This window comes from Brienomyrus brachyistius, unplaced genomic scaffold, assembly GCF_023856365.1.
Source record: "Brienomyrus brachyistius isolate T26 unplaced genomic scaffold, BBRACH_0.4 scaffold32, whole genome shotgun sequence".
Lineage (NCBI taxonomy): Eukaryota > Metazoa > Chordata > Actinopteri > Osteoglossiformes > Mormyridae > Brienomyrus > Brienomyrus brachyistius.
In genome coordinates, this window is record NW_026042307.1 from 2,014,856 (window position 1) to 2,159,034 (window position 144,179).

At 42.8% G+C, this 144,179-nt stretch overlaps 3 protein-coding genes, 3 long non-coding RNA genes and 1 pseudogene across 10 annotated transcripts; 2 read left to right on the top strand and 5 right to left on the bottom strand.

Annotated features, from left to right (window-relative positions):
- Positions 1–9,730: 9,730 nt before the first annotated feature.
- Positions 9,731–97,370, bottom strand: LOC125721193 (C-type lectin domain family 4 member E-like). The gene is made up of 4 exons (XM_048997256.1): positions 97,335–97,370; positions 14,275–14,417; positions 13,774–13,871; positions 9,731–10,353 (listed from the first exon to the last, which is right to left on the bottom strand). The coding sequence occupies exons 2-4, from the start codon at positions 14,341–14,343 to the stop codon at positions 10,206–10,208; spliced, it is 315 nt and encodes a 104-aa protein (XP_048853213.1). The 5' UTR covers positions 14,344–14,417; positions 97,335–97,370; the 3' UTR covers positions 9,731–10,205.
- Positions 15,174–16,999, bottom strand: LOC125721214 (uncharacterized). The gene is made up of 3 exons (XR_007385728.1): positions 16,920–16,999; positions 15,545–15,646; positions 15,174–15,213 (listed from the first exon to the last, which is right to left on the bottom strand). It is a non-coding gene; the product is annotated as an uncharacterized LOC125721214 (long non-coding RNA).
- LOC125721200 (uncharacterized) lies at positions 50,388–51,592 on the top strand. Its single transcript, XR_007385709.1, has 5 exons — positions 50,388–50,468; positions 50,636–50,724; positions 50,841–50,943; positions 51,155–51,254; positions 51,343–51,592. It is a non-coding gene; the product is annotated as an uncharacterized LOC125721200 (long non-coding RNA).
- LOC125721208 (uncharacterized) lies at positions 51,645–54,505 on the top strand. Its single transcript, XR_007385722.1, has 5 exons — positions 51,645–51,736; positions 52,573–52,627; positions 53,838–54,028; positions 54,167–54,296; positions 54,384–54,505. It is a non-coding gene; the product is annotated as an uncharacterized LOC125721208 (long non-coding RNA).
- Positions 54,887–58,919, bottom strand: LOC125721145 (uncharacterized). The gene is made up of 6 exons (XM_048997168.1): positions 58,677–58,919; positions 57,671–58,587; positions 57,347–57,443; positions 56,779–56,880; positions 56,421–56,596; positions 54,887–56,161 (listed from the first exon to the last, which is right to left on the bottom strand). Exons 1-6 carry the CDS (start codon positions 58,728–58,730, stop codon positions 56,056–56,058), a joined length of 1,452 nt encoding a protein of 483 aa, XP_048853125.1. The 5' UTR covers positions 58,731–58,919; the 3' UTR covers positions 54,887–56,055.
- LOC125721166 (CD209 antigen-like protein C) lies at positions 73,163–91,010 on the bottom strand. 5 transcript variants are annotated; one of them, XR_007385701.1, is made up of 7 exons: positions 90,470–91,004; positions 89,673–89,774; positions 83,545–83,793; positions 82,995–83,137; positions 82,738–82,835; positions 74,965–77,954; positions 73,163–74,883 (listed from the first exon to the last, which is right to left on the bottom strand). XR_007385701.1 is itself a non-coding variant. In XM_048997202.1 (6 exons), exons 1-6 carry the CDS (start codon positions 90,711–90,713, stop codon positions 77,810–77,812), a joined length of 981 nt encoding a protein of 326 aa, XP_048853159.1. In that variant the 5' UTR covers positions 90,714–91,004; the 3' UTR covers positions 73,163–77,809. The 5 variants fall into 5 exon arrangements, 4 of the variants coding, with proteins under 4 accessions (XP_048853159.1, XP_048853161.1, XP_048853162.1 ...); XM_048997202.1 differs by having other exon boundaries at positions 73,163–77,954; XM_048997205.1 differs by lacking the exons at positions 73,163–74,883; positions 74,965–77,954 and adding an exon at positions 80,386–82,355 and having other exon boundaries at positions 90,470–91,007.
- A 33,396-nt stretch (positions 97,371–130,766) lies between the features above and the next one.
- LOC125721089 (putative nuclease HARBI1) lies at positions 130,767–141,103 on the bottom strand (annotated as a pseudogene).
- Between the last annotated feature and the right edge of the window lie 3,076 nt (positions 141,104–144,179).

The following is a 144,179-nucleotide window of genomic DNA, read 5'->3' on the forward strand; positions in this document are numbered from 1 at the left end:
TGGCATGCGGACAGCAGGAATGTCAACCAGATCTGTTGCTCGTGCATTGAATGTTCATTTCTCAACCATAAGCCGTCTCCAAAGGCGTTTCAGAGAATATGGCAGTACATCCAACCGGCCTCACAACCGCAGACCACGTGTAACCACACCAGCCCAGGACCTCCACATCCAGCAGGTTCACCTCCAAGATCGTCTGAGACCAGCCACTCAGACAGATAATGCACGGCCCCATGTTGCAAGGATCTGTACACAGTTCTTGGAAGCTGAAAATGTCCCAGTTCTTGCATGGCCAGCATACTCACCGGACATGTCACCCGTTGAGCATGTTTGGGATGTGCTTGACCGACGTATACGACAGCGTGTACCAGTTCCCACTAATATCCAACAACTTCGCACAGCCATTGAAGAGGAGTGGACCAACATTCCACAGGCCACAATTGACAATCTGATAAACTCTATGCGAAGAAGATGTGTTGCATTGCATGAGGCAAATGGTGGTCACACCAGATACTGACCGGTTCTGAGTCCCCAGACCCCCAATAAAGCAAAAAACTGCACATTCCAGGGTGGCCTTTTATTGTGGGCAGTATAAGGTACACCTGTGCACTACCCATGATGTCAGATCAGCATCTTGATGTGGCACACCTGTGAGGTGGGATGGATTATCTCAGCAAAGCAGAAGTGCTCACTATCACACATTTAGACTGATTTGTGAGAAATGTTTGAGAGAAATGGCAATATTGTGTATCTGGAATGAATTGTAGGTCTTTAAGTCTATCTCATGAAAAATGGGAGCAGAAACAAGAGTGTTGCGTTTATATTTTTGTTCAGTATATGTAGTATACACACATGTGATCATACTAATATACATATATATTTCAATTCCTATATCTATCAGTTACTCTAAAAAGTAATAATGATAATGAACGCTCAACCTCGTATGCGCCCATTCTTGTATGTGGAAGTGTAGGTGTGAGCTGATTTTTATTGGATGTGCTGGGAGTTGATGGAGTTGGGGGGTGTGACAGTGCCCCCCCCCCCCCGCCCACGGCGAAGGTAGGGGGAACCAGGCAACTGAGGCCACCCCACCGCCCTCACAGCATAAGGACTCACAGCCACGAGTCTCTGAGATAACCACCCGCCCACTCCGAGAGGGAGCCCGTGAGGGACTAAGGGGACGCCAACCCCCATACAAGGAGGCCTGCAGAGGGGGCACGGGTAATGACCCCCTTACCGAGCCAAAGGCAACTAAAGTCAAAGTAAACTTTATTGTCATCTCTGCTATATACTGTACAGGTACATAGAGAGACGAGATGATGTGGCTCCAGTTTTTTTCAGTGCAGACGAGAGAAAGACATGTAACAAATAGGTACGTGGTAAACAAAGTAAATAAATATAAGGTATACGCTATACTTAGAGATAGAGGTAGATTTACAACAGAGGTTACAATAGTTATATATGGAAAATGTGCAAATAAGTGGCAGAAGTGCAAAAATGCTTGTAGCAGAGTATGTGTGTAAAGTGCAGATGTGCAGGAGTCAATTTATTAGCAGTCCGGGTGTGTGGGGGGGTAATTGTGTTCAGGAGTCTAATGGCTTGTGGGAAAAAACTATCCCGCAGCCTGGAAGATCGAGTCCTGATGCTTCGATTGCGTCTGCCAGATGGGAGGAGTGTGAAGAGTCCGTGTAGAGGATGAGAGGAGTCAAGCACGATGCAGGAGGCATCCCCCCAGGCCCACTCCCCAGCAGGACGGATCGCCAGCCACCGCAGTGACCCAGCAAGCCCCCCCGACACTGCAAGATGATCAAAGGAACGCCCATACGAAGTGCCTCCCCCCACCCGGGAGCGGACCTCCGGTGACTGGAGAGCAACAGACCCCCTGCCCGGCCCAAACCCAACCCCCCAATTCGCCTAGAAGAACCCAGAGAGTCTCAAGATTCCCCAGACTGCCTGCCAGGGCCCCACCATGGTGGAGCAGAACCAAGGACCACCCGGCCTACAGCCCACAAGAGGAGGCCACCCACACCGGTCAGGGCCCGAGACAGAGAGTTAGGGGAGGCCCCTCAGCCCCCATCGCTTCCCTGTCCCACGTTAGTGTAAAGTGTGTATATATATGTGTGAGAGAGTTGTGTGTTTATATCTACAATGCATTAAAATTAGTGGCTGCAGTTACAGTATGACGGCCCACCTCTGGCAGACAGCGGAGTCCCTCATCCCCTTCCCCGCACCCCAAGGCCCTAATGTAATATGGACTGTCTATATGACTAAAGTGCAAAAAGCGGGTGAGCAGTCGAGGCAGGAGCACCCCACCGCTGGCAGACGGCAGAGCACCACCTGCCTCAACCCACCTCCTCAGCCTTAGTGTCATGTGGTGTCTAATAGGTAAGTAAATATCGAGAGGCCGTGTTTTGGCGCACCTGCCCACTGCCCCTGAAAGCCCTAATGTCGTTTGAAATTTGGTGTCGGGGGAGTGCCAGGATCCTCGAGTGGCCCCGATTAGACCCTGCACAACCGGCAGGGGCGGTCAACTGGGGTGCTCAGGAGCTCCACAGGCAGCCCGACAGCAGGGGACCCCCCCCAGGCGCAGAACGGAAGAGTCCCGCCCCACCACACCCGATGGGACCCCAGCTAGCAGCCAAGAATGGGACAACACCAGATCCACCGGCAAACGGAAAGCGGGTCCGGCCAGGCAGGGTGACCACCACACTCCAGCCACCCCAGGCCTCCCCCAAGCATTGTGGAAGCCCCTCCAACAATACCCCCCCCAACCACCTCACAGTGCCCATGGGCCCGACGCTGAGAACGCCAACGGCGGACACCGACCCGCCCCCACCAGGCGACGGGCCCGGGTAGGCCACGCCCCACCACATGTGGACGACCATCCGCCTGGGAGCCGGGGCCATGACCCCAGCCGACAGAGCCCACACCCCAAACCCACCCACCCCAGTACAGCGGTGCAGGTAAAACTCAGATGTGTGTCGGTAAGTCTTCACAGATCCTTTGCCAGAATTCATTGCAGGAAATTGCATGCAGGAAATTATCTGTTGCGTCTTACAAGTTACGCATATGTCAGTATTTCTTATACCCATCTGGAACATCCTTTGCCCTGTGTAGTGCGTTCGGTGTAACATTTCGTACTGTATTAGCTGCAGGTTGGAGTTCTGAGTCATTCGAAAGGTATTCAAGCAAATTTGCCTCCAGAAGTTAGTGTCTGGGTTGATGAGTAAATCCCTTTCCCATTTGTCGGTAGGGAGAGAGATCATTGTATCCGATTCTGCTAGATGCACACAAATCCTAGATAGTTGTTTTCTAGTTGGAGTTATTAGGAAGTTTGTTACTTTAGCTGAAAGCTCCAGATCTAATTACTTACGGCACCATCTATGATGTATTATTGATTTAAGATGAAGATATTCTAAGTATTTGTTTTTCTCAATGCCATAAGTTTCTACTATTTTGTCAAATGAGATCATGCGATTGTCTTGGATTACTGTATATGTTCGAGGCGCATGATTCCTTTATTATGCCATGCTGGGAAGTTTTTTTTTATTTAGCAGGATGTCAGGGTTGTTCCAGATGGGTGTCAGTTTGCATGGGACCAGTGAAGTTTGGTTCATTTTATGAAATTCCCACCAGGCTGTCAGCCATGTGCTGATGTTAATGCTCTTAAAACAGCAATGTTGTTTAAGTATGTGACAGATAAATGGCAGGTTCTGGATTCGAATATCGTTACAGAAAGTTTGCTCGATATCCAGCCAGTTAAGGTCTAAATTGTTTGCGTAGTCCTTTTTAGGACATATATCAACCTATTGGCAAGAAAGTTGTTGTACATATTAGGAAGCTCCATACCTCCACAGTTTTTGGGTTTCTGTACAGTTTTTAAACTTATTCGTGGTGGCTTGGATTTACATAAATATTTTGAGATTAAGAAGTCCAGCGATTTTAACCAAGCCAGCGGAGGTTGACTCGGAACCACTGAGAACATGTAGTTTATTTTTGGCAAGATCATCATTTTAATTGTTGCTACTCTTCCCATAAGTGACATGGGCAGATTATTCCACCGTGCCAGGTCATCTTCTACCTTTTTAAGCAGAGGACTGTGGTTTAATCGCGTCAGATCTGACAGCTTGGTAGAAATGTGAATACTAAGGTATCTAATGTCCCCAGATTGAAGTGGGATAGTTGGATTGGACAGGAAGTCACAAGATATTGGAAGAATAATTGACTTGTTCGAATTAATAGAGTAATCTGAGATTTGAGAAGGAGAACTTATCTATAAGTCTTATAGTCTCAGAGAGAGAGCCCTGTGTATTTTGAAGAAAAAGTAATACATACAGTCCACATAAAGACTAATTTTATGGGTTATATTTGCTGTCTGTATACCTTTGATATTATTATTTTTCCAAATTGCTGCTGCCAATGGTTCAATAAATAGAGCAAATAATGATGGAGAAAGTGGACAACCTTGCCTAGTGCCCATTCTGAGAATGAAGCTTGGGGAGATTTGCTCATTCGTTTTTATGCAGATTTTAGGTGAACTGTAAAAAAATTTAATCCAGGTTCTCGCTAAATTCAAATTTTTATAAGGCTGCCACTAGAAATTTCCAGTTTACTCTGTCAAAAGCCTTTTCTGCGTCCAATGCGACGATTATGGCTTCCTTATTTTGAATGTTGCAGTAGTTCATTATGTTAATTAATCTCCTCATGTTGTTAGTGGACTGTCTGTCTTTAATGAACCCTGTTTGATCCGGATGTATTATATAAGGTATTACTTTTTCAATTGTACTAGCCAGTGCCTTGTGATGATTTTAAGATCTGCAGTTATGACTGACATTGGTGAATAGCTAGATGGGAGAGCAGGGTCTTCGTCAGCAGGTTAATATCTGCACAATTCATATTTGGAGGAATACTGCAAGTTTCTTTAATTTCTATAACCATTCTTTGGAATTGTGGTGCTAGCAGAGGCCAAAATGTTTTGTAGGATTCTGCTGGAAATCCATCTGGACCTGGGGCTTTCCCGTTAGGCATACATTGAAGTGCATTTGTAAAGTTCCACTATTGTGAGAGGTAACTCTAATGCCGTTATTTGTTCATTATTTTATTTTGGTAGGTCGATGTTGTTTAAGAACTCTTCTATTTCAGAATTGGTTGGATTAATATTAGATGAATATTAGATGAATATTAGAATTTAAGTCTACAGACTGAGTTAAAAAATGATATTAGACGAGCTAAAAGAAATGTCGAAAGGATGGTTGCATTGGAAGCTAAGGATGACGTTAAAAGTCTCTTCCAGTATTTTAACTCTAAAAGAGCTCTAAAACCTGAAATTACTAATCTGCAGGATAGTAAGGGTCTTATAATAGTAAACGACATTGATATAGTAAATGAGTTCAATGATAGTTTTGCACGGGTATTCACTGTTGAGGACCTTAGTAATTTACCAGTTATTACCTATCCAGCATCGTCTATAGCTAATATATATATAACTGAAGCAGATGTTTTGCAAAGCCTAGCTAAGCTCAAAATAAATAAATCACAGGGCCCTGATGGCATCTTACCTATAGTGTTAAAAGAGATGAGGGATATTAATTGCCGACCCTTGACTTTACTATTTCAAAAATCCTTATCTGAAGGTGTGGTACCTTCTCACCTTCTCTCTCACCTTCATAACGCCTATTTTCAAAAAAGGGGATAGAAGTAATTTGTCTAACTATAGACCAATCAGTCTAACTTGTATAACTGGTAAAGTTATGGAGGCTATAATCAAAGAGAAAATGGTAGATTACCTGGACTCCAATAACATTTTGCGGGATAGCCAGCATGGATTTAGGAGAGGTAGATCCTGTTTAACAAATCTGTTGGAGTTTTTTGAGGAAGCTACTCAGGAAGTTGATTATAAGAAGGCCTATGATGTCATCTACTTAGATTTCCAAAAGGCTTTTGATGTTGTCCCCCACAAGAGGCTCCTACTTAAACTCAAAGCGACAGGTATTTTAGGTACCGTAGCGACCTGGATTGATAACTGGTTAACAGATAGGAAACAGCGAGTAGTTATAAGAGGCACAATGTCACAATGGGCTTGCGTTCATAGTGGGGTACCGCAGGGTTCGATTTTAGGACCACTATTGTTCCTAATTTACATAAATGATATGGATACCAATATATACAGTAAACTGGTGAAATTTGCAGATGACACCAAGGTGGGTGGTGTAGCAGATACTGAATTAGCGGCTCAGCAGCTACAGCAGGATCTTGATTTAATTAGTGACTGGGCCGATACCTGGCAGATGAAATTTTACGTCGATAAATGTAAGGTACTCCATCTAGGGAGCAGAAATATAAAGTACAGGTATTTCATGGGTGTCACTGAAATAAAGGTAGCTGATCATGAGAAAGACCTTGGTGTGTATGTTGATGCTTCCATGTCCCATTCTCGCCAGTGTGGGGAAGCAATAAAAAAGGCCAATAGGATGTTGGGGTATATCTCCAGGTGTGTGGAGTTTAAGTCAAGGGAGGTAATGCTAAGATTATACAATTCCTTGGTGAGACCTCACCTAGAATATTGTGTGCAGGTTTGGTCACCATATCTTAAAAAGGACATTGTGGCCTTAGAAAAGGTGCAGCGTAGGGCCACAAAAAATGATTACTGGTCTTAGAGGAATGTCGTACGAGGAACGGTTACTTGAGCTAAATCTGTTCAGTCTCAAGCAAAGAAGACTGAGGGGGAACATGATCCAGGTATATAAGATTCTAACAGGTTTGGATGCTGTTCAGCCAAATGGCTACTTCAATATTTGTTTAAATACTAGAACTTGTGGCCATAAGTGGAAATTAGCGGGAGAACATTTTAAACTGAATTTGAGGAAGCATATCTTTACACAGTGTGTAGTTGGAGTATGGAATAGTCTTCCAGCTAGTGTAGCGCAAGTTAAAACCCTGGGGTCCTTTAAATCAGAGCTAGATAAGATTTTAACAACTCTGAGTTATTAGTTAAGTTCTCCACAAATGAGCTTGCGGGCCGAATGGCCTCCTCTCGTTTGTAAATTTCGAATGTTCTTTTGTTCTTATTTGGGAAGGAAAAAAAACCTTTTCTTGTACTTATCCTGTCGTTCTCTTCATTTTATGTATGTATGTGTCAATGTTATTTCAAACCACCATTGTGATGAATAATTGAGGAAATGAGGACTCACATGTGAAAGTGAGTGACTAGAAAGTATAATTGCAACAGGCAAAAATCATGGTTGGACGGGCCAGTTCAAAAACAAGCACAAACAAACAGAATCCAAAAACGCAAAGGAAAAATAGAGATTGATGAGAGGACAGGGCATGGCAAACCCAGGATATAGGAAAGAACTAAAACAGGATCAAAAACCAAAAGACAGATATCAGAAATGCTCAAATTCTCAGGAACCAAATAGATTTTCTCAATTGCATCCATGCAAAGTGTGAGAGAAACAAAAATACATGGCAAAATGAAAGGTGATCACACAACAGCCAGGGAGGGGCATAAGTGTATTGGAGGGTTGCTGCAAATATTGGGATGATAATTTATGTATAAAATATCTACAATAAGCTGACACACTATTGTGAAATTAATGATTTAAATCCATCACAGGGCACATACTGTACTTGCACACACTCTCACACACTCTGGGAAACTCAGAGACACCAGCTAGCTTAAGAGGTTAACCTGAGAATACCAACAGAATATGAACAGAACATACAAACTGTGCTCACAGACACCAGAGAAATGCTACAGCTACTGTAGCATGTTGTAGGACGGTAGCTTTGCATCTCTCCCTAATCTTTACCTCATCAGGGATATGCCTTCCTGGCAAAGGTGTGAGGTAACAGTGCCACTGATTGAGCTCCTCTGCAGCCATCATGGAGGATGATGCATTAGACTTCAGCTTAGGACTTAGGAATTCCATTCCATGTTTCAAATCTAAATTAAACTACTGAGCCATGCTGACCAGCCAGGAATCCTCTGTGAGCGATCGGCATCAATCTGCACCATGCAGGCGGACGGCAACAACGGCTTCTTCATGACCGTCCCAGAAACCACCTGTGAGGAACGGTAACATGGCACAGCTGGTGCGGCTAATTGAGCCAATCAGAGGGTGTCACTATAGCCCCAGCACTAAAGGACTCTCACCCGACCAATTAGGGAAAGAACCGCATTGCCCCTGAATTAGTCACTATAGCAACTGTTGTTTCTCTGCTGAGCCCTTAAATGTGCTCCCGTCTCTCCCATGACTCCTTGCCCACTGCACATCTTAAAAACTATAAACCTTACAGTATTTAAGCCTTTACATACATTAGTTAAACACTAGATGGCGCTCTCTGCCTTTGTGTGTACCTGCAGGCTGCAGCTTCAAGCTGAGGCTTGTGGGTCAGGCTGAATCAGGGTAGACAGAGACTTTACCTCACAGCATAAGCAGAATTAACACAGACGTCCACCAAGAGACGATCATGTATTTAAATATAATATTAATGTAATTAGTCATGGGGAATATGGTTTTGTTTTGTATGTTGTGCATGTTTCATTTCGATGACATAATGCTGTACTGATCAAAAATGGATTTTTGTTTAATTGCTCTGTGGTTTTCATTGTGGTCCATATTCCCCCGTCTCTCTCCTCATTGGATGAACTGTGAAGTCTAACCCGTGATAAGAGAAAGAGCGAACCAGCACTATGCCTGCTAAATAAATCCAAAGTGTGGGAACAGCTGTGTGCAGTGAGGAGGAATCACTAGTGCATTGTGGCACCTTAATGCTCCCAAACCCTGCTTAGAGGGACTGGCTTGTGAACAAAGTGTTTGGGGTGTCCTAGACTGTTTTATTGGACTATCTGTCATTAGATGCTGGATGGACAGAGTAAGGAAAAATGTTTTTCCTTCTCATATATTTCTGTCCTCTGTATTAAATCCTTAACTCTGTTCTTCCAGTGGTTTGTTCTTTCTGGTGCTCTGACTATTTTTCTACTTTTCTTCAATTAAACTAGCAATAGTGGGTTGGCCTCACCTGAAGAGAACTTGCAGCATGCACTTCAGAGAAGTGTGATTTAGATTGTTAAAATGGAGACCACTGTATTTTATTTTCTTCTTCGGAATTTACAATATTTATAATATTTACTTATCTAGATTTTGAAAAAGAAAACAAATGTTGCTTTCTGTACTTATTGGGTGTGGCTTGTGTTTTTTTGGTGTTTACTAGTGGCAGTGTAAAACTTCCATAGAGGCTGAACATTTTATTTGAAAACTATGACGTTTTAAATTGAAATATTTCCATATTTATTAAGGTAAACAGGTAGTTATTAGAATAATGACTATGTATTAACTGTGGTTTAATGACTTTCCAGAATCAACTGTGGACATAAAGTATCATATCATAAAGTAATATGATCTTATATTCTAAATTGAGTGTTTTATTGACTTCTTTGACTTCCACAACTGTTTAAAAGACATGATATCCCGGAGTACACTGGAATAATCACAATTTCAGGTTTTCTGCCCTGTGGTCCCATTAAACAGTACACCACTAGAAAGAGGTTACTGTCAAAAGCTTCTACAGCTGACTGGATGGGTACATTTAGCAAGAGGCCTACAGAAGACAGACTCATAACCGATTACTGTTGCTCTGGTACGCTGAGTCAATATGTACTTAATTCTTAGAATGATCCATTCAGTTTTGATTGTGATAAGAGTTGATAAGAGGTTTTGTATTTTGTGTTTGTCTTTTAATGTTTTCAGTTTTTAGAATGTGAAACTGAACTGGGATGCCAGTCCATCACAGGAGACACACATTCAAATCCGCTTCTGTTGACAGTCACACACAATGGGTGATTCAGAAATACAGATTAGCCTAACTGTATGTCTTGGATTATGGGAGTTGAGAGGAGATCTGAACATGGGGAGAAGACACAAACTCAACACCTTTTCAAGCAAGTCTCAGAAAAATCTTTGTAAGCATTTCTAATACATTACTTATTATTAATCCGTACAGTAATTATAAACGTAAAAGCCACGCTGACTAATAAGGAAAAGCAAAAAACAGAATTACAAAAATTAATGCAAATTAATAATGACAATAAGACAGTAATCCAAAAAAACAAACAAACATTTCATGCCATGGATAATGGGTATTAATTAATGATTGATTTTCCTTAAAAGTTATTTGTATAACTATCATACATTTTGTGGTTAGTTTTAATCAAGGCCTTCACGCTCACAAATCCATTTTTCTTCATAATAGCAAGGCCGATCATTCCAGTTCGCAATTGTGCCTGAAAAATTGATGATCTCAACACAGTCCTCATTTCCACCTTCGTCATTGGGTTCCCCGTTCATCCAGTAGCTGTAAAACAAAATATATTTCAGCAGAATGTGTTATTTTTAACTTCCTTAGCTATTATCTGTAAGGACTTGTTCCCGTCATGTGCCGGTGTGACCGGTAGGTGTCTCTCGTCATCACATCCCTCACTAATGTATTGATTACTAGCACCTGTCATTCATTTAGAACTCATTAGTTGTGTATGTACTGTAAGTGTCCACCTTCACCTCACTCCCCAGCTTGGCCATTAAAGCCAGTGTTAGTTTTACATGTGCCTTGTGTTCATGGTTTCTCTGCCCTCTGTGACGATGCCTTGTGGTCCTTTTGTTTCTGATTCTGTGTGTTTCAGTGCCAATTGAAACCCCTTTTGTTCCGCCTACAGCTGTGCCTCAGCTGTGTTTTCCCCTTCAATGTAACGTTACTCCAATGAAATTAAATCATTAGGGAAAATACTAAAAGATGACACTTGCATGAAGAAGAACTACTTCTCTATTTCTGCAGAAGGACCCATAATTGCAATGTTACAGAGATTCAATCCATGACCTGGAGATATAGAATTTTAAAATATACAAGGGATGTGTAGAAAAAGAAATGAATAAATTAGCATATACACATATATCTGTACTGTTTAAATCCAGTTTGTTATGTTGTCTATTTAGTATAAAACCGAATTTGTGTTATGTAATGCTTAAACTTAAAACTTTTGCAACACCATTTTTTATAACATTGTTTATCAGTTCTGTTTTTGAGACTTTTCATCACTCATGCTTTCTTACTAGTGGTGAGCAAGAAGACTCCATCCAATCTGTCCAATCAATAAAATGATCTGTGTCTGTAATGGGGAGGGTTTCATATGGGATGTGTGTGTGGTTACCTCAGAAGCATGGGCTCTCATGGGCTGAAGCCCAGGGGCTGCTGCTAAAAAGAGACCTGAACTTGATTAATTAAATCTTAAACCTGCATCATCTTACATAATAGGACTACATAATACAGTACATAAGAGCTATATAATATTTTTTCGGAATGTATTGCATGTATGGAGTAGGGTGGAACGATATTGGAATAAGGGTCACATATATACAATAATAATATAAAAATTATGATAATAAGTGTCATTATTGTCATCTGTGGTAGTGTGGTAATAATTCTAGTTGAATTTTAATAATAATAATAATAATTTGGAAATCTGCAAATATACTCTGGAAACCATCTTGGAACTTGCACTTTGACCTCCTGATTAAGAATGCTTAATTTAATGGTTAGTATATAGTAGATAACTACATTAATTAATAGAACAAATAAATGAGTAGTAATAATTTCCACCGTCACTTTTTTTCTTAAGCAAACTTACTTTTTGGTTCATTAGAACTACAATTACCAGTCTTTATTAGATAGATAATGATTATGTCCCTTATTAAATAATAGTTAACTAAGTTTTATGTTGACACTAACTGGCTGCTAAGTACAAAATCACTAATTTGCTTGTAGCTAAAACTTAGTTTAATACATTACGTAGGAGTTGATTTATGATTAATATTAAATTATTAAAAAATAATTGTGAATTATTAGTGTTCGTTCAGCTAATCTGTTACCGGAATAAGTTTACATTTTTAGTTTAGTTTTATGTTTACAATCCAGTGATAATTCTAGAACAAAAAAGGAGTTCAATATTTGCCATAAAACAAAATACACCATAACCAAACTTATTGTGATGGCATGCGGTTGGTCACCAAAAACAGACTGTGAACATTACTGGCATGTTTATGCTGCTCATATTTGTAATTGTATTTAATGTGTGTATCCATGTATTTTATATTGCAAATAAGTGTTGTACACATGTAGTATTTTATTGTAGAGTATGTCTCTTCATTAACGTCTACCCTGAGTATGAGTGTCATGTAAATCGTTGGCTTCTTAGTGCTACGGCGGGGCATGGCAGATGATAGACAATCCACATAGCAGCTCCAACATAACAGCATCTGATTTAATGAAACAGAACTCAAAGCGAGAACCAGAAAATAAAGGCACCACAAGGGGTCAAAACAAACCCGATAAAACAGAACCTAAGGCTACATCTGCACTAATGCATTTAAATTTTTTCCAAAACAAAAGATCTGCATCCACACTACCATTATCACTAGCGTTGAAAAAAGGGAAATGACGTAGCTTCGACTACAGAAATAATTAGCTTTAGCATTTGTGTGGTTGTATATATTGTATATGAGTTCTTATTCAAAAGTGCCGCACTTTATATTTTATTTCTTTGTTGCAGATTTTAGGTCCAGGGAGTACAAATCCAGAACAAGATTTCAACCAACCAGTTGAGTACTCTGTGAGTGTAACTCTTTAGACTCAACTGGTTGGTTGAAACAAAATCTTAGTCTGTATTTTTATTCTCTGGACCTGAATTCTTTGTTGTAGATTGAACATAACATGTAATTTGCACGTTTTTGGTCCAAACAAAAATTTTTATAATTCTAGAACTGGCGAAGTATATATTTTGAACCTCACACCCTGATGAACGTTTTCTACCCTCAGGCCATAAGGCTTCTGAACCTGCACATTCCACTGCACCTCACACCCTGATGTACACTGTGCTCAAGACAATCTATCTCAATCTATCAAGATGTCCAGCATACCCTACTACATGTGACGTCGCCACCACCAGTGACGTCCCTGCATCCAGCTCGCCGTTCTGCCTGTGTCATCTTCCATGTCTGACCCGCTGCCTTACCTCTAGTTGCCTGGCGATTGGAAGAAGACTCGGCATTGGCTTGTCATCTTCCCTGCTTTCCAGTTATTTCCCAAATCTTATGATTGGGACAGTGTGACTTGACTCTTATTTGACTATCCCTGCCTGCCCCTGGAGGATGGGCTCCCCCTTTGAGTCTGGTCCCTCCCTAGGTTTCTTCCTTCTTGGGAGTTTTTCCTTGCCACTGTCGCCTTTAGCTTGCTCACTGGGGGCTTTGGGTGTGGATGCTGTAAAGCGCTTTGAGACAATGTAATGTTGTGATAATGCGCTATACAAAAATAAATTTGTTTGTTTGTTTGTTTGTTTGCTCATGTACCCCTCACCATATACACACTGTTACACTGGTCAGTTTTTTATATCTGTGTTACCGTTCATTTTGAACATACTTCTCTGCTTGCATTTTTAGCTTTTTGCACTTTAACTAGCAGTATTGGATTTTCAACTTGCAGTCTAGAAAAAAGCGGTTCAGGATGCATTTCACTACGTGTTGTTCTTTGTATAACTATGTATGTGACAATTAAAGAATCCTGAATCTTGAATCTTGACATCGTCTCTATACTGGATACTTGTTTCAGCTGGATTTTCGGCTCACCCCTATGTTTTTCCATAGACCATGTAGCCCTTTGATTATTTGAGCTGTCATACGCTTGTCTTGTCATACAGCACTACTGATTAATACCAATGTCTCTCACCTTGTGGTCAGTGGTGTCCCATTCACCCATTTAAATACGCCTTCCTGTTTTTTGTCTGTCAGACCAATCCAGGTTCTCTGGTACTGACTGAAAAAAGTCTAAAGTTTGGAAAACGATGTATTAAAATCTGTGCATGATTATGACAACACATCTGATTTACTAAAATGTAATTTGGCTATACCAAATTAATTTTGTAATGCTAATTGTGACCCTCCAGCACAAAACTGTACACTTGGGTCAAAAATTAGAAATTAGGATTATGGTATGAAATGAAAGAGCACAAAAAATCCTCAAAAAAATATCTAAAAATACGGCCATGCGACTTACGTACGGTTTTGTGCTGGAGAGTCACAATTATGAAACGGGTTGAATCTACAGGTCCTCTGTGTGCTTCCTGTGACATTAAGGACTCCATCTGAGTCCTTTGAAATCATTTATAATCTTATATAAAAGAAACTCCTTATATAATATAATCAACCATTACATTTTTTTCTCTCTTACCTGTTCCTCTTTGCTGTCTATAACCACCAGATCTGCTCCTTTCTGTCTACAGTCCACCTGACTTTCCATCCAGTTCTTCTTTGATTCAGAGATGTAATAACATTTTAAATCGAAACTTTTCCAACCCACAGGACATCTGTGCTCTGCAGTGAAAAAACAGAGTAATCTTAAGGATAGTGTGATTCAGGAAAAGACGTCATTCTACAACGCAGATACGGTATCAGGTACAGCTGTGTTGAGTTCAAAAGCAGTGCACGTGACTGAAGACCCAGAGAGAGTGAGAAGAGAATTCAAAATGGCTAATATGCTTGTGTCTCAACTGCCTGCAAACAGTGGAGCCAAAGAATTGCTGCACTGGAGAGAGCTGGTCATGGCTGCGAACCATTACGTTATGCCTTATTTTTCTCATCAGTGATCAGCTTTTCATTTCCTCATTCAAAAATCAGGTAGATTTCCCCATTCTGAGATTCCTGTCATGTTCTGTACCATGTCTACCTCATCACCTTCTTGAGTCATTAATTGCTTAAGAACATAAGAACATAAGAACATAAGAACTATACAAACGAGAGGAGGCCATTCGGCCCATCAAGCTCGCTTAGATAATGGCTAAGGTGATGCACAGACAATGTAAAGCATATCTGGTTAATAATCCTTTTTTTTCTCAGATGCAGATGAGGAAAATGTTTTAATTTGATTACTGTTCATTTTGTGACGGTCAGTCAAAATAAATTATTTAAGCACTGGACTCACCTTACTTTTTCAGTGCAATGCAGCTACTATATTTCTCCTGTAATTGAGAAACATCTGCTAACTTTGTGCTGTAATTGGTCTGTAGCTGGTCTCTCTCATTTCTCACTGTGATGTAATTGGTCTGTAATAAGTGTCTCTGTTTTATCAGTATATTGTGCTTCTTTTCAATGTCACTAAGAGCTCCTTCATCTATAGAAAATAAGCATAAGTCACTGAATAGTATGGCACTGATGTTATGACAAAGATGTAAAGACAAAGTTGTAAGTAATTGACCTATGGGACGCACATAGTGCAGTTAGCAGACAGATTAGTTTAAATATCACAACTGTAAACACAGTTTTATGAGGTCATCCAGAAGAGAAAACACAGTAAAAATAAGAATCACTAACAAATAGACTCATGACCTCAAACCAGTGATCCAAAATGCTAGAATGTAAGTAACAGGTTCTCAAAGACACTCTACTGTGATTACATACACTAACCCCTTCACTTAACTCTGAAGTGAAACAAACAAACTCACAGTAAACATAAAGCACTGCTGTGATCAACAGCAGGAGCAAACACAGTATCCCAAGACACACTGTGGCCAGTCTGTAGTATTGTCTCCCTGTAGGTTCAGATCCTGGGTGGGATACAAACAGCTGTGTCACTGGGGATCGTGGGAGAATAGGGAGTGTAACAATGCATTATGCAATAACATCACATTATGTAATAACTCGACAAATTGTGAATGAAGACGTCCATATTTGTTGGATATTAAGTAATGCACTTTATTATTACATCTTCATCATAAAAAAGTGTGACTCTCGCATTTTATAATAACCACCACAATATGTAATAATTTATTACAAAATACAGGGACATTTATCATATATTACATTTAACTAAGCTGTTTATTACAAAATGCGGCAGATTATCACAAAATAGGGGTGAAATTACATAAATGAAGTGAATATTTGTTACATTTGGTTCGAGTTATTACATATTATGGTGTGTAACAACACATTATGTAATAACACTGCATTATGTAATAAGTTGACTAAGTGTGAATGAAGACATAAATATTGGCTGGATATTGCATAATGCTTAATATTGCATAATAACATTTTCATCATAAAAAGTGTGACTCTTATTTTATAATAACCATTGCAATATGTAATAATTTATTTCAAAATGCGCAGAAATTTATGACCTATTGTGTTCAAGGTGTCTGTTACAAAATATGACAGATTATCAAAAAATGCAGGTGCAGTAGCATAACTGAATTGAAAATTTACTACATTTTGTTGAGTTATTACATAATGCGTTACAGTAGACATGGATATTTAATGCACACACTCCTTTATTGTGTAATCTTTGTCAATGTTTTTTTTACCCCAAAAATAAAGTGCAATGAACAGTGTGGACTCAAAAGCAGACGAAACTATAGTCACTCCTACTGGTGCCATCTCTATAAATGAACAAATATTAAATGTATAACAGGTGTATGTCTGGATCAATAAATCTATGTAGCATGGTATGTTTTTTGAAAAATAACCAGCATGGTTTGAAATAATTATAAATGGCTAATCTGTATAATACCAATCTACATTATAATATTACCAATCATATAATAGTAAATTAATAAAGAAATAATTTAATATTAATAAATTACAATTAACAATTTAAAGTATATTCAGCAATAAAAAAAACATCCACCATCCATCCATCCATTTTCCATACTTACTTCTTGTTTCTAAAAAAATTCGGAAATGATGTTTTAGAAATGCAAGTTGTAGAAATGTAAGCTTTAGAAATGTAATTTAATATTTACACTCAATATTAACATTCAATTCATTTACTCCTGGTAATCCAGCTGAGGGTGATGAAGTTTATTTTCATTTGTCAGTACTTACCAAAATGGTGAGACCTTGGAGGCATCTTTATTATTGAAATTCTGCGTCGATCACTAGTATCCAGCTGCAGTATGTCTACTGTTATACACTCTGTGAACTGTACAGTACCATGGCTTTGTGGTTTATATGATGCCTCAAAACATGTTTGAAAAGCAGGAGAGAAGACAGGTGGGGTGGAGTTAAGTTTTTAACATAACAGAAGAACCAGCAGATATGAATAACTGATCTATTTTGCTTTAAAGGAGCTGGATTTAGCATAAACTCCTGCTTGATTATAATGTGCTTCCTCTCCAGTACCCTATATCTTTTTTGTCTACCAGTTTTATATTTAACTTTATGTCAGAATAATACTTGTTTACCCTTCTATCTCTGTTGTTACAATAAAATAACGACCACTCTTACCATTTTAACACTAAATATCTAAGGGCCATTCCACCAAATCGGTGCCATTTCTGTCCGCAGGACATTATGTGTATAAATATGCATGAAAAGTAGCTTTATAATACATGTTATTATCGAGGAAAGTGTCGTCCACAATGTCCCCATTGCAAATTTAACATGCATAATGTAAAACATGATAACACCCTACAGTATAACACTATGACCTGCCCCTGCGTACTACCACTGCACATCACCATGAAATATGCTGATTAAAAACCTTTAGGACTCTTGTATTTTTGTATTGTTGTGTGACAGCATTTAAATACATTTTCCTTATAGTAAATCAATAATATGCCAGTTAAAATACACAGTTTAATCATGTCCCTGGGTTTTCACTCAGTCCCGTGACCCTCATACATTTATGCCCCTAAAAATTTGGCATATTCCACAAGTGGCATGTTAAACTGGAACTTCCATCATATCAGTCACCTGAAGACCGCAGGAAAACCAAAACTCAGTTCTCTCACGTTCTTTCCAGTAGTTTTGACGATGTTGTATGTCTGTCTGATGTCTGAACTCAACCTCCAGTCCTGTTACCCAAATTATTTCTTAGATTTAATTTATTAATGTATTAAAAATACATTTTTGGCAAGTTACTTGGATATCCTCAATATTATCATACTATTAGGTTTGATGAATGTGTTAATTTTTCTATAAAACTGTTACTTTCTGTTCTGTTTCTCGTATTAAAAGTACATCTTATCATGCACATATGGTGTTTTTTTGCCACAGATATGTATTTTTTGAATATATAACCAGTCATTTCTTTAAAATACTTTATTGAGGGGAACAAAAAAGAAATATTTGATATGATTTTCAAATAATATTTAAAAAGTTGCTTGAGATTTTGCTAACAGGATTAAGAAAAATGCAACCATGCTCCTTTTAAAAACCTGGAAAAAATGAAATAAAGTTACCTGAGATTGACCAGTGACCATTTTCAATAGTTAAATATACAGCTCTTGAAAAAATTAAGAGACCACAGCACAATTTTTGTTTTACTAATTTCTCAGCTTATGGGTGTGCATCTGTGAATATTTTTTATTTTTTTTGCAAACTGCTGCCTGGTTCTTCCCCGCTTCTCATTAATGAAGGGCTTCTTCCTTGCTTTATGGGACTTCAGTCCTGCTTCCAGGAGCCTGATACAAACTTTCCTAGCAGTGCACTTCACACCTGCACTTAATGTGTCCCATTCCTTTTGAAGGTCACTTGATGTCTACGATTCAGGAAAAACTGTCAGATAAGTTAGCAGCCATCCCTGGCATTGGAAAGTTGCTTCTGCACTCAGCCTGGCTGGTTTTTGGTTATTGCCAGTGTCTCCAGCTTCACATTGTTCTTGTGTACTGCTGTCTTAGAACCTGAGCCTGGAAGCAGTCTGCCACAGTGCAACCTTCTGCCAGCAGAACTTAGGACTTGAAGAATAGGACTTAAAATGCTGATTTAAAAAAATACTATGGAATGCCCTCTTGATTTTTTCCAGAGCTGTATGCATTACTAGATTCAGTGTTGAAAAAGATTAAAAAAATAAATAAATTTGATGCAGATACCACCGATGTGGTGGAATCACCCGAATTTGAAAATATGACATGCCGCTTCTTGTGTCACAAATGCTGCAGTGTAATAATACACTCAGATACACGTGCACCAATCGCCGTGTGTTCGCTAGCTCACGCTGAGCATCTTGAATTAACTTTCAAAACATAAACAACAATGCTAAAGTATACAGGTTAAGAAAGTTTGTCCCAAAACAATCAATTTATGGACAGTTTGCCAAAAAATGCATATACCTACTCTTCTTACAGACTAGTATTTTCATATTACAAAATGAACACTCATCTGACATATTTACAAAATACATTTAACTGAAGATATGTTAAATGCCAAAATAAATATATATAAACCTATTTATTTACCATGGTGTAAGTTCATGAAATTGAAAGAAATGTGTGATCATGTCCCAGTTAATGTCCCCTACCGCTAGTCCCCAGAGGGTTGGAATAGTATTTTGTGTGAAGTAATTCTGAAGTGAGCCAGCCTAACATTTTATTAATCAGAGAAGAAATGTGTGGTCAGTATCTTTATCATTTATTCCCTGAAGATGGTCATAGTCAAAAACTATTTCTTGAAATGAGGAAATATGTTAATATGCTCATTGCACTTTGACCTTACTCACTTGTAAATGTATGAAAAGGCATCATTAACCACATGATTAGTGTGAAAAACATCCACACACATACAGGGCGTTTTCCTCCCCCTAAGTCAATTAAGAGTGATTATTTATAAAGAGAAATGCTTCTGGGTGCTGTACATCAGTTACTAGAACAGCTGAAACGGACAAAAAAACTGTAATTTTTACATTGAGCACATCTACAGAATATTTGGTGTGGTATGGCAATGGGGTTGGGATGGCATATGTGTGGTTGGCATGCATGCTCTTTTCAAAGCACTATGCAGAGGTAGACCCCGAAACCTTTTTAGCTGTATCTGTTAATTCTTTTAATTAAAAAAAAAAAAGAAATTGTACCTTGTATTGCTGTTACGTAAAGAATGTTGTATGGTATCATGTTTTCCTAACAAACTGCAGTTAGATTAAAAACAAGAGGCAGAAATGCTGAAAAACAGAACCTTTCGATTTAAGATTTTTTTCAGTATATGATTGTTTGATGTCCTCGGGTGGGGGGAGGGGAGGTACAAGAATTGCATTGACAATGAAAATTAGGTTAGAAAATATCATTTTCTAACACCCACTTCAGCTCTACTCTCTGAATACTGACACACAGGCAGGTAATTTTCTTAGTTGAAAAGATACAAAGGAACACTGAGATCGCTGTGCACCTCTAGGTTCTACATGGTTCTTCTCCCCAAATTCTCCCTCTGCACTTTCAGCACCAGTTTTTTCCACAGTAGGGTTCAGCCTTACACACTCCGTCCAATCTGTTCATTAATTCAGTGCATTTAGGATTAATACTTATGGATATAATTTGATAAATCACAGCCTGGTTTAGGAATTGCACAATGTGGGACAGGCAAGCTCTGCAGAGTTGGTCCAGTGTTTCCCCTACCATTATATTAGTGGGTTGCCACGCGCCCCCAAAGGCACCTCCCACCCCTCCCTGAAGGTCAAGTTAATTTTATTTAATTTTGTTTTCTACTCTGAGACTCTCCCGGATATCCTAACTTTTCACCTTATCCTAAAAACAGTGAAGAGGCCCAGCCACCCAAATGGGCGGTCAGGGAAGTGCTTCTGCTCCCTGAAGGCCAATACAGAGAGAATCAGGAGGAGCCTCTTCCCACACGCCATTCACTCCCTCAACTGAGGCAACACCTACAGTAGGACTGACTTGGTTGGTCATCACCCCACGCCCCACCCCCCATTACAAATCTATGTACTACTTTCAGAGCTACCTCAGCCCACTGTTGCACTGCTTTATTATTGCTTTATTATTTGCACATGTTATTACAGTATTTGCACATACTACTGCATGACACCTGTACCCTGCCCCCCCCTCCCCAACTGTTAGATTCCTTTGTGTAATTACTTACCTAACTCTGTCTAACCGTGCTACATCTGTATCCCACTGTTTCTTAATGTCACGGAGTGTCATCACACAACATTTCACTGCGAGTCATACTGTGTGTATGATTGGCATGTGACGAACAAAATTTGAATTTCAAAAATGAATGGAAGTATGAATCCAGTACAAGGCAATTTTTTTAATTAATTTTTATTTTTCATGTAAGAACATAAGAAATTTAGAAACGAGAGGAGGCCATTTGGCCAATCAAGCTCGTTTGGGGAGAACGTAACTGATAGCTCGGAGTTGTTAAAATCTTATCTAGCTCTGATTTAAAGAAACCCAGGCTTTTAGCCAGCACTACTTTAACAGGAAGACTGTTCCATACTCTAACTACACGCTGTATAAAGAAGAGTTTTCTCAAATTCAGTTTAAAATGTTCTCCTGCTAATTTCCACCTATGGCCACGAGTTCTAGTATTTAAACTAATATTGAAGTAGCCATTTGGCTGAACAGCATCCACAACTGTTAGAATCTTATATACCTGGATCATGTCCCCCCTTAATCTCCTTTGCGAGAGGCTGAACAGATTCAGCTCAGCTAACCTCTCCTCATAAGACATTCCTCTGAGACCAGGAGTCATTCTCGTAGCCCTACGTTGCACCATTTCCAAGGCAGCAATGTCCTTCTTAAGGTATGGTGACTGTCATGCCCGGCTCGTCCGATCCTAATGTGTGCCACGCCCCCTGATTATCCACATGTGCTTCCCCGATCATGCCCAGCTGCATCCTGTTGTTTCACCCTGTCTTGTCTATGTCAGTCCACGTCTTGCCCTGACTGATGTCCGTCATTAACGTTGTGATGTCCTGTTCTTCCCATAGCCGTCTCCCCTTTAATAAATCCCCAGTTTTCCCCGTCTTTTGCCTGCCTGCCTCGTCCTTCCCTGCATCCTGCCCGCCTGTCTGCCCATCCTTACCCGTGGTTCACAACAGAATGACGGACCCAACAAAGAAAGTATCCCCCGTGACTGAGGAATGTTACCTCGGTCTCGTAGATGAGGTGCTGCACTGGATCGCCCAGCCCGACATCCAGGAAGATCCCCGGGGGTGGGACCTCGCGAGTCAGAGCCAGGAAATCCTGGAGGGGGACAGGAGGTGCTGGTGACCTGGGGGAATCCCCGAATACCTCTGACGTCGCCACCGCCATGGAGCTACCACCGCCTCTCGAGCGTTACCAGTTCCGAGTGGCGTGGCTGGCAAACAAGGGGCCAGGGCCATATTGGACTCCATTCCGCGTAACCCCAGGACTTTTAAAGGGGCAGCGCCCGTCTTTACGGCACCTGTTCTGCCTGTCCCGCCGGTACCTGTTCTGCCTGTTGTGCCGGCACCTGTTCTGCCTGAACAGGCCTGTGCATGACCTGCCTATTCCGCCGCCTGCAGCAGCAGCTACGCCCGAGGCGCTGATTCCGCCTCCTGCAGCAGTTGCTACGCCCGAGGCCTCTCTGCCTCCTCTCACCGCTGCTATGCCCGAGGTCCCTCAGCCACACCTGTGACTGCAACCCCCGTGGCTCCTGTCCCTGACCCCACTCCAGTCCCCCCAGCTTCAGTCCCCGAGGAGGTCCCGGACAATCTGACTATTACTCCTTCCTTCTTGGAGGAGGAGGAGCTCGAATAGGACCCCTTCGGGACCTCCCTGGTAACTCCTCTTCCCTCGCCCCGGCGAGGTCGACCCCAGCCTGACCTCACATGTCTGTGTCCCGCGTTGGGGGACTTCGTCTTGGCCAGCTGTGGCCTTGCCGTCACCTGCTGTGGCTCCCCCTCCCTCCTTGCCTTCACCAGTGTACCCTTCAGCTCCCTCATCGCCTCCCCTGGTGCTCCTTCTGACTTCCTCCTCGTCCCCTTCGCCTGTTCCTCGCCCTACCTCCTCAGCCCCTCCAAGGTCCCCTCCTGCTCCGGCCTCCCGGTCACCTGCATCCCCTCCAGCTGCCTCCCGTCGCCCGCCGTGGCTCCCTCGGGCCCGCCTTTCTCCACCGGCCTTTCCTCGTTGGTCTTCTGTCTCTGTCCCTCCTGTGTTTATTCCTCATCCCTTTGTTCCTCCTCCTCTGCTCCTCGTCCCTCTGTGCCTCCCATGTTCATTCTCAGCCCTTTCGTTCCGCCTGTTCCCTCTGTGTCTCCTTTCCTTATCTGTCTGTCTGTGTTCCCTGTTCTGTGTCAGGTCCTGTTCTTGCTTCTGCCCATGTGCTTGTTTTGTCTTTCCGTTCTGTTCCCGGTTCCCCATTAATGGCCTTGTTCTTGTCTTCCAGGTCCCATATCCCCGGTGTCATCTCGTCTGTCGCCTCCCCTGAGGCGCGCCCGGAGAGCGCGCCTTTGGGGAGGGTTCTGTCATGCCCGGCTCGTCTGATCCTCGTGTGTGCCACGACCCCTGATTATCTACGTGTGCTTCCCCGATCATGCCCAGCTGTATCCTGTTATTTCGCCCTGTCTTGTCTATACCAGTCCACGTCTTGCCCTGACTGATGTCCGTCATTAACGTTGCGATGTCCTGTTCTTCCTGTAGCCGTCTCCCCTTTAATAAATCCCCAGTTTTCCCTGTCTTTTGCCTGCCTGCCTCGTCCTTCCCTGCATCCTGCCCGCCTGTCTGCCTATCCTTACACAACAGTGACCAAACCTGCACACAATATTCTAGGTGGGGTTTTACCAAGGAATTTTACAATCATAGCATCACCTCCCTTGACTCCATACACTTAGAGATGTAACCTAACATCCTATTGGCCTTTTTCATTGCTTCCCCACACTGGTGAGAGTTGGACATGGAAGCATCAACATACACACTGGTATCTTTCTCGCAAGCAGCTACCTTTATTTCAGTGGAACCCACAAAATATCTGTACTCAGAATGTTATTTGAATCCAGATAATCTACCATTTTCCCTTGGATTATAGCTTCTATTACTTTTCCAGCTATGCAAGTTAAACTGATTGGCCTTTAGTTTGCTGGATTACTTCTATCCCCTTTTTGGAATATGGGCATTATATTAGCATGCTTCCAACCAGAAGGTACCACACCAGTGAATAATGATTTCTGAAATAGTAAAGTTAAAGGTTGGCTAATAATATCCCTCATCTCTTTTAAAGCTATAGGTAAGATGCCATCAGGGCTCTGCGATTTATTTATTTTGAGCTTAGCTAGGCTTTGTACCACATCAGCCTCAGTTATACATATATTGGTCACCAATAACGCTGTATTTGCACTAAATGGTGGAAAGTCACTTGTATCCTCTACTGTGAACACCTGTGTAAAATAATCATTAAACTCTTTTACCATATCAATTTCATTTTCAATTATAAGACCCTACTATCCTGCAGATTAGTGATTTCAGCTTTTAGAGCTCTTTTGGAGTCAAAATATTGTCCAATCTTCCTTTCTACATTCCTCTTAGCAAATCTAATGTTATTTTTTAACTCAACCTGTAGACTTAGATACTCCTGCTTTATTTTGAAATCAGTAGTTATTTCCAGAGAGCCCTTTTCCTCCTGACTTTATTCTTAATTTCCTTAGTAAACCACCTTGGTCGTAGTTTCCTAGATTTAGTTTTGCTGGAAACACTTGCAACAATGTGCTTTTAAAAAAATCCCATGCCTCTTCAACAGTTTTGCATCCAGTTTACAGTTTCTAGTTTCAGTTTGTTTTTTTGGACTTTGCTCTTCGGACACTAAAATTTACCTCAAATTTAATCATGTTGTGATCACTACCATCCAGTGGTTCTAAAACCTCTAATTTTCCAGTACTATCCTGGTTATTAGAGAAAAAAAGATCAAGAAGGGCTTCTCCCCTGGTAGAGGTATTAACAAACTGAGTAAAAAATTCCTGTACTAATTCCACCATCTCAAATTCATTTACAGAAGAGCCAGAGACTGAGTGTCCCACTGAATCCCAGGTAAATTAAAATCACCCATAACCACCACATCATTTTTATTACTCATAATCCTGATATCGTCATATAACATTCTGCTTTCCTCTGCAGCTACATTAGGTGCTCTATAACAAACACCGACAATTAGGCCATTTGAGTTTTTAGCATCTAGTTTTATCTATACAGTTTCTGTACTTTTATTTTTATCAGTGAGCTCCCTTCCCTGCAAGTTTTCTTTTACATATACTGCAACACCACCTCCCTTCTGGCCTATCTGGTCTCTACGGAACAACGTATAACCATCCATATTATTCTTCACCATCATTGTCATTCATCCATGTTTCAGTTATTCCTATAATGTCGTAAGTGTCTGATGATATTAAAGCCTCTAAATCATGAATTTTGTTTCTAATACTCCTAGCATTTAGATACAGACCGCAAAGGATAGGCCTTTTACAGTGCCCACTTTTAATATTAATTGGGGCTTTCTGTCTCCCCCTACCTATATTCATAACTAACCTCCCTGCCCCCACAGTCCCTAGTTTAAACATTCCTCAACTACTCTACACATTGTATTTTTTCAACGTTGTTTCCTTTTCAGGGTGTATTAATACCAAGGTTAAACCTTTTGTTTTAATTTTTGTTTGGTTTTAAAAAGAACGAAGGCCTCAAATGAAAAGCTTCAGCAGTGCTTTGAAGATTACACATCTGCTTTTCTCGAGCGTACAGGAATCTGTACAGGCATCTGACAGTGCCGCGCTGAATCTCATTTCCTTTACTGGAACAGCACCCATTACAGATATTTTTCTTTCCCTTATAAGGTCACTTCATCATGCCAGAGACACTCCATCAGTTTTTTTCCACCAGAAATGCACCGATAGGGCACATCACGTTTACCCAATTGTAAGGGCACCTTATATCACACTACATCATACTTTCTCACTGGAGGGACATTCATTCCCTCCAAGGACACCCTATTCCCCACAATTTATCCACTGGAAGGGCACCTATTTGAACTCATCGTCATGTTTTCCCGCTGCTTAGGAAACCCTTTACAGCACTGCATCCCATTTCCTCTACTGGAAAGGGCTCCCTTTGGTACCCTTAATTATGCAGGGCTGCTACTTCATTACGGCACATTTTTCCCATTGGGCACCCACAGGGGTTGCTTAGAACATTGTAAGGGCACTTGATATTATTCTAATGAAAGATATGTATGATCTCTGCACATTCAGTTGGTTTAGACCTGAGAAAATTCATGTTCTTTTCTAAGAAAACAATCAATTGAACAAAAATGTTTCCTTTGCAAATACTCATTCTAGTTGTGTAGAACCATGATTCAGTTGAGTTCAATCAAAGAATTATGTATAAAAATACTAAAAAAAAAATAATTCAGTATCCATTGTACGTCAGTATAAAACTTACATGTTTGACAAAACATTAATTTTGTGTATTACATGAATAAATAGCAAAGTAAGAACATTATAAATTTCATATAAATGGTACATGAATGCAGGACTTACATGTTTGATGCTACATAATTTCATATGTATTTTACATGAAAAAAACATATATGTCTAATGACACATTAAATTAATACGGATTGTATATTTATTTTGAGTGCCATATAAATGATTTGGGTAAAACACACAAGAGTCATATTAAATTCTTAAAAAACTTTCCCATATGGGGCGGCTTGATCTATAACTTAATGAGGTTGATCCCAATTATGAATCCCTTCCTCATAGGAGACATTCTGCCAGTCTTTTGAATTTGTACAGTAATTGAAATGGGATTTGCTGGTGTTCATTTACAGTGCTCACTTAAAATCACTGCCAAAATGTGATTTTGTTAAAGTTTGGGTTTGCCCATGATTCCCCATAAAGGGGCATCAAACTAGGGAAGGTTCTAGCCACGTGGGAGGCTCCTGTGCTGCAACAGAATGAGAAGTTTACTGATGAGTTTCTGGGGCTGTTTCCTACCTTTGATGTTATCGCAGTCAGTCGCATAAGCTGCCGGATGTGGTGGGATAGTCTGACACTTTCACAGCCAACAAAGAGGGTCTCACACTAATGGTGGTTCAATTTTTCTATTTCTCTCTAACTTGTGAGCCACTAATCCGCACACTGAAGGCAGACAGTTTAATGAAATGTTCTAGTTTGCAACCATCTTAAATTAAAAGCTCAGGCATATATTTTTCCGGAGAAGGTAGTCCTAATAAGACTATGGCCCCATCCCGTCGCAAAAAGCCCTAAAGAGGAACATTGTTTATCAGGTTGTGGTGCCCACTAAATATCGAAGCCACATTCTTTGCCCGGTGATTGGTGTGTGTGAATCAGGACATTTAGGGGTAACTAAAACGTACCACATTTTGTTGCAAAATATACCACTTCTTTTGGACAGGAATTAAGAGAGATGTTGCTGTTTATTATCGATTTTGTTTGTCATATTGGATGGCAGGAATCCCAGTCAAGTAATTTCCTCTGCTCCTTTACATCTTCTTCCCACAACTGGAGACCCTTTTGAAAATGTCATTATTGTGTTGGTCTGCTAGCCAAAACTAAAGACTGTGCTGTAACCAGAAGCCCTTCCATGTATAAAATTACTTCTCTAGTGATGGTGAAATGTTTTTGCAACATTTGGATTATGACTGGATTCAGTCATATCAAGGCGCTGATTTCACTTCTCTTTTTATAAAAGTTTAACGACAATTAAGTGGTGAGCATGTTTCTCTAACTGAGTTTTTGAATAAATGTTAAATGCTTTTTTTTGACACAGGAAAGGACTTGAATGACCATGTACCGTTGGTCTTTGATGCTCATTTGGAATCTGGACATGCTGTCCAGGGCCCACATAAGTTATAGAACAATAGAACAATTTCCATCTGGTGGGTCCAGGTCAGAAAAAAAAATGTCTTGCACTATATGAGTAACTTTAAAGAGAGTTTATATAAAGATGTTAAACTCTCAGAACAATTTTAAAATGTGGTTTGACAGATGAGTGGTGCCATGAGTTTTCTATCCTGGTGACAAAGTTCAGGTGCTCTGACATGTATTCAGGTCTGCATTTCTAGCCCAATTTGCTGGTTGCTACAACACAAACTGTTAAATAGATGGCACCTGGATTACCTGTTAGGCCATTAGATATGAAAAACCAAGCTACAGCTTATTTAGTTTTTGCATCTTTGATCACTGTGCTTTCCTATGATGAAAATGCAACTCTACAGTAGAGTTTGTAATAACCAATCAAAATGGTAAAAATGTCTTTGTTGTTATTACATAATGAAGTGTTTTTCTCATAATTGGTTTTTACAAGCCTAAGTTTTGTTGTATGCTTTTTAATGAACATGTAATTTCATGCATTAATAAATGTTTGTATTCATAAACTCATATTTAGGTTTTTATTGCGGATATCCTGTGAAGACTTTGAATTTCAGCTGTGCAGCTACAAATACCACAGGCTTGATGACTTACTGTAAACAGATGGTTATGATAAAAATGTCGGTGGACTGTGCCCCCCCCCCCCCCAAATTCATGGTTAGGGCCTGCCTATGCCAGTTGCAGCAGTTGCAGATGATGAAATTTTAGTAGCCCACAAATATCATACCCATCATGCACTGCCGATGTTAGCAAATTCCACAAACATGCTTTTTTTTTTTCTTAAATACATGCCTCGACAACACAATTTGACTATAAAACATTCCAAACCATTAGATTTCAAAATTCTTTTAAATATTGTACCAAATATTTTTTGTGTCATAATAAGATTGTATGCAAAAAATGAGAGATAAAAAAGTAGAATGTCATGATTCCAAATAATATGTATGACATCAGTTCCTTAATCCTCACAAATGTTTCACATATATGTGAGATTTGCAGTCGGACGGGGGGCCTTGATGTTGCAAGGGGGGCCTGGGACAGGTGCCCCGGCTGCCCCGCCTACCAGTCCGCCCCTGGTACTGGGTCAGTACAGTCCAGGAATTTGGATCCTGCAAAGGCAGTCAGTAAAGTAAAACATAACTTCATTGGTTGTTGTCCAAACACCATTTGGTTAGGTTTACCGCTTCTTCTCTATAGGCTGAAATTACTCAGAGATCAATCCCAGGAGGGTGGTGTCATCTGCAAATTCGATAATACTGTTTGTGCTGGGGAGATATGCAATCATAGGTGAGTATTGGGCTCAGCACAGAGCCTTGTGGGACACCCGCATTCAGGGTCATAGCTCCTGCTCCATAATGGTTAGGGCTGTATCGATAGCTATAGATGTTGTCTGATTATGTATTTTCTTTGTAGGCATCAGATCAAGTCCTGGAAGGAGACTAGCTTTAGTGTGAGCCCGTACCAGTTTTTCAAAGCATTTTGAAATTATTTAGGTAAGTGCAAAGGGATGGCATCCATTCAGAGAACTGACTGCAGTTTTTTGGGTATCAGTACTGTAGAATGGTTGTTGATTTATGAGATGTCAAGACACTCACAGAGATAGGGAGAGGTTGAATATGTGAATAAATACACCTGCCAGCTCATCCACGCCACCCTTGAATATTCTATTCGACCCAATTGCTTTGTTGACATTCAGCCTGTGCAGGGTGTGAGATATGTGATTCATATCTAGGACAAGTGACAGTTTACGGTGTGGTTCTGGTGGCAGGTTCACTGTCACTGTTTTCTATCAAAGCATGCAAAGAAATTGTTGCGCTTGTCAGGCAGTGTGCTGTACCTTGCAGATAGGGTGTATGGAATATTATTTAGCAAAATATATACTATTATTGCCAAATATCCACGATGTAATCAGTACAATGTAAACATTATAATGTAAACAACACAATGTAATCAGCTGAGTATGTATTTGCACCTTTTGTTAGTCTGAGTTTCTGTTAGCTACTTTATGTTAGTCCTGAATCTATGAATATCCACTTTTATTAGCGTATATTTTATCACTATGTTAAAGGACAAATATATCATCAACCTTCTAGTTAGACAATGTGCAACAGGCTGAAACTGCCAAGGTTATTACTGAAGGAAGGGATTCGCTTGAGTTCACCAGAAGTTCACGGCTGAGCATTTTTAAAAAACCAAGTGGAGATGGTCGCGCCACCATTATGTTCGGCCGATGGCCCAAACGGTAAAAGAAATGATGGACAAACTTATCACCTAGGCGTGTGGATTAAGGGAAAAAACAATGATTGTGAATGGTTGAAGGAATGACGCTTAAGTGACGAGATATTGTTAAATGATAAGAACTTGTATAAAAATTGGTGTAAAACAGTATAGAACACACTTTATGCGCCCAGCCTAGGTTGCAATAAAGACTGAATCTGTTTGCTACTCAAGCGGCCTTCTGACTTCTGATTTGGCAGGGAAGGAGAAAAAACCACAACAGGTGTAGAGCTGTTACACCTATAGTCTGTGATAAATAAACACCTTGCCACATGCAGCAGAGGTTAAATTCAATGTTCGTAGCTGTTTTTTGTGTTCTTGATTTGTCTTTTTCTTTAATTTTCCCAGGCTTCCCTATAGTCTTGTGTATTTCCAGATATAAAGGCTTCATCCCATTTTTCATTACACTGGTAGAATCTTATATTTCACACTTTGCTACCTAACTACCCAAAACCTATTTTATTAATTTATTTGTTTAATTGACACAGTGAGTTTAAAGCACAATTACTTCCGTCAGTAGTGTTTAAATATGACTATGGCACATAATTCTACAGAACAAATTATTTAATAAAAATTGTTTCTGCCAAAAGTCTCTCTTCACAAAGGCAATTGAGATTTCTCTTTGAACCAGTTCCGTGTTAGTATACAGTACGCATTTGTATGCACTGAGAATTTGCAATTGCAAACAAGCCGTCATAAAAGTCACAATCCTATTTCTTGAAAATAAATATCTTACTAATACAAGACATAATATCACACCAGAGTATGTGTTGACCACACACAATATCTGTATGTTGTGTGGGAATGGTAATCCCATCCATCCATTTTCCAAACCGCTTATCCTACTGGGTTGCGGGGGGTCCGGAGCCTATCCCGGAAGCAATGGGCACGAGGCATTAACTGTTTAAAATAAAAATTATACATTTTTAAATAAAGTAATTTGACATACCATTTTGAAAAAGCCATGGAGCATTTTATTAGGGCTGCTCTCACACATCTGGCGTGGTATCTGTAGAAGGAAAACGAGAATGGGGACAGACAGTGGGACTGGAAGGACCTGAGCAACAGCCACGGATTTGGCCCCGTTTCCCTCTATGGGAGATTGAGACACGCCAGACCCCCCTCATGGATCTTTGAGGGGGATGGAGGCCCTGTCTGTACTGGGAACCAGGGGCATCAATGGCTGGGACAGGAACCAGGGCCAAACTGAGGGGGTCCTACTTGAGGTCGACAGGGGGGTCATCCCCTGAGTACCCCTCTGTGGAACTGGCTGAAGCCAGATGGGTTGGTTGGGACCTGGACCCCAGAGGAGGGCTTGGAAAGGGGCTGGAAGTGGAGGCCTCGAGAGGGCCTGAACAGGGACTGGGCTGTGGAGGGCGCAATCGGGCGAGCTGCAGCAGGGGCTGGCGAGGTGTGGGCCGCAGGTGGGCATGCTGGAGCAGGGGCCGCAGGCGGCAAGCAGGGCAGAACTGGAGCCTTCAGGAGCCTGCAATGTAGGGCACTAGCAGGAGGGGAGAGACCTCACCCAGGCTGGCTGAGCTAGGCAGGCATGCCACAGTGGGCAAGCAGCATTCAGGCCCCAGGGGCTGCAGGCTAAATCAAACAGGCACATTGAGACAACTGGAGGCACACTGGGATGAGTTGGGCCACCTCGAAGCAAAGGCCTCACGGGAGCCGAAGCAGGAACCACCTTGGGAGCTAGAGCAAGAACCACCAGCACTGGAACCACCGGGGGCAGACTTGGAACCGCTGGCACCGGATGAGCCTCGAGTGTCTGCTGGGGAGTGGGAGGGAATCCTGGGGGGGTGAACACCGCCAGATTGAAAATCGGGAGGGGCTCCTCCCGACCCGTTGCAGGGGAGGCAGCGGAGATCGATAAGCTGGAGAGGGGGAACCCACAGGTGACCGACGAGTCGAAGCAGGGGAACCCTCAGGCGACTGATGAGTCGTCGGAGCTTGAGCTGAACGTGACCCACGAGGCATCGGCTGGGGTCCTGCAGGTGACCGCCGAGCAGGACCCCGGGGAACCGCAGGCAACCGCTGAGGATTCGAGGGATAGCCAGGTGTGTGCCAAGGATGGCACTCGCGTTGGGCACACATTTGCGGGGTGCTGCAGCGCAGGCTTTGTGCACGCTCGCGGAGTATGCAGCTGTTCAGGTTTTGGGCATGCTCGCAGGGTGCAGCCGTGCAGGCTTTGGGTGCACACTCACTGAGGAAGCGGCTGCACTGTGGGCTTTGGGCGCTTTCATGGGGGAAGTGGATTCTGGTGCCGACAAAATAAATGTCGCCAGCTTGAGTGACTGGAGGGGCTCCTCCCGATTCATCCGCGAGATGCGGATCTTGGGAAGGGGAAATCCCCTCCCGCTAATATGTCCCTCTAATATGTCCTGTCATTCTGTCATGACACGTCGATGGGAAGGGAAGCATGGCGGTCTGGGAATAAGGGTAACAATGGATTTATTGGGAGAAACAACGCTGAATACGGGGAGAAGACTGGCAACAACGTTAAACTGACGTTAATGACCGGACTAGGGAAACATACTCTAACGCAGACTGTAATACACAGGAATCAGGAAAACAATTCAAAACAGCTGATCACTTGGGTATTTCACACAATGTTAATGAGGGGGGCATGGCACTGGAGGATCGAACAAGCGGGTCATGACAAATATGACAAAAAAAGATGAAAAACTGAAGATTTCAATGAAACGGTAAATGATGGGCAAATTTGAATGTGATTTTCATGATCCATCCATCCATCCATCCATTTTCCAAACCGCTAATCCTACTGGGTCGCGGGGGGTCCGGAGCCTATCCCAGAAGGAATGGGCATGAGGCAGGGAACAACCCAGGATGGGGGGCCACTGCATCGCAGGGCACACTCACACACCATTCACTCACACATGCACTCCTACAGGCAATTTAGCAACTCTAATTAGCCTCAGCATGTTTTTGGACTGTGGGGGGGAAACCTGAGTAAACGGAGGAAACCCCACGACGACATGGGAAGAACATGCAAACTCCACAAACATGTAACCCAGACAGAGACTCAAACCCAGGTCCCAGAGGTGTGAGGCAACATTGCTAACCACTGCACCACCATGCCGCCCCGATTTCCATGATAAGCAACCAAAAATCTATAAGTAATACTTAACAGTGTTCAAGAAGCAAAAACTTCATTAAGCAGTGCAATTAAAACAATAAAAATGTTCAAATAAAAATTTCCACCTCCTTAATGTTTTTGGTCCATACGTTATCAACTGTCCATACAGTTTTTGTTAATTCTTGAGGATTTAAGTATACTCCTTATGGATATGATGAGCCAACAGAATTGGGCAAGCACAGATTAGTGGCTGTACCAAGCTGTGGCCATAAGGCTGTTAGTGCCAGTGATGATGGCAATAGACAGCACTGGTAATGGGGGCTGCTGGGAAGAGGGAGGTCTTCCGAGTGTGAGTGGCTTGTAGGACTCCTGAAGGAACTGACAGGTACTGGTAGGTCAAGCAGAAAACGGCTTTAGTCATTGCTGGAATAAAACATTGGGTGTGGGAGAAGTTAAGTGAGGTCATGGAAAATACCTTTCAGTTGACCTAGAAAAGATTCTGGTAAACCATCAGGCGACCAAGGCGGGGAAAGCAGGACTTGACCCATATTGTTTATAGTAGGTATGGAATGAACTCTAATGGAGATATTGTCAGGCAGAGAAAGTAAAATTTTGAGGACCTCTGGAATCCCACCGATACATCTTCCTTGGAGGAAGCAGAGATGGAAGACTCAGAGAAGGACTCATCCATTACTAGGGCTCAGGTCAATGAAGTAGTTAAAAACTCTACAGTCATATGGCTCCAGGGGTGGATAAGATTCACCCTGAATTTCTGAAAGCTCTTGATGTTATTATGCTGTCTTGGTTGACATGCCTCTTCATTATTGTGTGGACATTGGTGCCTTTGGATTGGCAGACTGGGGCGGTGGTACCAATCTTTAAGAAAGGGGACCAATGGAAGTGTTCCAACTTCAGGGGGATCACACTCTTCAGCCTCCCTGGGACAGTCTATGTAAGGGTACTGGAGAGGAGGGTCTATCTGTTGGTCAAACTTCAGATCCAGAAGGACCCATGAGAATTTTTTCCTGGTTGTGGAATGCTGGACCAGGTCTTCACCCTCAAAAGGATACTGGAAGGTTTATGGGAGTTTGCCCAACCAGTCTACATGTGTTTTGTGGACTTAGAAAAGGCATTTGACCGTGTCCTTTGGGGGGGGTGGGTCCTGTGGGGGATGCTTCAGGAGTATAGGGTATAGAATTCCTTGTTACAGGCCATCAGGTCCCAGTATAACTGGAGCAAGAGTGCTTCACATTGCTGGCAGTAAGTCAGACTGATTCCTGGTGGGTGTTGGGCTTTTGTTCATGAGTGAAGTAAGAAGGGAATGGGAGATTGACAGGTTGACTGGTGCAGCATAAGCAGTAATTCGGACACTGTACCATTCTGTCGTGGAGGGTTGAACCAGAAGCAAAAACTATTGCTTTAGCGGTCTATCTACGTACCTACCCTCACCTATGGTCATGAGCTTTGGGCAGTGAGCAAAAGAATAAGATCGTGGATCCTAGGGGCAGATCTGAGTTTCCTTTGCAGCGTGTCTGGGCTCAGTCTTTGTGATAGAGTGAGGAGCTCGGACGTTCGAGAGGAGCTCAAAGTAGATACATAACTACACAAGTTGGAAAAAAATTGGAACTCCATTATTTTATTTTATAAGCAAACCTTAAGGTAATTAGTAAATATTATTGATTCATCAATGTCCTTTTATTGATTATTTATTAGATTCATATATTTTCTATTATTATTGCATCGAATCATCATTACCTGTTCAAATATTATATCACTAAGATTACAAATGTTAGGCCTAAATATATTGATGGCAGCACTATCAATGTGTTCTACAGATACCGAAGAGGCAGGAATGGTTAGGTGTCGGGAGCCAAACTTGGCCATGTTCTAGTTGTGTTTCCAGTACTGGAGCAGATCAGACTTCACACGATGGGAGGTTAAAAAAACTTTGCATATCCTCTAATGTTGGTAATTGTGTGGCTGTGTGTGCAACTTGGATGATAAATCATCTTGCATAACTTGTATGGAATAAGTAATGATTACATGTGTTTTGAATGTTTCTATTTTTACAAAATCCTTAATCTTATTATGTATAATATTTAGGCTATCAAAGAGAACCTTTAACAAGTTGAGTTTACTGGAATTTAACGATATTCGATTCTGTAATTCCAAATCAATTCCAACTTTGGGAGGTTAAGTGGAAATGACAGGTTCTTAATGAAATTCTTGAATGGCCCCGTGTATATGGCATTGGGTGCATGATGGTAATCCTGATTATGATACTTCAACACAAGATGGTGATGTTTCACTAAAAACAGCATTGAAGCCGTGAAGGCACTAGATGTGTACAATGTGTAGGAGATATAAAGAAGCCAAATGAATATGAGACAGTGTGGTGGTGTATCTACTTTAAAAGACTAATATGCCTTCGCATACAAAGAATCAAGAGCTGATTTTCAGTAAATACAGAAAAGGCTAGTCTGGGATTAAAAATCTTACTCAGCTCTTTTCCTTGTGTGTGTGTGTATATAAAAAAAATTCACTTTCTCAACAGAGTATTCAGAAAGATGGTATTCATAGCCTTATTCAGCTAGTATCAGAAAAATTCATCGCAGAGTCTCAAAGCACTTATGTAAGTCGCCCTGGTTAAGGGCGTCTGCCAAATACTGTAAATGTAAATGTAAATGTAAACAAAGCCAAGATCAAGAAAGGTCAAGTAATCAAAATCAAGAAAGGAACAAAGGAAAACCTCCAGCAACACAATTTAAAGAAACCGCAACAGCTTCTACTTCAAATAGAGTGGTCTGGGATGAAGTTACTATGCAAACAGCGGCAATAACTCCTGACTGGCTTTCATCTGCTACTCAACCAGCACAAGAGGTGCTTATACAGTATATGCTCTGTTGGATTCTCAAAGTGATACAACCTTTGAACCACTGAAATAAAGGTAGCTGATCATGAGAAAGACCTTGGTGTGTATGTTGATGCTTCCATGTCCCATTCTCGCCAGTGTGGGGAAGCAATAAAAAAGGCCAATAGGATGTTGGGGTATATCTCCAGGTGTGTGGAGTTTAAGTCCAGGGAGGTAATGCTAAGATTATACAATTCCTTGGTGAGACCTCACCTAGAATATTGTGTGCAGGTTTGGTCACCATATCTTAAAAAGGACATTTTGGCCTTAGAAAAGGTGCAGCGTAGGGCCACAAAAATGATTCCTGGTCTTAGAGGAATGTCATACGAGGAACGTTTACTTGAGCTAAATCTGTTCAGTCTCAAGCAAAGGAGACTGAGGGGGGACATGATCCAGGTATATAAGATTCTAACAGGTGTGGATGCTGTTCAACCAAATAGTTACTTCAGCATTAGTTTAAATACACAAACTCGTGGCTATAGGTGGAAATTAGCGGGAGAACATTTCAAGCTGGATTTAAGGAAGCACTTCTTTACACAGCGTGTAGTCAGAGTATGGAATAGCCTTCCTGATAATGTAGTGCAAGCTGAATCCTTGGGTTCCTTTAAATCAGAGCTAGATAAGATTTTAACGACTCTGAGCTATTAGTTTAGTTCTCCCCAAGCGAGCTTGATGGGCCGAATGGCCTCCTGTCGTTTGTATAGTTCTTATGTTCTTATGTTCTAAGTAATTAAAGTAACCAGTAAAAATAAAACGTATAGCAGCAATTATAATTAACATTGGCATATATTAAACATAATTTGCATAGTACCTGGGTTATTAAACCAAATGTATACACCGTATACATAGTTATTTAAGGTGATTGTGTTTTGTGGTTTGAGTAATCAGATGAGTTAAGCGGATTTATTGCTACCGGCAGGAATAATTTCCTGTGTCTCAGTTGTGCAGTGTGGAAGTTTTAAACTGTTGCTGCTCAGAATATATTGGAACGGATGTGAAGGAAAGTCCAGTATTGTCCTTGTTTTGGACAATGTTCTCCTCTCCAACACCTTATTGAAAGAGTCCAGTTCTACTCCCACAACTTGGCTGACCTTCTTAATGATCTTGAGTGTGTTAATGTCCATGACCCTCAGGCTGCTGCCCCAGCAGACAACAGCGTACATGATGGCACTGACCACCACAGACTCATAGAACATCCACAGCATCATCCAGCAGATGTTGAAGGACCTAAGCAGTATCAGAAAATAGATACGGCTCTGGCCCTTTCAGTCTAGTTTTTTGTCCAAGTACACTCCCCGGTATTTGTACATACTTTCGTGAATGTCTAAGACCCACCTTAACTGAGTTGGCTGAAACATCATTTTTCATAACTTCAGACTCATCTTTCCCTTCATTTGACTCCATGCTTTTAATTTCCTGTCATTTTCCTGCCATTTGACTATTATCAGTTAATTTATAACCCAGCTACTGCACAATGCAGGTTTTTTTGAAGTTTTAATAAATTGCCCAGCATGTGGAGTCAGTTCTCCATTCATGATGATGATGATGAAAACCCTTTATTGCTGTTGTAATACACCATGTCACTAGTTACAAGTACCAGCGAAAAAACTGGCCATCAACCCGACCATGCATATACACAAACATCACAGTATAGGGGGTAGACAGGCCGGGAGACAGGGGCAAACAGAGAGAAGCAAAAAAAAAAAAGAATAACATGAGGAGAGAGGAAGAGAATAAAAAAACAGCCCCCAGACTGTACTCAAGTAGGGAGTACATTGTAGGAACTGAAAAAAACACCTCAGCAACATAGGCACATGGTCACCACACCTTACAACATAAAAAGGCACGACTTGCAATAGGTGCAACAGGTGAGGGAAATGGGGAGGTGGAGGTAGTCCAGCATAGACAAACAACCATCCAGTCCTGCAGCCCCGAGGGCGCTGGTCAGAGACCCGCCTGTTCACGCTGGGGATATGAAGCAGCGAAGACGTGAATCGAATCGTCGCATGAATGTCATTCTATACTTTCAGGCCTTATGTCTAAATGAACAGCCTAGAAAAGGACAAAGCATAATAGTACTACTGCTACAGTACTGGGCAAAAGTCTTAGGCAAACAAAAAAAATGTTTAAATAACTGTCATGTTGGTCTAAACCTACACTGTTAAGCCTGGCAAAGTATGTCAGCTTAGCCATTGCAAAATCTCTGCTAAAATAACCCTATTATTTCCAGCAACCATACAATACACCCGTGTATTTTTTGACCTGACCACTAGCCCACCTCATATATCTATTCAATATCTCATTGACTTTTAAAACTAATTCAGTTAATTAAATAAGCGAGCTGGTGGTGAAATTTAATAAATACTTGGAATGGTTCGGGTGCCACTGAGGAGAGGTTTGGGAACTGAAGTGGTGTTCATCTAGCTATCCAAGTAGATATCAGTACCTTTTTGGAGAGCAGAAGACATTTTTACTGCTGTATTTTTTATTGTGTTACTTGTAATTTTCATATGTTCTTATGTTAAATTGTGTTTTTTTGTTCCAAGAAAATGTGCACTTACTACCTACATAAATGTGTACTACCTACATAGCTTTAAACATTTCTTTTGAGTGTCTAAGACTTTTGCACAGTACTGTATATGTGGTGTCCCCTGTGAGGGGAAGGGGGATTTATAATTTATGGGTTGTTTATGGTTTGGTTTTTTTCCTATTCTCTTTTGTTTTCCTTCTCCTTTCAGCAGTGCCACGAAAGCTTGGGGAGGTTGCGCCGTCCTTCATTGGTAATTGAGGGGCGGGACTTGTTAGATTGGTTGGCGGAGGCGGGGACTTGATCTGGTTTAAAGATGGCTACATCAGAGTGGACGGGAGCGCGGTCCGGGGACGGAAGGTAATCGCGGTGGTTGTTTTAAGGAGGCGTCGGTGGGGCGATGCGGGCTTTCCCAAGCGGACCGCGGACGTGAGTGAGCTGAGGTACCAGGCTACAAGTCACGGGTCCGCGGTATCGATAGAGGGATAGCGAGCGCGCAGCCATAGCGTCTGGGGAGGTAAGAGCAGTGGGAAGGCGACGCAGATGACGGTGGGGGGGAGTGGCCTGGGATACTGTGCTTAGAACCCGGAAGTAAGGGAAGGTTCCTAACCGGTGGGGTGTAGGACGTATCCGTTCGGGTTATAGCCGGGACGGTGTGGTTTCGGGGTTGTTTTGGGCTTTGTTTCCCCCACAGGTCTAAGCTCGCCGCCGTGGGTCGGCTGGCTTGGGAGGCACCGGGTTGGTGCATATCGCAGCCAACGGATTGAGGCGGTGAGCGGCGTGCGAGCTACCAGGCTAAGAGAAGGACAGTGGGAAGAGTTTTGGTTATCTCCCACGGGACCGAGAGAGCTCCGGGAGGAGGTGGACGCGGCCGGAGGGTAGCGGCATTGCTGAAAAGGGATAGTTAAGTTTTGTTTTTTTATTTATTTTTTTTTTTTTTGTTGTTTTTGTGGGCCGGACGAGGGAAGTGCGCCGGCCCAGGACTGAGTCTTTAGTTTCTTTTTTTTTTCATTTTCGTTTCTTATTATTATCATTATTATTAATAATATTGTTGTTATTATTATTACATTTTTGTCTGGGGGTTAGGTTTATGTAGGGGGGACCTTTGCAGGTCACCCTTCGGTTTTGTCCTCTCCTATGTTAACTGACCTCCTCTCCCCGCTGCATAAGTGTGCTGTATATAAGGGTGCCGTGTGCTGTGCCACTGTGTGATTAGTTGTAGTGGATATTGGGGGAGGTGTGAGTGCTGTGGGGTTGTTTTGGAGTAGTATTGGGGAAGGAGAAATAACACTTGTAGTGGTAGTGTGATTTACCTGTTGGTGGGAGGGAGGTGGTTGTTGCCTGGGAGGTTGGAGTATCTGTAATCGAGCCCCAAATAAATCTGTGCTAGCTCACCCAGTTGTTTGCCCCATTGTGTCATTGCCCCAGGAGATCCTAAAGGGTGTGTGGGTAGCATTGTGCTGTGTGAAAGGGTTAAGGGGAAGAATTAAAGACTCAGTACAAAAATAGTCATTAGGCAGTGGGGGTCCTACACCCTGGGCCACCACATATATGCAGCAGTTCTACAACTCGGTACTGTTAATATGTAACAGCCTATATTCACACACACCCAGTACAAACTAACTTCTAAGATCTAAACTTACCACGTCAGGTAGGAAGGTGCCTGTTTCTACCAACTATTCAGACCATCCTACCCAAACCAGACATTCAGCTGGGCTCAGGCACTCCATCAAAGGGATCTACATTCTGTTCTACATCTACTGTCCCATTAGACCTACACTCAATCTCTATCCTGTTATGGGACTATGTAGTTCTGTCTGACTTTCTACTACCCTGGCTGCCGGTGATAGTCCTCCAGTTCTCCGATGCTAACTCCTCTACCGATTGTCCTACCAGTACGATCATCCTAAGCTTTGGATCCTATCCATCACTGCCTGCAGTTATATTTGTAATTAATTTTATTGTTGTTTTATTCTTTGTGAAGTGTAAGGACATAAAACTTATAGGTCCTGCAGGCCCCAACTCTGATCAGCCTGCATCAGTCTATTTTAGAACTCCAAGAAAAGGATCCACTGGCCCAGGCAAGATTGGACTCCACGCATCAAACCATCCCTTTTAAGGAAGGCAAAGGCCTGCCGGCTCCTGAGAGACTGGATAGAAATAACTGGAGCAATACAGGAAAAGCAAGACCTTTCACCCCCAGAGTGACCGGAGTTCCATAGTCAATTCACAGCAACAACAACTGTCAGTCTCCATATACTGACACCTTTTCCACTATAAACAGGATAACTCACCACACATAGATGTTAGGGACAAATACGCACATGTTTGGTCTTGTTTGAATAGGCATGAGACGAGGAGTATTACACTCTCAGATTTAAGGCAGTATAACTTTCCCTAAGAGAAATATAGAAACTTCGGCTAAACCCACCAAACTGAGAGAGCCTCTCACATGGCTGAACAAGGGGATTACGACCACCCCCTAAAGTGACCTGATTGGCTGGAGACCTGAGAACCAAGGCCAACAATGCCCCTAAAATTAACCATTGACCGAAATTGGTCAGTCTTCAGAGACATGCCATCACCTGGTTTGGATACTTAAGGAAGGGCCTCAGAAGAGTTCGGGGAGTCACTCTGTAATCAGAGCTCCCACAGAGAACTGCGTGAAAGTCCATCTGTAGTCAGATACTTTTCGCAGAACTTTGTGCACTCTCAGCTGAGGAATGTGATTGTTTAATATTGTATTTGTCCAAATGTATTTACAAGTATGTGGCGACATGTCAATGATTGTATATTGTAATATGTTTAATAAATGTTGTCTTGATTACTTCATGACTGTCTGATTTGCTAACTTCTTCATAATCTTTCCAGATTGGGCTTCTATCCTGATTAGGACTAAAGTGGTAAATACTATCTTGCAGCCTCTGGGTTAAATCCTCTTTATCCGGGTCCCAAACTCGACTGCCCAAGTTAAGTTAGGTGGGTACCAAAACTACACCTCTGGAGTTCGCACACGCTCAGTTACGGGCCGACTTAACCTCTGAGGTCAACACATGCTGATGAAAGGTACCGGTCTACCCTCTGAGGGGCGTACACACTATGTTCCTAGGCACCGGGCATAGTCCCTGAGACGCTCACATGGTAAGACAATGGGCGGCATCGGCGGAGTCCCTGAGACGAGCCCAAAGTAAACCTCGTACAAACTAGCGCAACAAAAGGTGCGCCGTCACAGCCGCTGAGGTTGACACATGTTATGATATGGGCTGCCCCCGGCTGAGCCTCTGAGGTGGACGTACGTGTGGTTTGGGTAAACATCAGCTTAATCTCCGAGGCACCCACATGCTCAGTAATTGGCAGACACTGAGCCTTTGGGGAATTATATAGGTCGAGGGACCCGAATAATCAGAGGCTGACATTGTCTTAAATGGTGGCGCTTTCCGTACCTTTAAGACAAACCCTGTGGAACAAGCCCACGGATCGCCCTGTCGGCCGAGGCGAATCTGGTGGACTCCTTCGGCAGGGGTAAACTAGAGTTGGTAATCTAAAGGAGAGTCTCGAAGTAATCTGAACAACATAAACGTCATGACTACAATATACTGAAATGAGGTCATTAATAAAATGGAGTCAGATATGTGTCTAAAAGAATATTTTGTATATTAAAAAGGGTAAGTAATTAAGTAATTCCCAGGAGCGCTTGGAAGGACCAACATGCATTCACAGCCTTCGGCTGCGCCATTGGATTCCGCCATTGGGCCAGTGGGCGGCTCCCTACAGAAGCAACCTTTAGTGTTAAAAATAAAATATGTAAAACTTGCATACTTTATTTAAACATGTAAACCCCTTATTATAATAAGAGAGGCAATTTAGTCCTTCATATATTTAAAAGTTTGTGTTCTACTTCACTAGCCCATTAGAGGCACAATCCGAAGGTCACAGCCTTTGCAATTGAAGATGCTATTGCTGACTTATTACGGCCCACCCCACACAGATAAGGTGGAGATAAACACAAGGTAAACATTTAAATGACATTTCATATTCATATTCAGTGCCCTTATCATTGCATGTCAACTTATTACTGCTACTTTTTCAGTGAATTTTCTATTTCTATTTCCATCAGGCTGGGAATATTTATATCCCACAACAGCAGCTCAGAGAAAATGTTGTAAAAAGCATGCGTAAGGTTGCTCTTGACTTCATGTGACAGGGGACCATCTGGTTTCTTCAAGGTCTGTGGTGAACAGACCTGACAGAAGGTGTCACACCTGTATTACCTGAACCACAATAACTCCAATTTACCCTGAACATAATTAAATGACTCCTTTAAATTAAACCCAGTACTTTGATCCTTATATTTGACATCCTGTAAAGGAAATGACTCATGATCCTCCTCTGTCTCTTACCCACTGTTTGAGTAGTATCTTCCTCGCCATCTGCCTCAATTCCCAAGTCTGAAAACGATAATGTAGGGTGAGCACAAGCCTTTTTACACATTTCCTTACCTTCCTTACTTATCTACAGTTGATGCAGTAGGCCTACCCTTCTCAACCTCTGTAGCTGGGCTGCAGGAATCATAAACTGGAGGGTTGTCTGCTTTGATGCACTGGTGCAGCCTCTCCTCCAAGGAGAGAAAACACTTTCACAATACTTCTTATAAAAGACTGCGGTGCAGACTTAGACTGAGCTCTTAACAATGATGAAGTCTGGTGTATCGTATTTGATGAAACACCATTTTCTGCCTCTATAGATAGTAAACTCCAGGCACTGGGTAACCCTTCTTGCTCACAGAACACCTCCACCCAGTAGACTACATTCATTATCTTCTACATTTTGATGACAAACTAAAAACTGGTTAAAGAAATTAACTTAATTTAAGTTCAAACAAGGGTGCAGTCAATTCCTTTTGCAGTAAATGTTGCTCTAAGATGATTATCCGACAACGATAAGGATAAAACTCCTGATTTTAGAAATGATAAAAGTAAGGTACTGGAAACGGACTTCAGCAAGACGCATGATGAGAGGCCACCTTAGCCAATAAGGATTTGGACAATGTCTCCCATTCATCAACTGATATTTTTTTCAATAAGACAATACTGGGATCGGTAGTGCCTACACCGATTCAGATATTCGGTGCCAGCCAGCAAATTGATCAGTACATTTCCCTTGTCTCTTAGGTCTGGGATCCCTGAGTCTTCCCTTTTTTGGTAATTGTTAATGTCATGCTTCCTATAACAATAGAAACATTTAAATTACCAGGGTAAAGATATTGTATTTATATTTCCTACCTCGCACTCTTCACCCGTCAGAAAAAGATGATACGCAGGTCTTTTATTTTTAAATTTTAAATAACAAAAATGGTTTTATTAATATAAAGAGAAGCCAGGTATTCAGAAGTGAGCGAAGACAAAATGATAAAGGGTACTAACAACAGGAAAAGTATAATACAGAATGACATCAAATAAAGCAAAGTCACCTTTTGGACCAGATCTTACTCCAACACAGATGCTGTTGAATGAAATCAAGGGAGCAGTTTTGTCATCTTGAGATTATGGCTGAGCTGATGCAGTGCTATAAGAAAGAATGGTCAAAAAGTGCTCCAAAACATTGTGCAGGGCCTTGTTTCCCCAAAGCATCTTAATCTAAGGCAGTGGTTCTCGCGGCGTACCCCCCATAGAGTTCGCCCCCGCCCCTGTCCGTACTTTTCCACTTTCTGGCAATATCGGCTTATCTGGTGCAACATGTAGTTCTGTGTGTTCCAAGTTATTGCGTCAACCCTATATCATTTGCCTAGCGACCATCACCGCAGCCTGCGTCAATTGATTAACTTTGGTGCGCACAGAGCCTCCCTATATGTCCTTGTTCCCCTGCAGATATCGCTCTCCACAATTCCCCCTTTTGATCTCTGAAAATCTATCACCTGTGCGTTTGGGGAAATTGTGACTCCCCCTTTTGATCTCCGCCAGGAGATCACTATTTATGGTGGAAGTCTTCTTCGCCAAGTGGAATCATAAACAAAGAATCATCACATGTATTATAACTCCCTCCAAAGTCCCCCTTTTTATCTTAGTCGTCTCCATCCTGGTCTCGGTGGTCTGATGTCGGATGAGGGCTTCTGCTTCTTCTGCCGGACAGGGGTAGACTACCCTGCCAATCCTTTCAGGTCAGGGGATTATTCTGCCCCTTTGTAGAGACCTGAGTTCGTTCTGGTTCCTCCAAACCAAAACTCTGTGCTCTCCTGGCGAGCTCCTCCAGGATCTCAGCTACGGATCTGCCTGGCTCCTGTGTCGTGGCTCCTTTCCCTTTCAGCCCCACTGGGTGGGAAGTCCTCTCGGTGACTTGGATGGGGCCGGTCTACCGGGGCTCTGACCACTTCCTCTTGATGACTCTCAGGAGGACCCACTCCGCCGTGTGAGGCTTGTCGGTGCCTGCTGGTGACTGCCCCTCTTGGACCTGGGCGAGAAATCTGAAACGAGAACTTGCAATCCATCATAATATGCTTTGGCATTTCCATCCCCCTTTTGTTCTGGCCCCCACTTCAGTTCCCTGTGGGGGGCAGGGAATTGCCTTCCTGTCTGGAGCTCAAAGGGGGTGAACTCCGTTCCCCGATTTATGGAGCATCTGATGGACATAAGGGCGAGGGGTAACGCGTCAACCCAATTCATTTTGGTCTGTGCACAGATTTTTGCCAATTTTTGTTTGACTGTCTGGTTCATTCGCTCCACCCTACCCTGGGATTGGGGATGGTACCCCATGCCGAAGGAATGTCTGAGTCCAATTGCGATCTCTACTGCGCGCAAATCCTCACCATTTGATAGCCTGCAACCCTTTTGGCCTCCTTGTCTGCAGCCTGGTTTCCTCTTGCCACCACGGTCCCTGATCCCTCATGGCCTTTGCATTTGACCACCGCCACTGTCCTGGCCAGCTGTAGTGCCTCCACTAGTTCCCTCATCTCGGTCTCGTGCTTAATGGGCTTGTTTCCTGCCCTTAGGAATCCTGCTCTCAACCACTGGCTCAATTCCACATGAACTGCCCCTATATCCTTGCCTTTCCCTAATTTTAGGGCCTCAATCACAGCTACCACCTCAACCCATTGGGCAGATTGCGGTTCTTCTAGTTCAGGGTCACAAAGTCATCGCCCTTCTTTGCCACTACTGCATATCCTGCCTGCAGATCCCTTGCCTCATGCCTGAAGCAGCATCCATCAGTGAACCAGTCCTCCGTTCCCTCTATTTTCTCTGCCTCCAGATCTGGTCTTACTTTCTCTTCTCTGAGTACTCTATATTCACATTCGTGAGGCTCCCCCGTTCCCCATCGATCCGCCATGTTTATCCCCTCGTGTACGAATGTCAAATGAGGTGCTTCCAATATTTTACTGAGTCTCTGTTGCCGGAGGGATGTCATGGGATGTATGTGCGGCTGTACCCTGTGAGCCCCAGGAACGACGGCATGTCCTTGACTATCGCTGGTTTGGGGTGATGCAGGATGGCAGATTGATGGGCAGGGGAAAGCCCTGTCCCTGTCCCAGAGAGCACCCTCCCAAGAAATGAAATGACCATGCAGGTAACCTGTAGTTTCTCCCTGCTGACCTTGAACCCCTTCCATGCCAGATGGCATAGTACCGCCCGCGTGGCCTCCAGAGCCGACTCAGGGGAGGGTGCGGCAATGAGGAGGTCGTCTACGTACTGGACCAATGTGACCCCATCTGGTAAGGGGCAGCCTTCCAGGGCCTGTTTATGAACCTGGTTGAAAATCCCCGAAGACAGTGCAAAGCCCTGAGGGAGATGAGTGTACCTCCACTGGCACCCCCTGTTGGTGAATGAGAAGATGTTCTGGCAGTGATCAGCCAGAGGCAGGGAAAAGAAAGCATTGGCTAAGTCAATACAAGGATGGCAAGGATTTCCCCTGCCCATCGATCTGCCATCCAGTGAACCACTTTTGTTCTGTAGCCAGATTGGTGAGGGCCACATAGGGGCTCGGGACTGGGAAGGTGGGGGTCAGCAGGAGGTTGTTAATGGAGCGCAGATCATGGGCAATTCGATATTTACCTGTACCTGCCTTTTCTACTGGGAGAATGGGCGTATTCCAGGCAGAGCAGGAGGGTTCCAACACCCCAACCGAGATTAACCCTTCAATGGTCTCTGCTATTCCTTCCTCTGCGGCCGGTTTGTGGGGTTATTGTCCGATCCATAGGGGCCCTTCCCCAGGGCGGAGTTCGAACGCAAGGGGGAGCAGTGAACGTGGCCTACATCTGTGTAGATGGTATGTTGAAAACATTTAACGTTCTTGAAGTTGCCCAACATATGAGCAGCGTTATCAGTAACTATTAACATGTCATTGGTTGTGAGCTGTCATTCCTGTGTGACAGTCTAAGACGTCTCATTTAGATGCGCTCCTGTGTGGCTTTCATTCATTACTCTAGTTTGTAAAACATATGACTCAAGCTGCCTCTTGTCAGTAATATAGTGAGCAGTAAACATAAGACTCGATGGCTCTTGTCACATGTTAAAGACACTTTGCTGTGTTCAAGTCTTCCGTGACTTTAAAATTTGTTTTATTGTACAGCATAGCTGAGGTACCGCTATCTCTGCAAAAAAACGGGGGGATGGTATATTATACCTAGGCTCAACTGTGCTCATCATGAATCGAAAGCCATCATTATCAATGAGGCTGTAAGGGCGCAGATCTTTGGAAATAAAATTCCAAAAATACTTATTTTATTCACCTGTTCAGAGTTACCTGAAAGTCTAGAACATTGATGCACAGTGTGTTAGTTGGCTTGAATGTTTTTTTACTTTAGGTGGAGTTTCATCTGCGTAATCTCTGGGTGATGGCGTTTCATGTGAGTCTGCATGTCTGTAGTGTTTTCAAAATACTTTACCTTCGCTTTGCAGGGCCTGCATATCACATACATCTTATTGCACTCCATTTTCCCATCTAAATTGTAAAAGCCGAAATGTGCCCAAACACTTGCTTTAAATGAAAATGCGTCAGGCTGAATCACTTTTTCCATCGCTTGCACACAGTTCATACATTACGCATACTGACTACATGTCCTTCATGCTCACGTGAAGGAGGTCTATCTGGGCAGATTTCAACATTACGCCATCTATAGGACGGGGGGCTGAACTCATGTCAGGGAAAAAGTAAACTAGTGCCATTACGTTAGTTGAAAAATATGAATACATTTTTTTGGAATGTATGAATCGATTTCAAATCGGCATAGAAAGAATCGTGATTCGATTCGATTAGATACTTTGTGCACCCGTATTAAGTAGTCACTTATACATGACTCTAAAGACTGGCCATTATAGCCTGTCTTAATTAAATTCCTCACCATGAGAAGAATGGTCTGAGATGGAACCCATAATGGAAATGTAAGCAGCATAGTCTTCATTGCTAGTTCATGGAATCAGGTTCATGATGGCAACATAATCTAAGTCAAGACATTGGATGCTTGTGTTACACATGTAAAGACAGAAGCATTGGCTGGCTTGTAACAGGTTGACTTTATTCTGTCACAGAAAATAAGAGCTTTCATGAGTAATGGCTACACTGTGCCGACTGTGGTACACAGCTAACGCTCAAACTGAGCTGCTTCTAAGGCTTGAGAAGTCAGTCTCTGTCTCTCATGCGCCACTACTGCCATCTTCTAGTATAGCACTGTTACTGTTACTGTTAAATCCATCCATTTACCAAACCACTTATCCATCTGGGTCACAGGGGTCAGAGCCTATCCCAGAAGCTATGGGCACAAGGCAGGGAACAACCCAGGATGGGGGGCCAGCCCATCGCAGGGCACAATCACACACCATTCACTCACACATGCATTCCTACGGGCAATTTAGTAACTCCAATTAGCCTCAGTATGTTTTTGGACTGTGGGGGGAAACCGGAGTACCCGGAGGAAACCCTACGATGACATGGGGAGAACATGCAAACTCCACACACATATGATCCAGGCAGAGACTCGAACCCGGGTCCTGGGCAACAGTGCTAACCACTGCACCACCATGACGCCTGTTACTGTTAAATAATACAAGTAAATGTGAGGGAGTGCCACACAGCAAATCAACCAAAACACAAGTAATGAAATGAAAAGTTTTTTTTTTGGGGGGGGGGGTGCCTTTTAATAATCAAATAGTCCTGGGTGCCACACCCTCCCCTGCTTAAGGTTCTGAAGGTCCCAGGGAAGGAAGACTGTGTTGCAAGCAATATTTAGTATTAGTAATGTAGGGTAATGCTGCTGCCCTTGGGGCAGGAAAGCTGTGCTGTCAGCATTATTATTGCTAGTGGTTAGGATTAGTAACGCAGTAATGCTGCTGCCCTTGGGGCAGGAAAGCTCTGCTGTCAGCATTATTATTGCTAGTGCTTGGCATTAGAAATGCAGTAATGCTGCTGCCCTTGGGGCAGGAAAGCTCTAATGTCAGCACTATTATTCCTAGTGGTTAGGATTAGTAATGCAGTAATGCTGCTGCCCTTGGGGCAGGAAAGCTCTACTGTCAGCATTTTTATTGCTAGTCCTTGGCATTTTGTCATTTAATTAAAATAAGTTTGTAATTACTTTTAAGGGATGTCATTCTTTTATGTTATTTGCATAACATGTATATTTTAGTTACACAAACACAGTGATTTAACATGGAATGTTTGTACTTTGCCAATTTCTCCCTCTTTCTCTTCAAGCAATATTTCTACAGAGAAACATGAGTGGTAAGCATAAAACATTTTTGTGCCTATGCTTTTAATTGATATTACCTGAGACCTTCAGTTAAAATAATTGTTTAAAAAAACACATAAAAAGAGGCAGCTAAATGATGCATGTTACTAATGCAGTCTTACAGGCTATGCGGTCCAGAGGATTGCAAAGAAGACATGTCAAAATTGGATGCGTAGGACCCTACCCACTTCACATGGAAAGTTTTCAATCCCTTGTAGAGAGCAACAAAGTGTCTGGTGAGGTAACACTTTCTATGTGTTTTAAAGTAAACATTTCTTTGTATATTTGCAGGTAAAGAATATAACAGTATAACAATACAAGCTACATTGGATAAAATTTTCAAGAAATTCAAATTTTACACATCCAGAATTCTGCTCAAGTTTTTCATGTACTCCCTCATTTCACAGTTAATTATTTCTCATCAGAAACACTACTTTGAAAGCCCTACCCAAACTCACAACATTCTTATGTCAATACAGGTTTATTGGCACGATAGATGTACTTTTACAGGATTAGGCCTGGGAACAGCTAAAGTTGCTTAGTGACCTTGTCAGTTGTTAAAACAGCTATATGAACACATTTGAATTTAGCTATTAGTATAGGTATTGCAGTGCTTTTTCTCTGACTCTTAATTTTCCTTTGTTCTTTGGCTGATGCCTCCACAGACCATGGATGCCTTGTTACATCTGTTCAGCATGGTAATAGATTAACTAAACTACTTTGAACATTTTGACTTCCTTGACTAGGGTCATTCTACATGTGTGTGTTAACACAAATTGATCATGTGTCTTATTTTAAAATGACCTTAGGTATTTGGATATTGAATATACTCTGCCTAAATGTGAGATTCAGAGAGTATTGTAAAGTGAGCTTCAATTTACTTGACTCTGTTTAATAAGTGAAGTTCGGAGCATTTAAGGGTTGTCTACCTAATTTCTGGTGTTTTTTGTAGAGGCGACCAGATGTTGTGGCAATTAACACCCATACCCTGACCTATATTCTGGAAGGGAACGCAAGAGCAAAGAGCCGTTATTTTATCAAGGCAAATTACCATGACAAAACTTTAATTGTTAGTACTTGCTAGTTACAGGTAGAACCAATACAACCAATATCAATATAGTTGTTAGTTTGCTAGGAAAAAACATACAAATTATTTGAATTATTTTATTTTCAATTTTTTAAATTTCAATTCTTTTTGTAGAAGAACATCTTTGAACATAAAAGGGAGGTTGTTGGTCCCTATTTGGAGCATGGGAATCATTGGACATTTTTTGTAAGTCACTCACACTAAACATTTTTGTAGTTTTTTACTTACTAGGTAAAACCGAGTGCTTCTTTCAGTACTGATGTGCCATAATCTAAAATTATTTAAAAAAATATTGCCTCCCAGAGCTGTTGACATAGAATCAAATATTTATTTTAATTTTTTGTTTTTTCTAGCATAGTAATATTGTGGACCGGAGTATAACGTACCTAAACTCACTAGGGGAACAGGATGAGCAGTACTCTAAAATAGAAAAGAATTGGAGGTAAAATAAAAACCGATATACTTTATTTTGTGTATACTGTATATATAAGATTACTGATTTACATTTGCAGTTACATTCACATCATTTGACAGAGCAAATCTTCACCTGCATTTCAGTGCCTTTGCTGCATCAAAAGGCTACCTGGGGCCATGGAAAAGGATAAAGCGGGAACATACCCTTCAGACTGATAGTATTTCATGTGGCATTTTCACAGCTGTGGTAATTTTTATTTTTTTGTTGTTATTGTTATTAATTAGAAATAGATCTTTGGCGAACTTTATTAATTTTAGATATAATAGTCTTTTACGGTTTTACTATGAATGCATATTTGGTTAAGGAACACATTCTAAGAACAGTTTAAGTGAGGCTAAACTAGAGTAATTTTGCTACTGTGATATTAAATGTATCATTCTGTTTGGGTTCCCATTAGTTTGCTGAGATCTTTCTAGAAGGCAAGGAGGAGTATCTTGCTTGCCCATCTGTAGAGCAAGAGAGGGAACGACTAGGGTTACTTCTTTTCAATTCACTTGGTAAGTATATTTATATTTAGAGTTTTTTATTGATTGTCTCTTGTATAAAGAGTAATAATGGAGCAAATATGTTTCCTGTATTTTTTAGATAAGTCGGGTATTTGTGGTATCTGTCACCAGAGTGTGTCTGTGAAGAACAAGGCAAGTGACACAGATATTTTAATTTTTAATTAAATTTAATGTTACATGGTTTTAAATCTAAAAATAAAGAACCTAAACAGATGATAATTTAAATAAAATCCTTTAAATTCCAGTTTACTTCGTGCCTTTTGGGCTAATTTGCCATGTACAACTTGCTAATTGGGTAGTAAAATTGCATTTTAAAATACAATAAAAAAAGCTCCTCTAGAATTGGATAACCTTGACTTTCCATGTCTTGTGCATATGATCGATCTAGGGAAGACGCTCTTCTTGTTTTGCAAATATTCATACAAAATGTATACCTGGGAGTCAAGAGGACAGCAGGAGTCTTTTTTGCAAAGGTAGTGAATTTTGGGACTGAAAGTATATTTATTAAATGTGCTTTGAAAACTGAGCTTGTATGACAAAATCTGATTTCGCACACATCCATTACATCAATAAGCAATAATGGTTTCAAAATATAACTAAACCTCAAGTAAATGCCAATGCTAGCCTATGTCATTAACTTTACACATTTTTCCCCACAGGTGCCTTCACGATCACAATAGCATTCAGGCCTAAAACCTTTGATTTGTGCATTATGACAGTAGTGGTTGACACATGTAGAGTTAAAGTAACACCTTCGGATGTTGCATTTTATAGCAGTAAGACTATTGTAAAATGCCACTAATAGACATTCTGTTAACGTTGATATTATTTCTAAAATTATTAATTCTGAGAGAAGACAGGTCAGGAGAAAGTCACCAAAACAACAGAGGAGTTGAGGCAGAAGACAGGTCAGGAGAAAGTCACCAAAACAGAGGAGTTGAGACAGAAGACAAGTCAGGAGAAAGTCACCAAAACAGAGGAGTTGAGACAGAAGACAGGTCAGGGAAAGTCACCAAAACAGAGGAGTTGAGACAGAAGACAGGTCAGGAGAAAGCAACCAATACAGAGAAGTCGAGGCAGAAGACAAGTCAGGAGAAAGTCACCAAAACAGAGGAGTTGAGACAGAAGACAGGTCAGGAGAAAGTCACCAAAATAAAGATAATGCAGGACAAAGCCAAGAAGATCAAAGAGGTAAAAGAAGTGTGTGTGTGTGTGTGTGTGTATGTGTGTATATATATATTATGTATGTATGTATAGGTGCTTCAACTTTATTGGTACTTTAACCTTTTTTGGTCCTCCACCCTTACAGGGGGATTTCTGGTGGAAAGTGCTCTAAAAGTTTCAGACTTTCACCAAGCAAAGAGGTAAAGACTATGATCTCATAAAATGTTGTTGTTTTGTATAATAGCAAATTATGATATAGATCAGTTTCATTATATAAAAAAAAAATCATTGTACAAGAAAGATGGAGGGTGAGGCGCCTTTAAGACTTTCCGTCCACTAAAGCAGGTCACGCGATCTCTCGGCAAATCGGAGTGCGGAGCTTCAGACCTGCGAACTACACTAAACAACCCAGACGTGCTGAAGATTTATTTTATTTAGTTTATTTATTTGTGAAGTCTTCCTTAATTCCCCATGTGTCTAACTTGATATAAAATAAGTTTCCGATATCTAACTTGTTTCCGTTAGTTAGTTATAGAAAGAAAGCACATTTCGTTTCTCACTTGTCAGAGTCGTGAAGTAATTGTGTTGACGCCCGTATTGCCGTGTTACAGTATATTAGGTTACAATCTCTGTAATTGTGTTAGGAGTAAGCTGCAGTAAAGTTTATTATTTGTTGGTAATTTGTGATTCTTAGTGCACAGGCTGTACTTTACAGGGGAAAGTCCCTTTAAGTATTTATATTGTTTGTTTCAGACCACACATATCCAACAGTATACAGGCCGGTGCCGAGTCATACCTTAAGTTTTACGGAAGTTAATAAATCCTCACCAAAGAGCAAGCATCTGTCGTGCCCTGTCCTAAGTGTTCTTATCGACACCCCATGGCGACAACAAACTCCACCTGAACTAGTGCAGAGCCTCACCTACAATCATACTATCATAACCATTCTTACATAACATCTACAGTGGGGGAAATAATTATTTGTTCGTTTTTTTGTAAGTCAGGAAACTTACAAATTCAGCAGCGGATCAGTCTCTAGTTTATGAGGTAGTTTCATTTTTATGGAGAGAGACAGAATATCAACCAAAAATCAAGAAAAAACATGTTACATAAAAGTTATAAATTGATTTTCATGCCATTGACTGAAAAGTTTTTGATCCTCTACAACCCAGCCAGACTTCTGGCTCCCACAGACTGCCTGTGTGGCCATCTTGCACACAGATTACAATCTATCAGTTACAGATACTCCTGATTTTCAGTTTATATTCTGTCTCTCTCCATTATATTATATCCAAATAATTAATTAAATAAATAGTGTTTAACAAATAATTATTTCCCCTACTGTATGTATTCAAAGAAGGGCTTTTTAAGTTATTTTTATTAATGATTCATTGTACATTGATATTTCAGATATCAGGTCACTTCAGAAGAACTACGGAGGAGATGCTCCCCACCAGAGAGCTACTCTGTGAACACTGTGGTGGCTTATCTGCGGAAGGCCAAAGGACAAAAAAAAAAAATCGAAGAGAAGTTGACAGAGATGGAGGTGAAGCCATCAAAGCGCACAAAGTTGACTTCACAGTGCTCCAAACTTTGTGAAGGTAATAATGGAATGGGAGAATAAAGGGTACCAAATCTTTGTCCTGTATCACAAAACTTTTACGAAACCCATAATATTGTTACAATTATTTTTTACATTTTATATGAAGTTTCACATTATTACAAATTACTGTGTGTAGATGAATGCAGTGATCTGGCTGGGGATATAATGTACCTGGCAGCAAAATTCATCCCAAAGGAAAAAGTGGGTCAAGCCTTGTTGGAGGATGGGAATGTCCATGCGGCCATGGCCAAAACAGAAGACTGCAGGTCATTAATTAATTAATACACTTAAAGGTAACAGAATAATACAATTTAACTGGAAAGCTAAATAACTGATGGTCTTTTCAATTGTAGGAAGACACTGGAAGCTGTGAAGAATACTTTAGAAAGTAACTGGGAAACATTTGACCTGGCTACACATGGTCTTGGGCCTGCAGTTATGAAAGGCACTTTTGCTTTAATTGATTCTTGTCTTAAAGAGAAAATGAGAGCACTGAAATCAAGACTCCAAAAATGAGTAATTTTTTTTTCTTGCCATTTTATGTTCATTGTGTTCAGCTGAATTAAAAAAGTAATATGTGCAATACAAATAAAAACAAAGTATTTCAAGGTTTATTTTGGCCTGCTTACATTTATTCATTGTTTAAAACATCACTATGCATACTTAGTGTTACCTGTTATACAATTGTTTTTCCTAGGTCTGCAAAACATATTCATAATTAGTTGAACTCATTTACAAATCATTTACACAGCTTATATCTAAACTAAAAAGAAATACAAATTTAAGTTTACAATGAAAACTGTTCAATTTCACATTTCATATTTCAACTACACATTCATATTCTAGTGCATGCAGATTATATACAAATAAGAAGCAAGTGGTTTATAAATTTATAGATTTAAGAAGATTTGTATCAGAAGTTTTACATTTTACATGCCATGTATGATGCCAAGGAAGAATTCTAAAACATTACAATGATGTTATCTTACTACTGTATTAATATAATTTATGCTTTGTGTAGATCTCAAAAGTACTGGAGAATGTAGTTTTCATGTATGTGCACCACTCACTGTAAAGTACTCACAAAGCACATTAATATTCAAAGCACCTAAAATTATTTTTAAAAAGAATTCTAATAATGAATGATTTGTCAGTTTTTATTTTTGCAGCATTTTCCTTCTTTTTCGCCTAGTAGGGTAATTCATGGTGAGTACATGTTTCGCCTTTTTTAATCGTTGGCGATAGGCGTGCAGTACAGTTATTTTTCTTTTTCTTGACCGAATATTAAAACGTGAAAAAACTAGTTTGTATGCCCTCTCTACCATCTTGTAAAGCTCCTTATTTTCAGTGTACTTCTCTGATTGGCTCCATTCCATGAGGTCTGTTAACATGGAGTTCAGGTCAACTTTTGGCTTTATGTTTGTTTTCTGGCAATCTGATTGATTAGAGATTACCTCACAAGGTGTCAGTGGAGGATAAAGGATGCTGTGAACCAAAATACAGACACAAGTTTCATTATGACTATTTGCTATACAGGTACAGAATTTTGGACTTTGTGATTTATAATTCCTACACTCCCATCACTGTAAAAGACTGTGAGGTTTTCATCATCTGAGTTATAGGAGTGACAATCAATGATTTTTTTAGCAAGAGCACTCCTGGTGTCTTGAATAACTAGTCCTTGTTGCTGTGCAACTGTTCTTGAGAAAACAATATGTTTACAAAGAGAACCACTTTTGGATGTTCTGCAGTCACATTTGACCATCACCAAATCAACTGAGTGAGGCTGAGAGCTTGTATGAGATGGAACGAAACATATTCCCTCTTCATTAAAATTTAACATCTGAATCCAACCCCATCTCAATCAGACTTGACAGCATCTACTCCCTTGATTCGTCCGCTTTCTGCCAGGTCATCCATGTAACTTACAATTACAAGCAATCAGTCAGTAGAAATAGTCATAGTATCAAGAAATAATTTATGACATTAAAAATTTGCATGAATTATAAATTTCGATTTGTAAATTTACCAGTAATATTTGTGAACAACACCACAGAGCAGTTTAAGGAGTTGGTCAATCCATCTGTTGGTGTTCCCTTTCAGGAATTGATATTTCATCGTGAGGAAGAATCTATGTGAGAAAGATTTCTTGTCAGTCAATATTTTAAAAATTATTGTTTTAAGGGATTTTTGATATGTTAGGTTTTTGCAGAAAGTTTGCAGTTTTGACTTTTTTGTTACAGAAGACATGCAGTACGTATTTACAAAAAATGTATATATTTGCAGTGCTAAGTATAGGTATACATTAGCATAAGTATACATTTACAAAAAAACATGCCTAACAAAATTCACACTAACAGTTTTTGATAATCATATAAAAGGTCCTATACCTCTCTGCTTTGTTGTTGGTTTCACTGTTTTCATGATTGAATGATCTGCCAAAATTAGACCACAGCTCTCCACAGGAAATCCACTGATTCTTCAGGTAAGTAGATATGTGTTTACTTCCAAGGTAGGAATCCAGCTCTTTACATTTTGTGGCAGACGTGTTGTCAAACTCATCTTCCTGAGGAGGAACATAAACACTTTATTTTTTTATTTATTTTTTTACTTTACAACAGTTTGAAAAGCAGAAGCTGAAGCACTTGGGAGTAAAAGAATCTATGCTGAAGACTAACATTTGACAAAGCTTCAACTAAATAGAAAAACAATGGTTTGACAGTATCGTGAAACGTGAAAAAGACTTACTGTTAAACACATCTTCATTGACACCATTGCTTGAATCACCATGTTTCTCTTGGCCACTGGCAGGTTTCCTCCATCTCGTTTCACCAACCACCTATGCACAGCCTACATTTAAAAGGAAATAAAAATTGAGTGTTTCGTGAATTATTGTCACATGGTGCGAGCAGGCAAGGGAGTCGAGCAGCCAGATTGACGGAGGAATGGGGTTTATTAGGGTCGAACAGACAGGACTGATACTCACACAGGGGATTGACGATACAGATCTAGGGGAAACTAACAGATGCGGACTACTGTAAATACACAAGACAAGCTGAGTTTAACGAGCAACAGGTGAGAACAATCAGGCAGGAACACGAGGTAACGAGGTGGGCGTGGCACACGAGGATCGGACAGAGCTGGGCGTGACATATTTTAACTCTTAGATTTTAGAATAGACAGATACTGTTGTTTACAAGGGATCTGTGACTTATTAGCAAGAATTACATACATTGTAATACATTACTATTTTTGCAGTGGCTTCAAAAGTCATTTAAAAAGGATTTACATTTGCCTGAACGATTCTGAGCTTTACCTGCAGCACGTGAAACCAGCAAACAAGGACCTTTGCTGATGGAAATATCTCTCTTACTGCATTTAGCTCTTTTAGGTCTCTGTCAATCATCACTGACCTATGCAGAAATAAGAGAATATGCATGAAAATAATGACTGTGTTTTGCTAAACAATATAGAGGACAAAAGGGCTCCTGTCTTATTTTCAAAAGTTTTACAGCACCTGCCCACTATTAGAATTTGAACAAGCTATTTTAAAAATTTCAGGAAAATACTATTTTCTGTGACATGGCCTATTTAAAGTCAAATGTTCATCTCAAAAGTAGCTTAAGTACACTTTACAGACCGAGGAAGAAAGCCAGGATTAGAAATTGAAAGTTTTTGCAGGCAGAGAGAGAGTGTAGATGTTGATTCCTGACTGATAATGAAGTATGCAAATGGGTATCCTCTTCCAATCCTGCTTCTCAGAAGCAATGCATAAAATGCATAGCCATATGAGGTCATGCCTTTGTAGGTGGCATCCATAAACATCATGGGATGTGGATGTTCTTTAAGTAGTTGTTTTTGCCAGGGTGTCTGTACTACAATAATCAGTGGTTGGTCATCACTTAATGGCTGATAAAAACAAATGTTCTCCTTTAGCTCTGATGTGCATAGTTTGTCCACACTGATACTGTCTTTCACATCAGGAAAAATTAGAGCATTTATGCTCTTCTTGATCATCCTAATATCCTCTGGTGTAACATAGTATCGACGATTGCATCTATCTGTATGTCCATGGCGCTGTGCCCAATCAACACTCTTCAAAAGTGTTTCTGAGACCGATAGTCCTTGCTCAAGCCACATATCTATAAAAGCCAGTAGTTCTGGGTCAACACGGTTTTTTACACCCTCTTCTTGAATGTTAATATCATGCCCACTGTGTTTCAGCATTTTGTGCACAATAGCACCTGTAAATCCAGCATCCTTGATTATACTGAAAGACACATAGGCCCTGCAAGAATTAGCCCTGGTTTTGTTTGGTTCTCCTTTGCTATATCCTGTTGCTTTGTTTGATCTCTCACATGCGTAATAGTAATAGTTCTTGCGAGGACAGACATGAGATGTAAAATAGCTGTGAGTTTCCTCTTCTAGCTTATTGATATAGGAATGTATGAAATCCTCCTCCTCCTCTTCAAAAACAACAACTTCTTGGATGACCTCAGGATCTTTAACCTTCTTCATTCTTCGTTTGACACCTTCAATCCAAATGTTCTCCATTTTCTGAAAAAGTAAACAAAAATGATGATTGTATTCTACCATATTCTCAAAACAATTTTTTATGTTAAAAATACACAAAAAAGGGACAGTACCTTCAGTATCTTTGATACTAAGTCCAGGGTATTACTAAGCAAGGGAAACAGCATTACTAATGCAAAGGACTAGCAATAAAAATGCTGACAGTAGAGCTTTCCTGCCCCAAGGGCAGCAGCATTACTGCATTACTAATCCTAACCACTAGGAATAATAGTGCTGACATTAGAGCTTTCCTGCCCCAAGGGCAGCAGCATTACTGCATTTCTAATGCCAAGCACTAGCAATAATAATGCTGACAGCAGAGCTTTCCTGCCCCAAGGGCAGCAGCATTACTGCATTACTAATCCTAACCACTAGCAATAAAAATGCTGACAGCACAGTTTTCCTGCCCCAAGGGCAGCAGCATTACTGCGTTACTAATCCTAACCACTAGCAATAATAATGCTGACATTAGAGCTTTCCTGCCCCAAGGGCAGCAGCATTACTACATTACTAATCCTAACCACTAGCAATAACAATGCTGACAGCAGAGCTTTCCTGCCCCAAGGGCAGCAGCATTACTGCATTACTAATCCTAACCACTAGCAATAATAATGCTGACAGCACAGCTTTCCTGCCCCAAGGGCAGCAGCATTACCCTACATTACTAATACTAAATATTGCTTGCAACACAGTCTTCCTTCCCTAGGACCTTCAGAACCCTACACCACTAACAAGAAATCATATTAATGTAGAAAAATAGCCAGTTAAAATATCAAACCTGACCTCAAGTCATGGCTGCTGGCAAAATGGAAAAAAAATATCCTTTTAGACAGCTTACTCTGAGTTTCAAAAGTAAAGTGCGCCAGCATAAGTGGTTATAAAATACGCAAATATAAGTAATCCATCACATGCAATCATCATTTTATCAGCATTTACATCGTTAACTTTTTAAGCTAATGCTAACCAGCTCTTAGCAAAAGAATAACAACATGCTCATTGCCTCAAACTAGTTTATCAAAATAAATTCTGTTAATCAAATAAATGTTAAACAATCTTATCTTTGGAATAAATGCAGCGAAAAATCTTCCGAAAGTCTTCTTTTTTGCGCCGGATTGCTTCACCGATACTGCTACACCGCCCACCCCGTCGCTAAATGTAGCTAAACAATCCGGGGGTGTTGTGTTAGAGATCGACTTTTATTTTAATTAGAAATAGATTATTTAATACTATTTACAAATAAACATATAAAATATAGAATTAGTGTGCATTCTGCCCTGATGGGACTGCTGGCTGTCTGCTTCTCACAGTCCTGGGCCAACGGTTAGCATTACGACAACAATTTCCGCTGGTAGCCATTTGACAGCTGCTTGCCGCAACGGGCTGGCTCTTTGAAGGAAATGCTGTGTGGATCTACGCGCATGCGCTACATGAGAGTGAGCCAGAGAGAGAGCGCATGCGCTCATTTAAACAAGCATCAATGGACATGTCGAGCTTTCCTAGCTAGAGAGGAAAGAGGGTCTGGCAGTTTTAAAAAGTAAAAGCAGTAGTTGTATATCGTTACCGGGGTATTTTTTAAACAAAATGCACTATTTTATATCAGTAAAACACACCCATCCTGTTTTAGGAAGGATTTATGCGTATTACATGTCTAGACATGTTGGTCAGCTAATGTCTGCGCCCTTGGGGAACGGGGTGTCGGCACAGGAGCTTTTGGAGCCGTGAGCGATAAGCCCATGACAAGGAAGCGTCAGTGAAACAAAATGACCGCCGGTTGACAAATTGCTGCAGGGTGCCTGCAGAGTGACTGTAACATTTTGTTTTACCGCTGGTCCTGAGTGTGAGAAGCACACAGCCAGCAGCCCCATCCTGGCAGAAAGCACATTACCTCTATTTATTCATCTGTGTTATTTGTAAAAAGTATAAAATAATATATTTCTAATATAAATAAAAGTTTAAATAAAGGTTGTTGGTTCAAGCCTAGCCTCAGCATACCTCTGGGTCCCTGACCCCCAGTTCCATGGGCACTGCAACAGGTGGCTGTCCCTGAGAGCCAAGTTCATCCTCATGGAGAGTGCGATGGAGGAAGTGAAAGGAGAATTACCCCACGGGGTTCCATAGAATCTGTCAAGTTTATTTATTACTATCACATTTATGATAGTTATTCTAATTGAATTTATCTTAATTATTAATAATTTGTTGACACAACTATGTGATTTTCTTCAAAACGTAAAAGTTTGAGTTGGCCTCAAAACTCAAAAATCTAGTGCAATCTAGTTGCCTTGAAGTGTTAACATTTTTTTCTTTTTTACAGTGTACTCTCATCTAAATAACAAGGAATTACTGTGCTTTGAACTGACAAATAAATTCATATTGGCCCAATTAAAATCAAATAATTGTAACCCAGTTGTTAAAAATGTTTGGTTTTTTTTTTTGTATTTCTTCATTATGTTCATGTATTAAATGTTGAACTTTTGAGGTAAAGAAAAAAAAAGGAAATTCTTATGTTTGTATATGTGCTGTGTTGATATCTTGTATTATTGTAAAGCGGGCATGTTATAATATATTCATATATTTATTTGGGTGAGGTGTGGTCCAATGAGCGCTGAGGGTCAAGGTTGAGAGAGGCGCGGGAAGAGAGCGGCGGAGAAGAAGGTGGTGTAATGGCGGAGAGCTGTGGCTGAAATGTGTAGCTTACGCATTTCATGAAAATAGCAATATCGTCGACCAGATGACGTATTAAGCTTATAGTAAGGAGTCTTGTGAAAGCGAATTTCCACACGAAGTTCGGGAAAGCTGAGAGCTAGCCTCCGAGAGTGACTTTGCCTGCCCGTGGGTAGAAGCCCACCAATCCACCGAAAGCTCCTAGATCGTACACTCAGGGGAGAGACACCCAGGGATATCGTGAGTGTGGTTTGCTTTATTTTACATTGCGCTTGTAGCTCACAAGCGTGAAATGCCCGAGCTTCACAACAGGCCTGCACCGTAAGGGAGCGGTGTTTTTTCTTTACTTGAATCTGCCGGCCATCGTTTATTTTATGTTGGAACCTTTAGGGTTTTGGGACTTTTCCGTTTCGGGTTAAAGGGATGAAAATGTATTATTCGCTCCCGAGTGAAATGTCTTTTATAAACTGTCATAAATGAGTAAATATTATTATTTAATATTTAATTAATAATAATATTATTGTATTACGGTGTTGATTATGTTCTTTTGTGTAAAGTGATGTATGTATTTCTGTTTGGGCTTTAAAAAGAATGGATAGGGGACCCTAAATATCATAAGTACAGAGGGAAAAGAATTCAAGGTAGCTCCCGTGTTACTTTTAATGCACAAAGGGGCGCTACATAAATTGGAGGCACCGCTGGGATCTGATTAGGGTCCTTAGCTAAATAGATATTGAGTTACTTCACAACCGGGAAAATAAAGTTTACTGGTGAACATGACGCATGCAGCTGAGTTAGTAGCAAAGCTGAAAGGTTGGTGTCATGGTGAGGGTCTGTCTGAGGCTCATACGCTTATGGTGATCATCCCTGATGACGCGGACATCAGCGAGATTGAGGATACTCTCCAGACTGTGAAATGTTTGGGTCGTGTTCGTGTCCGAGATAGGACTTTTGATGTGAAGCACAGTCAGCTGATGGCTTTGTGTGAATGCAAGGAGAACCTCAAGGAGGCGAATGTTCCAAAGGAAGTGCTGCCTATTGGTGGAGGAGAGCCCTGGCTTGTAGTAGTAGGTGAGACCGGTCGTTGGAAAAGGTTGCTAAGAAGGGTGGTGTTCCAGTTGGCTCAGCTGATAGAGTGAGGGTAGAGCAACTGTTAAGGGGCGCTGTTGCTTCGGACCTAATGCTGATGCATCTCCGTTTAAGACAAAGAAAAGCAGATCCACCCATTTTTCATCAGCTATTGAAGGAGATTCGGGAGGAAGAGGAATATGAGGCTTCAAGGAAGAACCTTAGCTCATCGATGTAAAGTGTACTAACCAAATCTAAGGTAGACTCAAAGTATGCTGAGATTCAGACCTTGAAATCGGAAATAAAGGAGCTTAAAACCTTGATTGTGGGCACAATGACCCGACCAGTTCCCGGTAAGCCGGAGAGTACTGAGCAAGTACTGGTGAACGCAGCAGGTCATTATGAGGTCCAACATAATTCGGAATTAGCTGCTGTAAAAAAACAATTGAAGCGGTTTCGACAGAAGGTTAACAGAAAGAATACTGCGGCCGAAGCTTTAACCATAGTCACAAATGTGGAAGCGGCAAATTCGGCCTCTAACTCTTCTTGGAGGCAATTAAAAGGCTCCAAAGAGCAGTTCTGCTATCGTTGTGGAGAGGATGGGCATTTTGCTGTGAAGTGCCAGAACCCTGAAAACCAGGGTAAGGTGATTAAGAAGCTAATTCAGGCATTACAGGTCTCAAAGAACCCACGGCTCGCCAACAGCAGGGCTGGTGAGCATAATTGTGAGGTCAAAAACAGTGCTGCTACCAAGCAGGGGACGGCATATGTCCCGGAAGGCTTGGTGGGGCCGCGTAGCCTTGTACCGCTGAAAGTCAATGGACACTCATGCACTGCGTTGCTTGATAGTGGTTCGCAGGTTACCATTATTTTTGAGTTCTGGTACCAGAAGTATTTATCTGATGTTCCCATCCAGCCAGTATCTGGGTTCGCTATCTGGGGTTTGAGCGAATCTACTGTCAGTTACCCCTTCTTAGGTTATATTGTGGTTGATCTAGAATACCAAGCTGAGATTGTGGGTACAAGTCAGGCCGTAACTATACTTGCCCTTATTTGTCCTAATCCTAAGACGTCCGACCAGATACCAGTAATTGTGGGGACTAATGCTACCTATGTTAGACAGTTAGTGAGGCAGTGTAAAGAAAGTGGAGTGGATATTGCTCGGACACGAGGCATAAAGTTTTGTGATGCTGATGACCGGGATGTGCGCAGTACCACCGACTCCATAGCTGATGACAGAGATGAGGTTGGCTGTGTGAGGTGGCAGGGTCCAGGCCCTTGAACTTGTCTCTGGGTGGAGAGATGCAAGCTGTTTGCTGGGTTGAGTTAAAGCATGCAGTTGACCAGGGGATTCTGATGGTGGATGCCTCCCCAGTGACTCCACTTCCTGCTGGTGTGTTACTCCAACCTATGGTGATGCCAAGACGGGCATTAGAAATGAATAGTCTCAGAGTCTTAGTGGAAAACAAGTTATGGAAGGAAACAGCCATACCTAAGGGGACAGTTATTGGACATGTTCATCTTGTAGATTCTATCACTACTTTTCCTTCCAAGGATTCAGTGTCATCCAGGTTTGATGCTAATCTGATTAACTTTGGGGACTCTCCTGTCTCCGAAGAATGGAAAGATCGAATGCGTCAGAAACTGGCTCAAAGAGCTCATGTTTTTTCCATGCATGAATGGGATGTTGGGTTGACGAAACGGGTGGAGCACAGAATCAGACTGTTTGATTCAAGACCCTTCCGCCAGCGCTCGCGCCAGCTGTCACCTGCAGATATTGAAGATGTGAGGAAACATCTGCAGGAACTCCAGCAGGCTGGTATAATAAAAGAATCTCGTAGCCCCTATGCCTCCCCAATAGTTGTTGTGAGGAAGAAAAATGGGACCATAAGAATTTGTATAGATTACAGACTCCTGAACAGCTGGACCATCCCAGACCAATACACAACACCTTGCATAGATGATGCATTGAATGCCTTGTCAGGTAGCCGTTGGTTCTCTGTTCTTGACCTGAGAAGTGGCTATTACCAGATAGCAATGGATGAGGAAGACAAAGAAAAAACTGCTTTTATTTGTCCAATAGGCTTCTTTCAATTCGAACGGATGCCACAGGGGATATCAGGAGCTCCAGCCACCTTCCAAAGATTAATGGAAAAGGCTGTGGGTGATATGAACTTACTGGAGGTTCTGGTATATTTAGATGACTTGGTTGTCCTTGATAGGACTCTGGAGGAGCATGAAGAGAGGGTTGCTCAAAGTTCTTGACTGCCTTGGAGAAGTAGGGCTGAAAATCTCTGTAGATAAGTGCCAAATTTGCTTGACACAGGTGAAGTATTTGCCAATGGTGTCTCTACTGATCCAGGTAAGATTGAGGCAGTGACCAACTGGCTTCAGCCGACAAACTTGAAAACTTTGCAGTCATTCTTAGGATTCTGTGGTTTATTATAGGCGGTTTATAGCAAATTATTCTGCCATCGTTCGTCCACTGACAGAGCTCACCAAAGGGTATGCTCCCGGTTCAGAAGGGCAAGAAACATGCCATAGATCCGTCTAAACAGTACATGAGAGAATCTGAACCCTTTGGTGAGAGATGGGATGACTCTTGTGTAGATGCTTTCCATCAGATTATTAATTGCCTCACACATGCTCCAGTATTGGCGTTTGCTGATCCCCAAAAGCCATACATTTTGCATGTTGATGCTAGTTTAAAAGGGCTGGGTGCATTACTATATCAAGAGCATCCAGAGGGCTTGCGCCCAGTTGCTTTTGCAAGCAGAAAATTGAAACCATCTGAGAAGAATTATCCGATCCACCAATTGGAGTTCTTGTCTTTGAAGTGGGCTGTCGTTGATAAGTTCCACGAGTACTTGTATGGAGCTAAATTCACAGTACGTACAGATAACAATCCCCTCACCTACGTGCTCACGTCGGCAAAGCTTAATGCTGTCGGGCACAGGTGGTTAGCTGCATTGTCTGTGTATGAGTTTGATGTGCAGTACCGGCCAGGCCGTCACAATATCGATGCTGACTTACTATCTAGAAACATTCCTGAAGAATACGCTACAGAGTGGGTGACCATACCTGAGTCTGGTGTGAAGTCTAAGCCAACGTGTTTGTGCTCTTGAATCCTCTATTAGCCCACTGAGGTATGTAGACCAGTTAGGAGCTTCACCTGACAGTGTTCTGGACATTTACGCGTTTCCGACTCACTTGGAGTTGAAATCCTTAAAGCAGATGTCCATGCAGGATCTTAGAAGATCTCAGAAAGAGGATGCAACGATAAGGCCTGTTATACAGGTGGTTAAATATGGAAAATGGCCTAAGGATGACAATCTAGATCTAGAGCAGTCACTGATGAAAAGGGAAATGGGAAAATTAACTCTGAAAGGTGGTTTATTATACCGTTTGAGCAGGCGGTCGTCGGGTGAAGTAGTCCATCAGCTTGTCCTGCCTAGAGAGTTCAGGGATGTAGTGCTGCGGGCTATGCATGATGATTTGGGACACCTGGGGGTGGAAAGAGCTAGTGACCTCATGAGAAGCCGATTCTTTTGGCCAAAGATGGCGGTAGATGTAGAAGAATACATTAGAAACTGTGGACAATGAGTCATTCGAAATTCCCCTTGTCAGAGAGCTGCCCCGTTGCATCATATTGTGAGCCATGGACCGATGGATCTCGTTTGCATGGATTTTCTTTGCATGGAACCGGATTTGAAGGGCATAGGTAATGTGCTTGTAGTGACGGACCATTTTACGCGGTACACCCAGGCCTTCCCTACAAAAAACCAGAAAGCTCATGTTGTCGCTAAGACCTATCAAGAAATATTTTGTACATTATGGACTGCCTACAAGGATCCATTCCGATCAGGGCAGAGACTTCGAAAGCCATCTGATCAAAGAGCTCCTGAATCTGATGGGTATTAGAAAATCGCGGACAACCCCCTATCATCCACAAGGAGATCCTTAGCTGGAGAGGTTCAACCGAACCTTACTTTCAATGCTTGGCACTCTGGGTCAGGAGAAGAAACACCACTGGAGTCAGCATGTGGGATACCTGGTTCATGCTTATAACAGCACAAAGTGTGACGCTACCGGATACTCAACATATTTTTTAATGTTTGGGCGAGAGGCAAGACTTCCAGTAGACCTGTGCTTTGGAACCTCTCCAGATAACATAGAACATGAGTGTCATTCTCGCTATGTAAGTAAGCTGAAGGAGGATTTGTCAGAAGCCTATAAGCTTGCTTCCGAAGCTGCAGACAAGAGACACCAGCGAAATAAGAAACTCTATGACCAGAAAGTTGGATTTCGGAGGTTGGAGATTGGAGACCGGGTGTTGCTCCGGAATTTGGGGCTAAAAGGGAAGCACAAGCTAGGAAAGTCGATGGAATCCTACTCCCTATGTTGTAGTAGGAAGGATGCCTAACCTTCCAGTATTTAAGATCAGACGTGAGGATGGGAGGGGTAGTGACAAGATAATGTATGTGAGGGTTCCAACTGCAGATGGGAAGGAAGAATTACCTGTTCGGCTACGAACCAAAGTCAGTACTCGCCCGAAGCAGACTAAGGATTTATCTGAGATGCCAGTCACTCATGTTGAATCACAGGAGTTTTCTGATGCATCCTCTGACCTTGAATATTCCACACCCTTTACAACTTGTAAAGGGTGTGGGCCGTGCTAGGCATATAGGTAGTTTCCCAAAGAGAGATGATGTTCTTCAGCCGAGTGATGGGAGTGAGGGAGGTAATGCTACCCCGGTCGAAGATTCTGAAGCTGAGTCCCAGGGTTTGCATGAAAATGATTCAGAGCAGTATATAGATCCTGTTACCACTAGTGATGATGGGGAGGGACCAGCGAAAGAGTCTGAGACTGTTATGCTGCCCAAACAAAAAGTGAGGGTTAGGTCAGATACTCGTCCCAAAAAATTTATAAAACCAACCATTAAACTTACGTATGATGAACCAGGGAGGTCGAGAGATCAACCCTTAACTATAGTACATAGAGGTGTTATCATCAAGATAGGGAAACATTAGATTAAGAGAGTTCTAACATCTGTGATGCCCTTAGGTTTGATATGGGATAGTATGTCTGATGGGGACATGCAGACGTTCAGAAGGGGGAGGGTGTAACCCAGTTGTTAAAAATGTTTTTTTTGTATTTCTTCATTATGTTCATGTATTAAATGTTGAACTTTTGAGGTAAAGAAAAAAAAAGGAAATTCTTATGTTTGTATATGTGCTGTGTTGATATCTTGTATTATTGTAAAGCGGGCATGTTATAATTTATTCATATATTCATTTGGGTGAGGTGTCGTCCAATGAGCGCTGAGGGTCAAGGTTGAGAGAGGCGGCGGGAAGAGAGCGGCGGAGAAGAAGGTGGTGTAATGGCAGAGAGCTGTTGTCTGTCATTGATGTTACCTAGTGTACGTATTCGTGAGATGTTTCCCAGTCCTCGTCTGACTAATAAATCCCCGTTCACCCTGCTCTTGCCTGCTCGACTGCCTCTCTGCCCGTCGCCCCGTCTGTGCGCCTCACCCAGTGCTCGTAACGAGCGTGACAGTCTACAGGCTGAGTTAAAAAATATTAGACGAGCTAAAAGAAATGTCAAAAGGATGATTGCATTGGAAGCTTCTTCCAGTATTTTAACTCTAAAAGAGCTCTAAAACCTGAAATTGCTAATCTGCAGGATAGTAAGGGTCTTATAATAGTAAACGACATTGATATAGTAAATGAGTTCAATGATAGTTTTGCACGGGTATTCACTGTTGAAGACGTTAGTAACTTACCAGTTCTTATTACTGATCCAGCATCGTCTGTAACTAATATATATATAACTGAAGCTGATGTTTTGCAAAGCCTAGCTAAGCTCAAAATAAATAAATCACAGGGCCCTGATGGCATCTTACCTATAGTGTTAAGAGATGAGGGATATTATTTGCCGACCATTAACTTTACTGTTTCAAAAATCCTTATCTGAAGGTGTGGTACCTTCTGATTGGAAGCATGCCAACATAACGCCCATTTTCAAAAAAGGGGATAGAAGTAATTTGTCAAACTATAGGCCAATCAGTCTAACTTGTATAACTGGTAAAGTTATGGAGGCTATAATCAAAGAGAAAATGGTAAGATTACCTGGACTCCAATAACATTTTGCGGGATAGCCAGCATGGATTTAGGAGAGGTAGATCCTGTTTAACGAATCTGTTGGAGTTTTTTGAGGAAGCTACTCAGGAAGTTGATGATAAGAAGACCTATGATGTCATCTACTTAGATTTCCAAAAGGCTTTTGATGTTGTCCCCCACAAGAGGCTCCTACTTAAACTCAAAGCGACAGGGTACCGTAGCGACCTGGATTGATAACTGGTTAACAGATAGGAAACAGCGAGTAGTTATAAGAGGCACAATGTCACAGTGGGCCTGCGTCCATAGTGGGGTACCGCAGGGTTCGATTTTAGGACCACTATTGTTTCTAATTTACATAAATAATATAGATACCAATATATACAGTAAACTGGTGAAATTTGCAGATGACACCAAGGTGGGTGGTGTAGCAGATACTGAATTAGCGGCTCAGCAGCTACAGCAGGATCTTGATTTAATTAGTGACTGGGACGATACCTGGCAGATGAAATTTAACACAGACAAACGTAAGGTACTCCATGTAGGGAGCAGAAATATAAAGTAAAGGTATTTTATGGGTCCCACTGAAATAAAGGTAGCTGATCATGAAAAAGACCTTGGTGTGTATGTTGATGCTTCCATGTCCCATTCTCGCCAGTGTGGGGAAGCAATAAAAAAAGCCAATAGGATGTTGGGGTATATCTCCAGGTGTGTGGAGTATAAGTCAAGGGAGGTAATGCTAAGATTATACAATTCCTTGGTGAGACCTCACCTAGAATATTGTGTGCAGGTTTGGTCACCATATCTTAAAAAGGACATTGTGGCCTTAGAAAAGGTGCAACGTAGGGCCACAAAAATGATTCCTGGTCTTAGAGGAATGTCATACGAGGAAAGGTTACTTGAGCTAAATCTGTTCAGTCTCAAGCAAAGGAGACTGAGGGGGGACATGATCCAGGTATATAAGATTCTAACACGTTTGGATGCTGTTCAACCAAATAGTTACTTCAGCATTAGTTCAAATACACAAACTCGTGGCCATAGGTGGAAATTAGCGGGAGAACATTTCAAACTGGATTTAAGGAAGCACTTCTTTACACAGCGCGTAGTCAGAGTATGGAATAGTCTTCCTGATAACGTAGTGCAAGCTGAATCCTTGGGTTCCTTTAAATCAGAGCTAGATAAGATTTTAACAACTCTGACTATTAGTTAAGTTCTCCCCAAGCGAGCTTGATGGGCCGAATGGCATCCTCTCGTTTGTATAGTTCTTATGTTCTTATGTTAAATGTATTATTCGCTCCCGAGTGAAATGTCTTTTATAAACTGTCATAAATGAGTAAATGTTACCATTTACGGTTGAGTGTATTACTGTGTTGATTATGTTCTTTTGTGTAAAGTGATGTATGTATTTGTGTTTGAGCTTTAAAGAGAATGGATAGGGGACCCTAAATATCATAAGTACAGAGGGAAAAGAATTCAAGGTAGCTCCCATATTACTTTTAATGCACAAAGGGGCGCTACATAATACAGCCAACAGTTAATGGATGTAATATTAATTACAAAATTAAGTCAACACCATCTAACTGTCATACATAAAACAACTGTGCTGGACAGACAACTAAGTTTTCATTGGAAAGGATGAAATATTTTTTTTACAGTGTACTGGATTACTGTCAGCCTGCAGCTTATTCTGAGAAGCACCAGGCTTGCGGCACAGCATACCCTGTGAAAAACACTAGTGTGAGGTCACAGTGTGACCTATTGAGCCAGTATGGGATCTGGACTGGGATCACAATTCTATGTGAAACAAAGTTTTAATTTTTTTATATGTTTGGAAAGAATTCTGCTTGACCAGCATTTACATTTTCATATTGTAATTATTACCTCTGACAATGTTTTTCTCATGAAAAATAGAGAAGTAAATGTTCATGTGAAATTATTTTTGTTATTAACTTGTTTCACATCCTCTTTCAGTTTCACTTGTGTGCTGATTCTGCTCATCATTCAGTCCATCCTAATCTCATCTAAATTGGTGCAGAATCCTGACCAGACTAGACTTATCATTCTGGCTCAAAAGATCATCAGCAATCCCTCTCATCCTGGTCATTATCCTTTCCACAGCCTTCCAGGTAGGAAGCACTTTCAAGCAATTAACCCAGAAGCACTAGGCACAACAAAAGCTTCCTTACAGAAGCTGTAGTAGCGATCAAACAGTGATCTCTTCAGCTTAGCTCATAACTGCACTCTCTCTTCCTTTTGCACATCAGTTTAGCTTATTGGCACCTTGACACTACATTGTTCATCATTCTTACACCGTTCTGTCTTACAGTTTCTACTCATTACACAGTCCATATACGTGTTTACCTGTATATTTATTGCATTTACTGAATTTTAGGATGCATTTTAGGATTATCTATACAGTCATGTCTGTCTGTCCTCACAATTGTACCTTTTGTATCAAGTAAAATTGTATATGCATTAATGTACTTGGTGAATGAACCTTTCATACAGTCGGGTTTGATTCAAATTAAGCTTCAAAAGACCCACTACTGGCCACGTTGCTGTTCTGAATTGCATTACAGTCCTTCACCCCAATATTTATAAATGAAACAAGTGGTTGATCACTTTAATGTCATGCCCTGAAGGCCACAATTTCCCTCTTCATACTGAGTGATTTTTGGCATAATTAATTTTATGGCAAACTTTATGATGAGATGATGTCCCTTCCGTACCTCTGCTTCCTTTGCAACAATGAACATGGATGCTCAGATTATACAAGCCGCATACTCTTACGTGCGGATCGTGTGTGTGTCTGTGTACACTGTGTGTGCATGCCTCAATTTGTTAACAGGGGACGGTCCTCAAATATCTGGCAGCAAATCATATCCAGCTCACTTCCGTGGAGGACGGCTTTTTCCAGCTGTCTACCATCTGTAATGTGCCTGTTTGTCCAGGCTTGTTCTGTTCTGGTAGTTTGGGTCGGAGGCTGGACAGTGTAGCAGGGGCATGCCTATACTCCCATCACGTAGGTTCAACACACCCTAGGTAAAGGGGCGAGCGCAACCACTTGCATTTTATGTTTTAAAACTAATGCTTAGACTAGTTGCTTATTTTATTGAGTTAGATAAACTGTGTAACACTGTTTGGTTTTGTTGTGTTTTCCTTTTGCACCATTCGCAGTCCAGTCCCTCTGCTTTTTGAGTATGTTTTGTGTTTAGTTAATTTTCTGCTGGGTATTTACGGTGAAATAAATGTCCTGTCTTTACTCCCTGGCTGCAGAACTGAGTATGTGTGTGTGCGTGTGTCTGTGTGGATCTGTTGGGGGGCTCTTCCTACTGTCCTCCACTTAAATGTTATTGATGCCCCTCCATCCCTAGACGTTATCCCGATAGCGCATAAGAGTTCATGTCCCCCTTTGGTGATTCACTAACATCTTCTTCAATCTATAATTGTACAATCTATAATTTCATGTACAATGGGGGTAGGGTGTGGATCAGCAGGTTAAGCCTTGGTAATCAGAAGGTTGCTGGCTCAAGCCTTGCACTCAGCAGAATAGTCACATGTCAGTAGACCCTTGAGAAAGGCCCTTAACCCCCAGCTCCACGGGCACTGCACACTGGCTGACCTCAAGTTTGCTCTCACCTGTATGTGTGCCTCATAGAAGAGCAACATGGGGCAAAGTGAAAAGAGAAAATCCACACAAGGATCAACAATTCTCTAACCCATGTATGCCTGCCAACTCTAACTTCTGCATGTGAATAATTTTGAACATCACAGCTGTTGACACTTGAAGAACCCAAGTAAAACTTATATCAGTTTAGCTTTGTAATTACTTCGAGCATACTCTAAGATTACATGACATAACATCCATTCATCCATTTTCTGAAACCACTTGTCCCATTCAGGGTCACAGGGATCTGCAATCTATCCCGGAGGCTACGGGTGCAAGGTAGGGAACTACCCAGGATGGGGCATGACATAATACAAAAATAGATTACAGTGGAACCCACTTATAGTGATGACGGTTATAACGTCATCAAATGCTTGTATGGATCAAAAACCTTGGGATCATCATTCCTATATAGATACTGTTTCAATAATTAATTTATAGTAATGCATTAGTCCGCTTACAGTGTTCATTTTGGGTCTTTTTATAAATGACAACATGCGGAAAAAATTAAAACTGCTCTAATTCTTTTTTTCTTTTTTACTTGACTTTGATAAGCTGACTTCGCCTTACAGTAAAAAGTCTGCTTCTGGCTAGCTACCCGAGGCTAATGCTGCCTGCACAGAAAACATGACAGGAAAAATAAAGTAATTTTCTCTCAATGTCAAACTCATTAAAGATTATGATAAACCTCCACAAACAAGCCACTGAGATGTAACAGTGAAACTAAAATAAGCTATATTTTAAGTACAGTAGGCTCCTATAGTGTACTGCCGGCCCCTGGAGGATGGGCTCCCCCTTTGAGTCTGCTCCCTCCCAAGGTTTCTTCCTTATAGGGAAGAAACCTATAAGGCCTCTGGCTTGCTCCCTGTGGGCTTTGAGACAATGCAATGTTGTGGAAATGCGCTATACAAATAAAACTGAATTAAGTTGAATTGTGTTATAGTATATTTGATTTAACAGTTCAGTAATTTCATTTTAACAGCAGTGTAATTTGAAAAGTGTTTGAAACAGCTGTATTATATTTTGAAAATCAAAAAAAAATCTGTAAACAGCAAAGCTGTAACATTTTATTACCTTATATTCAAGTAATAAATATACAAATGTGAATTAGATGGTAATCTGCCTGAGACCTAAAGAAAAACGAAAAAAAAGGTTATAATGATCATCTGCATATAGTGATCAATTTCACCCAGACAGACATGATCACTTTACGCGGATTCCACTGTATTTTAAATTACATATAATAATGAGCCTGAAGCTTAATTTAATTTGAATCATGAAGTCTATCACATAAATTAATAGAACTTCTATCTTGAGATTTGCCTCACACTATGCAGAAGGAACTATAAACATTTCATATGTATCACCAGATACTTTTGAAGGTAAAATAAACCATGTTCGAGTTACATTAACAACAAAAAAACCAATTTGATAAATGCATACAATTTGTACATCATGCATTTTAAAAACAGTTTATACAACATGGTCGAAAAATAAAACACATGTACATGTTACGTCTGAAAACATTTCAACACCGAGTTTAGGATAGGCATAATAGTAGCTGTAGATGTCAGTACCCAAAAGGCAGAGTTTCCCCACTAGTCAACAATTTGCCTTTGTTTTAAATGAACCTTACCTTTTTATCGAGAGGTCTATTAAACAGGTGACACGTTTTCACATTGTCAGGTTCGCGAAGGAGCGACAGGCAGGCGGGAAGGAAGGATGCAGGGAAGGACAAGGCAGGGAGGCAAAACGTGAGGAAAACTGGGGATTTATTAAAGGAAGGAAGACTACGGGTAGAACAGGACATCACTGACAATACCTAACATCAATGACGGACGAAAGGCAAGGCAAGATGTGGACTCAAATAGACAAGACTTGGCGAAAATAATAGGACACAGCTGGGCAAGATCGGGGAAGCACACGTGGATAATCAGGGGGCGTGGCACACACAAGGATCGGACGAGCCGGGTCATTATAGGTGATTATCTCGATGACTTTCATTTAACATGCTTAACCTTCGGCCTGTGTTAGCTTTCTGTTCCTATCTCTTATGTTAGATGGGTCGGCGCCGACCCATGTCTTAAATCAGCCATAAAATATCCTCAAAACAATTATTTGTCATCAAATTTATTTCTTACCTCTTGGTTATCATGTTATGCTTCCTTATCCATGAAAAGATTGGTTTTAATATTTTTGTTGTGGCTTTCTGGACCTTTCTTTCGACAGCATACCTCTTGTTTTCAATTAAAAAAATTATGGTAAAATAAACCTCAAGAAAATTATATGAATAAACTGAATTGGTCTTATCTTGCCTTAAATGTATGGGCATGCCTTGCCTTGATTTAGTTTTAATTTATTTTGTTTAAATAGAGATTCCTGACAAAGTCAAAAAGCCTTGATGCAATACACAAATCTATGTGGTGCTTTTATGCATTTTAAACTTAAAAACTGGTTAGTGCTGACCCCAACACCACAGGAAGGTTAATATTGTCTCTAAGGACAGTAGGAAACAGGGCTCTTCGACCCTCGCTTCACCAGACGCTGTGGGTGGCAAGTTGTGTTAAACGATGTAAAACGTATCATTTTCATTATTAGGTCCGACCGCGTTGTCGATGTTGTCGATTTCATCTAATAATGTTTCGGGTATAGGAGAGGGTGTTGCTCCGTCCATACCTGCTGATTCAGGTCTTTCGTAGATTGTCTCTTGACAGCCCCCCCTCAATCCGCGCTGTCTCTCGTAGAAAGAACACAGAATACCGTAATCTCTAAAAAAATTTTAAATGTTAAAGTTATTTTAATGTATAGCGTTTATCATAAAACATGTATATAAGACATAATATACTCACTCTATGGAAGTCCCATGTAGGTTTCTTTTTCCAGTGGGGTAAGGCTGTAGATGATACTTGAAGGTACTTCTGTTTCTTTACAGAAGGATGAAAACCAGTACGGTGTCCGTTCACTGTAATAAATATCTGCGGCTGTTGTGTTCCTTTTAGGGGAAGTTAATGTATGAGTTTGATGTAACTATACGTGTTTAACTTTTCTTAGGATTCTTAAATGAGAATACAGGTTGTCAAGTTTTAGGTTACCTCCGTTTATCTTGTTTCTTAATTATGTCAATTGACTATTTGATGAACATCACAGTGTTTTCTTTTATCTTCTGTTTGTAGTTATGCGCAGACACAGACGGAGTATGTTACACTCAACCCGGGATGATCTACAGGGGGTGTAAATAATAGCTGTATGGGGAAAACTACTTTCCCCAACTTTACCCCCCGAACTTCAAAAAAGCTTTTTATGCACAGAAACACAAAATGTCAATTTGATGTGTGGCCGATGTTTATTTTCTAGATGTAATTGTGCACAGACAGAGACCGGGGTACGTTACAGTCTGACCGGGATGACCTACGGGGAGTGTGAATAAGAGCTGTATGTGAAAACTACTCGCTCCAACTTCAAAAACAACTTTTTTCTTCAAATAGCCAGTTTCACAGAAACACAGACACTACCCTGCTCCCCCTCCCTCCCCTCCCAGCCAGATTCACACACACACAGACTGCTGCAGGGGATTGCAAAGCATTTAATGGAGGATTGCGACTGACATACCTCCTCTCATTCTACGCTCCAACTCTCTCATTTTCACAGAGTTTCTTTCAGACTTATACAACACCAGGATAAACTCCAACACCGCTCTCAGAATGACCAAGTCCTTTGCAGACACAGCCTTCCTCAGAGGGTAGTAGAATTCCTTATCCACAACGTTCCCAGGCTCCAGACATCGCTCACCTTCCAACAGTACCGGATGAGCAGCAGACCCCCACTCGATCAAGTAATCAGCCCGCTCAGCAGGGCCAGCCAAGTACCGGGTCACGCTGCATGGTGAGGCATCCCCCTCCTCTAGATGGGCAGGCACGTCTAAGCAGACTTTCCGGAAAGCATAATATGCAATCTCCAGCAACCACACCGACCTAGACGGATGCCTCCCCGTCACATACTCCGTGATCAGAGGCTTGTCCTGGATCCTGTCAATAATCACCGGAGGACAATCATATTCTGCTGCAGATACGCCTAGGAACTTCACCCTCATAGCATGGGCTCCAACACCATCACACATCCCACTCGTATTCATAATCACCCATACACCAAGCCATTCTCTGCTATATATCACTTTGAAAAATGTCAAAATAAATAATAAACAACACTACCAACTAGTTGTGACGTCACGACCCCCTGTCCCAGTGACCTCTGTGACCACACCTGTCATCTTTGACACGTGACCTCTGTTATCTTTGCGACCTTTGACCTCAGCTTTCATTTAGACAAATGTGACCCCGTTGATCTTTAGGTCATAAATCTTTTTGAAAGAAGCGGCATGCATTATCTCTCTCTCACATTTAATCAGATTGATATTGTATCTATTCAAGGATGGATCCGATGTTCTAGAAGATTTTTCCCACGATGTCTTGCCTGTGACAACATAGCCTGTGATGTTGGATATTTATTTCTATTGCTCTTATGCCTCACATTGAGTCGATTGCATTTCAATTTCAAAAGATCTGAGATGTTCTGCTACTTGGGTGTAGTGTTGTTCTAATTGTGGTTTGGAAATATGGGCCCGATTTTTTTAAATTGTGCTTTAGCAATTGAAATAAACTGTAATGCATCATACCAGATTAGCTTTCTCTCTTCTACTTATAAGGAATAAAGGGGAAAAAAACAAACAAACTCCATCATAGAATAGGTGCAGCAGGTCTTGTGGGGTGTGGTCTGCCTGGACTGGAGGTGTCATGGGTGGGGTGCTGGACTGGGGGCTGCCATGCCCCTCCTTCTGCCTGATCATGGTGCATGGTGGGCCAAACTACAACCTTCCCCCAATCTATCATCCTTATTGCTTCTATGGTCAGACCATTTTGTACTTCAGAGACTTCAGCAGTTAATGATGATGTCATTGTGTAATATTACTTTCATTTGATGGCACATCAAATAATATAGGAAGTAACTGTGAATTAACATTCCTTAACTGATGTATATATATCTGTATATAGTAATTCATATTTGTACCATTATTATAAAGTGTTCCTAACAGATTTTTCTAAAAGCACTTGAAAATGCATTCCAGTATAAAAACAAAGCATGACTTCTACCAAAGAAATGTTCAAGAAAACAGAATATTGTCTCTTAATTTTCAAAACAGCTTCAATAACAAAAGGCATTTGCTTAGCAGGGAATGTCATGTTATTCAATGTAAAAATAATAATTATCATTAGTAATTAATTATCATTAGTCATTTTTAAATATGGGGGCGGCATGGTGGTGCAGTGGTTAGCACTGTTGCCTCACACCTCTGGGACCCAGGTTCGAGTCTCCGCCTGGGTCACATGTGTGTGGAGTTTGCATGTTCTCCCCATGTCGTCGTGGGGTTTCCTCCGGGTACTCCGGTTTCCCCCCACAGTCCAAAAACATGCTGAGGCTAATTGGAGTCGCTAAATTGTCCATAGGTGTGCATGTGTGAGTGAATGGTGTGTGAGTGTGCCCTGCGATGGGCTGGCCCCCCATCCTGGGTTGTTCCCTGCCTCGTGCCCATTGCTTCCGGGATAGGCTCCGGACCCCCCGCGACCCAATAGGATAAGCGGTTTGGAAAATGGATGGATGGATGGATGGATGGATTTTTATATATGTCTGAGGTTCATCCTAATTGACTTCTCCACTCTCACAAATCCAGTTATTTAAATGATTGCAAGGCAGGTCATTCCAGTTCTTCAGTATGTCTTTTCCTGTGATTATTTCAACACAGTCCTCATTTCCGTTATCATTGGGCTCCCCAGTCATCCAGTAACTGTAATACAAGAGACAGAAAGACAGACATTAAACATCTATTTAACTAATTAAACATCTAATTAATTAATACATATTTAATTGTAGCTGCTTATCACTTCTCCCCAAAACATTTCGAAGAGCTACATCTGCATTTGATAGTGTCCCTTCAAAGATTTGTAAATGTTTGGTTTTGTATTTAAAAATGTGTAAGTGGGCATTCAGATAAAAAAATGTGATGTTTTTATGTTATGTTTTAATATTATGTTGCTATGCTGATATGCAAACTCTGTTAATTGATTTAATTACATATAGGAAGATTAATAGTGTCACGATCTGTCGAAGACGGGGAAGGCGAACAAGCAGGGAAGCAGGCTGGAGGCAGGCAAAGTCGGGCAAACGGGGATTTATTGGGTAGACGGGGAGCAGGAAACATCATACGCAGACTAACATCAATGACAGACACTGAACTGAGGCAAGACGGGGACCGAAACTACAGGGTACAGCTGGGTACAATCAGGGAAGCACACGTGGATAATCAGGGGGGCGTGGCACACACAAGGATTGTACGAGTTGGGCGTGACAAATAGAGTGGAGGATAACAGTTTTGTCACACCCGATCGTTCGATCCCTCCGTGTGCCACACCCCCATCGTTAACCCCGTGTGGAATCCCTACGTTTACCAACTGCTCTACGTTTCCTGCTATTAGTCTTGTGTATTTCAGTCCGCGTTCAAGTCTGTTTCCCCAGTCGTGTCATTGACGTTCCATGTTAAATGCCCTGTATTGGGAAAAGATTCCTAATAAACCCGCATTCCTTGATCTCTCGTCTCGTTGTTCTTGCTTCCACAATTCCCATCTGTGACAGAATGACACAATTCATAAAAAATCTATCCCCCCCTGACCGAGGATCGCTACCATGGTCTAATTGATGAAGTTACCTACTGGCTGCCTCCCACTTCGTATTCCAAGCTCCCAGAAGCGCCCCAGACGCCACCGAAAGCTGCCAGCCGGAGAAAAAAGAAGTGGAAACAACATCGACCGGACGATGGCCCGGATGCACGGGCTTCGATCTCCGCTTCAACACCCGTCATAAATCAAGAGGAGTCTCTCCAGCGGTGTTCACGCCAGACGACTGCACCGCCGCTGTTTCCCAGCTGCCGCCTGCCGCTTCGCTGCCTGGAACTTTAAGGGCGCCTGGCCCTTAAAGGGGCCAGGTCCATTTGGGATCCCCAGGGCTCTTAAAGGGGCAGCGCCAGCTACTCGGATGCCAACCCCGGCGCCTGTGGTTCCTGTGCCGGCGGTTCCTGCAGTGCCCCCTCTGGTTCTTGTACCGACGGTTCCTGCAGCGTCTCCTCTGCCCAAGGTTCCAGTGTCTCAGCCGCCTGAGGATCCTGTGCCTCCGGCTCTCCCCACACCCAAGGTACTGGCTCCGCCTGCACCCAAGGTCCTGGCAACCTCCGCCTGAGGCTCTGCCCCCTGTTGTTCCTGTGTCGGCAGACGATGCTCCGTCCCCCCATGTTCCTGTGACTCTTGTTCCTGCTTGTCCCCTGAGATCCCTGCTCCACCAGTACCTGCTTCACCCTCCAAGGACCCTGACCCCCAGCTTCTGATCTTGCTTCCACACCACCTGCACCCCTGGCCCCAGTTCTTGTCCCCGAGGAGGTCCCCGATTGCCAGACCATCACTCCTCCTCCCTTGATGGAGGGAGAGGAGGAGCTTGAATGGGACCCCTCAGGCATTTCCCTGATGACCCCATTGAACCCCTACGGAGGAGTGACTACGCCATCATCACCCCATCATGGTAGATCCCAGCGGGGCCCCCACCGTTCGGTCTCCCGGAAAAGAAGGGGACACCTGCGTGGGGGTCGTGTCCCCGCCCGTCCTGCCCCCTGACTTGCCCTCGCTGTCCTTCACCGTGGCTCCAGGGGCACCTTCAGCCCCACCTCCACCTCATCGGTCCCCTCCAGGCCTCCCCTCTCCAACTCGTCGGGCGGCTGTGCCTTCAGCGGTTGTGGCTGTGCCATTGCCTGCCGCGGCTTCCCCTCCCTCCTCACCTTCGCTGAGGTCCCCTTCGACTTCCCCCTTGCCTCCTCCGCCTGTCCCTCCGCCTGCCTCCTCACCCCTGCGAGGTCCCCTGCTGCTCCTGCCTCGCTGTCGCCGAGCGTCCCTCTGTCTCTGACCTCACGGTCGCCTGCTGCCCCTGCCGCCTCTCGCCCGCTGGGGTCCCCTTGGGCTCCCCACTGTTCCCCGTCCTTTCCCATCCGCCCTCCTGTGTTTGCTCCTCGTCCCTCGTGTCTCCTGTGTTCACTCCCAGTTACTTTGTTCCTCCGGCCTATGTTCCCCTGGTGTCTCTGTTCTTGGTCTGCCTGTTCTGCATGTGTCCTGTTCCCGGTGCCCCATTGATATTTTGCGCCCAGAGTGCACGCCTTTGGGGGGGGTGGGGGGGTTCTGTCTTGTTCCTGCTTCCACGACTCTCTGCTGTGACAGTTTATTTAAAGCAGTCATATAAATGTATCATGCATACCCTCACAATGCATTATGAGGCATTCATAAGGTATTATAAACACGGCTATAAATATTTATAGAGGCATAACACATTATAGCCATGTTCATTATGAATCATGAATGGTCACATCTATAATGCAATATAAATACCTTCATAATACATTATACTAACCATTGTATTGCATTGTGAAGGTATTTATAGCACATTATCATTGAACAATGTTGCACGGTATATACCAATACTGAAAAAGTACCACGATACCCCATTGTCAAAAACCATGCTATTTTTGGTTTTATTAGTATGGGTAGGCTACTTTAAGAGTATTGCCTATCATAGATTTTCCTCAATAATAGCATATATAATGTAATGCATGGTTTACAAAAACACATATGATTAATGTATTTCATCACATAATATATATAGGCCTTGATTTTCTTTTTGAAATATCATTAGGACTAAATATATGAATATACTGATGACAACACACAAGGCCAATTCAATTCTCAGACAGCGCTTGGGCAGACAGCGAGGGAACATCAGACATTGACTAACATCAATGACGGACAAAAACCAGGGCAAGACATGGACTGAAATAGACAAGACAATGCGAAATAACAAGGAAGAGCTGGGTACGATTGGGGAAGCACACGTGGATAATCAAGGGGGCGTGGCACACACGAGGATCGTACGAGCCGGGCATGACAGCTATAATGTGTTATGCCTTTTTAGAAATATTTATAGCCGTGTTTATAATACTTCATGAATACATTACAATGCATTATGAACGTATCTATAATGCATTTATATGTCTGATTTAAGTAAAGTGTTACTAAGTAGAGAAACCAGTTTATCGTAAACTTGGTTCCATTCGTAAAGGATTGTCCCAGAAAACATGAGAATGTACAGCAGCATAATTATACATCAACCTGACTAACAATTAAAGTTTTTTTCAGTTGCTAACATTGTAGAATCAAATGTAAAGCCCAACTTTACTAAAAGCTGACACTCAAAGACTGACACTTCAAAATGTACGCTCATGTTAGCAAAATTCTAAACACATAATCTACCTGTCACGTTTCGGTGGTGATCGGGTGCTCGCACAGGCAGGCAAGCAGGCAGAAAACAGGCAAGCAGGCGGAATTCGGGGGAAACTGGGGATTTATTAGGGGATCAGGTACGGGAAACATCCAATCATGGGTTGACAATGATGGAGGCTGGACAGAGGGTACAGAGTTGTCTTACTGTTGCCTCTGTTGTTCAGACATATCTCTTTGACAACAGGTATGTAATCCACATAGCACACACTCTGTATATGTAATCCAAAAAATTATATGAAATATACCGTGAATATTACTTTTATGGTGCATGCATTTTACACACAACTGTACTAGAATCTGACTAATATCTACATTACACTTTTATCAAAGGATTTAAAGATGAGTTCGTTGTGGTGGAAGAAATCGAATTGAGGAACAAGAAGTAGCAATTATAAGTTTAGTTTTTAGCAAATAATGAAATTAGGCTAAGAGAAATTCAAAGCCACATCATAAACGATCGTACAATTTTTAGCCACATCAGGTAAGTCAGCCTGAGCAGCCCAGCCTACGTACTTCAACGACACCAAATAAACATGAAGCAGTTTTACAAGGGACCCTTTCAGAGAAATGCAGAAAGAATCAAAGATATGAGGCATGAGTATGTGACCGCAAGTACAAGACTGATGACACACAGCATTTTCATAATGCTAAACTAAGCAATATTGACCATTATGTATTGTAAGAACGTGCTGGAAATGGATGCGGATGCAATCTCCCATGAGTTTATTTCCATGGATGAGGCTGGCTTCACCCTCACCAAAACCAGGAGAAGCAGAAGAAACATCATTGGTCACAGAACTGTTGTGGATGTTTCTGGCCTGCGTGGGGGGATCATTACAATGGGTGCTGCAGGTCAGGTCAAGTCAGATCAGGTTTGGGAGCATGCGCCTTGCCGCACCCACCACACGACCCCAAAAGACAAACATGTTTTATATTAAACATGGCGGTGTGTAGTTGGTTTCATCAAAAGCAGAGCTTCATTTTGCAGGATAGGTGAGTTGTTTTGCTGTTTGGGTGTGTGATTTTGTGAGTTGTGTTTAGTGATTTGAAGTGTTGAGTCCTGTTGTCAAAATTGTGCTTATGTAATTGAATAGAAACTGTAATGTGAACACAAAAACAATTCAAATCAGATTTCTTTTTAGATTTTGTGCATATTATGTAATAGTTGCTGTCCTGTAACAGTAATCTCACCAATCTTACCTTGTGGTCAGTGGTGTCCCATCCACCCATTTCCAGGTTCCTTCATGGTCACTGTCTGTCAGACCGATCCAGGCTCTCTGGTATTTACTGAATATCAGCTAAAATGTAGTAAAATGATTATGAATAATGTGAATGATCACCATTAAGAATTCCCTTTACTTTCCATATTCTCTTTCTGTCCATTGATATCATTGCGGGAGAAGCTGTATGAAATTCTCCTACGAATATAATAATCTGACATGTTTTTACTTTCTGACCTGTTCCTTTAAACTGTTTATAATGAATAGATCTGCTCCCTTGTGTCTACAGTCCTCCTGGCTGTTGATCCAAGTCTTCTGTTGATCAGACACGTAATAACATTTAAAATTAAAACTAATCCAGCCAGAGGGACATCTGGGTCCTGCAAGGAAAAATAGATTAATCTCAAGGATACCGTGATCCAGAGTCATCATTTTACAGTACAAATACTGTACAGCACATTCAGAACTGGTGGCAGGTACAGCTGTCCCCAATGTCACTTTGCAGCATGAGATCAAAAGCAGTGCATGTGAGTGAAGAGCCAGATACAGGGAAAGACAAATCAAAATGGCTCATATGCTTGTGGCTCGGATGCTTGTAAACACTGGAGCCAAAGAGATGCCGCACTGGAGACAGCTGGCTGCTGAATGTTTTGTTACACCTCAGGTTAGATTTTTCTTATCAGTTATTGGGGTCATCAACTTTTAATTTACTCAAACAACACTCAGCCAAAGGGTGTGAACCTCCATTCTGAGCATCTTACTCTGGGAATTCAAATAATTCACTCACTTTGCGCTACACTGGCTAGCTGGTCTCTCTCTGTTTTCACGATGCTATAATTTGTCTGTAGCTGGTTGTGGTTCATCTTCAGTGAGCTGTAATTTGTCTGTAGCTGGTTGTGGTTCATCTTCAGTGAGCTGTAATTTGTCTGTAGCTGGTTGTGGTTCATCTTCAGTGAGCTGTAATTTGTCTGTAGCTGGTCTCTCTTTGCTGCTAACATGTTGGACTTCTCTTCAAGATCATTAAAAGCTCCTTTATCTGAAGCAGATAACCAGACATGAGTCACTAAATCACTCGCATTCATGTTGTGTATTTAAAACAGACCATAACAGGAAATAGGGCTGCAGGATAAACCATAGCATTGATCTGAAATATTTGCACTTAATATTCTGCTATCTACAAAACAAAAAAGATGAAATTTACCTGAAATAAACTACAGCCAAAGACAACTTGTTATTATCTGCCAGTAGATACAATCAATCTATCTATTTTATTTTTATATTATACGGAATTATACGGGGGGCGGCAACGGGGTTTTAATCAAGATATCCGGGGCAGGGAACACTGGACGGCAACAGACATCAGGAAACATCAATGACGGACCCGGGTTAGTACAAATCAGGAACTTAAATACATGAAACAAGGCAGCAGGAAACAAGACACGACTGGGCACGATCAGGAAATCACACGTGGGTAATTAGGGGGCGTGGCACACAGGAGGAGCCGACGAGCAGGGCATGACAATATGGGTCTGATGTTTTTTTGATTGAGCAAACTCTAAAAGCCCCCCTTTGGTTGTGTGCTTGTGCGCATGCTTGGGGCTTTGCTGTGTGTGTGTGTGTCTGTCTGTCTGTCTGTCTGTGTTTGTAGGTTGTTCATCTTGCGTCCAAAGTTAAGGTTATATTTTATACTACTTTAAAATAACACATTTTTGTTTGACTGTTTAACAAATACATCTAAAGTTTTTATACATTTAAACATTAACAAAAGCAGTTAATGTCTTTTCTTTAAAATTTACATGTCTATTTTGCGTGGTTTTTCACAATAAGACTCATGAACAACTAAGTTAATATGTTTTGGGGCCTGTATACACATCGCGGTCCTATACTTTCACAGACCTAAAGTTAAACTCTAAAGCCCCTGACCATCGGTGTGTGTGTGTTTGTGCACATGAGCATGAATACACATTTACTGAAAAAACATATTTATTAAAATAACTAAGGCTTTATTCTGTAAAAAAAAAAATAATAATAAATTAAATAATGACAGCAGATAAACAGGTCGTTATAGTCAATCTGTAGTCTCCCTGCATAGTGGATGACTACTGACACTGTTGAATTTGAACTGTGTTTCATTAACTATCAAACAGGCTGCAGTACCGTTACCGTTGTCAACTTAGCGTTGTACTCCAGCAAGCATCTCAGATCAAGCTTGTAGATTATATAAGCTGGGGCCATGGGCACCTTGTAGGATGTCTTTATTAAAATAACTAAGACCTTATTCTTTAAAGTTTTTAATGTGTATTTGCAGCATGGTGCTAAATGCAGCTTACTGGTTCCTGTTAAATGCAATTAAAATAATCATGTACACCTTCTTTAAAATAACAAGACTATATCCTAAATTCTTACACCCTTGCCTGATTCCACAGTTCCTACCCCCCACTTATGTGTCCCCCATCCCAGCCTTCCATGACTTGTGAGATAAGGAAACCACACTTCTGCCTGCCTGGTCGGTCATTTCTAGCCGCTATTTAGGTTCTTCCTCAAATCTTGTTGCCTAAATGACTTATATCACACTCATATTAATTTAAAATTTCACTATAACAAACCAATCCTTATACATTTTAATAAAAAAACGTGAACAATATATGTTTGGTGTTTTTTTTTTTTTTTGACTGAGCAAAACTCTTTTAGTGTTTTTGTGTGCGTGTCCGATACAACTGTAGTTTCTATACCTTTAAACATTAACAAAAACAGTTAATGTCTTTTCTTTAAAATTCACAAGTCTATTTCTGTCTGTTTTTTCGTGATAAGTTAGTAAACGACTAAGTTAGGGTGCTTTGGGGTCTGTATACACATTGCAGTCCTATACTTTCACAGACCTAAAGTTAAACTCTATAGCTCCTGACCACCGGTGTGTGTGTGTGTGTGTGTGTGTGTGTGTGTTTGTGCACATGAGCATGAGTATACATTTACTGAAAAACATATTTATTAAAATAACTAAGGCTTTATTCTGTCAAAAAAAAATTTAAATAATGCCAACTGATAAACGGGGTCGTTATAGTCAATCTGTAGTCTCCCTGCATCGTGGATGACTGCTGACACTGTTGAATTTGAACTATGTTTCATTAACTATCAAACAGGCTGCAGCTCCGTTACCGATGTCAACTTAGCATTGTACTCCAGCAAGCATCTCGGATCAAGCTTGTAGATTATATAAGTTAGGGCCGTGGGCACCTTGTAGGATGTCTTTATTAAAATAACTATAACCTTATTCTTTAAAGTTTTTAATGTGTATTTGCAACATGGTGCTAAATGCATCTTACTGGTTCCTATTAAAAGTAATGAAATAATCATGTACACCTTCTTTAAAATAACAAGACTATATCCTAAATTCTTACACTCTTGCCTGATTCCACAGTTCCTACCCCCCACTTATGTGTCCCCCCACCCCACCCTTCCATGACTTGTGAGATAAGGAAAGCACACTTCTGCCTGCCTGGTTGGTCATTTCCAGCCACTATTTAGGTTCTTCCTCAAATCTTGTTGCCTAAATGACTTATATCCCACTCGTATTAATTTAAAATTTCCCTATAACAAAACAATCCTTATACATTTTAATAAAAAGCGTGAACAATATATGTTTGGTGTTTTTTTGACTGAGCAAAACTCTTTTAGTGTTTTTGTGTGCATGTCCGATACAACTGTAGTTTGTATACCTTTAAACATTAACAAAAAACAGTTAATGTTTTTTCTTTAGAATTTACAAGTCTATTTCTGTCTGTTTTTCGCGATAAGTTAGTAAACGACTAAGTTAGGATGCTTTGGGGTTTGGTCACACATTGCGATCAGCAACCTAAAGTTAAACTCTAAAGCCCCCTGACCTCCGGGGTGTGTGTGTGTTTGTGTGCATGCGCGTGAATAAACATTTACTGAAAAACGTATTTATTAAAATAACTAAGACTTTATTCTTTCAAAGTTTTTAAAAATGTGTTTTGATGCATGTCACTAAATGCTGCTTAATAGTCTTATCATTTCTCACTTAAAACATGACAGGGCTTTTGGCGTTGGAAGATAACGCCTTTACTTAAAATAACACATTGACAAACACGACAAATGTTTTTATCCCTTAAATTATTAAAATAACTAAGGTATTAGTCTAACAAAGTTTTTTTTAATGTTTTTGAAGTACGTAGCTAAATACCGCTCACTAGTTCCTGCATCTATTAAATTAATAATGCGCTGCGTGTGTTTTATTGAAAATAAAACTAACAAAATACAACTAAATTATTTTATTAATTAAATCTTATTGGCTTAAAACTTTATACTAATTTGTCATACCCCCGTTTAAGTTACGGCACTTTACCCTGCTGATTAAGCAATTGAAGTTAGATACTTCATCCAGCCCCCCAGGCCCGCAGCGGGGCGCCCGGGGCTATGCTAGAGTCCCAGAGCTGTGGTGTTAGACATATATTATTTTATACTATTTACGAATAAAACAGATTAACAAATAGACGTAATGTGCTTTCTGCCGGGGTGTGAATGCTGTCTGTCTGCTTGTCACACTCAGGACCAGCGGTTAAACGAGATGCTACACGCACTCTGCAACAATTTGTCAATTTACGCTTCCTTCTCATAGGCTTATCGCTCACGGCTCCAAAAGCTCTCGCGCCTACGGCCCGTTTCCCACTGCCGCGGACATTAGCTGATCGACATGTCTAGACATGCAATACGCATAAATCCCCCCCTAAAAACATGATTGCTGTGTTTTTACCGTTATAAAATAGGACATTTTGTTAAAAAATAAACCGTTAACAATACACAACTACTGCTTTTACCATTCAAAACTGCCCGACTCTCTTTCCTCTCTAGCTAGAAAAGCTCGACGCGTCCGGTGACCCCTTAAAATTATTATGCCTTAAAACGTATTTAAAATGTCGCATTGATAAATTCATATAATGTATTTTATTCTTTTAACGACTACTGATTCCAATTTGGTGCCATATGCTTTTATCTTGTAGGCCGTTGGATAGCTCTCTTTCTACCGGCTATAGGCCGTGGTACGTCTGGGCTATTATGCTTAATTAAATTCTTTATTAATTAATGTTGGCTATGTGCTTTATAACACGTTTTATACTTCTTTTACACACGTTTACTTATTGTATACACACTTCCGAAAACGACTTGCCTCAGCTGTTTTCAATAAAAGACAGTGGTGTGTGGGTATCGTGGCTGCACGCACAAGCGCGACATGGAGAGTTATTTTAACAAGGATCGCCATCATTATTCCTTGATTCTTGTTGTCGAAATGCTTAAGATGTTTTATTTTAAATAACACATTAGCCGAAAAAGAGTTTCATTGCTTAAAAACGATGAGGTTAAAGAGGCTTATTTGAAATAAAAGATCAGCATGTATTGTCATACATCTTTTCAAGTTCTGGTTATACCTTTTGATTAACCATACGTAGATAAATTTAGCTAAACGTAGCTAAGCAATCCGGGGGGTTAGAGATCGACTTTTATTTAAATTAGAAATAGATTATTTTACACTATTTACAAATAAGCATATAAAATAATAGAATTGGTGTGCATTCTGCCAGAATGGCGGCATACTTCTCACAATCCAGGCCAACGGTTCGCATCACGACAACAATTTCCGCTGGTAGCCATTTGACAGCTGCTTCACGCAACGAGCTGGCTCAATAAAGGAAATGCTGTGTGGATCTACGCGCGTGCGCCACACGAGAGTGAGAGCGTGCATTCGTTTAAACAAGAATTAACCGCGTTATTTCCTGATTATTGCTATCGAAAATGCTCAGAGCGCTTTACTTTATTATTCACATTGACAGAAAAGTGCTTCATTCCTTAAAAACATTACGGTTATAGGGGTTTTATTTGCTAAAACAGGCGCTCCGTCGGCGTAGCCATTTTGAAAGGGGCGTCGGCGTGGGTGCGCATGCGCCAATCGCCGGACTAGCATTCGTCCATTCCGCCCCGCGTTGTTCAAACAGAGTAGTCGCATGTGGCGGGTCTCCGGGGATCGTTTCGTCCTATTTCTTCTAAATGTTTGCCGCTTACATGCTTTCTCCAACCTGGTAAATATAACTAAAGTCTTTCGTGTTGGTTAAATGTAATGAGTGCTCGCTTCTTTTAAAACGACGGGGCTGTATGTTCATAGGTTTCGCTTGCACTTGTTTAAATTTGCTCTTTTGCTGCTTCTTTCGGGCATGTTTGTTTAAATTCACACTGCTTTTCTTTTAAAATAACACTAAGGGGTTTCTTCTTTTGGTGCTTTCTTCTTTAAAACATTTTGGTGCCTTCTTTTAAAATACGCCGCGGCGCTTACTAACAACACGCAGCTACTGGCCGGGACGGACGCCCCCGCTGAACGTGTATGCGCTAGCTTGCCAACATCCTGCTCTATGTTTTATTATACCTTAAAAACGTAATTAAAAAAGCACATTAATAAAATACATGTAATGTATTTTTATTCTATTAAAGTTTAATCTCCCAAACCACCCTATCGGCAACACGTGGCATAAGCATGTATTGATACCATATATGGGCATAAACCCTCGACCAATCAGCATCAAGGATAAGCCACTTCCTCTTATGACGTCAGAAGCGGGAGAATTAAGCTCCGCCCAATGTACCAGGTAACAATATATCAGGTATGTCCTAAATCAGAAAACCAAGCCCAGTATTAAGTGCCAACAGAACTAGAGCAAACACAAAGTTATGAGGGCCTCCTACAAGAGATAAAAGTCATATACACAAGGACACATGATGTAACTCACATTATTGAGTGTAACTAATTTCAGACAATAATAGGCTCTCTGAGACATGGAACCATGATATCCACACTAAACATGACTTAGCTAGTGGATACTATTACTAAAGTGCAACTAAGATACTCACAGTAAACAAAAAGCACTGTGATGAGCATCAAGAGGACCAAACACAGCATCCCAAGACACACTGCGGGCAGTCTGTACCATCGTGCCCCTGCAGGCTCAGATCCTGGGTGGGATACAAACAGCTCTATCACTGGGGATCATGGGAGAACAGGGAGATCAGCAGACACAGCAGACATAGTAATTTACCGCACAGAATCCTTCATTATTCAAATGTACTGAACAGTGTGGACTCAAAATCAGGCAACACTAGAGTTACTCCTACTCTTATCTTCACCATTCCCAGCACCAGATCATATCGCTTTCATAGTTCACTGACCACACATACAGTAATTTGTCACCCGCCCCACCCCCCCCCCCCCCCCCCCCCCCCGGGTAGTTTCTGTTAAAATAGATTTGGGAAGTAGAAAACAACATAAATGAGGAAGTGTTACAAGTTTAATAGGGGTGAAGAAATGTATGCAGTGTAACACAGCTTCTGAAAAATAACTAATGTGATCGGATCTGAATACTACCATTATACATTAATAATACTCACAACATTATAATAGTATGTTTGAATGATAGGCTGTAGGCCCTGCCATAATCCAGAGCAGAATATGTGTCAGGAAGATAGATAGACGGATGCATGCATTCAGTAATATTCAGCAAGTAAAGGATGGCAATTTCAGAACAATTTGTAAAATATTTTAAATATCCTTCAAAAAAAAAAAAAAACATTTCTTTCAATATTCCTCCATCTTACCCCTGAAAATGCAGCTGAAGGTAATGTACAGAGTTTCTCTGTGTCTGTGTACATACCTGAATGTTGAGACCTCCTTGATGTTTGTTCCATGGGATTGGAGGTGCCTTTCGGGGCTTCATTAGCCTTAATGATGTCTGCATTGGCATACACATCCTCATCCATTTTATTAGCATAGATATTCTCATCCACATTTGTACTGATGCAAGTATCATCAGACATCTTCATTTTTAACCTCCTGTATTGATCACCAGTATCCCTCTCTGCTGGACTGTGTTTTCTATGTGCAGTAACCAGCTCCATGTCTACTGCTGTCCGCTGCTGTGTACTCTGTTGTGATCTAATTCCCTGTAAACTATACAGTACCTATTCTACTGCTCTGTGGTCCACGCGATATTTAAAGCACGGGTGAAAGGAGTTCTGAATTTGACAAGCCAGAGAGGAGACCAGTGGGGTGGAGTTAAATTTTTAGATAGCAGAAGAAGAGGACAGATAACCATAACTAGATTTATTTTTGCTTAAAAGCAGCGGGATTTAGCATGTACATATACTCCTCTTTTATTATAATGTACTACCTCTCCAGTGTCTGGTTTAATTTTTGTTTACCAATTTTTGTCTCTTTTTTTACTTGTTGGTGCTATTGCCATCATACTTGCCTTTCTGTTGCTATGTGAACAAAAATGCTTCATGTCAACATATTACATGCACCTTTTTATATTGTGATATTACGGCTGTAGTGTAACAATGTTGAGAGTCTCACTATACACATGCACCAATCCCTATGTGTCAGCTGGCTCACATTGAACATCTTGAACTGACTCTCAAGACGACAGTGGACAACAGGAATGCTGAAGTATACAGGTTAAGACAGTTTTGTCCTGAAACAATGAATATATTCACCAAAAAATAGCAGACACTTATTCTTCTTATCGACTATCATTGCTTGCAGTAGTACTTTGCATAGTGTCAATTTGGAGTGACACAACTGAGGTATGTATTTCGTAGGCAATTGTACAGTCCTACACTACATAAACTTTGCTATTACAGTTTTTTTCAATTGCTAAGGCATGTTCTGCCATACTGAAGTCACTTTCTTAAAACAGTTGCCATAACATTAGTGTGTGGGAGCTAAACTGTGAATCCTTTCCCATTTCTTTAGTACAAAATGAATTCAATGACTAAATGCCTCAAAATTCATGCATATTTTCCTCACTCAAAATCTACCACTATCAAAACTCAATGTTTTTAGAGGACATTTTGTACATCCTTACATACTGTTGTCAAAATGATTAAACATACATTTAAAACTAAATTAGTGCAATTTACAGTATTGATATCAAGGCTCTTGTGAAATAGATTGTAAAAATTACCTGAGGATGAGAGAGTGCGAGTGAGCACAAATGTTTTGGTATTTGTTGTGGTTTGGAATCATGTGGCATTCCAGCACTCTCATGCAGTCACAGAGTGGTTTGTAGCAGGCCCAAGTATGTCTTCATTGTTTCTTCCACCATACTTCCCCTTCCTAAACCCCATTGAGGATTTTTTTTTCCTGCATGGAGGTGGAAGGTTTATACCCATCGCCCACATGATCTCATGTCACTACTGGATGCTATGAATGCTGGATGCCAGTATATTTTACCAGAGCAATGTCAAGGATGGATCAGGCATGCCAAGAGATATTTCCCACGATGTATCGCTAGAGAGAACATCATATGTGATGTCGATGAGAACTTGTGGTCGAATCCAGAGGAGCGGATAGATTACAAATTGACTGCTATAGTATTGTTACAGTCATGGACGAAATGCAAATGTGTGTTTTTTGTTTCTGTCTATAGTATTTACAATAAGTTTTTTTATTCCAAAAGAGTATTCTGCATTTACCTTACAGTATGAAAAAAAAATCCAGATTTAGTCTAAAGATGATCATTTAATGATGAACCACTTTATATTTTATATAATACTGTCTATTGTTAGTGCTTTGTAGGCCATTCTTTTGCCTGTAGACCAGGGCTGGATCAGACAACTTTGTCTACATCACAAGAAATGCTCTCCCTTGCTTGGTGACACGGAAAGAATCCTGTGTTTGACCCATTTGTACCTTGAGTTTAACTCACCTATGGTACTTGCCCTCTCATCTGACACGTATTCTATGTTGTAGTCAGTCTTTTTTCTCTATACATGTTTAGAAGCATGTGTGAACAGTTTTGAGTCATTGTGTTTAAATGATGACTACTGTGTGTTGGCTGTGCTTAACTTCTGAGACCTGTGTTTTCTGTCTCGCATCAAAGTAAACCACAGTGAAAAAAAGTGTTTTGATGATTGAGAATGTGTTTAGATGTTTGCAAAACCCTCAGGTCTCAGGTCGGTAAATTGTGTCCGGGTGGGTATTGTTTAAAGTTTTGCCTAACGAGGAACTGATTCAGTAACTAAGTTTTGGCAATTGGAAGTTTTGTTCCAAGAATGAGGTATAGTGTTTCAGAAATTCAGAAAAACTGTAAAATACAGAAGCGAACATCATTAATATCCTGGGAAATAACACCTTTAATGAAAGACATTTTTGAGAACTGTAGTACAGTTGCAGTAGAAACACCATAAATAGGGTAGATTTCATACCAAACATAGTTACATGTAAATGTGTGAAAAGGCATCATTTTTAGTAGCCTTGCAAGCGTGAAAATTAGATCATGGGTGTTGCTTCCCCGAAGTGACCTAAGAATGACAATGTTTACAGAGAGAGAGATGTATTCTGGGTGTTGCACACAGTTGGAAGAGATAATAGCATTTAAAAAGCTGATTAATTTTTCATCCAATTTATATATTCAGACTAGTTGGTGCGGCAGGGGTGATTTGAGGCTGCATAGCTATGGGTGGTGTGGGCACTCTCTGTGACCTTTTCCCCAATGAGGATGTGCTTCAAACTGATTGGGTTGTGAGAACTAGCAGTAGATGGAAACTACTCCACTGAGGGGCTTTTTTTGTTAATTATAAAAATAATACAGTTTTGCTGAATTGCTAAAACGCATTTCTTAAAATCTCCTCTCCTTTTTTCAAAAGATTCCAAAACACAAATAAGATGTTGCTATCCTTTGTGCAAAGATTAGGTGTTACTATCCTTTGTGCAAGAATGTACAATAGGTTCACTGTTAAGCTTGGGATGCATCATCAGTAGTGCTCCACTGGCTCATGGGGTGTTTCGGCCTTTAACACTATACACCCTCACCAGAAGCAGCCAGCTATAGGGTGATCAGCCCTAAGCTTGCGTCCCATGCCCAATTAGTCAAGAGAGTTGCCTTGATGTCTGAACACTAAGCACAAACTCTAAAATTCAAGCTACACTGACAAAACTTTTGCAGAACGGAGGGACCACAGGGGGACGAGGAGCAGAGACAGGAGGGACACAGGAACAAGGAGGAAACACAGGGGTCCAAACGGGAAAGAACGAGGAACAAAGAGGAGCCCGAGGGAGCCACAGGGGGCGATGGGCGGCAGCCGGAGGGGCCACAGGCGACCGGGAGGCCGGAGCAGGAGGGGACCACGGCGCAGGCGAGAAGGAGGGGGAAGCCACAGCAAGTGACGATGCAGCCAAAGTCAGGGAAGGCAACCTCTGACGCCATGCCACAGTGAGGGGACCCGCAGGCGACCGAGGAGTTGAGGCAGGGGAACCTGGAGGTGGCCGACGAGGCGGAAGGCCCGTTTTGTTGCTTGGGCAGAGCAGGGACAGGCACCGGCAGAGGGGCTTCGGGGGGAGCAGGGACAGGCGGAGGCAGAGGAGCCTCGGGCAGAGCTGCAGGCAGCGCAGCAGACGGAGACGAAGCCATAGCAGGCGCCTCAGGGATGGGCTGAGCAGGGACTAGTGGAGCGAGGATCGGCGGAGCAGGAGCCTCGGGCGGTGCAGCAGGCGGAGCAGCAGCCGCAGCAGGGAGCTCGGGTGGAGCAGCAACCGCAGAAGGGAGCTCGGGCTGTGTAGGGAGCAGAGCAGTAGCTGGAGGCGGGGCCGTGGTAGGCGCCTCGGGCGGAGCAGGAACCATCGACTCCGAGCCAGCAGGGGGTGCTGCAGGAACCACCGACTTTGGACCAGCAGGGGGCGCTGCAGTGGCCGGAACCTTGCTGGGTGGCGCGGCAGTCACCAGGACAGGCAGATCACGAACGGGCAGGACATGCAGATCAGGAACGGGCAGGACAGGCAGATCAGGAACGGGAAGGACAGGCAGATCAGGCGCATCGAGCAGAACAGGTGGCTGCGCTTTCCGCAGTTGGAGCTGCCTCCTCAGGCCGTCCGCTAACCTCTCCATCTCGCCTGGAGAAGTCGTCAGCGAAAATAGGGAGAACTCGCAGGGTAGCTGTGTGGAAAACTGGACAGCTTCAGCAGACTTCTGTACGGCTGGGTCTTCGGTCACCCTCCAGTAGAGCTCCTGGAGGGTGAAATAGCATTTGGCGAAAGCCAGTTCTGCCCATGCTTCCGCCGGCATAAACACCGCTGGGTCCAGGATAGGACGGGGCTCTGGTGAGCACCCGGCAGGGGAGGAAAGTGAGAGGGTCACAGCCCGTAAGGGGATTGCCAGCGTCTCCTCGGGCCTCTTACCTCCTCTCTGCTTTTTCTTCCTCCGGGTCTGGGCTTTCGGTGGAGGCTCAGATCTGTCATGTCCGGTGGCAGACAGGCAGGCAGAACTTCAGGGGAAGGATGAGGCAGGTAGGCAGGAATGCGGCATACACATAAATACAGAAGACAAGCTGAAATAACAGGAAACAGCTGGGCATGATCGGGGAAGCACACGTGGTTGATCAGGGGGCGTGGCACACACGAGGATCAGACGCACAGATCATGACAACATGTAGGTAAACGTTTGCTGTGGATGCAGTCTTTTGCAAAACTGGAAACCAAAAGACTTTGCCAAAAAAAGTAGCTGTCTACCAAAAATGTTTGTATACAATTATACTAAACCAGTAAGTAATGTTTGCAGTATTTTTGTTCATATAGCAACAGAAAGGCAAATGAGAGGCATATTACAGTAAAATGTTGTGCAACTGCCAAGCCAGAGTTAAAGAAAAATATTCATTCTTCCTCATCACCATGTCTCATGGCTGGATCAGGAGATACAACTTCCTTGCTTTCCAGTTATTTCCCAAATCTTATGATTGGGACAATGTTACTTGACTCTTATTTGACTATCCCTCCCGGCCCCTGGAGGATGGGCTCCCCCTTTGAGTCTGGTCCCTCCCTAGGTTTCTTCCTTCTTGGGAGTTTTTCCTTGCCACTGTCGCCTTTAGCTTGCTCACTGGGGGCTTTGGGTGCGGATGCTGTAAAGCGCTTTGAGACAATGTAATGTTGTGATAATGCACTATACAAAAATAAATTTGTTTGTTTGTTTGCTCTTGTACCCCTCACCATATCCACACTGTTACACTGGTCAGTTTTTTATATCTGTGTTACCGTTCATTTTGAACATACTTCTCTGCTTGCATTTTTAGCTTTTTGCACTTTAACTAGCTGTATTGGATTTTCAACTTGCAGTCTAGAAAAAAGCGGTTCAGGATGCATTTCACTACGTGTTGTTCTTTGTATAACTATGTATGTGACAATTAAAGAATCCTGAATCTTGAATCTTGACATCGTCTCTATACTGGATACTTGTTTCAGCTGGATTTTCGGCTCACCCCTATGTTTTTCCATAGACCAAGTAGCCCTTTGATTATTTGAGCTGTCATACGCTTGTCTTGTCATACAGCACTACTGATTAATACCAATGTCTCTCACCTTGTGGTCAGTGGTGTCCCATCCACCCATTTAAATACGCCTTCCTGTTTTTTGTCTGTCAGACCAATCCAGGTTCTCTGGAACTGACTGAAAAAAGTCTAAAGTTTGGAAAACGATGTATTAAAATCTGTGCATGATTATGACAACACATCTGATTTACTAAAATGTAATTTGGCTATACCAAATTAATTTTGTAATGCTAATTGTGACCCTCCAGCACAAAACTGTACACTTGGGTCAAAAATTAGAAATTAGGATTATGGTATGAAATGAAAGAGCACAAAAAATCCTCAAAAAAATATCTAAAAATACGGCCATGCGACTTACGTACGGTTTTGTGCTGGAGAGTCACAATTATGAAACGGGTTGAATCTACAGGTCCTCTGTGTGCTTCCTGTGACATTAAGGACTCCATCTGAGTCCTTTGAAATCATTTATAATCTTATATAAAAGAAACTCCTTATATAATATAATCAACGATTACATTTTTTTCTCTCTTACCTGTTCCGCTTTGCTGTCTATAACCACCAGATCTGCTCCTTTCTGTCTACAGTCCACCTGACTTTCCATCCAGTTCTTCTTTGATTCAGAGATGTAATAACGTTTTAAATCGAAACTTTTCCAACCCACAGGACATCTGTGTTCTGCAGTGAAAAAACAGAGTAATCTTAAGGATAGTGTGATTCAGGAAAAGGCGTCATTCTACAACGCAGATACGGTATCAGGTACAGCTGTGTTGAGTTCAAAAGCAGTGCACGTGACTGAAGACCCAGAGAGAGTGAGAAGAGAATTCAAAATGGCTAATATGCTTGTGTCTCAACTGCCTGCAAACAGTGGAGCCAAAGAATTGCTGCACTGGAGAGAGCTGGTCATAGCTGCCAACCATTATGCCTGATTTTTCTCATCAGTGATCAGCTTTTCATTTCCTCATTCAAAAATCAGGTAGATTTCCCCATTCTGAGATTCCTGTCATGTTCTGTACCATGTCTACCTCATCACCTTCTTGAGTCATTAATTGCTTAGATAATGGCTAAGGTGATGCACAGACAATGTAAAGCATATCTGGTTAATAATCCTTTTTTTCTCAGATGCAGATGAGGAAAATGCTTTAATTTGATTACTGTTCATTTTGTGACGGTCAGTCAAAATTATTTAAGCACTGGACTCACCTTGCTTTTTCAGTGCAATGCAGCTGCTATATTTCTCCTGTAATTGAGAAACATCTGCTAACTTTGTGCTGTAATTGGTCTGTAGCTGGTCTCTCATTTCTCACTGTGATGTAATTGGTCTGTAATAAGTGTCTCTCTTTTATCAGTATATTGTGCTTCTTTTCAATGTCACTAAGAGCTCCTTCATCTATAGAAAATAAGCATAAGTCACTGAATAGTATGGCACTGATGTTATGACAAAGATGTAAAGACAAAGTTGTAAGTAATTGACCTATGGGACGCACATAGTGCAGTTAGCAGACAGATTAGTTTAAATATCACAACTGTAAACACAGTTTTATGAGGTCATCCAGAAGAGAAAACACAGTAAAAATAAGAATCACTAACAAACTGACTCATGACCTCATACCAGTGATCCAAAATGCTGGAATGTAAGTAACAGGTTCTCAAAGTCACTGTACTGTGATTACATACACTAACCCCTTCACTTAACTCTGAAGCGAAACAAACAAACTCACAGTAAACATAAAGCACTGCTGTGATCAACAGCAGGAGCAAACACAGTATCCCAAGACACACTGTGGCCAGTCTGTAGTATTGTCTCCCTGTAGGTTCAGATCCTGGGTGGGATACAAACAGCTGTATCACTGGGGATCGTGGGAGAATAGGGAGTGTAACAATGCATTATGCAATAACATCACATTATGTAATAACTCGACAAATTGTGAATGAAGACGTCCATATTTGTTGGATATTAAGTAATGCACTGTATTATTACATCTTCATCATAAAAAAGTGTGACTCTCGCATTTTATAATAACCACCACAATATGTAATAATTTATTACAAAATACAGGGACATTTATCATATATTACATTTAACTAAGCTGTTTATTACAAAATGCGGCAGATTATCACAAAATAGGGGTGAAATTACATAAATGAAGTGAATATTTGTTACATTTGGTTTGAGTTATTACATATTATGGTGTGTAACAACACATTATGTAATAACACTGCATTATGTAATAACTCGACTAAGTGTGAATGAAGACAAATATTGGCTGGATATTGCATAATGCATTGCATAATAACATTTTCATCATAAAAAGTGTGACTTATTTTATAATAACCATTGCAATATGTAATAATTTATTGCAAAATGCGCAGAAATTTATGACCTATTGCATTCAAGGTGTCTGTTACAAAATATGACAGATTATCAAAAAATGCAGGTGCAGTAGCATAACTGAATTGAAAATTTACTACATTTTGTTGAGTTATTACAAAATGCGTTACAGTATACATGGATATTTAATGCACACACTCCTTTATTGTGTAATCTTTGTCAATGTCTTTTTTTACCCCAAACATAAAGTGCAATGAACAGTGTGGACTCAAAAGCAGACGAAACTGGAGTCACTCCTACTGGTGCCATCTCTATAAATGAACAAATATTAAATGTATAACAGGTGTATGTCTGGATCAATAAATCTATGTAGCATGGTATGTTTTTTGAAAAATAACCAGCATGGTTTGAAATAATTATAAATGGCTAATCTGTGTAATACCAATCTACAGTATAATTGTCATGCCCTGCTCGTCGGCTCCTCCTGTGTGCCACGCCCCCTGCTTACCCACGTGTGTTTCCCGGATTGTACCCAGCTGTGTCTGCTTATTTTCAATCAGTCCTGTGTATTTTAGTCCGTGTCTTACCCGAGTCCTGGGTCCGTCATTGATGTCAGTCGATGTTCGTGCCCTCGTCCTTGGAATTAAACCCCTCGTTTGCCCTGATTCCCGGCTGTCTGCCTGCTTTTTACCCGCCTGCCCGCACGATCGCCGCTCTGCCCGCTATCGCTGCGATCTCCCGTGACAATAATATTACCAATCATATAATAGTAAATTAATAAAGAAATAATTAAATATTAATAAATTACAATTAACAATTTAAAGTATAAATAAATATAATAATATTCAGCAATAAAAAAAACATCCACCATCCATCCTGTCACGCTCGGCGTCTGCGGGTGAGGCGCACGGACGGGGTGAGCGGGCAGGAAGAAGGCGAGCAGGCAGAATCAGGGCAAACGGGGATTTATTCGAATGACGCGGACTCGGGAACGACGGGCGACGAGGCACCAGAGAGGGACCCGCAGGCGACAGCCGACCCGGAGGGCCAGGACCCGCCAGCGCCAACCGAGCCCCAGCGCAGGCGAGGCAGGGCGAGCCAGGGGGCAGGGCGGGCGGGACCCCAGCCCTGCGTCTGTGTCCCCTCCCTTTACGGGACACAGACATGATGGCCCCAGGTCGGGGTCGAGTTCGCCGGGGCGAGGGAGAAAAAGTCACTAGTGCGGTCCCCGAGGGGTCCCATTCAAGCTCCTCCACCTCTGAAGTGGGAGGAGCCAAGATGGAGTCCTCTGGGACCACCTCAGGGACTAGGGTGACAGGACTTGGAGCTGCAGCAGGGAGAGGGGGCGCCACTGGAGCTGCAGCAGGGAGAGGGGGCGCCACTGGAGCTGCAGCAGGCAGAGGGGGCGCCTCTGGAGCTGCAGCAGGGAGAGGGGGCGCCGGGACAGGAACTGCAGCAGGGAGAGGGGGCGCCGGGACAGGAACTGCAGCAGGGAGAGGGGGCGCCGGGACAGGAACTGCAGCAGGGAGAGGGGGCGCCGTGACAGGAACACAGTCAGGCTGTGGGGGTGCCGGGACAGGAACACGGTCAGGCTGCGGGGCCGCCGGGACAGGAACACGGTCAGGCTGCGGGGCCGCCGGGACAGGAACACGGTCAGGCTGCGGGGGCATCAGCCCGGAAACTGCAGGACGCTGCAGTGGGGGCGCCGGCCCGGGAGCTGCAGGCTGCTGCAGTGGGGGCGCCGGCCCGGGAGCTGCAGGCTGCTGCAGTGGGAGCTCGGAGCTCGGCCACCTGCTGGAAGTTATCGCGCACCTCCTCCGCGAGGTGCGCGTCCTTTTCCAGGGACAGCTGGTCCAGGATGTCCCAGCTCCGGCTGATGAGATCCCAGGCCGGGGGATCTTCCCGGATGCCGGGCTGGGTGATCCAAAATAGCAGCTGATCGACGTAACTGCGGTAGTCCTCCACAGTTACGGAAGCTGCTTCTTTATGGTCTGTCATTCTGTCACGCTCGGCGTCTGCGGGTGAGGCGCACGGACGGGGTGAGCGGGCAGGAAGCAGGCGAGCAGGCAGAATCAGGGCAAACGGGGATTTATTCAAATGACGCGGACTCGGGAACATGGCACGCCGACTAACATCAATGACAGACAAGGCAAACAGGTAAGACCAGGACTTAAATAAGACAGGACCAAGCAAAGTAAATAGACAAAGCTGGAGACGATCAGGGAAGCACACGCGGGTAATCAGGGGGCGTGGCACACACGAGGAGCGGACGGAGCGGGCGTCACACATCCATCCTTTTTCCATACTTACTTGTTGTTTCTAAAAAAATTTGGAAATGATGTTTTAGAAATGCAAGTTGTAGAAATGTAAGCTTTAGAAATGTAATTTAATATTTACACTCAATATTAACATTCAATTCATTTACTCCTGGTAATCCAGCTGAGGGTAATGAAGTTTCTTTTCGTTTGTCAGTACTTACCAAAATTGTGAGACCTTGGAGGCATCTTTATTTTTGAAATTCTGGATCGATCACTAGTATCCCTTTTTCCTGGAGTATGCTTTATAGTAACCAGCTGTATGTCTACTGCCATACACTCTGTGAACTGTACAGTACCATGGCTTTGTGGTTTATATGATGCCTCAAAACATGTTTGAAAAGCAGGAGAGAAGACAAGTGGGGTGGAGTTAAGTTTTTAACATAACAGACGAACCAGCAGATATGAACTGATCTATTTTGCTTTCAAGGAGCTGGATTTAGCATAAACTCCTGCTTGATTATAATGTGCTTCCTCTCCAGTGCCCTATATCTTTTTTGTCTACCAGTTTTATATTTAACTTTATGTCAGAATAATACTTGTTTACCCTTCTATCTCTGTTGTTACAATAAAATAACGACCATTCTTACCATTTTAACACTAAATATCTATGGGCCATTCCACCAAATCGGTGCCATTTCTGTCCGCAGGACATTATGTGTATAAATATGCATGAAAAGTAGCTTTATAATACATGTTATTATCGAGGAAAGTGTCGTCCACAATGTCCCCATTGCAAATTTAACATGCATAATGTAAAACATGATAACACCCTACAGTATAACACTATGACCTGCCCCTGCTCACTACCACTGCACATCACCATGAAATATGCTGATTAAAAACCTTTAGGACTCTTGTATTTTTGTATTGTTGTGTGACAGCATTTAAATACATTTTCCTTATAGTAAATCAATAATATGCCAGTTAAAATACACAGTTTAGTCATGTCCCTGGGTTTTCACTCAGTCCCGTGACCCTCATACATTTGTGCCCCTAAAAATTTGGCACATTCCACAAGTGGCATGTTAAATTGGAACTTGCATCATATCAGTCACCTGAAGACCACAGGAAAACCAAAACTCAGTTCTCTCACGTTCTTTCCAGTAGTTTTGACGATGTTGTATGTCTGTCTGATGTCTGAACTCAACCTCCAGTCCTGTTACCCAAATTATTTCTTAGATTTAATTTATTAATGTATTAAAAATACATTTTTGGCAAGTTACTTGGATATCCTCAATATTATCATACTATTAGGTTTGATGAATGTGTTAATTTTTCTCTAAAACTGTTAATTTCTGTTCTGTTTCTCGTATTAAAAGTACATCCTATCATGCACATATGGTGTTTTTTTGCCACAGATATATATTTTTTGAATATATAACCAATCATTTCTACTTTATTGAGGGGAACACAAAAGAAATATTTGATATGATTTGATATGATTTTCAAATAATATTTAAAAAGTTGCTTGAGAGTTTGCTAACAGGATTAAGAAAAATGCAACCATGCTCCTTTTAAAAAACCTGGAAAAAATGAAATAAAGTTACCTGAGATTGACCAGTGACCATTTTCAACAGTTAAATATACAGCTCTTGAAAAAATTAAGAGACCACAGCACAATTGTCACGACAACCAGGACCGAGCGATCCAGGTATGCAAGCCGCTAAGCGCTTGATTTGGATAAACCAAACAGAGGCACTGAAAGGGACAGGCAAGAGGCAAGGTCGAAAGACAGGCAGGGAGGTCGTAAGCCGGGGGGTCAGTCCTACAAGGAAGCTCAAGACAGGAACACACGAGGGTGCGGGAACAGGACGAGCAGGAGCAGGCTGGGAGGACGGGTCAGGTACCGGGAAGGGTCTGGAACGGGAGAGAGAGAGGGGTAAGGAGAAGACACTAGGTAAACAGGCAGGGTTGGGTATCAGGGAGAGAAAATTGACAAGAAAGTGCTTGGTATGGCTTCTATACATCAGCGCAATACTTCGCAACGTGTAAGTGACGTATGGCTGGTTTTAACTCTATGCTCATCCTGCGCAATGAGCCGCAGCCGGTGGTGTCCGCCTGCGTGGGCGTGACAACAATTTTTGTTTTACTAATTTCTCAGCTTATGGGTGTGCATCTGTGAATATTTTTTAATTTTTTTTGCAAACTGCTGCCTGGTTCTTCCCCACTTCTCATTAATGAAGGGCTTCTTCCTTGCTTTGTGGGACTTCAGTCCTGCTTCCAGGAGCCTGATACAAACTTTCCTAGCAGTGCACTTCACACCTGCACTTAATGTGTCCCATTCCTTTTGAAGGTCACTTGATGTCTACGATTCAGGAAAAACTGTCAGATAAGTTAGCAGCCATCCCTGGCATTGGAAAGTTGCTTCTGCACTCAGCCTGGCTGGTTTTTGGTTATTGCCAGTGTCTCCAGCTTCACATTGTTCTTGTGTACTGCTGTCTTAGAACCTGAGCCTGGAAGCAGTCTGCCACAGTGCAGCCTTCTGCCAGCAGAACTTAGGACTTGCAGAATAGGACTGAAAATGCTGATTTAAAAAAATACTATGGAATGCCCTCTTGATTTTTTCCAGAGCTGTATGTGTTACTAGATTCAGTGTTGAAAAAGATAAATAATAATAAAATTAATAATAATTATAATAATAATAATAAAATAATAAAATAAAAAAAAAAATTTTTTTTGCAGATACCACCGATGTTTTAAAACATCACATGCCGCTTCTTGTGTCATAAATGCTGTAGTGTAATAATACACTCAGATACACGTGCACCAATCGCCGTGTGTTCGCTAGCTCACGCTGAGCATCTTGAATTAACTTTCAAAACATAAACAACAATGCTAAAGTATACAGGTTAAGAAAGTTTTGTCCCAAAACAATCAATTTATGGACAGTTTGCCAAAAAATGCATACACCTACTCTTCTTACAGACTAGTATTTTCATATTACAAACTGAACACTCATCTGACATATTTACAAAATACATTTAACTGAAGATATGTTAAATGCCAAAATAAATATATATAAACCTATTTATTTACCATGGTGTAAGTTCGTGAAATTGAAAGAAATGTGTGATCATGTCCCAGTTAGTGTCCCCTACCCCTAGTCCCCAGAGGGTTAGAATAGTATTTTGTGTGAAGTAATTCTGAAGTGAGCCAGCCTAACATTTTATTAATCAGAGAAGAAATGTGTGGTCAGTATCTTTACCATTTATTCCCTGAAGATGGTCATAGTCAAAAACTATTTCTTGAAATGAGGAAATATGTTAATATTCTCATTGCACTTTGACCTTACTCACTTGTAAATGTATGAAAAGGCATCATTAACCACATGATTAGTGTGAAAAACATCCACACACATACAGGGCATTTTCCTCCCCCTAAGTCACTTAAGAATGATTATTTATGAAGAGAAATGCTTCTGGGTGCTGTACATCAGTTACTAGAACAGCTGAAACAGACAAAAAACTGTTATTTTTACATTGAGCACATCTACAGAATATTTGGTGTGGCATGGCAATGGGGTTGGCATGGCATATGTGTGGTTGGCATGCATGCTCTTTGCAGAGGTAGACCCCGAAACCTTTTTAGCTGTATCTGTTAATTCTTTCAATTAAAAAAAAAAAAGAAATTTTACCTTGTATTGCTGTTACGTAAAGAATGTTGTATAGTATCACGTTTTCCTAACAAACTGCAGTTAGATTAAAAACAAGAGGCACAAATGCTGAAAAACAGAACCTTTCGATTTAAGATTATTTTCAGTATATGATTGTTTGATGTCCTCGGGTGGGGGGGGGGGGGGGGGAGGTACAACAATTGCATTGACAATGAAAATTAGGTTAGAAAATATCATTCTCTAACACCCACTTCAGCTCTACTCTCTGAATACTGACACACAGGCAGATAATTTTCTTAGTTGAAAAGATACAAAGGAACACTGAGATCGCTGTGCACCTCTAGGTTCTACATGGTTCTTCTCCCCAAATTCTCCCTCTGCACTTTCAGCACCAGTTTTTTCCACAGTAGGGTTCATCCTTACACACTCCGTCCATTCTGTTCATTAATTCAGTGCGTTTAGGATTAATACTCATGGATATAATTTGATTAATCACAGCCTGGTTTAGGAATTGCACAATGTGGGACAGGCAAGCTCTGCAGAGTTGGTCCAGTGTTTCCCCTACCATTATATTAGGGGGTTTCCGCGCGCCCCCAAAGGCACCTCCCACCCCCCCCTGAAGGTCAAGTTAATTTTATTTAATTTTGTTTTCTACTCTGAGACTCTCTCGGATATCCTAACTTTTCACCTTATCCTAAAAACAGTGAAGAGGCCCAGCCACCCAAATGGGCGGTCAGGGAAGTGCTTCTGCTCCCTGAAGGCCAATACAGAGAGAATCAGGAGGAGCCTCTTCCCACACGCCATTCACTCCCTCAACTGAGGCAACACCTACAGTAGGACTGACTTGGTTGGTAATCACCCCACGCCCCACCCCCCATTACAATTCTATGTACTACTTTCAGAGCTACCTCAGCCCACTGTTGCACTGCTTTATTATTGCTTTATTATTTGCACATGTTATTACAGTATTTGCACATACTACTGCATGACATCTGTACCCTGCCCCCCCCTCCCCAACTGTTAGATTCCTTTGTGTAATTACTTACCTAACTCTGTCTAACCATGCTACATCTGTATCCCACTGTTTCTTAATGTCACGGAGTGTCATCACACAACATTTCACTGCGAGTCATACTGTGTGTATGATTGGTATGTGACGAACAAAATTTGAATTTCAAAAATGAATGGAAGTATGAGTCCAGTACAAGGCAATTTTTTAAATAAATTTTTATTTTTCATGTAAGAACATAAGAAATTTAGAAACGAGAGGCCATTTGGCCAATCAAGCTCGTTTGGGGAGAACTTAACTGATAGAAAATCTCTGTTTAACTGTTAAAATCTTATCTAGCTCTGATTTAAAGAAACCCAGGCTTTTAGCCAGCACTACTTTAACAGGAAGACTGTTCCATACTCTAACTACACGCTGTATAAAGAAGAGTTTTCTCAAATTCAGTTTAAAATGTTCTCCTGCTAATTTCCACCTATGGCCACAAGTATTCTAGTATTTAAACTAATATTGAAGTAGCCATTTGGCTGAACAGCATCCACACCTGTTAGAATCTTATATACCTGGATCATGTCCCCCCTTAATCTCCTTTGCGAGAGGCTGAACAGATTCAGCTCAGCTAACCTCTCCTCATAAGACATTCCTCTGAGACCAGGAGTCATTCTCGTAGCCCTATGTTGCACCATTTCCAAGGCAGCAATGTCCTTCTTAAGGTATGGTGACTGTCATGCCCGGCTCGTCTGATCCTCGTGTGTGCCACGACCCCTGATTATCTACGTGTGCTTCCCCGATCATGCCCAGCTGTATCCTGTTATTTCGCCCTGTCTTGTCTATACCAGTCCACGTCTTGCCCTGACTGATGTCCGTCATTAACGTTGTGATGTCCTGTTCTTCCTGTAGCCGTCTCCCCTTTAATAAATCCCCAGTTTTCCCTGTCTTTTGCCTGCCTGCCTCGTCCTTCCCTGCATCCTGCCCGCCTGTCTGCCTATCCTTACACAACAGTGACCAAACCTGCACACAATATTCTAGGTGGGGTTTTACCAAGGAATTGTATAATCATAGCATCACCTCCCTTGACTCCATACACTTAGAGATGTAGCCTAACATCTTATTGGCCTTTTTCATTGCTTCCCCACACTGGTGAGAGTTGGACATAGAAGCATCAACATACACACCGGTATCTTTCTCGCAAGCAGCTACCTTTATTTCAGTGGAACCCACAAAATATCTGTACTCAGAATGTTATTTGAATCCAGATAATCTACAATTTTCCCTTGGATTATAGCTTCTATTACTTTTCCAGCTATGCAAGGTAAACTGATTGGCCTTTAGTTTGCTGGATTACTTCTATCCCCTTTTTGGAATATGGGCATTATATTAGCATGCTTCCAACCAGAAGGTACCACACCAGTGAATAATGATTTCTGAAATAGTAAAGTTAAAGGTTGGCTAATAATATCCCTCATCTCTTTTAAAGCTATAGGTAGGATGCCATCAGGGCTCTGCGATTTATTTATTTTGAGCTTAGCTAGGCTTTGTACCACATCAGCCTCAGTTATACATATATTGGTCACCAATAACGCTGTATTTGCACTAAATGGTGGAAAGTTACTTGTATTCTCTACTGTGAACACCCGTGTAAAATAATCATTAAACTCTTTTACCATATCAATTTCATTTTCAATTATAAGACCCTACTATCCTGCAGATTAGTGATTTCAGCTTTTAGAGCTCTTTTGGAGTCAAAATATTGTCCAATCTTCCTTTCTACATTCCTCATAGCAAGTCTAATGTTATTTTTTTACTCAACCTGTAGACTTAGATACTCCTGCTTTATTTTGAAATCAGTAGTTATTTTCCATTTGTGTAAGAGAGCCCTTTTCCTCCTGACTTTATTCTTAATTTCCTTAGTAAACCACCTTGGTCGTAGTTTCCTAGATTTAGTTTTGCTGGAAACACTTGCAACAATGTGCTTTTAAAAAAATCCCATGCCTCTTCAACAGTTTTGCATCCAGTTTACAGTTTCTAGTTTCAGTTTGTTTTTTTGGACTTTGCTCTTCAGACACTAAAATTTACCTCAAATTTAATCATGTTGTGATCACTGCCATCCAGTGGTTCTAAAACCTCTAATTTTCCAGTACTATCCTGGTTATTAGAGAAAAAAAGATCAAGAAGGGCTTCTCCCCTGGTAGAGGTATTAACAAACTGAGTAAAAAATTCCTGTACTAATTCCACCATCTCAAATTCATTTACAGAAGAGCCAGAGACTGAGTGTCCCACTGAATCCCAGGTAAATTAAAATCACCCATAACTGCCACATCATTTTTATTACTCATAATCCTGATATTGTCATATAACATTCTGCTTTCCTCTGCAGCTACATTAGGTGCTCTATAACAAACACCGACAATTAGGCCATTTGAGTTTTTAGCATCTAGTTTTATCTATACAGTTTCTGTACTTTTATTTTTCTTCCCGCCTGGCTCTACGATGAAAGATATGTATGATCTCTGCACATTCAGTTGGTTTAGACATGAGAAAATTCATGTTCTGTTCTCAGAAAACAAAGTGAAGGCATCAATTGAACAAAAATGTTTCCTTTGCAAATACTCATTCTAGTTGTGTAGAACCATGATTCAGTTCAAACAAAGAATTATGCATAAAAATACAAAAAAAAATAAAAATTCAGTATCCATTGTACATCAGTGTAAAACTTACATGTTTGACAAAACATTAATTTTGTGTATTACATGAATAAATAGCAAAGTAAGAACATTATAAATTTCATATAAATGGTACATGAATGCAGGACTTACATGTTTGATGGTACATAATTTCATATGTATTTTACATGAAAAAAACAGGCATCAAACTAGGGAAGGTTCTGGCCATGTGGGAGGCTCCTGTGCTGCAACAGAATGAGAAGTTTATTGATGAGTTTCTGGGGCTGTTTCCTGCCTTTGATGTTATCGCAGTCAGTCGCATAAGCTGCCGGATGTAGTGGGACAGTCTGACACTTTCACAGCCAACAGGGTAAACGGAACAGGTTGGGAATGAGGGTAACACGATGGACAAGTAAATGCTCGGTAAGGCTTGAAATCATTCGCGCAATACTTCGCGTTGAACTGAGGACTTTGGCTGTTTATATGTGCCCTCTCATTAGCCGTAACCCAGCTCAGCTTGTGGTTCCTGTCTGTGAGGGCGTGACATAGAGCTGTTGCACCTATAGTCTGTGATAAATAAACACCTTGCCACATGCAGCAGAGGTTAAATTCAATGTTCGTGGCTGTTTTTTGTGTTCTTGATTTGCCTTTTTCTTTAATTTTCCCAGGCTTCTCTATAGTCTTGTGTATTTCCAGATATAAAGGCTTCATCCCATTTTTCATTACACTGGTAGAATCTTATATTTGACACTTTGCTACCTAACTACCCAAAACCTATTTTATTAATTTAATTGTTTAATTGACACAGTGAGTTTAAAGCACAATTACTTCCGTCAGTAGTGTTTAAATATGACTATGGCACATAATTCTACAGAACAAATTATTTAATAAAAATTGTTTCTGCCAAAAGTATCTCTTCACAAAGGCAATTGAGATTGCTCTTTGAACCAGTTCCGTGTTAGTATACAGTAGCACTGAGCATTTGCAAACAAGCCGTCATAAAAGTCACAATCCTATTTCTTGAAAATAAATATCTTACTAATACAAGACATAATATCACACCAGAGTATGTGTTGACCACACACAATATCTGTATGTTGTGTGGGAATGGTAATCCCATCCATCCATTTTCCAAACCGCTTATCCTACTGGGTTGCGGGGCGTCCGGATCCTATCCCGGAAGCAATGGGCACGAGGCATTAACTGTTTAAAATAAAAATTATACATTTTTAAATAAAGTAACTTGACATACCATTTTGAAAAAGCCATGGAGCATTTTATTAGGGCTGCTCTCACACATCTGGCGTGGTATCTGTAGAAGGAAAATGAGAATGGGGACAGACAGTGGGACTGGAAGGACCTGAGCAACAGCCACAGATTTGGCCCCATTTCCCTCTATGGGAGATTGAGACACGCCAGACCCCCCTCATGGATCTTTGAGGGGGATGGAGGCCCTTTCTGGACTGGGAACCAGGGGCATCAATGGCTGGGGCAGGAACCAGGGCCAAACTGAGGGGGTCCTACTTGAGGTCGACAGGGGGGTCATCCCCAGAGTACCCCTCTGTGGAACTGGCTGAAGCCAGATGGGTTGGTTGGGACCTGGACCCCAGAGGAGGGCTTGGAAAGGGGCTGGAAGTGGAGGCCTCGAGAGAGCCTGGGCTGGAGCTGGAGGCCTCGAGAGGACCTGAACAGGGACTGGGCTGCGGAGGGCGCAATCGGGCGAGCTGCAGCAGGGGCTGGCGAGGTGTGGGCCGCAGGTGGGCATGCTGGAGCAGGGGCCGCAGGCGGCAAGCAGGGCAGAACTGGAGCCTTCAGGAGCCTGCAATGTAGGGCACTAGCAGGAGGGGAGAGACCTCACCCAGGCTGGCTGAGCTAGGCAGGCATGCCACAGGGGGCAAGCAGCATTCAGGCCCCAGGGGCTGCAGGCTAAATCAAACAGGCACATTGAGACAACTGGAGGCACACTGGGATGAGTTGGGCCACCTCGAAGCAAAGGCCTCACGGGAGCCGAAGCAGGAACCACCTTGGGAGCTAGAGCAAGAACCACCAGCACTGGAACCACCGGGGGCAGACTTGGAACCGCTGGCACCGGATGAGCCTCGAGTGTCTGCTGGGGAGTGGGAGGGAATCCTGGGGGGGTGAACACCGCCAGATTGAAAATCGGGAGGGGCTCCTCCCGACCCGTTGCAGGGGAGGCAGCGGAGATCGATAAGCTGGAGAGGGGGAACCCAAAGGTGACCGACGAGTCGATGACGACTGATGAGTCGTCGGAGCTTGAGCTGAAGGTGACCCACGAGGCATCGGCTGGGGTCCTGCAGGTGACCGCCGAGCAGGACCCCGGGGAACCGCAGGCAACCGCTGAGGATTCGAGGGATAGCCAGGTGTGTGCCAAGGATGGCACTCGCGTTGGGCACACATTTGCGGGGTGCTGCAGCGCAGGCTTTGTGCACGCTCGCGGAGTATGCAGCTGTTCAGGTTTTGGGCATGCTTGCAGGGTGCAGCCGTGCAGGCTTTGGGTGCACACTCACTGAGGAAGCGGCTGCACTGTGGGCTTTGGGCGCTTTCATGGGGGAAGTGGATTCTGGTGCCGACAAAATAAATGTCGCCAGCTTGAGTGACTGGAGGGGCTCCTCCCGATTCATCCGCGAGATGCGGATCTTGGGAAGGGGAAATCCCCTCCCGCTAATATGTCCCTCTAATATGTCCTGTCATTCTGTCATGACAAGTCGATGGGAAGGGAAGCATGGCGGTCTGGGAATAAGGGTAACAATGGATTTATTGGGAGAAACAACACTGAATACGGGGCGAAGACTGGCAACAACGTTAAACTGACGTTAATGACCGGACTAGGGAAACATACTCTAACGCAGACTGTAATACACAGGAATCAGGAAAACAATTCAAAACAGCTGATCACTTGGGTATTTCACACAAAGTTAATGAGGGGGGCATGGCACTGGAGGATCGAACAAGCGGGTCATGACAAATATGACAAAAAAAGATGAAAAACTGAAGATTTCAATGAAACGGTAAATGATGGGCAAATTTGAATGTGATTTTCATGATCCATCCATCCATCCATCCATTTTCCAAACCGCTAATCCTACTGGGTCGCGGGGGGTCCGGAGCCTATCCCAGAAGGAATGGGCATGAGGCAGGGAACAACCCAGGATGGGGGGCCACTGCATCGCAGGGCACACTCACACACCATTCACTCACACATGCACTCCTACAGGCAATTTAGCAACTCTAATTAGCCTCAGCATGTTTTTGGACTGTGGGGGGGAAACCTGAGTAAACGGAGGAAACCCCACGACGACATGGGAAGAACATGCAAACTCCACAAACATGTAACCCAGACAGAGACTCAAACCCAGGTCCCAGAGGTGTGAGGCAACATTGCTAACCACTGCACCACCATGCCGCCCCGATTTCCATGATAAGCAACCAAAAATCTATAAGTAATACTTAACAGTGTTCAAGAAGCAAAAACTTCATTAAGCAGTGCAATTAAAACAATAAAAATGTTCAAATAAAAATTTCCACCTCCTTAATGTTTTTGGTCCATACGTTATCAACTGTTAAAGTCCATACAGTTTTTGTTAATTCTTGAGGATTTAAGTATACTCCTTATGGATATGATGAGCCAACAGAATTGGGCAAGCACAGATTAGTGGCTGTACCAAGCTGTGGCCATAAGGCTGTTAGTGCCAGTGATGATGGCAATAGACAGCACTGGTAATGGGGGCTGCTGGGAAGAGGGAGGTCTTCCGAGTGTGAGTGGCTTGTAGGACTCCTGAAGGAACTGACAGGTACTGGTAGGTCAAGCAGAAAACGGCTTTAGTCATTGCTGGAATAAAACATTGGGTGTGGGAGAAGTTAAGTGAGATCATGGAAAATACCTTTCAGTTGACCTAGAAAAGATTCTGGTAAACCATCAGGCGACCAAGGCGGGGAAAGCAGGACTTGACCCATATTGTTTATAGTAGGTATGGAATGAACTCAAATGGAGATATTGCCAGGCAGAGGAAGTAAAATTTTGAGGACCTCTGGAATCCCACCGATACATCTTCCTTGGAGGAAGCAGAGATGGAAGACTCAGAGAAGGACTCATCCATTACTAGGGCTCAGGTCAATGACGTAGTTAAAAACTCTACAGTCATATGGCTCCAGGGGTGGATAAGATTCACCCTGAATTTCTGAAAGCTCTTGATGTTATTATGCTGTCTTGGTTGACATGCCTCTTCATTATTGTGTGGACATTGGTGCCTTTGGATTGGCAGACTGGGGCGGTGGTACCAATCTTTAAGAAAGGGGACCAGTGGAAGTGTTCCAACTTCAGGGGGATCACACTCTTCAGCCTCCCTGGGACAGTCTGTGTAAGGGTACTGGAGAGGAGGGTCTATCTGTTGGTCAAACTTCAGATCCAGAAGGACCCATGAGAATTTTTTCCTGGTTGTGGAATGCTGGACCAGGTCTTCACCCTCAAAAGGATACTGGAAGGTTTATGGGAGTTTGCCCAACCAGTCTACATGTGTTTTGTGGACTTAGAAAAGGCATTTGACCGTGTCCTTTGGGGGGGGTGGGTCCTGTGGGGGATGCTTCAGGAGTATAGGGTATAGAATTCCTTGTTACAGGCCATCAGGTCCCAGTATAACTGGAGCAAGAGTGCTTCACATTGCTGGCAGTAAGTCAGACTGATTCCTGGTGGGTGTTGGGCTTTTGTTCATGAGTGAAGTAAGAAGGGAATGGGAGATTGACAGGTTGACTGGTGCAGCATAAGCAGTAATTCGGACACTGTACCATTCTGTCGTGGAGGGTTGAACCAGAAGCAAAAACTATTGCTTTAGCGGTCTATCTACGTACCTACCCTCACCTATGGTCATGAGCTTTGGGCAGTGAGCAAAAGAATAAGATCGTGGATCCTAGGGGCAGATCTGAGTTTCTTTGCAGCGTGTCTGGGCTCAGCCTTTGAGATAGAGTGAGCAGGTCGGACATTCGAGAGGAGTTCAAAGTAGATACATAAGTACACAAGTTGGAAAAAAAATGGTTCTCCATTACTTTATTTTATAAGAAAACCTTAAGGTAATTAGTAATTATTATTGATTCATCAATGTCCTTTTATCGATTATTTATTAGATTCATATATTTTCTATTATTATTGCATAAATATTATACCACTACGATTACAAATGTTAGGCCTAAATATATTGATGGCAGCGCTATCAATGTGTTCTACAGATACCGAAGAGGCAGGAATGGTTAGGTGTCAGGAGCCAAACTTGGCCATGTTCTAGTTGTGTTTCCAGTACTGGAGCAGATCAGACTTCACACGATGGGAGGTTCAAAAAACTTTGCATATCCTCTAATGTTGGTAATTGTGTGGCTGTGTGTGCAGCTTGGATGACAAATCATCTAGCATAACTTGTAAGAAATAAGTAATGATTACATGTGTTTCGAATGTTTCTATTTTTACAAAATCCTTAATCTTATTATGTATAATATTTAGGCTATCAAAGAGAACCTTTTACAAGTTGAGTTTACTGGAATTTAACGATATTCGATTCTGTAATTCCAAATCAATTCCATCTTTGGGAGGTTAAGTGGAAATGACAAGTTCTTAATGAAATTCTTGAATGGCCCCGTGTATATGGCATTGGGTGCATGATGGTAATCCTGATTATGATACTTCAACACAAGATGGCGATGTTTCACTAAAAACAGCATTGAGGCCGTGAAGTCACTAGATGTGTAGAATGTGTAGGAGATATAAAGAAGCCAAATGAATATGAAACAGTGTGGTGGTGTATCTACTTTATAAGACTAATATGCCTTCGCATACAAAGAATCAAGAGCTGATTTTCAGTAAATACAGAAAAGGCTAGTCTGGGATTAAAAATCTTACTCAGCTCTTTTCCTTGTGTGTGTGTGTATAAAAAAAAATGCACTTTCTCAACAGAGTATTCAGATAGATGGTATTCATAGCCTTACTGAGCTACTATCAGAAAAATTCATCGCAGAGTCTCAAAGCACTTATGTAAGTCGCCCTGGCTAAGGGCGTCTGCCAAATACTGTAAATGTAAACAAAGCCAAGATCAAAAAAGGTCAAGTAATCAAAATCAAGAAAGGAACAAAGGAAAACCTCCAGCAACACAATTTAAAGAAACCGCAACAGCTTCTACTTCAAATAGAGTGGTATGGGATGAAGTTACTATGCAAACAGCGGCAATAACTCCTGACTGGCTTTCATCTGCTACTCAACCAGCACAAGAGGTGCTTATACAGTATATGCTCTGTTGGATTCTCAAAGTGATACAACCTTTGTACTAAGTGAAGTAGCTGATTCCCTGGAGGCGGACAAGGAATAAGTCAAGCTGAAGCTCTGCACTATGACATCAAGGACCACCGTAGTAAGGTCTCAACGAGTAAAGAATCTGCAAGTTCAAGGCTTTTACTCAAGAAAATTTATCTGTTTACCATCAGTCTACACGCACAACTTAATTCCCGCTAACAGAAGTCACAAACCAACCGACCAACCGTTAAAGGCCTGGTCCCACCTAGATCCCCTTCAAGAATATGTAGGAACTCTGCAGGACTGTGAAATAGGACTGCTCATTGGTTACAACTGCTCACAAGCGCTATTCCCACAAGAAATTGTGTCTGGCAAAAAAAAAATCAGCCTTATGCACAATGTAAAGACCTTGGGTGGAGTATTGTTGGCCATGCAAATCCCTGTGTAGAATATGGAGATGCAATTGAGATTAGTCATCGTATAGTAGTGAAGGTGACACCAAGTGGTGACTCTTTTGTCAACCTTAAAACTGAAGTTCATTATGTGAACAGATCCAAAGTTAAAGATATTACTCCTTCAAATACTGTATGATTAGGGTCCTTGAATTAGACTTTTCAGAAAGCGCTAAAGAAGAAGATCCCATTTATCAAGATGACCTTAAGTTCCTGTCTAAAATGAGGGTAAATATAACACAAAAGGACAATGGGCACTTTGAAATGCCATTACCTTTTAAAGAGGGAAAACCAAATCTACCTAATAATAAAATAAGATATGTGTGATACATTGTTTAATCTGTCTTGAAAGGAAGCTAAGAAAGAATGAAACATATTACAAAGACTATGTGAATTTCATGGGCGACATTATTTACCGTGGTGATGCAGAGAACATCCCTGAAGAAGAAATTGGAAAAAGTCTGGCTTGGTGTCACGGGAAGCGTTCGGTGATAGCGGGCAGAGCGGGTAAGCAAGATGCAGGCAAGCGGAATACGGGGATTAACGAGGGTTTAATCAACAGACTGGGAGCAGGAGACATGTAACGCCGACTTACATCAATGACAGACAACGGGTTAGTACAAAACAAGAACTTAAATACATGGAACAAGGCAGCAGGAAACAAGACACGACTGGGCACGATCAGGAAATCACACGTGGGTAATTAGGGGGCGTGGCACACACGAGGAGCGGACGGAGCGGGCGTCACAGAACCCCCCCCCAAAGGCGCGCTACACCGGGCGCGCCAAGGAAGGGGGCGACGGACGGGACGAGGCAGAACAGGACCTGAAAGACAAGAGCAAAAAAATCAATGGGGAACAGGGAACAAGACAGACAGGCAAAACTGACACAGAGGCAGAAGCCAGGACAAAACATGACACAGGACAGGAAAGGCAGACAGACAGACAAGGAAGGGAGAAACAGAGGGAACAGGCGGAACAAAAGGAGCGGGAGTGACAGGAGGGAACGACGGGAAACCAGGAACGGAGCGGGGCAGAACAAAGGGACCAGGAACAGAGGACGGCGGGACAAAGGCAGGAGGAGGAACAAAGACAGGCGGGACAGAGACAGGAAAGAAGGGAGAGAAGGAGGAGGAAGGAAGGGGAGCCCGAGGGAGCCCCAGCGGGCGACGGGAGGCAGCCGGAGGGGCCGCAGGCGGCCGGGAGGCCGGAGCCGGAGGGGACCGAGAAGGGGCTGAGGAGACAGGGCGAGGGACCCGCGGAGGGGCCAGGGAGGGAGCAGGAGGGAGCACCGGGGAAGGGGACGAGGGAGCAGGAGGGGCCCACGGCGAAGGCCCGGAGGAGGGGGGAGCCGCAGCAGGCGGCGATGTCCGGGGGAGGGCCGGAGGTAGGGGCCCCGCAGGCGACCGAGGAGCCGCCGTCGGGGAACCCGCAGGCGACAGCCGACCCGGAGGGCCAGGACCCGCAGGCGCCAACCGAGCCCCAGCGCAGGCGAGGCAGGGCGAGCCAGGGGGCAGGGCGGGCGGGACCCCAGCCCTGCGTCTGTGTCCCCTCCCTTTACGGGACACAGACATGACCCCAGGTCGGGGTCGAGTTCGCCGGGGCGAGGGAGAAACAGTCACAGGGGGAGAAGGGACAGGAGCGCGGTCAGGACTCGGAGCGCGGTCAGGACTCGGAGCGCGGTCAGGACTCGGAGCGCGGTCAGGAGCTGCAGGTGGCTGCAGTGGGGGCGCCGGCCCGGGAGCTGCAGGTGGCTGCAGTGGGGGCGCCGGCCCGGGAGCTGCAGGTGGCTGCAGTGGGGGCGCCGGCCCGGGAGCTGCAGGTGGCTGCAGTGGGGGCGCCTGGACAGGAACAGGAGCGCGGTCAGGAACAGGAGCGCGGTCAGGAACAGGAGCGCGGTCAGGAACAGGAGCTGGCTGCAGTGGGGGCGCCTGCCCGGGAGCTGCAGCAGGCGGCTGCAGTGGGGGCGCCTGCCCGGGAGCTGCAGCAGGCGGCTGCAGTGGGGGCGCCTGCCCGGGAGCTGCAGCAGGCGGCTGCAGTGGGGGCGCCTCTGCAGGAACTGGAGCGCAGTCAGGAACAGGAGGTGGCTGCAGAGGGGGCGCCTCTGCAGGAACTGGAGCGCGGTCAGGAACAGGAGGGCGGTCAGGAACAGGAGCTGGCTGCAGTGGGGGCGCCTGCCCGGGAGCTGCAGCAGGCGGCTGCAGAGGGGGCGCCTGCCCGGGAGCTGCAGCAGGCGGCTGCAGAGGGGGCGCCTCTGCAGGAACTGGAGCGCGGTCAGGAACAGGAGGTGGCTGCAGTGGGGGCGCCGGCCCGGGAGCTGCAGCAGGTGGAGGGAGCGCCTCTGGGGCTGCAGCAGCACGGTCAGGGGGCGCCTGCCGTGGAGCTGCAGGTGGCTGCAGTGGGGGCGCCTGCCCTGGAGCTGCAGGTGGCTGCAATGGGGGCGCCTGCCCTGGAGCTGCAGGTGGCTGCAGAGGCGGCTGCGCAGGCAGCGGCCGCGCAGGCAGCGAAGGCGGCTGCGCAGGCAGCGGCGGCTGCACGGGAGCGGGGTCCGCCGGCAATGGCGGCTGCACGGGAGCGGGGTCCGCCGGCAATGGCGGCTGTTCCAGCGCGGGGACCGACGCGCTCTGGAGCAGGATCAGCTGTCGGAGGTCCTCCGCCAAGCCCTTGAGTACTTCCGGACCAGAGGCGGGCGTAAACGCGTCAAAGCCTCGCCTCAAACGCGCAACAAGAGCCTCAATCCTCCGGTCTCCAGGGGCTGTCGGCCGTTCCATTACCCTTATGAATAAACCCTGGAGGGTAAAAAACTGGTTCGCCAGGGCAGCCGTCCTCCCTGGGAGAGGCGTGGTGTACGCCTCCGGGGTGGCTGCCACTGGACATGGGGCAGGATCGTCCGGTTCAGGCATGATGGAGGTGGCCCTAGCCGGCATGCGGGGCACACGCGAGATGGCGTCTCTACCCTTCCGGATTCCCCCCCAATTGTCCAGGCGTTCCGGCCGATAATGGTACTTCTCTAGGGGTGGTAGGAGGACTGGTCTTCTCCGGGCGTAGTCCGCGAGAAGGAGGGGTGCCTCCTCCTCGTCCTCAGACGGGAGCCATAGCCTGGCTAGCGTGCAGGCTCCAAGTTGGATCTCCGGCTCCTTCTGAAGCCTTCTTGCCCGCTTGCTTTTCTTGCGGTCTGTCATTCTGTCACGGGAAGCGTTCGGCGATAGCGGGCAGAGCGGGTAAGCAAGATGCAGGCAAGCGGAATACGGGGATTAACGAGGGTTTAATCAACAGACTGGGAGCAGGAGACATGTAACGCCGACTTACATCAATGACAGACAACGGGTTAGTACAAAACAAGAACTTAAATACATGGAACAAGGCAGCAGGAAACAAGACACGACTGGGCACGATCAGGAAATCACACGTGGGTAATTAGGGGGCGTGGCACACACGAGGAGCGGACGGAGCGGGCGTCACAGCTTGGTATACAGTATACCATATCACGGAGTTTACCATCCGCAAAACGAAGAAACCTCTCTCAATGATCATCTGCTCACTGGACCTGACCTGGCGAATACGCTGGTGGGCGTCCTGTGTAGATTTAGAAAAGGCTTAGTCACAGTGATGTGTGACATTGAAAGAATGTTTCATGAGTTTTACGTGAAGATTACCTACGATTCCTATGGTGGGAGAATGGTAACTTGGAAACCATACTATCAACGTATAGGATGAAAGTTTATCTGTTTGGAGCGGCTTCATCCTCTTGAACTTTGGCCTAAAACATCTGGCAGGTCAAGGGCAAGGTCAATACAGTGAAGGCACTATACACTTTCTACTCAAAGAAATTTCTATGTAGATTATGGACTTGCAAGTGTTCCTACAGAGGAGGAAGCTATTCAGCTTGTAAAAGAAGCAAGAGAACTTTGTTGCACTGGAAAGTTAAAACTTCACAAATTTATTTCCAACAATGAGGGCATAATGGCATCCATCCCAGATGGATTGGGGGGAATGTGCCACAATCAAAGATCAAGACATGGCTTTGAATTTACCACACATGGAGAGAGCCCTTGGAGTAAAGTGGTGCATCAGGTCTGATTCATTCAAATTCAGAGTTCAGGTAAAGTTCAATCCATCTACAAGAAGAGGTGCGCTTTCTACAGTGGCCTCAATGTATGATCCGTTATGGTTCATGGCACCTTTTGTCCTTCTAAGGAAACAAATTCTCCAGCAAATGTGCAGGGATAAGATTGGCTGGGACAAGAAACTTCCATAAATGCTTAAGACCACAGTGGGAGTCCTGGATTAGAGATTTATCTAATCTAGCTGATGTGGAAGTTAGAATATGCTACCTTAATATTTTGCCAAAGTTAGAGGGTATGAACCTCACCATTTCTGTGATGCAAGTACCTCAGGTTATGGTGAATGCACTTACCTGCGAGCTAACGAGTCAAATAGGAAAATCAAGAGTTTCACCAACTAAAGTCATGGCAATGCCAAGACTGGAACTCTCTGCAGCAGTAGTTACAGTTCGAACTAGTGATATGTTTCAAAATGAACTCGAAATTCAATATCTGAAAGAATACTTTTGGATGGACTCCACAGTTGCTCTTGGTTACATAAACAAAGACACCAGAAGATTTCAAGTGTTTGTGGCTAACCAGATACAGAGAATCAAGTTGAGCACAATTCTGCAGACCATGCCTCTCGTGGGTTGACTGCAGAGCAACTTAAGAACTCCAATTGGTTTTCTGGACCGAAGTTTCTTTGGCAAAAGGAAATACCCAACAGAGAAGGCAAGGTGGAGAAGTTAAGGAAGATAATCCTGAACTCTGTAAGACTGTAGTGCTTAATACTAAAGCAAAGGAGGACAGATCATTACTGCACCGCCTTGAAAAGTTTTCTGACTGGTCAAGGGTAGTTGCCAGATTGAAACGATGAGTTAAAGAATTAAAAGGTGTGAAACAAAGAACTAATGAGAGTACAAGTCTAGAAGAAAGGAAAGAAGCAGAAGTCACTATTATTAAGCTAGTTCAAGAGCAAGCATTCCCAGATGAGATAAAGAGTTTGAAGGTAAAGAAGGTTATTGCTAAGACCAAATACAGCATGCTGAACAAGTTGAGTCCAATTTTGGATGAAGAAGGTGGGAGGAAGTCAAGCTACGTTACACCCACATATCCAGCTATACTTCCAAGAAACTGCCACATATCAGCCCTGCTAATTCAGCATTTTCATGATAAGGTATATCATCAGGGATGTGGAATGACCCTAAATGAATTGTGAGCTAATGGATGGTGGATCCTGGGAAGTAGCAGTGCAGTATCGTCACACATCTTCAAATGTGTCAAGTGTCGAAAATATAGAAGAGGTACTGAAGAACAAAAGATGGGTAACTTACCTCCAGATAGAATGGAAATGACTCCTCCATTTGCCTGTGCCGGCATAGATAGGTCCAAAACAATCTATGTGAAGGCAGGAAGAAAAGATGTTAAAAGATATGGAATCTTACTTACCTGTATGTTCAAGAGCTAAACACACAGAAATGCTTGATGACAAGACAACTGATGCATTTATTAATGCATTAAGAGCATTCATTGCAATAAAAGGAGATCTTCGTCAACTTTGAAGTGACCAAGGAACTAACTTTATTGGTGCAAGGAGAGAGTTTGCGGAACTCATGAAAGGCATAGATGAAGAAAGAGTCAAGGCTTTAGGATCTGAATTTCAAATGAATCCCCCCAGCTGAAAGTCATATGGGTGGCGTCTGGAAGAGGCAAATTAGGACTATTAGAAGTGTTCTCACTGCCCTTCTCGACAAGTCAGCGCAAAGGTTGGACAGCTCCTCTCTAAGAACGTTCTTATATGAGGTTATGGCAATTGTTAATAGTAGACCCCTTACTGCTGAACATTTGAATGACCCATCCATACCCGAACCTTTGACTCCAAAACACATTCTTACAATGACGAGTTAAAACATTGAAAAAGGAATCACATCTCTGTTGAAAGTAAGTTGACATTAGGTAAACTACTTAACTCTGGTTGTTCTCTTACTTTCTAACTCACCACAGAGTGCAGACAGTACAGTCAGTATTCTTATTACATTGTTAAACTTAACTTCATAGTGTTAAATTGACACCAGTTACGTGACTGTGACTTCATCTCTCCCCTGATTACATGCCCGTATGAGTGGCACACAGGAACAGATTTACCCACCATTATGAGAAAGACTGACCAATATGGACCTTATGACCTTTTGACTTTTTTCATATTAAAACTTTGTCTCTATCAGTTCAACACTGATTGTTCTTTAAGATTAGATAACTTCCTGTGAGCTGAACAGAACCTTGCTCTTTTGTGCTTTTCTTTGGATTTATTGGCTTTGCATCAGAGGAAAACTCTATGTAGAAGAAGTTTCCAGAGTGGCATAAAAGGTATTTTAACGGAAGGGAAGGGGTTGTTGATGTAAGATCATTTTGAATACCAGTGCTGGCCTTGTGGTTAAGAAGACATGAACAATTGCATTCTGCTGTTTAACAGTAAATTGCAATTGCTTCATATTTTCCCCCAAGACTGGTATAAAAAAGTTGAAAAAACAGAAAAGGCCTGAAGGTCCATGCTGGCCAGAGTTGTTTAAAAGTAAATAAGGAATTTGCTCTTTGAATTCTGTGACAGGTTTCAGATTAAGTGTCCTAATGAAACTGGATACAATAATTGAAAATCAAAGACAGCACATATCTCTTCTTCAAATGCTGCTCATGTCACAGCCAGGAACACAGGATGAGCTGGAAGACGTTCTGCCCTCTGCAGCTGATACAGTAGAGAAACTTAGTCTCTGCTCTAAAGCAACCTCAGATAAGGAGTTCAAAAGAAAAATAGTGAGTTTGATAGTTATAGTGTTCACTATGGTCCATCCTTAATTAATACCAAGTATTTGTAAGTAAAAAGCATACAACGTTAGACAGATATATGCTAGAGCATAATACAACACCTAACAACAATGTGACTGATGAATTTTCAACAAGCAGTAGATTGAAAGTAAATGTAAACTATATTTATAAACAGAAAAACACGCAATAAACAAAATAGTTCACAAGGAAATATATCTAATGAGACAGAACCAAACTGTTACAAAATGTTTTTTGATTAAGTTTTTGATTTGTTTGCAGATCATATACCTCAGTTCTCTTGGGGATAATGGGTTAAAAGCCCACATAAGAAATATGATGAAGAATGTGGCCAGCAACAAAGTGTGGCCCAAGTATTCATTGAAAGGACAATTAGAAAAATGACCACTATATCACTGGGAAATAATCAGCCTTTTCATCAGTAAGATATACATTTACACCATTTTAAAATGTAAACATCTGTCAATTGGACTCAATAATGCAATTTACAATTGTTTTTAAAACATCTCTTTAGGTTGGCATACCCACTATAGTAATACAGTAATACTTATAGTAATACTATAAGTACTGTATTACTGACATATTCTAATTTGTCATTTGATTTTACTGCTTTCAGTACTTATTAAGGGTCCAAAGCACGTACTGCTATGGAACCTTATTGTTTTTCTTCCGTTTTTTCTCTTTTATTATTTTTCTGTCCTAAAACTGAATGGATATGTATAATGTATAATGTATATAGTATACAGTATATAGTGTATAATGGAAACATGAAACAACTGTATGACACAACTATAAGAAACTATCTGGAAAGTACAACAGACCAGAGCGACCTGTCAGAGGCAAGGAGGGAAAGGCCATCACAGGATTAGAACAGCAGATGAATAGATGGTCTGAACATTTTGAGGAGCTTCTGAACAGACCAGTACCACCAAACCCCCCAAACATCAACCCAGCCACCGAAGATCTCCCCATCAACTGCAGCAGCCCAACAAGGGAAGAGATCAGGAAGGCCATCATTCTGGTGAAGAACGGGAAGGCAGCAGGACCTGATGACATACCAGCAGAAGCCCTGAAGGCAGACCTGGAAGCTTCGGTCAAGATGCTGTACCCCCTTTTCGAGAAGATCTGGGAAAAGGAAGAGATACCGACCGACTGGAAGGAGGGTTACCTAGTCAAGCTTCCAAAAAAAGGGGACCTCAATAACTGTAAGAACTACAGAGGCATCACACTCCTGTCAGTGCCAGGCAAGGTCTTCAACCGGATCCTCCTAGAGCGGATGAAGGACATCGTCGACCCAAAACTACGAGACGAGCAAGCAGGTTTCCGACAGAACCGATCATGCACAGACCAAATCGCAACGCTGCGCATCATAGTAGAGCAGTGCTTGGAGTGGAGCACACCATTGTACATCAACTTTGTCGACTATGAGAAGGCGTTTGACAGTGTGGATCAAGAGACTCTCTGGAAGCTCCTCCGGCACTATGGCATCCCAGCCAAGGTGGTCAACCTGATCAAGAGCTCATACGAGGGAACAACCTGCAGAGTGATCCACGGAGGGCAGCTCACCAACAGCTTCCAAGTGAAGACAGGAGTCCGACAGGGGTGCTTGTTATCCCCGTTCCTCTTCCTCATCGCTATCGACTGGATCATGAAGACATCCACCAGTGAATGCAGAAATGGAATCCAGTGGACCTTGTGGAGCCAATTGGAAGACCTAGACTTTGCAGACGATCTCGCTCTTCTCTCCCACAGTCAGCAGCAGATGCAAGAGAAGATCAATGTGCTGGCAACCACATCATCACAGGTTGGACTCAACATCCACACGGATAAGACCAAGATTCTGAAGACCAACTCCAACAGCAACAACACAGTCACCGTGAATGGAAGTTCCCTGGAGGAGGTACAGTCCTTCACCTACCTGGGCAGCATCATCGACCAGCACGGTGGAACAGATACAGACGTCAAGGCAAGGATCGGCAAAGCAAGAGCCGCCTTCATCCAGCTCAAGAACATCTGGGCTTCCAGAGAACTGACCTTGACCACCAAGATCCGTCTGTTCAATTCCAACGTGAAGTCAGTATTGTTGTACAGGGCCGAAACCTGGAGGACAACCAAAACCAACATCCGAAGAATCCAGACGTTCATCAACACCTATCTCAGAAAGATTCTCCACATCCGCTGGCCAAACACCATCAGTAACACCAACCTATGGGAAAAGACCTACCAACCTTCAGTAGAAGCAGAAATCTGGAAGAGAAGATGGGGATGGATAGGGCATACCCTCCACAAACTACAAACCAACATCACCAGACAGGCTCTCAGATGGAACCCCCAAGGCAAGCGGAAGAGAGGCCGTCCAAGAAACACCTGGAGACGAGACCTCGAGGCAGAAATGACAAGGATGGGCTACACCTGGAGTCAACTAGAAAGAATGGCCCAGGACAGAAACCTCTGGAGATCTACCTTTGGCAGCCCATACCCCGGAAAGGGTGGAGGGCGAAAATGAAATGATGAATGAAAACTGAATGGGCAGCCTAAACCGTAAGAGCTAGACCGACCAAACTTGGTAGGATGATGGCAAGTCCTGCCCAGGAATTCAGACCATCCGACCCAAGTCTGTCAGCCAGCGCTGTAGCGCCCCCCAACATGTTTCGGTCAATATCTTCTGTCCTGTTAGTTAAGTGCCACAATAGTTGTCTACAGGACACAGTCTTCTGCCCCAAGCTCCATTCACCACTTGCTGCCCGCCTCCTAGTTTCCGGCCACGCCCCTTCTGCCCTCTGACCCTGTGTTCCGGTTGAGGATAAAGCCTATTGATCACATCCAGCTCGAGCTCTTGCTCAAGCTTTGTCTTTTGCTATTGTTGTGTTGGTTCGCTGTTTCTGATTGACTTCTTGTGTATGATGGTTCTAATTGGTTTCTGGTTTTCTGCTTTGCCCCTTTTTGTACCTTTGCCTTTGGTTTGCTTGTCTTCTGGTTTTGACCTCTTGCTTAGCTCCTGACTGCTCTCTTTGTCTCGCCCCTTCGGTTACCGTGTTTTGGCCTGTTTGTTTTCTGTACATGTCTGTTAGGTGCATAAAGAGTGACTGCGTTTCCGTTTATGCATACGTGGTGTTTACTGTGCTTTTGGTTAGGGAGTTAGATTTAATCTTTGTCATTTCGTTTTCTCTTGTTTTCATTACCTTTAGAGTTAATTTAGTTTGGGGAATCGTTCGGTAATGATGTTTTGGTTGTTGTTTTGGCCTGGGTCACTCCCGAAGTTTGTTGCACCTCGTGTCTGTAAAAGTGTCTGAATAAATACAAAAAAATACAAAAAAAGATCCCTTCATTTCCCGTGTTCCCTTTTCCCATCCCTTGGTTGTCTCATCTTCCCCTCTCCTTTTCCCTTACCTTTCTGTCGGTCCTCAACCAGTTGACATTTATAGCCAGACCAATTCAGTATGACATGCCAAATCAAACAACATGTAGAAAGTGGTTCTCCATGTTTGCATGATTCATGTAGGTCTGATAACCGTACTTTTTGTTAACTTTTTGTTAACCTCGTATGATTTTCACCCAACCTACATAAATCTAGTATCATTCAAATCAGGAGACAGTCCTGATAAATAATTATTCAAAAAATCCTAAAGTTTCTGTAAGGTACGACCACTAGCCACATCCACACCCTGCAGGTGTCACGCCCATTTCAATCAGACAGCTGTATCTCAGGCCTCCCTCAGCCCATCATCACCAAACTTAAATATATCCTGTAGGACAGTATTAGGGAAGGGCAGTCCAAATTTGACGCTGATCGGTCAATAGGGGGCGCTACAGTACTGTAACGTGTGTCTAAACCTGCAAAACCAGCGAAACAGACATTTTCCTCATTCTGTTCCACTGACATTACTAGTCAAAATCCTTTGTACTGCAAGTTCTGCGAGTCATGCCAAATCAAGATATATGTACTGTACTGTCCAATTACATTGATTTGCATTCCCTCGTGATGTTTAAAAACTGAACAAATGACATATTCCTATAACTCCTACAATGTCCACCCCACCTAGGTCATTCTGGTAGCACGTTAATCAGGACACTGCCCTTATGGATAATTTATGAAAATAGCTTGACCTGCTTGTATAGTACAGCCACCAGCCACACCCAACCTGCAGCATTTCCATGCCCATTTCAATCAAACAGCTTAATCTCAGGCATGCTTCAGCCAATCATCACTAAATTTGAACCACTAATGTAGTACTTGACCGCAGACAGACAATCCAACTTTAGTGCTGATTGGTCAAATAGGGGCGCTACATCCACTATCCATATCCATGTAAGACCCACCTTAGCAAATTCAGCTGAAATGTCCCTATTTCTCATAAAACATTCAAAGAATTGTTACTTTTCCATTCATCTCAATCAGTCCATATTTTTGATTTCCTTTTATTTTTCATCCATTTGACTCATAAAAAATTAACAGACTTCATTTACAAGCCAGGCAGTGTATATTGCAGATTTTTTAAATAAATTGGCCAGCAGGTGGAGGCTATGCTCTATTTCCTAAATGCCATTCAGTCTTTTCAGACCTTCTCATGTCTAAAAGAACAACTTACAAAAGGAGAAAGCATGATATTACTCGTGTTTTTTGCAGCAGTCCCCCAAATGAGCACTGTTAGGCTGTGTTGCATATTCAGAACATGTTCACACAGGTCATATAAACTAAGTTTAACCTATAAGATCTAGATGTACCGTGTTAGGTAGGCAGGTGCCAATTTCTACGTACTACTAAGACTGTCACAAACCGGACCTTCCTTTGTGGTCAGGCACTCCACCCTAGGGTTCTACATTCTGTCCTATGTTGGCATGCTTAGGCTGCTTCTGCTAATTCCACATATGATGTGCAAAACATTGTTACATGAACAGTGCACAAAGAGGACAAAGTGTGATAGTGGCACTCATATATATATTCCACAATCCCAAACATGGCAATTATCCCCGAGCCCCCACACCCAACCCAAGTGCCACCTGCCCCATCCCTGCCCCAGCCCCCCCCCCCCCCACCCCGAAGCCCAACCTTAGCGACCCTCCCCTAAGCATAGCCCTATGCCCAGAAGTCACCCAAGCACTCCACCCTAGACCAATCCCCAGCGACAGGCCCCCAAGCCTAGCCATAGCCCCCCCTGCCTCAGCGCTCTAAAGCCCAGCTCCAGCCTCCCAAACTGTGGCACCAGCCCCAGCCCCCAAGCGCCAGCCCCACTGCCAACCCGAGGCTCAGCTGCAGCCCCCCACAGCCTGGCACCAGCCCCAGCCCCAGTGTTAGCTCCTGAAGGGCAGCCCCAGCCCTAGTCCCCCACAGCCCGACACCAGCCACAGCCCGAGCACCAGCCCCCTGAGTCTGACGCCCCAAGAAAACTATCACTCCAGCACAAAATGTATTATGTTTCTTTCTACAGTTTCTTACAGGTAATTTTTTTTATAGTTTCTTATAAATAATGTAACACTACACATTCATGATGGCTAAAATATGTCGGCATTACTGAAACAGAGATGCTTTTTGTCACAATGTCTTTCACATACACATGATCAATCAAAGTGCCTTTTCCAGTGGTTACTTGTTCGACAAGTTGAGTATATCCATGTTCTTCCATAAAATTAGCAATTGTACTTACTGCCAAAAGATTTTCAGTCTCCGGACAGATCTGTGTCCATGCATCTTCCATTGTACCATGCAACTGTAGGTCTTCCTTAGCTTTCTCTTTTGCATGTGATTCCTTTTCAAAACTTGCCATATTTGAGTCCACAGCCAGTTTCACTGAATGCAATTCATCATCAGAAAACCTCACAAACCCAGTTTCATAGAAATCCTGGTAACTGCCAAAACTAGACAGATTTCAGCTGGTTATCCACATAATGTGGTAGAAAAAGTTGCAAAATGCTGTGGCAATATTTTTCTGGGTCCTTTGTAGATGAAGAGTGCACATACCGAACAACAACCGCATCACTGCGTGTCCTTTTCTTCATGAATCGTAGTTTTCTGTCCAGCTCAACACTTCCATAACATGAACTCTGAGATTTAGATAATATTCTGTACTCAGATGCAAATCTTGCTAAGCACATTCCTATAAACTCTTCTGTTTTTTGGCCTGGCTTTATATCTATCAGTGGTACTGTTCATCCAAATACCCTGTTCATCCTCATTGTCTCACACAGCTTTCTTCCATATCATGTTCAGTGGAAGGCTCATTTTCACCACATGCTCTCTGATTGGGATGAACTGCACCTTTCATGATCCCTCTTTCAACCTCATGTTAGCCAGGCGATAAACACTTTCCCGAGTCGAAACTTCATGATTGTGCAGGAAAACACTGCCAAGTTGCAGAAGAGCATCTTTTGCTTCCAAAGTAAAATTTGTTATGCTCTCTGAGATACATCAAGGCATTCTTTATCTTTTCTGGGTGCACAAATTCATATTTGTAGTATCCTTTGTAACTTAACTTCCTTTTCAGCTTCACATGAATCATAAGGTCATTATTGTTCACTCTTGGTAAAGCTTCAGCTACATTTGGAATGCTAGATGGGATGCAAGTGACAGGATCATGAACACCATTTTGTCTACCTTTTGGCAAAGACACAATTCGCATGAAAGGAATATGCCTAGCAACCAGATGCTGTTCCAGTGAATTTAGATGCTGCAACTCTACTGGGACTGGCTCTAAAGCTAGATTGTTTGCAACACACTCTGCTGGCAGTTTCCCATCAAGAATCTTTCTGCGACATGTGGCAAATCCACAAGGAACCTGTAGGGCCAGTAACACTGTTACAATCATCAGAACACGTGTCTATACATTTACGCAAGTATGTCTCAGTAATACACTGTGATGCCACTATCACAACTGCCTGTGATTTTCTCAAGTACTCATCTTTCTTGCACATCACAACTTGGTGTTTAAATGTTTAAATTTGATGACACACTGAACAAATGTATTCTGGGCATTCACTTATTTTCCGTCTAAACTGTTCAATCAGAGTCAATTTTTTCTTCTATCCTTCTCTTTAGTCCATTTTTCAATAATTCTGCTTTTTACTGCAGTGGCATAACAACTGTCTGTTTTGTATCTATTACTACTACTTTGTTACTGAGCTGATTGGTACGCTGGATTAGAATGGTAAGCTTCAAAATTCTGTTTCTTCATAGCTTCTCTGTAACTTTCATTTGAGGCATGCTTACTAGTCAAACTCTTTCACACGTTGCTTGTGTTCCATGTCTGTAGTGTACGTACACTTGACTGCTGTACATTTACAGTGCTCCATATCTGTTGCATAGTTATAGATACTTGATGTTGCTTAACACGGTCTCGGTAGTCTTCATCATTACGGTAGTGCTTCATGCTTCTCTCAAGTTGTTCCTCCTTGTGTACCGTACTCACTTCATACCGTCTTTTTTCTCATTCCAGTGTCAGACCACTTTATGCAGTTTCTGTTGGTGCGTTTTCAATTTCAGAGCATCGTGTGGCACAACCCTCAGCATCATGCCCTTTCACGCAAGTTACAGCCTCATAATGTGACTCATTACAATGTTTAAGGTATATACCTCTCTGATCACTATCAAAACCAAGACAAGTGGAGTACTTCAACCATTTCTTATCAGAGTATGTGAAAATATGCACACCAAGGTCAGCAGCAGCTTGAATCTCTACCTCAGAAGCCCAAGTACCAACATACTTCATCCGCGATGCAGCCACATACTCACTGACGGAAGAGTAACCATCTCTAAGACAACCAACATAGCTGGATTTCCTGTGTTCCTTCTCACTCCCAGTTATAGCAAAAGCCAGAGATCTGAAAAAGCAGTTACCATAACCAGTGATAGGCATCGTTCTGCAAAGATCACCCACCGGAAAACTCTGCAGCCATATTTACATGACCATGATCAATGTACACCACACCTAGCTTACAGGGAAGGCTTCTTTGCTGCTGTGTTGTCAAAGGACTGAAGACAAATTGCTCTTTGCATAGCTCACTGATAAAAACTACATCACCTTCATTGATCACATGGACATCAACTTCACGTTCTGCATCATCTGTCATATTCGGCCTTACCAGATCATGTCAGGTCTTTGACGTGCCGGTGAACTGGTCGACTCTGGAGACTGAGGAGTTACCATCTGGATGGTGGTGCAGGATGCTTCTACTGGTCACACTCACAGCTATAATCTCAAACTGTTCCCCTGTTGCATCTAAGGACAGTCCTAGAGTATTCATATGGTCTAGCAAAGATAGAGTAGTACACCAATATACTTCTGCCTGATGCGTCGTTTGCGCCGTCTCCTTGTTGGGAATGCAAGCCGATCACCACATGCCATGACCCTTGCTGATGGCACAAGTATTCACTTTAAGAGTAAAAAGACATGCATCATACTGTGAAAATACTCTTACCGCTTCATCAGCAGAAATGAGAATGTCGCACATATCTCCATATTCGTTCACACCAGACAAGCCCACAAACATGTCATCATTGTAATTTATTACCATTCAATGTGTACTCTGTTGGTAAATCTCTAACAGTTACCCAGGAGCCTCTTGAATTCTCCCAGTGTTTCGGATGGTACTGTAGAGGTCGTCTTCAGCAGCACTTGATCAATGTCTGTGACTGACCAGCTTAAGACGTTCTTTACGTTAGTATGGCAATCAAACTATTGGCAATGCATTGCTTGATACTGTTGACTCCAAATCGTGGGTGTCCTTGATGGAAGGAGCCTCTTACTGTAGGTGCCTGAGGAAAATGAGGGGATACAGGTATAGTTTCACATGCTGTTGCTGATCCAGGGTTGGGTAAAGGTTTGGCAGTGCCAGGGTAATTTTCAGTTAAAGTTCAGTTAAGTATTTGGGGTTGGCTATTGCTGCCTTTCTTTTATGAGGGGGCTGCGGTACCTCGTCCATCCAAGCTATTTCTTGGTGGAGAAAAGGCATACGAAACCTGTCAACGGTCCTACAAATGGCACGCAAGGCGGGAACCCGGTGGTCATGGCTCGTCGGCAAAGTCGCTGTCATCACCATTTTGGTATTCTGAGAGGGGGGAAATGGGTTAACCCCATCATCAGTCATAGCCACGACGTGGATGGCAGCAGCAGTCAGGCTGTTGGTTGTAGCTTGTCAGATTAGTCACAGTCAGATCCATTTTGAGTCGGGGTAACCGAATAGGGGTAACCCTGTCAACAGTCTCAGCCACAACATTGCTACCAGTAGCTCGATGCCTATCCATTAGCCTCTTCTTCGCTGCTGCTGAACGCCGGGACGCCTTGGTGCGAGGCATCTGCAGATGAACGGGGGGAGAAAAAAAAAGAAAAAATACATGGCACACATCCTTCCAATTTTACTTTGCAGTCATACTGTCAAATGCATATACATGGATGTGTTTTGACAGGAGCGGTTCCAATGGTGGTTTGAGAGACTGTACACCAACATCATTCTGCCCTGTTACAAGTCATTGATGCTGGTCAATCGATATTGAAGTGTACAGACGTTAAACCACAATTTACACACTGAATTTCTAATTTTAGAAACCTTTATACTTCTTATCCTATAATACATCTGTCTCACATGACTTGATTTTTAAAAACACAGAACTCTACAACTTTCCTGTTAAGTCACACTGCCAAATATCCATATTACAAACATCAACATTTTGCTTCAACAATAAATGACCAAAATCTTTATCACATGTATGCTGATTTGTCCTGTCACTAACAGAATTTATTGAAAGACCTACAGATTCCTCATCCCACTGATACAAATATACTTTGGCTGCTTAACATTAGTATCGTGGCCATTTCTCATATTGTGCGACAGCTTCTCTGTCACTACACAACCAATGTCTATACAACACACAATGGCAGAGCTGTTTTGTTTTAAACAGTAACATAATTACCCATAGAATACTATTTTTCTAGTGCTATAGCAAATCGTTAGTATATGCAGGAATGTGATAAACTTCCCATACACATACAGAAAATTTTCCACTGTTCCAATTGTAGCAGTGTATTTGGTATGAAGTTTGTTTATCAACTTGCATAACTAGTAAAAAAAAAAAAAAAAAGAATATATTAGGTTCATATTTTAAGATCTAGCCACAGCAGTCAAATTGACAAAAATGCAGTGTACTGACTGGGACGTTATGCAGCCTCACATAGATTTGTTTCACACCAGTTAGGGCTATGCTATATTGGGGAAAGAAAAATCACATTGCAAAATTTATTCTTCCTGCCATATATTGTAATTTTAGGATTTTCAAAAATCTAATTAGTTCAATTGGTCGATTGGCATAATTAATCATTCTATTAAGACTGAGCTGATTTTGTCCAAATATAATGGTAACTCAGGTACTGATTAACAGAGAATGAGCATTACACTAAGGAAGCTTATCACATGTGGGAGCTAACATAACAAAATGTGACAAAGTGACAAAATAGAACAAACAGAACATTTTATTATCCAATTAAACCGTTTCCATAGCCACAGTGAATAAGCGTCATTCCATGTCAAATCATCACACTTTCGGACCTCCTCGTCATGGATTGTAACAAAACTTGGCATGGTGATTTGGTCACATAAGTAACACATGAAACTGAAACTGGGCGTGTCTTGGATCAATATTGAGAGGGAGATTTAAGCGGACAAAGTTTTAACTTTTTCAGGGGGGGGACTATGATTAACTGCTATATTTACCTAAATGCAAGCTGCACAGAAATGGTCCTCTTATTGTTTTAAAGCTATTGTCCAGCTCTATAGATTGAACAAATATGACATGCCCAAATGAATTACTACGTAATAGCTGATGAAAATATTAAAAACTCAATAACAAACATATATTTCAAAATTAATTAATTTTTTAAATAAAGCTAGCTCATAATGCCATAAACATCTCCAGAAAATTTGGTCTTTGGTTTTTGAGTCGTTGTCGAGATATTATTACTTACGTGAAATGTGTCTATTGCCAGAACTAGCTGTGGAAATATAATTTGACTTAAACGTGCCGTCGCATGGCTTCATATCAGTAATAGGCCTTTTTAATGGCAGCCAAACTGACATGAAATAGTATAGCAAGCACAGGTGTAATTATTACATAGTAATTATTCATATGGGGATGGCATATTTGTTCAATCTATAGAGCTGGACAATACCTTTAAAACAATATGAAGGCCATTTCTCTGCAGATTACATTAAGATAAAGCCATTCAAAGTCATACACCCCCCCCCCCCCCCCGAAAAAAAAGTTAAAACTTTATTCGCTTAAATCTCCCTCCCTCTGATCTAAGACACGACCAATTTCTGTTTCATGATTTACTCATCTCATCATGTCAAACTGATGATTTGACACAGAATGACATAACTTAAACAAAATATAACTTAAAAATGCATTTCCACCCATGTCTAAACCAAAGTCTTCATGTACCTTTATTATTTTTAAAGGCAGACTAACATCGATACGTCCGTGCCTCAGCGACTACTGCCTATGTCAATCTAACAGCGAACTGAAAGAGATATCGGAAACACAGAGTATACCATCTAAAACCCACAAGAAACGAAACCATCAACAATGAAACACAAAGACAACTCGTTAGACCAGAGGTGTTTTACTTCAGTCCTGAAGGGCCGGTGTTCTGACAAAATATCCTACCTATCAAGCTGTCCTTCCCGTTGTTACTGCACATGCGTACGACGATGTTTTCGTAGTAAGAGTACACGCCTATTATTTTACCCTTTTCTGATCTTGTGTGTGCGGAAAAAAAGTTAGTATTGTATGTTTTACTTCTTTATTAAAGTTGATACTTATTTTCCTTAAGCTGTTCTCTATTTGTTATCTTTTCAAGTGAACATGCACTTTGTTTTTTGTGCAAAAATAATCCAATTTGGAGTCTCAATTGAAGTCATCTTTGAAGTCTTGATTTACTACTTCTAAACTCCTGTAAACTGGAATACATATGTAAACCTTGTAAATTAAGTTTAGTCCTCATGCAGGTAGTGGAAACCACACTTATTTGTTATCTCAAAGAAAGTAATATTGCACTACATACTTGCTAATTGAGTGATAGAAATTAAACAATGTTTAGAACCTTAACATTGGCATTTTTATTTACGGTATGTGCATTGCTTCTTATATAATGGATCCTGAAGCTGTTGTGAAAATGTCTGATTTTCTCTTTAGTTATGGAGAACAAATACGAGGAACTGCTTTGCTTACATTTCTTTCTGATGGTTCCTACCCATCCCAAAGTCCCAAAGGCAAAACGTTAGGAGATATGCCTGAAAATTCAGGCTGAAGGGTCAGTAGTTTATTGTAAATACTAACAATATGTGGTTATTGGTTAGATAAATGTTATAATTAATCTGAATTATTTCTGAAATGTAGAGAGCTCTTGTTTGGAAACAGGAAAGTGATCAAAACAAAAGAAGCACCCATGGGGCTATTTTAGGAGTTTCATTCAAGACCTATTGGTGGACACACTGGTGAACTCAAAACGCAAATTGCAGTGTGTTCCAGATTTTACTGGTATGGCATGTCGGTTGACATTGCAAATTGGGTATGTATTTTTAAAGTTTTCATTTTTAAAACAAATATAACATGAGCTATTATTTTAACAGCCATAAAGTATGTAAACTATACACAAAAAAATACGGTCAAGTAATTATCCTGAAGACCTGACCCAGATTTCAGGATGACATGCAGTGATAAACACTGAAGCTAGATTGATTTTTGTTATAGAATATATGTCATTATGTAGTCTAAGGATGCTGGAGATGTATGTAGACTCTATAAATAACATATAATATCTTTAAGGTCCTGGCTTGTGACCAGTGCCAAAAAGTTGGAAAACCTTTGGCTGCTGTGCAACCACTGCAGTGAATTTAGGTAAATATCAGTAACATTTTAGTAGAAAATAGTAATGTATATATTATACAAATGTGATTCTTTTTTCATTGACAGGTGTCTGGTTTGCCCAGTTATTTTGAAATATCCAAATATTTTATTTATTGTATGTTCTATAACATTTTTGTATACTTTTACAATTAGTACTTTTCAAACACTTTGTGAAAAGACTTCTCAAAATCTAAATATAAAAATTCAGGAAAGTAATTTGCCATGATGTATCTTTCCAAACACTATCTTTTTTTTAATTATTCAAGGAATAATGTTTGAATAACAGCAAATGGCCATCAATGTGTTTTAGGGAATACTGGGGACAATCCATGCAATCCATGGATTGCATTGTTTGTTCTATGTTAGAACAAACATTGTTAAGGACTGCATTGTTTGTTCTATGTTAGATGCTGAAGCTGACCGCAGCAGGAACCATGTTCTGATATGGTAATTTGGCCATCAGAAAGTTCTACCTATGTACTGTAAATACAAGTAGGAAGCATGTTTTCATAGGGTAATTTGGCCATCAGAAGGTCCTACCTATAAATATGTACGATGGAGGCATAAACCACGTATGGTAGTATATTCTGATAAGGTAGCATGGATTGATAAACATGACTGTAAATTTATGCTACAGTAGGATGTTTTGATAAAGTAGGACGTTTTGTCAGAACACCAAAACCCTGCACATTTTTGGGTTTCCCCTCATTTAACACACCTGGGGGTTGTTCCACGAAGCGAGCCTATAAAATCGAGGATTATTTGTAATAGCCTCGCTTGAGTTAGCCTAACAGTTCACTTCAGGGTCATTGAGTTCCACGAACAAAATTCAAGTGTATTTAATTTCCGCTCATTCAAGCCAAGCTTGACAAGGGTGTACAAGGATCATGCGCGTCCACGCGATATAAAAGTCAGCCTTGTTAATCAATGCTGGATAAGTAAGAATGGAAGGAAAGAGCTGAGTTTTTTCCCAGGTGGAGCAAGAATTATTACTGCAAGCCTACGAGGACTACAAAGATATAATAACCAGAAAGGGGAACACGAGCTGCATCATAAAATCTCATGAGGCTGCATGGCAGAAAATAGCTGACAGGTTAAATGCGTAAGAACATGATTTAAGTAACTTTTGTGTTAAGGATGTAAAAATATTTAACAACTAAATGAGAACAGGTGCAATGTTATCTGGGCGGCGGCCAAAGGCAGGGACCTTGGCGGATCCCCGGCTACAGAAGCTAGCTCTAGGGACATGGAATATCACCTCTCTAATGGGGAAGGAGCCTGAGCTGGTGCGCGAGGTTGTGAAGTTCCGACTAGATATAGTCAGACTCACCTCGACGCACGGCTTGGGCTCTGGAACCAGTCTCCTTGAGGGGGGTTGGACCCTTTTCCACTCTGGAGTTCAATGCTCACGTGGGCAACGACAGTGAGACCTGGAGGGGCGTGATTGGGAGGAACGGCCCCCCCGATCTGAACCCGAGCGGTGTTTTGTTGTTGGACTTCTGTGCTCGTCACGGATTGTCCATAATGAACACCATGTTCAGGCATAAGGGTGTCCATATGTGCACTTGGCGCCAGGACACCCTAGGCCGCAGTTCGATGATCGACTTTGTAGTCGTGTCGTCGGACTTGCGGCCGCATGTCTTGGACACTCGGGTGAAGAGAGGGGCGGAGCTGTCAACTGATCACTACCTGGTGGTGGGTTGGCTCCGCTGGTGGGGGAGGAAGCCGGCCAGGACTGGCAGTCCCAAGCGTATAGTGAGGGTCTGCTGGGAACGTCTGGCAGAACCCCCTGTCAGGGAGAGTTTCAACTCCTACCTCCGGCAGAACTTCTCCCATATCCTGGGGGAGGCGGGGGACATTGAGTCCGAATGGGCCATGTTCCGTGCCTCCATTGTGGAGGCGGCTGACCGGAGCTGCAGCCGTAAGGTGGTCGGTGCCTGTCGCAGCGGCAATCCCCGAACCCGCTGGTGGACAGCGGTGGTAGGGGATGCCGTCAAGCTGAAGAAGGAGTCCTATCGGCCCTTTTTGGTCTGTGGGACTCCAGATGCAGCTGACAGCTACTGGCAGGCTAAGCGGGATGCGGCTTTGGCGGTTGCTGAGGCAAAAACTCGGGCGTGGGAGGAGTTTGGCGAGGCTATGGAGAACGACTTCCGGACGGCTTCGAGGAGATTCTGGTCCACCATCCGGCGGCTCCGGGCGGGAAAGCGGTGCAGCATCAACACTGTTTATAGTGGGGATGGTGCGCTGCTGACCTCAACTCGGGACGTCTTGGGTCGGTGGAAGGAATACTTCGAAGACCTCCTCAATCCCACCGACACGCCTTCCAATATGGAAGCAGAGTGTGGGGACTTGGGGGTGGACTCGCCTATTTCTGGGGCGGAGGTCACTGAGGTGGTCAAAAAGCTCCTCGGTGGCCGGGCCCCGGGGGTGGATGAAATTCGCCCGGAGTTCCTCAAGGCTCTGGATGCTGTGGGGCTGTCCTGGCTGACACGCATCTGCGGCATCGCGTGGACATCGGGGGCAGTGCCTCTGGACTGGCAGACTGGGGTGGTGGTCCCCCTCTTTAAGAAAGGGGACCGGAGGGTGTGCTCCAACTATAGGGGGATCACACTCCTCAGCCTCCCTGGTAAGGTCTATTCGGGGGTCCTGGAGAGGAGGGTCCGCCGGATTGTCGAACCACGGATTCAGGAGGAGCCGTGTGGTTTTCGCCCTGGCCGTGGAACAGTGGACCAGCTCTATACTCTCAGCAGGGTTTTGGAGGGTTCATGGGAGTTTGCCCAACCAGTCTACATGTGTTTTGTGGACTTGCAGAGAGCATTCGACCGTGTCCCTCGGGGAGTCCTGTGGGGAGTGCTCCGGAAGTATGGGGTTCTGGGCCCCCTTTTAAGGGCGGTTCGGTCCCTGTATGACCGGTGCCAGAGCCTGGTCCGCATGGGCGGCAATAAGTCGGACTTGTTTCCGGTGAGGGTTGGACTCCGTCAGGGCTGCCCTTTGTCACCGATTCTGTTCATAGCTTTAATGGACAGAATTTCTAGGCGCAGCCAGGGCGTTGAGGGTGTCCGGTTCGGTGACCTCAGGATTAGGTCTCTGCTTTTTGCGGATGATGTGGTTCTGTTGGCCTCATCGGACCGTGACCTTCAGCTCTCACTGGGGCAGTTCGCAGCCGAGTGTGAAGCGGCTGGGATGAGAATCAGCACCTCCAAATCCGAGACCATGGTTCTCAGCCGGAAAAGGGGAGAATGTTCTCTCCGGGTTGGGGATGGGGTCCTCCCCCAAGTGGAGGAGTTTAAGTATCTCGGGATCTTGTTCACGAGTGGGGGAACAATGGAACGGGAAGTCGACAGGCGGATCGGTGCGGCGTCAGCAGTCATGTGGGCGCTACATCAGTCTGTCATGGTGAAGCGAGAGCTGAGCCAAAAGGCGAAGCTCTCGATTTACCAGTCGATCTATGTTCCTACCCTCACCTATGGTCATGAGCTATGGGTAGTGACCGAAAGAATGAGATGATGCAAGCGGCCGAAATGAGTTTCCTCCACAGGGTGGCTGGGCTCTCCCTTAGAGATAGGGTGAGGAGTTCAGTCATTCGGGAGGGACTCAGAGTAGAGCTGCTGCTCCTCCGCATCGAGAGGAGCCAGATGAGGTGGCTCGGGCATCTGATTCGGATGCCTCCGGGACGCCTCCCTGGGGAGGTGTTCCGGGCATGTCCCACTGGGAGGAGACCCCGGGGAAGACCCAGGACACGCTGGAGAGACTATGTCTCCCTGGAGAGACTATGATCCCCCCAGAGGAGCTAGATGAAGTGGCCGGGGAGAGGGAAGTCTGGGCTTCCCTGCTGAGACTGCTGCCCCCGCGACCTGACCCCGGATAAGCAGAAGATAATGGATGGATGGATGGATGGATGGATGGATAAATGAGAACAGTTTCAAGCCTTATAGTTACAATAATATTTCCTTTTACATATGTATTTTGTTACCAGTTGTAAGGTACTTTAATGCTATTTTAAACATATTTATAAACAAGACAGCATGTTAATTGTATGGGTCCATCTTAGACAAAAAGTGATACATAATTGTAAATATTAATAATGCTTGGTTTCAGGAGCAACATGAGTGGAACAAAAAGGTCCTGGCAGCAAGTGAAGATTAAATACAAAAATATTCTTCGGAATGGTAAAAAGTAAATCTAATTAGAACTACATTTTAAAAGAATTCATTTAAAACCCACTTTGCATTGTATAATTTAACCACCAAAAAGAGAGCTGCGGCTGCTGTAACCGGTGGGGTCCCACCTCCAGCAGCCTGGGGGCCCACCTCCCGCAGTCAGGGGCCCACCCTAAGTGAACTGTGCACGGCCTATTATTGAGGGGATTGAGGGATGAACATCCTCAGACATTGTTCCTTCCAGTCATGTGCAATCTTATGTTAAAGGTAGGTCTTTAGTCTGTTTCCCCTCTCTGCCTTGCTTTCTGTTAAATGTCTTAAACATTCTAATGCATTACAGTAGTGGATGGTGTTTTGACCCTCATGGATCCTGAACCAGTCAGAATCTGTTGTGAGTATATTTAATTATATATACACTGCAATAACTGAGTTTTATAGTTAATGTTTATCAGTCCCTCGTGCCCAATTGCTTCCGGGATAGGCTCCATGGGTTTATAAGGAACCCAGTAGGGTAAGCGGTTTGGAAAATGGATGGATGGATGGTTTATCAGTCCAATGCCTTCATCTGCTGCTAATTCTATCATGTATTGTGGTTTTTGTTCACTTAAGTTAATTAAGTTAAGTTAATTCTGTAAGTTAAGTCCCGCTTCAAATGGAAATCGTTTTACTTTTTAGTTGTACTGTTAATACTTATGGTCAGGCATTGTACAGCAATAAGCTTACCAATCCATGTCATACTTTGTATGTGACAAATAAAAGCAGAATTTTATTGCATTGTGGTCATGGTAAATATAACAAAAAATGTTCCCTTTTTGCAGATCGCTGGGCCATCCATGACACAGGAGGATGAGGAAACGGTTTCTGTTTGCTCAGAAATGCTAGCCGTATGAACTTTAAACTATTTTGCAGCGAATAACATTTGTCTCTTCCTTATAAACCCATGCAGTATTTGTTGTGTACAGGAGTCCGAAGAACCAGGTGGGCAACGCTCTCAGCCCTCACCAGCACTGCCCGTATGTACTCAGACGTCAAAGGAAGAAGGTAATAAACTGTTTAATGTAATTAATAAGAATGAATGAATATCTCTCACAGCTCTACCATCTATGTGGTCTTCCACTGCTATGCCCTCTTCCCATTGCTCATCCTGCATTATTATTGGCATACGCTCCTGCTGCAGTATTGCCACATTATGCAAAACTGCACAGGCTACTACAATGTCACACGCTCTGTCTGGTGTAACTCTGAGATGCTGCAGGCAGTTAAACCTGGATTTTAACTGTCCAAATCTCATTTCAATGCGTGCCCTTGTCTTAGAATGGGCATGGTTGAAATGTCTTTCTGCTTGTGTTGCAAGATCTGTATATGGTGTGAGAAGAAAGGGTAGACATGGGTACCCTCTGTCACCAAGCAGCACACCAGGAAAAATTCCTATAATAGAATGAACGTAGACACATTAGACTGTAGTATAATAAACTATAGTGTATTTGTGAATTTTAGTTGACTTGCCTTGTCCGAGGCTCTGAGCCAGTGAAGACTCATGAAAAATTCTGGCATCATGTACCGACCCTGGCCATTTTGCCACGTTTGAAATGAGAGGTTCAGCAGTGCATACCGCCTGAAACATTTTAGGAAATGGTAATGACATACATTAATACTGTTGGATGACTACACTTTCACCTTTTATATATAAATGTGAGGTATTTTCAGTACTTACCTGTACATTATTACTGTGATATGATTTGCGGTTTATGTAATCAGGCTCTGTTGGACCTGCTGGAGCCTTTATCCTCATGTGTGTACAGTCAATGGCTCCAATGACGTTAGGAAAGCCTGACAAATTAAATTCAGTTACTGATCAGGTTATGATTTATGTGTTGTAAATGACTAGATGTTTAAAGATTCAGCACCATTAACTCCAAAGAAAATTTCCCTGAATGCCAAGAATGCCTCGGTGACCAGGAAAGGTAATGAATATATTTAAAAATATAAACATAAACCTTCCTGATTTCACGGCACACTGTAGTTTTGCTTAAATGTTCAGCATCCCCCACACTGTACAGAAATGAACCACTGGCAAAATAAGACAAAGCAATACACATAGACTACGCAACTGTAAGGGCTGTGTAGTGTGTTCTTAGAAATGCGATGTGTGTTCTTAGAAATGTATGGTTCCAATAACTGACACAAATATGTAATACTGAGTCTACTAAATCTATAGCACTCGTATAAATAATCATCTGGAAAATGCAACGGATCTATCCTGGGCAGAAGTATTTGTGGTGCCTGTTGCCTGAAAGCTCTAGGAATCACCCGCGCTCCCTCATCAACTGGATTATGAATAAGTGGGCACACCATGGTTATTCATGTAAAAGTCTTCAATGCACTCCATGTCATTTTATACTTTGAGTAATTTGAATCGCCTGCATGCAATTATGAAAAATAATAATTTTATATTGGAGGGTCGATGTGTTTGAGAGGGGGAGAGAACAGCAACAGAATAATCCCAGCCCCGCAGAATGTCATCACATGGCTTGTCCAATCATATTCATCAAGCTAAGTTTCACAGCTAACCTGCCACGGAACAGGCTTGTCGAAGAGCATATGTTGACATAGTAACTAAGCTGAGCTTCAGGTTAGCCCCGTTTTTGGAATCGAATTTGGAAAAATTAAGCCAGGATTGTCGAAATAAGCCTGGCTTTTGAGGTTAGCTCGCTTCGTGGAACAGCCCTAGTGTTCAACTCCTGGTGCTAATTACCACACAGCTCTTTTTCCAGTTCGAGATAAAGTAATAACAGCCCCTCTAAAAACTACTAAAAATACTAAAAGGTGACTAATGTGTTTAGTATCGGTCTCAAACCAAATAAATTTGTACTAAAAATGGCGACAACAACATATGGAATATTATTTAGTACTTCATAATGCATAGAGAATGTAATCATTAGGACTCTTAAGAAGCTGATGTGAACCATGTAGATAGTGACCTTGTAATCTTTAGAGAATGCAGACTAATTACTGCTATGCACAATGTAATGAAAAACAAGTATGAATTAGCATCTTGTGTTGGCTTAGAAGTTTCTGTATCTGTTTGCTATTTTGTTAGTGTGATGCCCGACTCGTCCGCTCCTCGTGTGTGCCACGCCCCCCAATTACCCACGTGTGCCTCCCTGATCGTCTCCAACTGTGTCTGATTACTCAGTCTTGTCTTATTTAAGTCCTAGTCTTGCTTGTCTCCCTTGTCTGTCATTGTAGTTCACTGTAGGTCCTTGTAGTTCAATGTTAATCCCTGTCCGATGCTCCCTAGACCCCGTTACGTGAATAAATCCCCTTCGTTCCCCTTACCTGGTCTACCGTGCATGTTTCCTGCCCGAACGTCGCTACCCGTAACAAATGGTTGTGACAGAATGACGGACCTAACAAAGAAGAACAGGAAGCAAAGGCGAGAGAGGATCCCAAAGGAGCCGATCCGTCTGGGAGCCTGCGCGCTCTCTAGGATTTGGCCCCCTTCAGATGACGAGGTACCCGTCCTGACCCCAACCCAGGGACCGATCCAGCGAGGAGGCTACCCGGTATCCATGTTCTGGCCATTGAGCAAAGACGAGGAGGAGGAACCCTTCTTCCTCCCGTACCGAGAGCCGGAGCTTATTCTTCCGCCACTGCCATGAACCGGAGGAGGGGAGGAAAGGAGTCGACGATCGCCCCAACGATCGCCCTGGGGGCATGCGCCCTCATCCCGACTTCTTCACCGGAGGAGGATCGGGAGAACTTCCCGATCACCCCGACGGTCCCCAGCTCGGCTAAGCTGCCTTCCGGAGCAGCTTCTCTGGTTAGGGGAACCCCCCAAGCCGCGAGACAGCCTGCACAGCTGCCCCAGCTCCCTGCACCTCTACCGGCCGCCACCGTAGCCTTCGCCTCCAAGTTCTTCACCCTCCAGGGACTGTACTGGAGGATGATGGAGGAACCGACCACTTCAGTCGTCCCTGAGGCAGAACTGCTCTCTGCGTAGTTGCAGCAGGACTTTGTCTCAATCACTCCCGCCTTTCCGGAAAGCAACCTGGAGGGATTGGGAGATAGCATCAGGAGGCTGATCCGGCTTCGGAGAACCCCAGCTGCGGAACCAGCGCCCTCCGAGCCGCCTGCGCCGTCCGAGCTGCTACCTCCGCTGCCGCCGACGCACTTCGAGCAGCAACCGCTGCTACCTGAGCGTCCGGAGCAGATGCCTTTACCGGTGGACCCTGTTCCTGAGTCGCTGCCCGTACAGCCGACTTCCCTCTCTGACGCGCTCGGAGATGCGCGCCTTGGGAAGGGGGCTCCCACGGGCGAACGACCGCCTCTGCCGGTGTACTCCGCGCCGGAGCAGCAGCCGCTACCACCTGCGTACCCCACGCCGGAGCAACCGCTGCTGCTACTGACTGCGCATCCCGGGCAGCAAGTACAGCTGCCCCCGCTGCCTGCTGTACCTGCGCAGCAAGTGCAGCCGCCCCCTCTGTCTACGTTGCCTGCAGCTCCCGAGCAGGCGCCCCCTCTGCCTGCGTTTCCTTCGGCTCCCGCGCCCACGCCCGAGGCGCTCCCTCTGCCTGCAGCTCCCGCGCCCACGCCCGAGGCGCTCCCTCTGCCTGCAGCTCCCGCGCCCTCGCCCGAGGCGCTCCCTCCGCCTCCTATGACTGTGGCCCCTGGGGCCCATGTTCCTGGCCCCACTCCCATTCCTGACCCTTCTCCAGTCCTTTCTGCCCCAGTTCCCGAGGAGGTCCCAGGGGACTCCATCGTCGCTCCTCCCTCTTCGGAGGTGGAGGAGCTTGAATGGGACCCCTCGGGGATCCTTCTTGTACCCCCTTCACCCTCACCCCGACAAGCCCGACCCCGGGCCAAGGGTCCTTGTGTCTGTGTCCCATGAGGGGAGAGGGCACAGACACAGGGCTGGGGTCCCGCCCGCCCTGCCCCCTGGCTCGCCCTCCCTGCCCCCTGGCTCGCCCTCCCTCGCCTGCGCTAGGGCTCGGTTGGCGCCTGTGGGTCCTGGCCCTCCGGGTCGGCTTTTGCCTGCAGGTCCCCCTCGACGGCCTCGTCGCCCCGCCTCGATCCCTACTCCGGTGCTTGGTCGGCCGCCTGCGGGCTCCCCAACGGCGGCTCCTCGGTCACCTGCTGGGCCCCGCCTACTGCGCGTTGGAGGATGTCGCCGCCTACTGCGGCTCCCCCCCTCTCCTTGCCCTCGCCGAGGTCCCCTCCAGCTCCCACGTCCCCTTCCCTGGTGCTCCCTCTTTGGCCCCTCCGAGGTCCCCTCCAGCCTCCCGGCCACCTGCAGCTCCTCCGGCTGCCTCCCATTGCCCACTGGGGCTCCCTCGGTCTCCCCTTTATTCCCCCTCCTTCTTGCCCTTTGCTCCTCGTCCTTTCGTTCCACCCTTTTCTGCTCCTTGTCCCCCGGTGTTCCCTCCATGCA

Bases quoted from the DNA above. Each gene is read 5' to 3' on its own strand.
- LOC125721166 (XM_048997202.1), bottom strand. From the start codon at position 90,713: ATGGAGCTGGTTACTGCACATAGAAAACACAGTCCAGCAGAGAGGGAT. The intron at 83,138-83,544 runs GTGAGTGAATTA...TTTTCCTTGCAG, and splicing joins GCTAGCCAGTGTAGCGCAAA to GACCCAGATGTCCCTCTGGC. The intron at 77,955-82,737 runs GTAAGATTGGTG...CTTGTATTACAG, and splicing joins GGGACACCACTGACCACAAG to TTACTGGATGACTGGGGAGC.
- LOC125721145 (XM_048997168.1), bottom strand. From the start codon at position 58,730: ATGCTGTTTCCCTTGCTTAGTAATACCCTGGACTTAGTATCAAAGATA. The intron at 56,881-57,346 runs GTAAAGCTCAGA...TTTTAAATGTAG, and splicing joins GCTGGTTTCACGTGCTGCAG to GCTGTGCATAGGTGGTTGGT. The intron at 56,162-56,420 runs GTATAGGACCTT...TTTCTCACATAG, and splicing joins ACCAACAACAAAGCAGAGAG to ATTCTTCCTCACGATGAAAT.
- LOC125721193 (XM_048997256.1), bottom strand. From the start codon at position 14,343: ATGGAAAGTCAGGTGGACTGTAGACAGAAAGGAGCAGATCTGGTGGTT. The intron at 13,872-14,274 runs GTAAGAGAGAAA...TCCAAACTTTAG, and splicing joins TAGACAGCAAAGAGGAACAG to ACTTTTTTCAGTCAGTACCA. The intron at 10,354-13,773 runs GTGAGAGACATT...TTTGTTTTACAG, and splicing joins GGGACACCACTGACCACAAG to CTACTGGATGAACGGGGAAC.